General features: G+C 49.2%; 3 protein-coding genes, 1 non-coding gene and 1 pseudogene across 4 annotated transcripts; 3 read left to right on the top strand and 2 right to left on the bottom strand.

The window, feature by feature from the left end:
* Positions 1-28,099: 28,099 nt before the first annotated feature.
* Positions 28,100-61,877, top strand: DHCR24 (24-dehydrocholesterol reductase). Its single transcript, XM_065881817.1, has 9 exons — positions 28,100-28,390; positions 32,939-33,094; positions 42,246-42,351; positions 43,048-43,166; positions 45,065-45,328; positions 50,072-50,215; positions 59,035-59,232; positions 59,363-59,541; positions 60,601-61,877. The coding sequence occupies exons 1-9, from the start codon at positions 28,160-28,162 to the stop codon at positions 60,752-60,754; spliced, it is 1,551 nt and encodes a 516-aa protein (XP_065737889.1). The 5' UTR covers positions 28,100-28,159; the 3' UTR covers positions 60,755-61,877.
* On the bottom strand, positions 41,619-41,745 carry LOC136140942 (small nucleolar RNA SNORA8). The gene has a single exon (XR_010657685.1). It is a non-coding gene; the product is annotated as a small nucleolar RNA SNORA8 (small nucleolar RNA).
* A 13,824-nt stretch (positions 61,878-75,701) lies between the features above and the next one.
* Positions 75,702-103,643, bottom strand: CIMAP2 (ciliary microtubule associated protein 2). The gene is given in 13 exon segments (XM_065883801.1): positions 75,702-75,774; positions 88,471-88,604; positions 93,221-93,292; positions 93,294-93,359; positions 94,432-94,487; positions 94,490-94,587; positions 95,794-95,798; positions 96,249-96,386; positions 96,523-96,660; positions 101,584-101,626; positions 101,766-102,005; positions 102,463-102,546; positions 103,390-103,643. Coding segments are annotated over 13 exon segments (1,401 nt in total).
* LOC136130581 (charged multivesicular body protein 4b pseudogene) lies at positions 88,905-90,424 on the top strand (annotated as a pseudogene).
* Positions 103,644-108,569: 4,926 nt separating the features above from the next.
* On the top strand, positions 108,570-129,137 carry TTC22 (tetratricopeptide repeat domain 22). The gene is made up of 7 exons (XM_065883675.1): positions 108,570-109,136; positions 122,593-122,648; positions 122,852-122,967; positions 123,591-123,709; positions 124,843-125,004; positions 127,902-128,054; positions 128,598-129,137. The coding sequence occupies exons 1-7, from the start codon at positions 108,570-108,572 to the stop codon at positions 129,135-129,137; spliced, it is 1,713 nt and encodes a 570-aa protein (XP_065739747.1).
* Positions 129,138-142,903: the final 13,766 nt, after the last annotated feature.

The raw sequence follows: 142,903 nt of genomic DNA, 5'->3' as shown, positions 1-142,903 counted from the left end.
CAAGTTCAATAAACAAAATTCAAAAATTTTAAAGTAAACTAGCAGTAAACAATTAGAAAATATAAGAAATGGGATCATAATTCCTCCTTCACTGGGCTGCTGTCAGGGTCAGGCTGAGTCATTCCAGGCTAAAATGGCCTGAACATCAGTGCTTCCCAGGACAGAGGGAGGCTCCCTCTGTCCTAGAGTCCTGGGGAGGAGGCCTGAGGCTGGTACTTGAAGGATAGGAAGCAATGAGGAATAAGAACCTTCAAACTCCAGCCCTGGTTCCCTCTCTAGCCCCATCTCCCCTCCCCCCACCTCCCACTCTGTGACCCTGCCAGGTTGGCCCTTTACCTTTCTTATCCATGTGTCTTTGCACATGCTGTTCCACCCTGCCAGAATACTCTTCCCCTCCACCTTATCCAGAGACCTCCTGTTCATCCTTCAACACTCAACTCAGATGTGTCCTTTTTGGTGAACACTTCCCCACCTTTCCTGGGCAGAGTTAGGTGTCATCTAAGCGCCCCCATGATGAGCCCCTCAGTTCAGCAAACATGTATTTCATGTGTCCTGGGTGGGGTGAGATTCAGATGAAGCAGACGTGGTCTCTACCTATAAAGCCCCTTTACACAATCGCTCTTCCTCTGTTGACTGACAAAATGCAGAGGATCCAGGGGCGACTCTGAGCCCCTGGAGGGTGGCAAGGTCACTAAATGAAAGGTCCCTGGGTTCTTGAGTGGCTGTATGGAGCAGACCCCCTCACCATACCTGCCCTTCATTAAACTGTGATGTGAATAAAGAAATCTCCAGTGTGGGAAGTGTTGAGATTTGAGGGCTGTTTGTTAGGCAGTCAGTGTTGTTTACCCTAACGGCCCCCAGTGTCTTTCCTGGCTCCCGGGTCAGACAGATTAGAGTGAGGGGGGCACTGAGAGGCAGCTGAAGGCTGAGGGGGCTGGGCAAGAACATAAGGACAGAGAAGACACCCCAGCTTAGGGGCTGAAGATGTGGGTACTTTTTGGCAGCACAGGTGACCTAGTATTAGGCACTTCCCCACATGAACCTCTGTTTCCTCCTTGATCAAATGAGGATGAGAGTTCCTACCTCTCATGGCTACTCAGAGCATCACAAATTACATACATAGAGTGCTTCAGCTATAATGCTGCTTTATAAATGTTTGTGTCCCTTACATGGGTGGACCTAGACTAGAGACTGTCATAGAGAGTGAAGTAAGTCAGAAAGAGAAAAACAAATATTGTATACGAATGCATATATGTGGAACCTAAAAACATGGTATAGATGATCTTATTTGCAAAGCAGAAATGGAGACACAGACATAGAGAACAAACATATGGATACCAAGCGGGAAGGGGGGCGGGCGGTGGCATGAACTGGGAGATGGGGATTGACATATATACACTATTGATACTATGTATAAAATAGATAACTAATGAGAACCTACTGTATAGCACAGGGAACTCTCCTCAGTGCTCTGCAGTGACCTAAATGGGAAGGAAATCCAAAAAAGAGGGGATAGTGTATATGTATAGCTGATTCACCTTGCTGTACAGTAGAAACTAACACAACATTATAAAGCAACTACACTCCAATAAAACAAAATTACATAGAGCTACACACATACAGACACACATATGCACACACACACATTCATGAATGCATATGTAACTGATGAAATCTGAATAAACTCTGTGAATTGTACCATCAAAAAAAATTAAAAATAAAAAAATAAACGTTTGTGTCCCTTGCTCTCTATTGCATCCCCATCCACAGAGGGTGAAGCAAGGCAGGTAGAGAAGATACATAATAGCTCACAGTTACATACAGCTTATTACAGAAAGGGCTTTACAGAAAGGGCTCATTTAATTCTCACAGCAGCCCATTTCACAGATGGGGAAACTGAGCCACACTAAAGTCACATGACCAAGCTAGTATGTAACAGAGCTGGGAATTGAACCCACACCATCTGGCTGCAGGGTCTGTGCTCTTAACCATAATGCTATACTTCTAAGTGAGCAGAGCCCACTGAAAAGGGACAGAAAGAGCCACTGACACCAGGCACCTACAAAGAGCTGGTGAGAGCCAAATCCGACTTCCAGTCATTCCCAGGCTGAGCAGACATCAAAGAAAAGTCAGACTTACTTGGTGTCTCTTTCCTCAGAAAAGAAAGCAGACCAAACTGTCTGCACAGAGGGGAGCCCTTCTTGGGAACTTCATTCAGTGAGAAGCACATCCCGTGCTCCACCATCCAGGAGGCCCCGAGTCACTGAGTGGACAACGGCTCCTATTACGATTTTGCAAAGGCCCAGACCTGCAGGGAACCATGTCATTTCTGGAAGCAATCTGACTCTGCTTCCTTGTAAATCCCTTCACTGGAGTGCAAACTGGAGCCTCACTCACCAGGACCTGCCAACTTAATGCCAATGTGTTAACAGGCATGGGGCAGGTATCAGAGGAATCTAGTTTCACCTGGGAGAGCTGAGGTCGCTGTTCTGAATTCCTGTCACCTTGGGCAGGCAGTTAGGACACTCAGTCCAGCTCCGGGTGGGCCTCACTTAGTCTGTGAGACCACAGGGGCATCATTCACAATCCTGGGCCCAGGGAGGGCCCATCCTCATGGGAGACTCCCCCAGGCTGGGGGCACCTGAGGGCAGCCACTGCCTCACATTCATCTCTGCTTCCCCAGCAGCCGGCACAGGGCCAGGGACCAAGTGGGGACTTTGTAAATGTTGGCTGGAAGAATCCAACTGAGGTAGTAGCACAGGGCGGGGTTTGAGGGATTCGGCTAAAAAAAATAAAACAGTACTGCTTCCATTTCTGCTCACTTCCCGCAACAGCTGTGGGTGAAAAGAATGATCATCATCCCCATTCTTCATTCTAGGAAAGCTGGGGTTCCGAGAAGTTAAATGACGTGCCCAAGGTCACACAGCCAGTGGGAGTGTTGCATTATTGTGCCATTGGAGGTTGCCATCCAAACTGAGTTGTTGAATGAGGACCTTTATGTTGGTCTTGGAACCCTAGCCTGTATTCCCCAGGCTGGGGGTAGTTGCAACATGGTAGAATAGGAAACATCACAGCACTTGGGGTCAGCCTTGTAACTTGTGAAGACTAAGTTGGGCTTCTCTCTGTTCAGCAACACAAGAAATCCCAAATTTGTCATGGAAGGTTGAAATTAAAACTAAAGAAAGCCTATGCGCGCCCCCTTGTGGTGAGCTCCACCATCATGCATGTAATCCGTGCTTTGTGGTTCCCAGGTCACATGGACCACAGGAAAAGGAAGGGCTCCAGTGACCACCACACGGCCACATCCCCAGGGCCGGGACCCCAGTCTGCTAGCCCCAGAGGGTTCACAAATAGTCTTTAATGGCTCAGGGCCTCTCAGGCACAATGGGGTCGATTGCCCATCCAGTGTTCCCTGCTGTGCCATCTCTGGGGGCCCAGAGCTTCAGTTTTACTCATTCCATGCACATTCACTGAGGCACTGTGCCAGGCTCTATGCTAGATGCCTGCTGCCTGGTCCTCTCCAAAGCCTGACCCCAGGGTGTCCCATGTCCTACGCTCCTGCCAGAGCTACTTCTCCCCTCCCTGCCCCAGTCTCCCTCCTCCCAGCCTCACATGCCCATCAGTGGCACCCACCTCCACCCTGGGAATCCTCTCAAGTCTCCCCTCATTCCAGTCATACTCCCAGTCACCACACCTCAATACTGTGGCATCCCTCTGCTTCTCTCCCTTCCCATCACTATCCTAGTCCAAGCCACCACCATCTAGGCCCTGGACAACCTCTAAGGCCCGCTCACTGGCCTCCCCACCTCCATTCTTCACCCCTACACTTACTCTCTGCACTATGACCTGAGTCAACCTTCTAGAAGGGAAATGTAGGCAATGGAAATTTCTCTGAAGAAACCCTCATGGCAAGCTCTCAGCTCTATAATGACTGAAATGGGAGGGGAAAAGGACAAAAGTAGGGAAAATGTACAAAATGGATATATAAAGGAGATGTAAAAATCAACATGTAAAGAGGTTATTTTTTAAAGGGTCCGGTGCTCAGCATATATCCACTAAATCCTTGCTCCTCAAAGTTTGTCCACAACCAGCAGCTTTGTATCCCTGGGAGCTTGTTAGAAATGCAGCATCTGAGCCCCACCCAGATCCCTGAGTCAGGATCCGCATTTTAACCCACTCCCAGGGCTTCATGCACTGGGAGACACCTGCTGCAGAGGGGGAGCCCCTGACGGGAGGCCCTGCCTCAGCTATCCTGCAGCTCTCACTGCCAGCACTTGGCCTCCTGGCAGGACCCTGTGCCAACAATGCCACCATCAGGCTGATCCCTGCCACCCTCGGATGTGGAACAACCCTGCCTGGTGACATGGCCAGACTCAGAAGGGTCAGTTGTTCGGACCTGATCACATTGACGGCCACCGTGTGCAGGGCTGAGGGGTGGATGGTGACAGCTGCAGACACGCTGAGAAGTCGCCAGTTTGTTTTGAAAGCGTTCTCATTAAAAAGACAAGAATTAAAAGCCCATCATTTGTTCTTTCCAGAAACCAGGGTAATGGTCGAGCCCCTCTCGCATCACTCCTACCAAGAACCCTTTTCACCCTCCAGGGTCTTTTCTCTGCTTTGTTCTGGTATTGGGCAAGGGCTCTTTTCACAGTTAAATGCATACAAAGCTCTTAATGACAATCGTCAAAAATCAGGAAACTGTGGTAGTTGAATGGGGCATGTGGAGATCAGGGTGGGAGAGCGGATTTAGCTGGCTGTGTGACCCCACAGGCCACTGGCCCTCTCTGGGCCTTGGTTAACTTTACAATAAAATGTGGGCAGGCAACGAGGGTGGGTGGACTTCTCTTCCTCTGGGAGGTCCCTGATGCTGAGCAGCCAGGCCCTGTGTTTGTTCTGTGGCTCTAGGCCAGGGGGGTGATGGAAGAAGCAAAGGCATTGGGGTCAGACAGACAGATGTGCATTTCCATGTGATTCAACCCCCTTCCAGCTGGGCCACCCTGCCAGCCGTGTACCTGAACCTCTCTGTAGCTCAATTTCCTCTTCTAAATTGGGCTTTAACAGAAACTACTTCTTAGGGTTGTGGGAGATCTTTGTGTGTCCTTTCCTGCAGTGCTTACTCATAGGAGCCTGGAGTTTGCTTCTTTTCCCCTTCGTTTCCCTAAAATGAACACTAAAGTGGCTTTGAAAACAAATCACCAAAGGCTCTTGGGGGTTGGGGTGAGCATGTAGAGCCCAGCCCCAGATGCCTGGAAGGCCAGAGCTCCAAACCTCCCCATCACAGCCCAGTGAGGGAGGGCGGGGTGGTCTATGCATCAATTTGTGCATAAAGGAGTCAGGGGCTGCAGGTACTTTAGCTGAGTCACCACCCAGCCAGCTGCCAGCATTGCTGGTGTGGGTGGGGATGGGAGAGAACGAAGGAGCGGAAGGGGTCGGAACTAGCCATATTTAGGTATCCAAGGTGGGCTGGATGCTGCCCAGACCAAATTTATCATCACAACAACCGCATGACAGATATAATTTCCTTTCTGTACAGGAGAGGAAACTGAGGCCCAGAGAGGTGAAAGGACTTGCCCAAGGTCTCACAGCTCTACTTCTTTTCCATCACAGTAAGTACATTTGTCCATCCTCCTGGGTTCCAGGAACGTAGACCTCATTCACGCCATTTTTCAAGCCTAGGACGGGTCTCAGGAGCAAGAGGGAAAGAGCTTTGCTCTGTTCTGCCCTTTTCCCTGGAAAGTACCAGCTCAGGGCAAGGGCTACAGGAGGGAAGAGCAGGGTCCATCCACCCAGAATTCATGCATGCATACAGACAGGCATCACTACTTAATGATGCCCAGGTACCTCTGTGTTGCAGGAAACCCCAGGAGCGTTCTAGTTCCTCCCTAGAACTTTTGATTCCAGCCCCAGCTCCTCAGCCTGGGACTGACAATGTGTAATCTCATTGTTTTCTTGCTGGTCTCCCTACCTGATGCTGGGGGCCTGTCACTGTCCCTCCTCCTTATCTCTCAGAAGCCTCCCACAGGAAACAGTCCAGGTACCTCAACCGAAGTGTTCCCAGGACCTGGCCCCTCCCATCACCCCCTCACACTGCACAGCAGCCCTCCTGAACCCCTGGCTTCTCTCCCTCAGCCCTGTTTGCACGGGCAGTTTCTTTTGCCCACACCACCTCCGCTCACTCACTCTCTATGATGTCCCCCTGACCACCGCTCACCCCCTGCCACTCCCAACGACTCCTGTCCTGCTCTGTGCCTCCTGCCCCTTGCAGATGGCCAGTCAGAGCTTCTCACACTGTGTGTTCACCTGGGGCCCAGCCAGGCCTGGGAGTCTCCTGATGTTGGCTCAGAGATGAATGAATGAACAAATGGATGAATGAGTGAATGAATGAATGAATGGTGAGGTAGGCTTCTTGGAAAGCGGCCGTCTGCAAGCCAGGAAGAGAGCCCTCACCAGAACCCGACCATGCCGGCACCTTGATCTTAGACTTCCAGCCTCCAGAAATGTGAGAAATAAATTTCTGTTGTTTGGGGAATTCCCTGGTGGTCCAGTGGTTAGGGCTCTGCACTCTCACTGCTGAGGGCCTGGGTTCAATTTCTGGTTGGGGAACTAAGATCCTCACAAGCCGCACAACACGGCCAATAAATAATAAATGAATTTCTGTTGTTTCAGCTCACCCAGCCTATGGGGTTTTGTTACGGCAGCTCAAGCAGACTAGGATTCACTGCATCTTAAACAGCCCTGGAGTTGGAGGAGGGGGGCAAGCAATTTAGCTGCTGGTTTATCTCCATCTCTTGCTCTCTCTGGTCAAAGTCCACCCCGTGGGCACTAGCCCCCTGCATGGCCAGCCTGCACTACTTGGCCCCCCAGGAAGCTGCTGGGAAAGCCAGGGCCTCTGAAGTTTTGGTCCAGGCCAGCTAGTGGGCAGAAGCAGTAGTCTCTCTTTGTCAGCTGGCGCTGACATGGGGGCTTCTAGGTCTGTGACGAGTGTCCAGGCTTTAAGGCCAATGTAAGGTGGGACTGGTCACTAAGGCCACTCTGGACAGGAAGCAAGGCACACGAGCTGAGCAGATGGAGGGGTGGGGACGCTTGAACTGGGTCTGGGACCGTGCCTCTTCTCCCTTTGGAGCTGAGTACTCCGTGAAGACAGGGGCCATGGCTTGCTCCTTGCCCACCCCTAGTGCCATCACAGAGCCTGACACAATGTGGGCGTTAGTGAATGTTCATGGATGTGGCAAACATCTGTCACTTTGGTTGCTACAGAGCATATGAAAAATATCTGTGTGTTTCTGCACAATTAGGGCTTTCCGAACAAATTTTCCTGGAACCTGGGCCAGACCTAAGAGCAAAACTTAAAGTTATTTACAAAAGTTTAGATGAGAGAACTCCAGAGAGATGCACCTAATCGTGGAGGAATGTGTTTACATTTCCAGGGAGAATGGAGTTTCTCAGGTACTCAGCCTCTGCCGGGCGGACTTACATACCACAGGGCTGCAGTGAGGACTCAGGCCCATCCAGCGTCCAAGGAGACACTTCCAGGAGGGGCAGCGGACAGCTGCCTCCTTCCCCTCTGTAAGCAGAGAAGCTTCATTTTTCATTCATTCCTCATTTATGAAACAGATTTTGTATACCCAGGAGATTTTTCTGACTTTCATTATATTACCCCAAGGGTGAGAATTGGGGTGTGGGGAGTCAAGTGATTATTATTTGTCTTTTAAGTGAATAATGATAATCTATCTGAGGTAGTCACCTTGTGTGCACATTCAGTATAAAGTTAATAAGCATGAATACTAAAAATCCAACTGCTGTCCAGCATCTGAACATCCTTCCCATATTGTAGGGACTCCCAAACAGGGAGAAACAGACAGGAAACCTAAGGAGGAGAGAGTCCCATCCAGCCCCTTGGCACTGGAGTGTGGGCACACGTTCTCAGTGTAGCTGATTAGCTGCTCCTTCCTGGCTTTGACCTCTGAAAGACATCTGGTCATTAGGGATTCTTGAAGACGGGGGTGAGGTCTTCAGTGGCCCGGCAGCAAGTGTCCAGATAGCAATACAAGAAGGCTTCATCCCTCAGCAGACACTTCGTGGGCAGCATCTTCAGTGTGCTTGGCCTCCCTTACTTCCTGTCAAAGTCTGGCTCTCAAGCCATCCCATCATGTCTTACAGCTTCCTGATACCCTCCATAGATTCCTTTTCCTCTTGGATTAGCCAGGACCCATTTCTGAGTTTGAGAAAGAGAGAGAGAAGGAAGGGAGGGAGGGAGGGAGGGAGGGAGAGCCTGACTGACACAGCTGAATTTCACATGCTGTTGAATGTGTATGATTAAATCTCAAGCCAGCTGTGAGGTTGAAAGGTTGAGGTCTCTATTTCTCTTTCTCTCTCTCTCTCTCTCTCCAGTGGAGATAAATAGTAGCCCCAGCCTTGGGCATGTCCTGACCTCTGGCCATCAGCTTCTGGAATGCTGGAATGCCCAGCTGTGTTATCTAATAGTTGGTAACATTCTCTCTACCTTCAGTAGCAAACTATTATTTCTGCCTGCAGGACCTCAGGAACTCAACAGGCTGAGGTTAACACCATCATAGGGGGCTAACCTTGGAGAAGAGCTGAAATCTATTATTTGGGGCCCGATCAAGATTTGGCCTCTCCCACCTGACCCCTGTCTTCATGTCTGGAGAGTTCACCACCCTCCCAGCCCCTCACACCTCTGCACCTTTGCTCAGGCAGGGCTCCTGAAAGCCGACCGCCTCCTCTGCCTAATGGGATTATGCCCTCCTACATGGCCCAGGTCACCTCTGCGAAACACCACCCGTTCCCACTCCAGAATGAACACTTATCATTCACTCTTCTGTGTTCTAGTTCAGTGCTTTTCGTACTGATTATACACACAATTGGTTCTATGCCCTCTGATAACTTTATTGAACTACAAGTCTGTTGAATCCCTAGCAACCATACACTACTGGTCACCTACTACTGCTCAATAAATGTTTGATGATAGAATAAATGAATGGATTCAGTTTAGCCCTCTCATTTGACAGATGAAGAAAGTGGGACTCAAAGAAAAGTATTAACTTGCTCCAAGTAACAGAGCAAGTAAACAGTGGAGCTGGGATTTAAAGTCAGGTCACTCTGAATCCTCAGTCCTGTGCTCTTTCCATTTCTATGCCTCCACCACGATCGTCATCGCCACTGTGATCGCCATCGACATCACCGCCTCCACCACCATCACACCACAATCATACAACCATCGTAACTACTATCACGCCATCACTACCACCAGTACCACCATCACCACCACCACCACAATTACCACCATCATCACCACAACCACCATCACCACCATCATCACAGTCACAACCATTACCATCGCCGCTATTGCCACCAACACAAACATCACTGCCGCTGTCATCAGCACTGTCGCCGCCACCACCACTGCCGCCACTACCAACACTCTCAGCATCACCATGAGCTTCACCACCACCACCATCACTACTACCGACACCTCCATTAACCTCTCCGTTACCCCCATCATGACCATCACCACCACCACCATCATTACCACTGCCATCACTTCTACCACCAGTTCCACCACCATCATCACCATTGTACCCAAAGCTCATTCAAAGAGTTTTAGAGCGCAGAGTCCTCCTCACTTTCTCAACTCCTGTTCAGTTGTTAACGAAATCAGCTTTCCCAATGCAGTTTGTCCCCAGATGTGTCAATGCAAATCTTTCTCTGGTGGGTTTCCTACAGGACTTTCTGTGGCTGTATCAGCCAGACGGTCGGTACACATAGAGTGTTGTGTGGATACTAAACACGGCTCCCCGTCCACGAGGAGCACATTGAACAGCCAGGAAAGCGTGCTCAGAGCACACAGGTAGGCAGCATGGCTCCTCGCTTCACCTGAACTACCTGACGTAGTGGGTCCTAAAGTCAAAGTGGCCTGGTTTCAAATCCTGGCTCTGCCTTTAAATGGCTCCGTAACTCTGAGCCAGACTTCTCCACACTTCATCCATAAAATTAGATGAGTAGCACCTATTCCTAGACTTGTTGGGATAAGAAATGAGATAACGCCTGTAACGTGGTAGCTCAGAGCTGCCAGGTATCAAGCGTCTACTATTAGTTCTGTCTGCCCCGAGTCTAGCACGGAGCTTGGCCCGTTGGTCCTATTGATTGATCTCCCCTGAACTCCTCTCCCCAGGCTGTGTGATCAATCTCTTACAAAGGTAGAAAGAGCCACAAGGGTTGAAAGGAAGGAGTGACAGAACTCAGCTGGAAGCTGAAGGTGGGGCAGGAGGCACTGATCAAAGGGGACTTCATTGGTGATTGAGCTCACTTTGAGGAGTAGGCAGGGTTTCCCTTGGCCCAGATGGATGGGAGGAAAAGGCAAATTTATTGTCCCTTCTCTGCCTTATTTTTGAGCCTCGACCATTGTACAGTTCACGCTGCATGATGCCCACCACAGACCTGACTTGCAAAAAAGCTGTTGAGTGAATAAATTGACTTTATTTACATATTACGCTATGACCACCACTAAACTGGGCACCCCTGAGAGCAGGAACCGCACCTTCTTCCTCTCTGTACTCCAGCACCCAGCAGTGTCCAACACATTGGCAGTGAGCTGTGTTTGCAAGCAACGTAACACAACTCCAGATAATTAAGCAGAAAAGAAACACATTAAAGGATCTTGGGTATCTTACTGCATCTCTGGGAGGCCCGGAGAACCTGGCTTGGAGACTACACAGCCTTGAGCAAGGCCACAGAAGGTGCACGGGCTTCAGTAGTTGTGGCACGCGGGCTCAGTAGTTGTGGCTCTCGGGCTCTAGAGCGCAGGCTCAGTAGTTGTGGTGCACAGGCTTAGTTGCTCCGTGGCATGTGGGATCTTCCCGGACCAGGGCTTGAACCTGTGTCCCCTGCGTTGGCAGGTGGATTTCTAACCACTGTGCCACCAGGGAAGTCCCTGTGCTGAGCATTTTCCACACTTTCTCTCCCTTAACCACCAGCACATCCCTGTTAGGTTGTGTACTGTCCCATTTTACAGATGAAATCCGCCTTAGACTTGCTCAAAGCCACACAGGTAACAAGAGGAGGAACTAGAATTTGAGCCCCGATGTACCTGTCCCCTGAACCAGAGTCCTCGCCTGCTGAGCCCTTTTTCAGAGCAGAGCTTAGCCTTAGGGATATGGCTGCAATGGCCATGAGTTAGCAGGATGGGCTGCAGAGGGAGACGGGGGCTGCAAGACCATTTAAGCATCAGATCGTCCTCCAAGCTTTACGTGCCTACTGTCCTTTCGGTCTCACTTGCCCCTTACTCAATTCTGAATTCCTCAGGTCGGAGACTACTTTAATTTACCTTTGCCGCCCAGCCACTGGCTCAGGGCCCAGCCCCCAGTAGACCCTCCATGATGTGAGTTGATTGGATGCCCTGTGTGTTTCCAAGACAACAGGCCTGTCCCATTCATCTCTGCAGCCCTAGAGCCTGGCACTGGGCCTGGCACGTGGAGGGCCCTGAATGGCTGCTTGGGGCTCACCAGGCTCCTCATAAACCCAAAACCCTCTCCAAGGAGCCTTTAGGCCTCGACTCCCTCCCTGTCTTAACCTCGTCAGAAAATTACCTCCCATTTATCTCATCCTCGTGGACAATTTAACCTTCCTAGGTCACCATGTGCTTCTTGTTCTTCTCCGCTGGAACCTGATTAGAACATCGACTTGATCCCCTTTTAACAGCTTGTGTCCTGGCAGCTCTCCAAAGCATGGTGTCAGCTCTCTGCCTGCATCATTTCTAATTCTAACAACCCAAAGGGGGGTATTACCTCCATTTTCCGGAGGAGGAAATGGAGAGGAGGTGCAAGCAATTTGCCTAATAATTGAAAAAGTCTGATTAGAAACCCAAATCCTGTTAATGTTAAAACATGGACTTTAAGGCCTGTCTACAGGTCTCGCATTAAAAGTGTGTAACAGCTTCATCCATTCTGTGTGTGTGTGTGCACGCGTATGTGTGTATTTGCTGCTATGCCCAGGCACTCACTCCGGTAGATGCCAGACTCATCATAATGACCCAGTGGCCGCCCTCCAGAAATTCAGAATCTAGATGGGATGTTTTGTTTATTTTTAAATTAATATATCATAGAGTATCTTGGCCAGGGTCCAGCTATTTTAACAGAGAGAGTTTAGTATAAAGAAATATAAGGTCAGTTAATGTTGTTGACTCGGTAGCTGAAGAGTCAAGAAGGAAACACTTAGGAGGGAGTAAGTGCAAGAAGTGCAGGAAGCTGCTGACTCCGAGGGCTGCGGGACAAAGGGAAGAGGTTGGAATTATTCAAAGTAAACACTTGGAGGAGGGCCCTGTGGGCCTGGGACCCAACCCCTGGGGAAGGGGGGCTGGTTGCTGGTGCTGGTGCCTGTGAGGATCTTCTGCAAGGACTGGGAAAACTGCAGACTGGATCCAGCTGCTGCTACAGGGAGGAACTGCTACTGCAATAGAAGCACTGCTGGGTTATGCTCACAGGGAGAGGATGGCAGACACAAGTCCTCTGGAAGCAAATAGGAGGGAGCAAGTCCCTTTTTCCCCCTTCCTCTCCCCCACTCCAACTGATGGCTGAGCAGCCTTTCTCCCTCTCTCCCCGCCTCTGTCTCTCTCTTTCTCTCTCTGTCTCTCATGTCTTGAGCACATGCACAGGTCCTAATGTAGGGCCAGTGGGCAAAGCAGAACAGTGTAGTTTGCAGAATCCCATCTCCAGTATCCAAAGCCAAGCGTAGAAAGACAGGGTTGGAGCTGAGAGGCGATAACTTAATAACTGACACACAGGATAGGAAAGGGTCTGGACTGGAAATCAACGTTCCTGAACCTTCTCCTGTCCCCTTCCACTAACTTGCCATGTGGCTTGAAGTATGTTGCTTTACTTCAAGCTTTGGTTTCTTCTGCTGCAGAATGAGAGGGGTGCTCTGAACTCCTGCTTCTCAAACTGTGGTCCTCGGACTAGAAGCTTTGGAATCCCTTGGGAGCTTGTTAGAAATGCAGACGTTCTGATCCCACCCTGATCTCCTGAATCAGAATCGGCATCTTGGCAAGATCCCCAGTGCACAGTCAAGTTTGAGAAGCAGTGCTCAGAGTGCCCCTCCTAGCCAGGCCCAAGGCTGACAAGTATAGCAAGGCCAGGGACAAGACCCAGGCTCGTGGTCAGACAGGTCTGACTCGAATTCTGCCATGCGAGCTGGCAAGTTGCTTAGCTTCTCTCAACTTCAATTTCCTCATCTTAAAAAAAAAAAAAAAAAAAAGAGAGGGATTTCATGAAACTCATGGGATCACAGTAAGGATGAGACAAGGTGAAATATGCAAAGTCTCCGGACACCAGCAGGAGGGCCTCAAGAAGACTTTTATAGAATCTGTTACAGAATCAGAGTACCAGTGTGGGTCAGGACATCAGGACAGTCAGTCTTCCTGGGAGCAACGCTGAAACCGGACCTCAATGAATTCACAGGACGTGAACAGATTAACCACACTCCAAGGAGACTGGCATCTGAAGAGACTCCCTAAAAAGCCAGAAATGTCAAACATTTGTTCTCGTCTCTAGAATAAACAGTGTGCACCTAGGAATGCCTCGTGTTGGTTGTGTGCTCTTGAAGTCACGATGACTCTTCTCCTGGCCTCAGTTCCGACATCTGTAAAATGGGATCATTTTGTAATTTTCCCATGGTGGACATTACTTACGTAATGAAAAGACATTTGCATGGTCGTTTATCTTTTAAAGAGTGACTCCAATGCTTCCAGCTTGGGGACTGTACTGGTTGTGCCACATTCCGGGATAGGGCCTTTGGGAGGTTAAACAGCAAGAACTTCAGGCATGCTGAGGTTGGCGTTCCCGCAGGACTCCAAGAGGAGATGTCCAGTAGCATTGCCTATACAGGATGAGAATGGGGTATGTTTGTATATGTGTGCCCGATATGTCTCACTCACTTCCTCACTGTACAAATGTGGTCACATCTTTGTTTTTCACATTAACTGCTCAAGCCCCCACCTGCCCGTCTTAACAGAAAGTCCAAAATCTCTCTGTTAAGAGACCTGTTTCCTTCCCAACTACCCAAGAACTCGGAGGATTGAAGTCCTTACGTCACTGTTGTAATGACTCACCACTGTCGGATGGTGTCACTATTCAACACCACTCCAGCTGCAGCCCATAGAGGCCAACTACCCTCTCCTTCATTTCCCCAAACAGAAGAGCAGAGCTAAGCACTGCCTCGAACCAGCCCTCCCCGTCCCTCAGTGGATGCTCGTCCACCGGATCCCTGTGGCAAGCTGTCGGTTGAGGCTTTTGCCCTTTCCACCAGCTCCAGGACCAGGGACAAGCTCGTGCGGTCCACCTGCTGGGTGTCTCTACCTTCAGATCTCAAGGAGAAGGGGCTGAGGAGGGGGCCCTCTTCTCCCCAGCAGTGCTGGATTCTTATGTAAATTGGCCCACGTTCCCCTCCGATCCTCTGCTTATCCGAGCCTGAGTCCAGAGACCCTGCACAGAGCCAAGGTCAGTGCCAAGGCGTCTTGCTTGGGAACGGCATTTCTGTCTTCCCGGACACCTGGTGCCCAGAAAGGTTTGGGAGCCTCTGCGTATGGGTGAAGAGTGAGGTCACAGCAGGGCTGGGGTGTTGAGCACCAGGAGAGCCATGGGCCAAGGAGGGGGTCCTGAGCCCCACCAAGGCTGGGAAGAGGGAGGGAGGGGGCAGTGCCAGGTGGGAGGCTGAGCAGACTGGTGGAAAGAGGGCATGGGTCACAGGCCAGGGGGGACAGGGTTTCAAGGAGAGAGGACCAAGAGGGCAGGGAGGAGGCCTGAAGGGACCCTCTGGGTCAGGCAATTCTAAAGTCATGGGTGGTCTCGATGCAAGCGTTAGGAGCGGGTCACAGGAGCCTAAGTGAGGTTGCAGTGGGATTAGGAATGAGGAAATGGGCAGAAGTATGTGTAACTTACCCAAGGAGCATGTCTGTAAAGAGAAGTCAGAGTTGGGGTAGGGAGGGGGGCAGGTCCGGAGAAGGCTTTGCTATTACAGGGGGGTGCCTGTGAAGACAGCACACAGAAGGGGTAATTGACTTGACTGAGGGAGGAGAGAGAGGGATTGAGGGCAAATGTTGGGAGGAGACAGAGAGGAACAGGAAGGGTAGGTTGGCCCCATCTTGGGTCATCATGTGATACCAGCTTAAGGAACCTGCTTGTAGCCAGCAGGGATCCATGGAGCTGGTAGAGCAGGGGTTGTGCTTGGAGAAGATCATGTGTCTGGATGTTTATTTCACATTTAACCAAGCTGGAGATCTCTGGGGTTGACGTTACGTTTTAAGCCAGCTTATCAAAGGAATACCAGTGATCTAATTAAGATATATATTTCTACACTCTGACTTCTCAACCCTATCACCTCCACAACAATCTGAGCCACATTTCTGTGCTGGTGAAGAAAGGCAGGACTTGACTTGGGCTAAGGTATTCATTCACTTGACCTTTATTACAAAGATAAAGTTGTCAGTTTCTTCTGGGGAATCAAAATGTTCTAATTAGATTAGATATGATGATGGTTGCACAACTCTGTAAATATACTAAAAAAACATTGAATTGTACACTTTAAACAGGCAAATTTTATCATATGTAAATTCTATCCCAGTAAAGCCGTTAAAAATTTTTTCATGCCCAACTAATGGGCAGCCGCTTATGAAGCACCAAGCCAAGGGGAACGATAGGTTTTCCAACCTATGATGAGAGAGTACTGTCTTCCTGGAGGCTCCAGCTCTCCCAAGCTGCCTACACACATTGCTCTCTCCTGCTGACATCTGCAGCCCGGCACTGCTAGGCTGGTGGAGCCCACGCTCCACCAGTCCACAGCCAGTGCTAGGCTGAGTTTTCATTGCTGTGGACCAGAGTTCTAATTATAGAACATCTGACCTTCCCCGTGGCATCCCCGCAGTCTAGCAGATTGTCTAACACATTGTAAGTGCTCAGTAGATATTTATTGAATGAATGAAAGAATGGCATAGCTGGAAGGAATATAAAGATTTCTTTTTAATATCACTAACTTTAGGGACAAGAGTACTATGCTCAGAGAGGTTAAGTGAACTGACACCTTAGCGAATAAGAGGCAGTGGGTTCAGTTCAACATGTCCTTAGTGAGTATCTGTCTATAAAGATTTATTCTGAGGACTGTGAGTGATACCAACACAATGAAGGTGAAGTCCTCGCTCTCCACAAATAGGGGATTTAAACTGCGTCATGCCCGTACAGGAGAAGGGAAGAGACGCTGAAAAAGTCCTTGAATCAGGCTCTGAGCCAGAGCCGTATATTCGCCAGCCAGTCTCCTTCAGTCTCCTTCAGTCTCCATAATGTTATTTTCCCCAATTTACAGATGAGGACATTTAATCTCAGGGACGTGAGACACTAGAGGAAGATTCAAAATTTGAACACGGGTCTATCCGGTGGCAAAATCTAAGCTCCTTTCCTAACACTATTTTAATTCAAGAAATAAAGACCAAATGAGTTCAAACGAAGAAGTTGCCTGCATCTCTTGGAGGTGAGAGAGTACTTGATTGAAAACTTTGACAGAAAGCCATGAGGTGGAGGGAGGGTAAGGAGATGGGGGGTCGTTTTGGATGGAGAAAATGCAGAAGGAACTTCATGTATGAAGAAAGGCCCATAAATCAGTTTAGGTGGAACTAGAGTCCATGTCAGGCAATAGTGGGGACAAGGAGGGAGTGGGAACTTAGGGCCATATCATATGCAGACCCTTGAAAGCCAGGAAGAGAAACTTGGACTTACTTTGAAGATAGTGTTTCAACAGGCAGATGGCACACATAATTAGAGCTGGGCTTTGGGAAGAGTAACCTATCAGGGTATGCAGGTCAGCTTACAAAAGTGAGAAACTGGAGGGAGGGAATCAGGAAGTTGCTGAAATCATGCAGGGCCAGAAATAAATGGGTGTTCGGTGGAGTTGGAAAGGAGACAATGGTTTATATTGCTATAATGTACACGTGTGTGGATGTGATCCATCTGTGCTATAATTATATAATTGCTGAGTACATCTATTCAGTAATAATAAGAGATATTTACTGAGTACTGGGCACTTTGCTAAGTGCTTATAACACAAATTCATTTACTACTCATAGCAGACTTAAATGGATGCTGTTATTATCCCCATTGTACAGATGAAGAAATTGAGGCTTAGACTAGGAAACACATACCAGCTCATATAATTAGCAACTGCAGAAAATGGAACTCAACCCATATTTGTCTGACTCCAGAGTCCATACTGTTACCCACCTGTTACGTACTCTGTCCTCATGGCTACCTCTTCCTGGCTCAGCCTCCCCTAAAATAAGAAGATTTTGATGGAAATTTAAGGGCAACCTCATACAGTGGAAAGAACATGAGACCAGGAGTGCCACAGGCCTGAGTGTGGTGGAATCCTGGCTCAGCCACTCACCAGCTGAGGGATATTGGGCAGTTACTTGACCTCTCTGAACTTACTCTTTCTGTAAAATGGAGATAAGAGACCAACTTCCCAGGGTTGTTGAGAACATTAACAATGAGGAGATATGGAATATCCCTAGGCAGTGTGTGGCACATAGTATCAAGTGTTCAATAAATGGTGGTTGTTAATAATGAGAATAAAGAGGCCTTCACATGAGGGCAACCAGGCTGATGAGAGGACTAGAGATCGAGCCATGTGAGGACCACTGATGAGCAGTGGCTGTGCTCACCTTGAGAAGAGAGCTATAATCGTCACCTTCAAATGTAGACAGTGTGTTGTCAAGTGCCAGGAGACAGGGAAGAATCATTCTGGGTGTCTCAAGAGGGTAGAACTGGGACCATCGAGACCCGTCCAGGAGTTTCTAACCACCTGAGCTGACTCACATTGAAACAGGCTTCTTTGCGAGGTGGTTGGGATCCTGTCATTGGAGGGTTTCCAGAGAGCATATGTGCCATCCATCTAGAAGGGATGCTTTGGGGGACATCCCTAGCTGTCCAGTGGTTAAGACTCCATGCTCCCAATGCAGGGGGCACAGGTTCAATCCCTGGTCAGGGAACTAAGATCCTGCATGCCACAAGGCACAGCCAAAGGAAAAAAAAATGTAGAAGGGATGCTTTGCAACCGTGGTTCTTCTCAAACTTGGGTGTGTCAGCATCACATGGAGGGCTTGTGAAAGTACAGGTTGCTGGGCCTGCTTCCACAATTTTTGCTTCACTAGGCCTGGGGTGGGACCTGAGAATGTGCATCTGTAACCAGTTCCCAGGGGTGCTACTGCTGGTCCGGGCCCACGCTTGGAGAACCTCCACTCGAGAAAGCAGTAGTTTCTAAATCCCAGGCCCATTTGTTCGGTACATAGCAACACTTCCAGAAGGTACAGCAAAGTCAGAAAAGTCATGAAATGCAGCAAGGGTTTTGCAATGCCAAATGTGTTCAATTTGAAGGACTGTCCTGTATTCTGAGCATGTGACTTTCCTACTTTCTCCGACGTTAAAATTTCCTTCCTTTCGTGGAAAGATGATAACAGATGGTGGTTCTCTCGTTAGTTTCTTGGTTTCTTTACATGGCAAAATAACAAGCTGGCAGCCCTGTCATGGTCTTCAATTTTTTAAAACATCTTTTTGGTCCATGTACTTCTAAAATTGAGGACATGCTGCTCCTGGGCATGTAGGAGTTTAGACTGAGTTTCTCTAAGAGATGCCGTCCCAAGTTAAGCTCAGGGGTCTTTTAAAAAGGCATTACACACCTCTTTGTCTGACTGAACGGCTTACTTGGAATATATGTGATCTTTTATTGATGCTTCAAGGTATTATTATGCACATCTATTACTATAAAGAGCTGTCAAACCCATAGACATGCCCTCAGGGAGGCTACTTAGAAAAGGACCGTTTGTCCCTTGTTAAACCACCGAGACGCCTTTCCAGTTGTGAGTAGCAATCCTTCTGCCTCTGCAATTCGCTCTCACCCCATCCACTGTTGTCTCTTCTTCCACCCATCGCCCACAGAATGTCAGGCCACCAAGCTTATTAAATCAGTGGTTTCATTTTACACATTTTTAAGTCAGTAGTCTGTGACTTTGGGACTGTTTATCTCTGCCAAGGAATGAGGCCATAGGCCCAGTACATGATCAAAGAGATTTGCCCCTTTCTTCTGGGAAACGATGACAGATAATATTCACTGGAAATTTACCACCTGCCAGGACTTCTCTAGAGTGGATTAAGTAACTTGCCCAAGGTTAATATATGGAGGAGTCCGGATTCAAATCAGAACTACGGGAATGAAATTGGTACAGCTAACCTCTTCTTCACCTGCCTTCAGGGGTGTTTGCAATGCTGAGCAGCTGGACGTCTGAACACTGAATAAATGAAGGTTCATAGATGTTATTGTTTGTATGTGATGCTTAGTCGTTGATCATTTTTTAAGGGATGTACTGATTTTGTTGGGAGAAATTGAAATTATTCTGATTTCGAGAATCAAGATGGAGAACAGGTAACTTCAGGACACTGGCCCTGTGCTGGGCACTGGGCACTGGGCAACTGGGAGACAGCTCTTTTGTCCCCAGGAGCTCACAGCGCGGCTGCAAGAGAGGAAAGCAGGACTGGGTATGGGAAGGGAGGAGCAGGAGTGCTAGTTTTGTGAAAAAAACCTCTTACTGTGCTTTGGCCTGTTGAACTATATGCTTGTGGCCTTTGCTGAAGTTGAACAAAGCCCGGACCCATACCACTTGTGTGTGCCTGGTTCATGATAGCTTTCTTAGGAGGTCAATGCCCAGCATCTTATGCTCTTTGTCCAGCTCCCTAACCTCTCCAAACACTGACATATCAAGGACACATCAATGCCTACCTTACAGTGTTGTTTTGAAGGTTATATTAAGATGATGGATGAGTCATGCCTGGTACAACAGGTGCTCAATTCTTCTCCTGATCATGATGGTGCCAGAAAAATTTCCCTTCCTTTTAAGTATTCTGCATAATTGGACCACTCATGAGGTATTTAGCATATTCTACTTTGTGCTGTTATACTGTATTTAATTGTATTATGATAGTGTATTTAAATGTAGAGCATTGAGAATTGTGCCTGACAAAGAATCATGTTCCATAAATATTAGCTGCTATGATTATTATGATTGGCATTGCTTTTTCTGCATATATATCTTACCTACCACACTATGACCCATGGGACAGAGGTCCTGTTGGATGTATCCATCTTTGCCCTCCCAACCTGTTCCCGGCAGTGATAGGCACATAGTAAGCATTTGACCAATATTTTTGGAATGGACTATGGCCTATCTTATATAGTTATGAATATGTATATGACATTTCCAGAATTTCACTAACAGTTGTGTTTGTCTCTCAGTTGTATAGTACTCCCATTCTGCCTTACTTTATAGTTAGCTTTTGTCATGTCTCCCCATTAATCCATGATCTCAAGGACCATGTCTCTATAACCTAAGACCCAGTTCAGTTTGCTGTATGGAGTTAAAGGTGGATACACAGAAAAGTGTTTATATGAAATAAATGAAACTTAAGCTTCAGGGCCCCTCACTTACCGGAGCACCTCCTGAATCCCTGGTTAATGAATGTCCTCAATTCAAAAAGTAGAGATTATTCACTGCATGAGAAAATTCAAAATGCTTTGAAAACTTACAGCTCATAATTGAAAGAAACTTAATAGAGATTTTTCCGAATTTGATAATGATCCGAAAAAATTTGCCATGACATTGACAATAGCTACTTATATACCAAAACGTTTCCAAACTATCAATAATAAAAAGCAAATGTTGATCAGCCATGTTGGAAGAAGGACTGAATTATCATTTTATTCTCTCTGCTTATAAAATGATATTATAGGACTTCCCTGGTGGCACAGTGGTTGGGAATCCGCCTGCCAACACAGGGGACACGGGTTCGAGCCCTGGTCTGGGAAGATCCCACATGCCACGGAGCAACTAGGCCCGTGCGCCACAACTACTGAGCCTGCGCTCTAGAGCCCGCGAGCCACAACTACTGAAGCCAGTGCACCTAGAGCCCGTGCTCCTCAGCAGGAGAAGCCACCGCAATGAGAGGCCCACACACCACAATAAAGAGCAGCCCCCGCTCACCGCAACTGGAGAAAGCCCGTGCACAGCAACGAAGACCCAACACAGCCAAAAATAAAAAGTATAATTAAGTAAATAAATAAATTAAAAAAAAAAATGATATTATAAAATTGTTTTCACATGAAGAAATGATAAAAGAGAATTGAGGCCCAAAAATATAAGAAAAAAGTATTAGACAGGTATATCCAGCAGTTTAATAAAAATTTTATTTTTCTAGATTTTGTGATATTTGTGGTACCTGTCATCTTCTTAAAATGTATAATTTGTGATTTTTTCTCATTCTAAATAAGTAACCACAATGATGCTTCATAATTTTGTGGTCTTTTCCTTAAAAAGAGCATCCTGAATTGTATAAAACTTAGACTCTGGGAATACCTTGGTGGTCCAGTGGTTAGGACTCCACGCATTCACTGCAGAGGGGGTGGGTTCGGCCCTGGTCGGGGAGTTAAGATCTTGAGAGCTGCGTGGCACAGCCAAAACAAACAAACAAGCTTAGACACCATAAAACCTGGAAATATCCTTGTTGATCCAGGTTGCTTGTTAAAATAATAATCTGACTGTATTACTCTGAAATTTTTAATGTTTTTTCTGGCCCCCAAATGAAGTCCAGAATCATTACTGTGGCCTAGCTCCTGCCTGTCTCCTCCACTCTTCTCCTTGTTCCTTAAGCTCCAGCCACACAGGCCTTCTTCCTGTGGGTCCTCCCAGGCCCAGAGCCTTCCTTCCAGGAGGCTATTTCCTCCATCTTGACCAAGTCTCACCCCCAGTCGTTGCCCGGATGATGCCTGTTCACTTTTCAGGTTTCCCAGGCAAACTGTCCCTTCTCCCCCAGATAAGATCTTGTTAAAATGAAGATTCTAATTCTGTAGGTCTGGGGTGGAGCTAAGATTCTGCATTTCTACCAAGTTCCCGGGTGAATCAGGTGCTGCCAGTCCAAGGACCACATTTTGAGTAAGAGGCACTGGACCTCATGAAGTCCCTTGCTTTACTACCCTATGTTCCTCTACTGTGCAACTTGTGTACTGTGTTCAAAAACATAACGAACTTTGCCCATCATAACAAAACTCTGAAAATAAATGTCCTTCAATAGAGGACTGATTGAATAAATTAAGCCACACACATATACCCCCGTACGCACACATACAAACACACACTGGAATACAAGGAAACCATTAAAAATGCCTATAGCCGGGCTTCCCTGGTGGCGCAGTGGTTGAGAGTCCGCCTGCCTATGCAGGGGACACGGGTTCGTGCCCCGGTCCGGGAAGATCCCACATGCCGTGGAGTGGCTGGGCCCGTGAGCCATGGCCGCTGAGCCTGTGCGTCCAGAGCCTGTGCTCCGCAACGGGAGAGGCCACAACAGTGAGAGGCCCACGTAATGCAAAAATAAAATAAAATGCCTATAGCCTATGGTTCAGTTTTTATAAAGCAAACTGTAAAGCTCATGTTGAGTTGATCTTGTTGGGGAAATTATGTACATATATGTACATGGGCCCAGAGGTATGTCTAGGAGGATGTTCACGAATATGGGAACTTTAGTTGTCTCTGGATGATGAATCATTTGAGGTGATTTTTTTACTTTCTTTTCTGGCTTTTTTTTGTGTAGTTTGAATTGTTTAGAAGAATATACCCCACATTTCAAAAGGAAAAAAGCTATTTTTACACAAAATATAATAAGTTATAGTATTATTAATCTGCTTTTTAAAAATATTGCTCCTTCTAAAACAGCCATGCCTTTAAAATAGCCACAACAAATTAGTAAGGGCTAATTTGCTAGACTGATTCATTAACGTCTTGGAAAGAAGACAACAGTGCCCTAAAGACAAAGGATCAGAAAATGGACTCCGATGGCTTGTCCACTACTTACCCCAATGATGTCCAGTTATCATTTCTTTGCCCCAGACCCAACGACCATAGACTCACTCTCTCAGTCAGTATAACAGAATATTGTAGAGTGGGGAGCTTAAACAACAGACATTTATTTCTCACAGTTCTGGAGGCTGGAAGTCTGAGATCAGGGTGCCAACATGGTAGGGTGCTTGGTGAGGGCCTTCCTCTTGGTCCACAGGTGGCTGTCTTCTCACTGCACCCTCACATGGCAGAGAGAAAGAGCTCTGGTCCTATCACCTCCTTATAGGGGCACTAATCGCACCATGATTAGCTCTTCCCTCATGACCTCATCTAACCCCAATTACCTCCCAAAGCCCTCATCTCCTAATACCATCACACTGGGTATTAGGGTTTCAACTTATGAATCCGAGGGGACACAAACATGCAGTCCATAGCACTCATCTTTTCTCCTACTCTGTCCCCAACCTATCACTTTATAGTTGGCCCTCCATGTGTGCAGTTCTGCATCCACAGATTCAACCCCCTGGGAATCAGGTGATACTGTAGTATGTATCTAGTGAAAGAAGTCCACACGTAAGTGGACTCATGCAGTTCAAACCCATGTTGTTCAAGGGTCAACTTTATAGACATATATATATATATAAAATGTATACAACTCTTCATGTGCTTCCATAGTACCCTATAATTCCTTATCATAGTACTTAACACATTGATTCATAATTGCCTATTCATTTGTCCAGATCCCCCACAATGATCTGTCAGGACAATGATTGTGTCTTGTTCACTACTGTATCCCCAGTACCTTGCACGATTCCTGCACATCAATAATCACTGAAGAATGCAGACACAGTTAATTTCCATTTAAAATTGATTCCCCTTCTTCAGGATGTTGCTGTATCTGATGGAGCCCCTGGAACCGTGGCCACTCTGGCCATTATCAGGGAAGCTGACCCGGGAAAGACAGAATAAGCAGAAGACAGGAAGAACTGGGTCTTTCAAGAAGTCATTGAGGGGCTTCCCTGGTGGCGCAGTGGTCAAGATCTGCCTGCCAATGCAGGGGACACGGGTTCCAGCCCTGGTCCAGGAAGATCCCACATGCTGTGGAGCAACTAAGCCCGTGCGCCACAACTACTGAGCCCGTGAGCCACAACTACTGAAGCCCACATGCCTAGAGCCTGTGCTCTGCAACAAGAGAAGCCACCACAATGAGAAGCCTACACACTGCAACAAAGAGTAGCCCCCGCTGGCCGCAACTAGAGAAAAGCCCTCGTGCAGCAATGAAGACCCAACGCAGCCAAAAATAAATTAAAAAAAAAAAAGTCATTGAGCTAATGACTTAACTAACTCTGGGTCAAACTACACTCAGACTTCTGGCTATATGAGAGAATAAACACCCTTATTGTTGCTGCTGTTTGAGTTATAAAGCATCACCAGTGAGAGGTTGAGGGAACAAATGAATGAATGACTCTGACCACGAGCATAAGAAAGCCAGCTCCCCTAGAATGGAGTTAAAGTCTTGTCCTGGAGACTTCAAAAACTGCTTACTGTTTTTAAGATACACAAGGTGATAAGACAACAAAGTCTTGATTATCTGGAAGTTAGCTTATTATGGTTTTCCAGATAAACTGGGCTTTTAGGCAAAAGCTGCACTTTGCAAGGGAAAAGAATCTCTTATTAGGGCTTCATTTAAAAACAAAGAATATTCTTAGAGATGTTTCAGAGTCAATACACATTCAGTCCAATCTCCTAAATGTTAGCACTTGTAATCATAACTTGGAGACCTGTTAAAAAGCTGACTCCTGGGCCTCACCTGGGGAGATTCTGATTCAGTGGGATGTGGTGGGGTCCTGGAATCTGCATTTTAGCCAGCAATCTGATGTGGATGGTCTCAGACCACACTTAAAGAAACCCAATTCTTTTTTTTTTTCTTTTTTTAAAAATAAATTTATTTATTTTATTTTTTTGGCTGAGCTGGGTCTCTGTTGCTGCACGCGGGCTTTCTCTAGTTGTGGCAAGCGCGGGCTACTCTTCATCGCTGCGCGTGGGCTTCTCATTGCGGCGGCTTCTCTTGTTGTGGAGCACGGGCTCTGGGCACGCGGGCTTGAGTAGCTGTGGCACACGGGCTCAGTAGTTGTGGCACGCGGGCTCAGTAGTTGTGGCACGTGGGCTCAGTAGTTGTGGCTCACGGGCCTAGTTGCTCCGCGGCATGTGGGATCTTCCCAGACCAGGGCTCAAACCCGTATCCCCTGCATTGGCAGGCGGATTCTAAACCACTGCACCACCAGGGAAGCCCAAGAAACCCTATTCTAAAGCTTGCACTTCGTATCTCTAGAACCTAACCACGAGATATGGTGTTTCACACAATAATCAAGGGAGCAGATTCAAGTGATGGAAAGATCCAGAAAACGGGAGCCATATCTGGGCTTCTCTATTCACCAGAATAAGACGCTGATCAGGCAAGTCTCTCAAGCTCTCTCTGTCTGAATGACCCCATTTACTAAAAACAACACAGATTAATAGTTCTCTGTATTGCCACCCCTCAGACTGGTTGTGAAGACCAGATGATCTCAGTAGCTGTACTGTACAAATATAATAAAATTCTCTTTGTTAGGACTCTGGTGCTTACTGAGCTCCTTAATAAGTAAAATTATTTGTGTTCCTTAGGCTCTATTCGTTAAGCAAGAAATGGGGACTCACATTTTAGAAAGATTGTTTCATAGTCAAACCGTAAAGGGGATTTTGCTTAATTTCCAGTTAACCTGAGTACTTGTTAACCAGAACATCCTATTCCTAAGCATTCTAACTAGGTTTTTATGTAACTAATATACATTTATTAACAGTAATTCATGAGTAGACTCCCTATCAAAGGGAGCTTCCTTGACTTGTGCAAAAATTAATGGGCCCAACAACCCACAGAATTGGAGAAAATATTTGCAAATCATGTATCTGATAAGGGATAATATCCAGAGTACACAGAGAACACCTAAAACTCAACAACAACAACAAAAAGCCCCAATTCAAAAATAGGCAAAGGATTTCAACAGACATTTCTCCAAAGAAGATATAGGTATGGCCAAAAAGCACATGAAAAGACGTTCAACATCATTAATCAACAGGTAAATGCAAATCAAAACCACAGTGAGATACTACCTTACAACCATTAGGACGACTACTGTCAAAAAATCAAAATAGAAAGCAAGAAGTACTGGTACAGCCACTGTGGAGCAATATAGCAACTCAAAAATTAAACACAGAATTACCATACAATCCAGCAATTCCACTTCTGGGTATATGCCAAAAGAATTAAAAGGGTTTCAGAAAGATATTGGTACACCCATGTTTATAGCAGAATTATTCACAATAGCTAAAACATAGAAGCCACTCAAGGGTCCATGGACGGATAAATGGATAAGCAAAATGTGGTACATAAAATGGAATATTATTCAGACTTAAAAAGGAAAAGTAATCAATATCAAAATTATTAATGAGGTATTCTGCATTCTCTTTTTTGTACTGTCTTTGAAATCCAGTGGGTGTTTTACACCTAAAGTATGTCTCGGTTTGGACTAGCCACATACCAGTAGCTAGAAGCTATTGTGTAAGAGAGTACAAGTCTAGACAATTCATTTTTGAAGCCTAATGCAAACAGCCTCTATTTTGACTTTTACATTTACTTGAATATTTGAGCCTCTGCCTACATTCTTCCTTCATTCATTGGTCAGCAAACACTGGCGTGCCCACTATGCACCAAGCATTATGCTAGAAACTAGAAATACAAAAGTGGACATTTTATCCTAAAGCTCAGTCTGTGAGGGTGAGAGACACCCAGAGATGATTATGAAATAATGTAAAAGAATCATGACATAGACACCCTCTATTTTATGAGCACTTGAAAGGAGAAGGAAGTGCCATAAATGTAGTTTTAGAGGTGTCCCTGAGTTGACTTCAAGGACCTGTAATGTTAGCTCTATGAAGAAGATGGGAAAGGGCATTCCAGAGGTGTCAGCTTGAGCAAAGGCCTGAAATGAGAGATAGTGGGGCCCCGGGAACGTCCAAAGAGTGCCTGTTAGGGCAGAGACGAAAGAGAGGAAAGTGTGGAGGCAAGCAAGGCCACTGAAGGGCCTGGTAAGTCATGTTTGGCTTCTAAAATAAAAAAATCTACACTTCCTAAAATTCCATAAGAAGTAACTGTCTCTCTACAGGATTGCAGTGGAATGCAAATGACACTGGATTTAAGCTTTTGCTGGTAACAGTCACGCTCCTCTGGACTGGCTGCTCCTTGAGGGCTGGGCCGTCTGCTTTGCTCACCACCCTGTCCCAGGGCCTGCAACGCTGCCTGGCAGAGCGGGAACTATAAGTTTACAGAGCCGGTACCTTCCTTCAGTCCTTTTCCCCAGTCCTCCCCTCCCCCTCAGTATAGCGGGAGAGGGGGAAGAGCGCCAACCCTAGCCTACATTTCTTAAGTCCTCGGGAGTTCAGAGGCAGGCCTTCACCCTTCTAGGATGTTTCCTCATCTATAAAACGGGCTCACAACTACCCGCCGCTGGACTGTTGCGTAACTCAAATGAATTTACAGAAAGCGCCTCGAAAAATGAAAAGGTGCATCTCGTGGCCATGAGGGCATAGAGTGACACGACCTGTGTAGGTCGAGGCCAGGTTTCCACCCTCCCTGGCCGGTACGGGCATCCTCGGCCAAGCTGCAGGGTGACGGCCAAGGCGTGGGGCGCCCCGACCCGAACCCCCGGGAGGTAACCGAACGCATGACCGCTTAACGCGCCTCACGAGAAGGCGCCACCTAAGGAGGAGGGGAGGAGGTTGCAGCCGCGCCCCTCAGCGGCGGGGCGACTCCTCAGTCCCCAGGGCCGGGAAACCTGAATCCCGGAGCCGCAGAGCGCCGTAGACCCCACCAGCGCCAGGGTCCCCGGCCACCCCCTCCCAGCGTGTCTGAGAGGAGAAGAGGGTGGAGCGGCCTGACTCCCGCAGCCAATAAAAGCAGCAGGTTCCTGGTCCGATCCCCGGCGCGGCTCGCCATTGGTCACCACCCGGGTCTCGGCCCACCGAACCTTTGCGACCCGAGCCAATCGCGAGGCGGCGAGGTGTCCTCGGGCTCGCGGGGAGCGGGCCGCGGGCAGCTGCGAGCGCAGGCCGGCGAAGAGCGGGTGGCGGTGACCAGCTGCGCGAGCCGGCATCCCCTCCCCCGCGCGGTGAGCCGCCGGCTCCACCATGGAGCCCGCCGTGTCGCTGGCAGTGTGCGCTCTGCTCTTCCTGCTCTGGGTCCGCGTGAAGGGGCTGGAGTTCGTGCTCATCCACCAGCGCTGGGTGTTCGTGTGCCTCTTCCTCCTGCCGCTCTCGCTCATCTTCGACATCTACTACTATGTGCGCGCCTGGGTGGTGTTCAAGCTCAGCAGCGCGCCGCGGCTGCACGAGCAGCGCGTGCGGGACATCCAGAAGCAGGTGAGCGGAGCCGGGTGGGGCGGGAGCCAGGCGCGAAGTGGTGCGCGGCGCGGGGGAGCCAGGGCTTCACGGAGGAGGTGGCGTCTGAGTGGGATTTGAACTAAACAAAAATATAACTGGGGGGAGGGGTGCTTCCGGAGAGGGAACGGAGTAAGCAAAAGAGTAGAACAGAGCATTGCTCCGACATTTATGGAGTGCCTACTATGTGCAGAGTACGTGCGGGGATCTGCAGGGATGTAAAGAATCATAAGAGAGGGTAGGTGAGCCATGCTCAAGTAGCTCTCACCCGGCCCAATCGATTTCAGAGGAGAAGGGGGTCTTCAGGAAGGTTCACCTGGCGCTGGAGACTGGGAAGCAGGGGGAGTGACTGGGGGAAAGCGTGAGCATAGGAGAAGAGAGGCAGAAGGTTGGAAAGTCAGTTTGGAACTAGGTTGGGGAGGGCCCTTCAGTTTGGAGTCTACTCCTTAGCAAGAAGGAGCTTTCCGCCTTCTTATAATAGAGGACTAAAGTGAAAAGGTAGCCCCACACCAGGGTGGGGAGCCTCACAGACCCTGCGCCAGGCGCTCACTCTTGACAAGGCAGTGCCCGCCTCCCAGTAACTCTATACGTCCTTCCCTATGTCAGCACCCACAGAACCCCTGCCCCTGCTGCCGCTCACAGCCGCGCCTCCTCCTTCATGGCCACAGCTGGCATGGGCATCAGGCCTGGGCATCAGGCCTGGGCAGTTTCTTGCTCCCTCTGCCCCTCCTTATGTTCCTCTCTTACTGGCGTCAGGTTGCAAAGAGCTTCTGTTTCCTGCTGCCACCCTCGCCACAGGTGTAGCAGCCTCCATGTTCTGTTTGCTGCTGGCTGGGTTCTGCCTCCAAGAGCATGAAGATGGATGCGGAGAGCCATCCCTGTGAGGGATAGACCTTGGGCCAGGTGGGAGCAGGCAACATCTGGAAGTGCTTTACTCAGGCTGCCATGGGTTGCGCTGGTCACAGTCACAGCTCCAGAGCCCAGCCTACCCTCTGTTCCAAATGCACCCTGTTGCCTAGTTCTTTCTGTGTGTTCAGATTCTTGATTTACCTGCTAGTCTGCCCCATCAGAGTGTGAGCTCCTTGAAGGCAGAGACTGCTATCCGACTCCCCTCTATCCCATGGGCCCTGGCCCAAAGCAGCACAGTGAGTGCTTAGGAACCTAAGCTAAACCAAAGGGCTCACTAGGGACAGGAAGATGACGGGCCTTGCCAGACTGGCCCGCTGCTGAGGACCTGCCCTGTGCCACACCCCATGCCATTGATGACCATTATTTCTCATCCTCACAGCAACACTTTTTTTTCTTTAAAACTTAGGTCTTTTTTTTTTTAACTTTTATTTGTTTTTTGTTTTTTTTGTTTTTTTTTTTTTTTTTTTGCGGTACGCGGGCCTCTCACTGTTGTGGCCTCTCCCGTTGCGGAGCACAGGCTCCAGACGCGCAGGCTCAGCGGCCATGGCTCAGGGGCCCAGCCACTCCGCGGCATGTGGGATCTTCCCGGATCGGGGCATGAACCCACGTCCCCTGCATCGGCAGGCGGACTCTCAACCACTGCGCCACCAGGGAAGCCCTGCATTTTTTTTGTGTGTGGCATTTATTCCCAAGCCATAAGTTTTTTGTTGTTGTTTTGTTTTGTTTAATTAATTAATTAATTTTTGGCTGCATTGAGTCTCCGTTGCTGCACGCAGGCTTTTCTCTAGTTGCGGCGTGCGGGGGCTCTCATTGTGGTGGCTTCTCTTGTTGTGGAGCACGGGCTCTAGGTGCGCAGGCTTCAGTTGTTGTGGCACATGAGCTCAGTAGTTGTGGTGTGTGGGCTCAGTAGTTGTGGCTCATGGGCTCTAAAGCGCAGGCTCAGTAGTTGTGGTGCACGGGCTTAGTTGCTCCGCAGCATGTGGGATCTTCCCGGACCAGGGCTCGAACCCGTGTACCCTGCATTGGCAGGTGGATTCTTAACCACTGTGCCACCAGGGAAGTTCCGTAGGCCATAAGTTTTTATTTCTTCAGTTTCTTCTGGAATATATTTTTCTTGTGCAACCTCCTCTTCTGGTTTAGTAACAATCTGCTCTTTTTCAGTAAAGATCATCTCAGTGTGGCAGGGAGAGCTCATGTACGGGTTGATGTGACCATGAGCTCTGTTAAGTCCTATGCCGCATCTTGGGGGCTTTATTCACTTGGATGTGCTCAATGACCAGAGAATCTGCATTTAAGCCCTTAAGTTCAGCATTGCTCTCTGCATTTTTGAGCATGTGCTGTCAAAATTCAGCACTCCTTTTGGGCCACTGACCCCGCGTCCAGCCCCACTGTTCGGCCTGGGCACACCTACTATCCACCATTGTAACAACAGAATGGCACACATTGCTTCTGTAAAGTGATATCCGTCAGATACTTGGTGGCTTTTCGGTTATGCATACCCTTAACGGCCTGGACAGTTTCACCAGTGTTCTTAAAGTGAACACGAAGATTCGAACCTCTTAATTTGCATGATTTTGTGGGGTTTTCTGGGTCAAGTGAATACCGAATCATTTTTAGAGGTCACCTCAGGCAGCTTACCGGAAAAGGACCACCCTGGTAGGTCTTGTACCTGTTCTGCAGGTGGGAGATATTGAGGTTCAAACTGTAAGTCATGTTCCCAAGATGATATAGCTAGTAAATGGGTCTGGAACTCAGGACAGCTTGATTTCAGAGCCTGAACTGTGACATTTCTTCTTTCCCAGCCCATTTCATTCCACCCTGGAGGTCTGGTTCCGTTGCCTCACACCTGGAATGTGATAATAGCTACCTGACCAGTTGCCTGTTCCCTGGGCCCTCCCCACCTCTCCTTGGCCTGCCCTTAGTCATAAGGGCAACACTTCACAGGATTGCCTCCCTGCCCGAAATCTTGGTTGGCTCTGGTCAGGATCCAACCCAACCGATGTTTCAGGCTTGATGGTCTCCACATTCACTTCATGCCCCACTGCCCCCCTTCCCATTCCAGGCTGCATGCAGCTGTCCCAATCCATCCTCCACACCTCTGATCTTGTATTAAGTCGTGGGACTGCAGAGTCAGGCAGGGGCAAGGTCTGCCTGGTCATCCCTTTACCCCCTACTCACAGGAATCCCTTCCTCAGTAACACCCCTCTGCGTGAACATCTCTGCTTCACGTGGCACCCTGGCCTCTCCAATCGCAGAACAGTTCTTCCCCACATTGAACTGTTTGCCTGACCAGCTTCAGTCCAGCTTCTTCCAAGGACTCTTGGTTGCAAGTGATAGAAAATCAACTCCAACTGGCTTGAGTAAAAAGGGACTTCATTGACCCAGGTCTTGAAAAGTCCAGGAGTAAAAGTGGCTCAGACATCACCGGATCCAGGATTCATCTCCAGCTGCCATCCCTTGGCTCTGCTCTCCTCTGAGTTGACTTTACTCTCAGGGAGGCCGTCTCCCTGCGGAGGCCCCAGCAGTTTCTGGCTTACATCCAACTAGCCTAGCAAACCCAAGTGAAGTGAGAGGGCCTCTCCCAGGATTGGTCTTAACTGGCTTCACTTGGATCACAGACCCATCCCTGAACCAGTCACTGTGGCCAGGAGGATAGAATCAGACCTCAGTCATGTGCCCATCTCCTGGGGCAGGAGGGGAATCAGCTTCACCTGGACCAAAGGAAGATGGGAGTGTTACAAGCAGATGAAGAGGACATGGGTGGTCGCAGGTCACAGCAACAGATATCCACCTCCCTGCCCTTGTCCATCAGCAGGAAGGGCATGCTTCCTCCCATGTTCCTGATGGGCTTGTCATTTCCTGGGCCATTTCTTCTCTGTACTTTGTGCTCTGGTCACTTACAGAAGGGTTTTGCAAAAGTTCTTCCTTCCATTGGCTTGGTGGGCCTCCCCTGCCTGTTCTCTCCCCCTGCTAGTGATGCATGAGTTAACATGCGCAAATGCTTGGAACAGGGCTTGGCACCTAATAAGCCTCAGTAAATGTTAGCTGTTACTCTGTTGACTATTAATTCGAGTCCATTTATCCTTCCAAGCCTAAAGTTAGTTAGTTCTGATGGTGAATCTGGGCTCTGCCCTTCAGTGGTTGTGTGACCTTGGACAAGTTATTTTGCCTCTCATTTTCTTCGTTTGCAAAAGGAGGCAGGTCATCCCAGCCACCTGGGGTTGTTGTGAGAATTAAGTGAGACAAGATACAGCAGTGCTTGGTACAATGGTGGCAGCTAGTAAATAGTTATCATTTGTGCGGTTGTTATTACTACCATTACGAAACCTGTCCTGAACTTTGCAGTGAGAATAAATGTTTTCAAAGTGCTTTGATCCTGTTCTCTTGCTCTTTTTTCATTCTGCTTTTTGATGTGGCAGCACTTTGGCTTTTCTGTCGGCCTCACTAGCCAGGGAGAGTCCAGAGGATAGGGCCAGTGGGTGTTTCATCATTCCGCTCCTCCTGGTACCTGGAAGGATTCAGGGCCTCGGTAAATTCCCAGCTCCCTCTCCTGAAAGCAAGGCTGTGAGCTGCCCAGGGGATCTCTGGCAGGCCCAGCTCAGCCTCTTCTCATGTCTGCAGGTACGGGAATGGAAGGAGCAGGGCAGCAAGACCTTCATGTGTACGGGGCGCCCTGGCTGGCTTACCGTCTCACTGCGGGTTGGGAAGTACAAGAAGACACACAAAAACATCATGATCAACCTGATGGACATTCTGGAGGTGGACACCAAGAAACAGGTGAGAGTGGCATGGTTCCCTGGCTCTGGGAGTGGGTGGGGCACTGCCCCTGGTGCAAATGACTCACGGGGAGATGATTTTAGCCAAAGGCGTCTCAGAGTGGACAGGACCATGGCCCTTGGTCATCACAGAAGGCTCTGCCCACCATTGCCATCCTCTAGAGCCTCACAGCTTTGGAAGAGAATGGTCATAGCCCCATCTCACAGGTGGGCAAAATGAGAGCTCAGGGGGATTCTTTGATTATCTGCAGTTCTACAGGAAGACAGGGATGGGGAAATCATGGGCAAAAATAAGAGACAAAAATGAACCTATTTACCTCTTCCCAGTAAGGAAGCATGCTGGTAAAAATTGGGCTGTGGAGGTGGCTCAGAGGGTGGGCCTCGTTCCAAGCTTTCTGGGGACCCACTTGTTAATAGCGTTAGATGTGTGCATACTCTTTGGCCTATCTAGTATTTCTACTTCTTGAAACTGGGCTCAAGGAAAAGGGAAATAAACTTAAAAACAACTCAGAGAGAGAGATTGTATCACGGCTTTGTTTTTAATCAAAGACAACACAATATCGAATAGTAGTGAGTTGTTAAATATGGTATATCCACGTCATGGCATTTTGTTGTGACACCTTGGCCAAGTTGCTTAATTTCCCTGTGCCTTTTTTTCCTTAACAGCTTTCTTGACATATACTTGACGTACAATAAACTGCATGTAAAATGTACAATTGATAATAAATTTTGACATATGTATGCACCTGTGAAACCATTACCACAATCAAGACAATGAACCATCACCCCAAAAGTTTCTTCATGCCACTTTGTAATCCCTTCCTCAGGTTCCTCCCTGCCTCTTTTCCCCACATCCCTAAGCAAATAATGACCTGCTTTTCATCACTATAGATGGGTTTGTATTTAGAGTTTTATATAAATAGAATCATGCATTATGTACTCTCTTTTATTTTGTCTGGCTTCTTTCACTCAGCGTAATTATTCTGAGATTCATCCACGTTGAAGCATGTATCAGAAGTACATTCTGGTTTTATATATATTATATATATATATCTGTCACAGTTTGTTTATTCTTTCACTTATTGATGGATGTTTGGGTTGTTTCCAGTTTGGGGCTGTTACAAGTAAAGTGGCAAGGAGCATTTGTATATAGTCATGGGGTGGACATATGCTCTTGTTTCTTTTGGGTAAATACCCGGCAGTGGAATAGCTGGGTCATATGGTAGGTGTATGGTTAACTTTTTAAAAACTGCCAAAGTGTTTTCCGAGGTAGCCGTAGCATTTACGTTCCCGCAAGTATTCCAGTTGTTCCATATCATCGTAAACTTGGTATGGTTAGTCTTAATTTTAGCCATTCAGTTGGTGTATAGTAGGTATCTCAGTGTGGTTTTAACTTGCATTTTCCTAATGACTAATGAATGATATTGGGCATCTTTTCATGTGCGTATTTGCCCTTTGTATATCTTTGGTGAAGTGCTTGTTCAAGTGTTTTGCTAAAAGTTTTTAATTGGGTTGTTTGTTTTCTTACTAGAAACAAGACCTTCATCATATATACAATTTGTAAATATTTTCTCCCGGGCTTTGGCTTGTCTTTTGAAAACCAGAAATTTTTAATTTTGATGAAGTCGGATTTAGTAATTTCTTTTATAGCTTGTGCTTTTGACATTTTATGTAAGAAATCTTGCCCTACTCCATGTCACAAAGGTTTTCTCTTCTGTTTTCTTCCAGCAGTATTATATTTTTTAGGGTTTACATTTAGAACTACGATCCATTTTGAGTTAATTTTTGCATATGATGTGAGATATGGGTCCCAAAAAATTTTTTTTGCACGTGGATTTCCAATTGGCCCAGCCTGTTTTGTTGAAAACACAATCCTTTCTCCACTGAATTGCCTTTGCACCTTTGTTGAAATCAGTTGTCCATATACACAGGTCTGTTTCTGGACTCTGCTGTTCTATTGATCTGTTCACCCATCTGTATGCCAAGAACACACTGTCTTGGTTACTGTAGCTTTATAATAATAAGTCCAAAAGAATGAGCTGGGAAGTATTCCTTCCTTTTCACTCTTCTGAAGGAGTTTGTATAGAATTTGTATTATTTCTTTAATAATTAGTGGAATTAACCAGTGAAGCCATCTGGGCCTGGAGTTCTGTTTGTGAGCAAGTTTTTTTTTTTTTTTTTTTTTGCGGTACGCGGGCCTCTCACTGTTGTGGCCTCTCCCGTTGCGGAGCACAGGCTCCGGACACGCAGGCTCAGCGGCCACGGCTCACGGGCCCAGCCGCCACCCGGCATGTGGGATCTTCCCAGACCGGGGCACGAACCCGCGTTCCCTGCATCGGCAGGCGGACTCTCAACCACTGCGCCACCAGGGAAGCCCTGTGAGCAAGTTTTTATCTGCAAGTTAATTTTTTTTAATAGATACAGGGCTCCTCAGTTTATTTGTTTCTCCTCAGTGAACTTTGGCAATTTGTGTCTCTAAAGGTATTTGTCCATTTCACTAAGTTGTATAATTGATTGACATAAAGTTATTCATAGTATTCCCTTACTGTCCTGTGAACATCTGTAGAATCTGTAGTGATGTCATATCTTTCATTCCTGATTCTGGTCATTTTGTGTCTGCTTTCTTTTCTTCCTGAGCAGTCTGGCTAGAGGTTAATCAGTTTTACTGATCTCAGAGAACTAGCTTTTGGTTTCATTGATTGTTCTCTCTTTTTGTTTGTTTTCTATTCCATTGACTTCTGTTTGATTTTTGTTAATTTCTTTCTTTGCTGACTTTGGGTTTAATTTTACTCTTCTTTGTCTAGTTTTTTAAGGTGACAGCAGAGGCCATTGACTTAGACCTTTCTTTTTTTTTTTAATATAGATGTTTAGTGCTATAAATTTCCACCTAAGCACGGTTTTAGAGCCATCCGCAAATCTGATATCTTACCTTTTCATTTTCATTCAGTTCAGACTACTTTCTGGTTTCCTTTTTGATATCTGCTTTGACCCAGAGGTCTTTTAGAAGTATGTTATTTAGTTTCCAAATATTTGGGATTTTCCAGAGATCTTTCTGTTATTGATTTCTAATTTAATTTAGTTGTTGTCAGAAAACATACTTTATATGATTAGAATGCTTTTCAACTTATTGAGACATACTTTATGGCCCAGAATATGGTCTACTTCGTAAGTGTTCCTTGTGCCTTTTAAAAAACAAAAAGTGTATTCTGCTGTTTTGGGGTGATGTGTACTGTAAGTGTCAATTAGGTCAAATTGGTTGATAGTGTTGTTCAAGTCTTCTATATCCTTATGAATTTTCTTTTTACTTATTCCATCAATTCTTGAAAGGGGGATATTGAAATCTGCCTGTGATTGTAGATTTGTTTATATCTCTTGCACTTCTTTCAGTGTTTGCTTCATGTAATTTGAAGCTCTGTTATTAGGTATATAAATGTTTCGGATTTTTATGTCCTGTTGATTAATTGATCTCTTTTTTTTAAAATAAATTTATTTATTTTTGGCTGCATTGGGTCTTCATTGCTGCGCGTGGGTTTTCTCTAGTTGCGGTGAGCAGGGGCTACTCTTTGTTGTGGTGCGTGGGCTTCTCATTGTGGTGGCTTCTCTTGTTGCGGAGCACAGGCTCTAGGCGTGAGGGCTTCAGTAGTTGTGGCATGCAAGCTCTAGAGCGCAGGCTCAGTAGTTGTGGCACACAGGCTTAGTTGCTCTGCAGCATGTGGGATCTTCCTGGACCAGGGCTCGAACCCATGTCCCCTGCATTAGCAGGCGGATTCTTAACCACTGTGCCACCAGGGAAGCCCAAATGATCTCTTTATCATTGTGAAATGACCTTTTTTAAAAATTTATTTTATTGAAGTATAGTTGATTTACAATGTTGTGTTAATTTCTGCTGTACAGCAAAGTGATTCAGTTATACATATATATATTCTTTTTCATATTCTTTTCCATTATGGTTTATCACAGGATATTGACTATAGTTCCCTGTGCTATACAGTAGGACTTCTTGTTTATCCATCCTATGTATAATAGTTTGCATCTGATAATCCCAAACTCCCAATCTTTCCCTCCCCCACCCCACCTCCCCCTTGGCAACCACAAGTTTGTTCTTTATGTTTGTGAATCTGTTTGTTTCGTAGACATGTTCATTTGTGTCGTAGTTTAGATTCCACATATAAGTGATATCATATGGTATTTGTCTTTCTCATGACTTACTTCACTTAGTATGATAATCTCTAGGTCCATCCATGTTGCTGTAAATGGCATTATTTCATTCTTTTTTATGGCTGAGTAATATTCCAATATATATATATATATATCACATCTTCTTTATCCATTCATCATCAGTGGACATTTAGGTTGTTTCTATGTCTTGACTATTGTAAATAGTGCTATGAACATAGGGGTGCATGTATCTGTGAAATGACCTTTTCTATTACTAGTTATATTCTTTGCCCAGAAATCTACTTTGTCTGATATTAATGAAGCCACTCCAGCATTTTTTGACTAAGTGGTGACATGGTGTATCTTTTTCCATCATTTTCCTTTTTTTTTTTTTTTTTTGTGGTATGCGGGCCTCTCACTGTTGTGGCCTCTCCCGTTGTGGAGCACAGGCTCCAGACGCGCAGGCTCAGAGGCCATGGCTCACGGGCCCAGCCGCTCTGCGGCATGTGGGATCTTCCCGGACCGGGACACAAACCCGTATCCCCTGCATCGGCAGGCGGACTCTCAACCACTGTGCCACCAGGGAAGCCCCATCATTTTCCTTTTAATCTATTTGTATCTTTATAGTTAAAGTGTTTCTTGTAGGCAGCATATAATTAGGTCTTGCTTTTTTATCCAATCTGACAATTTCTGCCTTTTAATTCAGATTTAAGACCATTTACATTTAATGTTATTATTGACACGGTTTGATTTAAATTTGTTGCCTTGCTCTTTGTTTTCTATCTGTCGCATCTGTTCTTTGTTCCTTTTTTCTTTTTTTCTGTCCGCTTTTGGATTACTGAATAATTTTCATAATTTATGTTGACTTACTAGCTATAAGCCTTTGTTTTGTTATTTTAGCAGTTGTTTTAGGATTTATGGTATACACTTTCCTTGTCACACTCTACCTTCAAGTGATGGTATCCCATTTCATGTACAGTATAAGAATCTTAGAATAATATGCTTCCATTTCTCTTCTTTCCACCTTTGTGCTGTTACTGTCCTCCTTTTACTTTTATATATGTTATAAACCCCACACTACATTATTGTTGTTATTAATAGTTATCTTTTAAAGAAGTTTAAATAATAAGAAAAATCTTATATACTTACCCATATAGTTACCATTTCTTCATTCCATTTTGTAGATTTGTATTTCCATCTGTTTCATTTTCCTTCTGCCTGAAGAACCTCCTTTGACATTTCTTAAATGGTGATTTTGCTGGTGATGAATCTTTCAGCTGTTGTATGTCTGAAATAATTTATTTTGTCTTCATTTCTTTTCCAACTTGTGTTGTGGTAACATACACATAACAATTACCATCTTAACCACTTTTAAGTATGCAGTTCAGTGGTATTAAATATATGCACCTTGTCATTCAGCCATCACCACCACCCATCCCCATGACTCTTTTCTTCTTGTAAAATTGAAACTCTATATCCATTAAACAATAACTCCCCATTCTCCCCTCCCCCCTGACCCTGGCAACCATATTCTACTATCTGTTTCTATGATTTTAACCACTCTAAGTAACTCATGTAAATGGAATCATACAGTATTTGTCCTTTTGTGACTGGCTTATTTGACTTAGCATAATGTCTTCAAGGTTTATCCATGTTGTAGCATATTACAGAACTTTCTTCCTTTTTAAGGCTGAATAAGATTCCATTGTATGTACATACCACATTTTGCTTATCCACTCATTCATCCATGGACACTTGGGCTGCTTCTATGTTTTAGCTATTGTGAATAATGCTGCTATGAACATGGGTGTACACACAGCATTTCAAGACGCTGCTTTCAATTCTTTTGGGTATATACCCAGAAGTGGAATTGCTGGATCACATGGTAGTTTTAATTTTTTGAGGAACAGCCATACTGTTTTGCATAGTGGCTGCACCATTTTAACATCCCCACCAACAGTGCACGAGGGTTTTAATTTTTCCAAATCCTCACCAACACTTGTTATTTTCTGGTTTTGTTTTGTTTTTAATAATAGCCGTCCTAATGGGTATGAGGTTGCCTTCATTTTTGAAAGATATTTTCAGTGGGCGTGGGACTCCAGGTTGACAGTTTTTTCCTTCAGTACTTTAAAGATGCTCCAGTGTCTTTTTTTTTAAAAAATAAATTTATTTTGTTTTTGGCTGCGTTGAGTCTTTGTTGCTGTGTGCGGGCTTTCTCTAGTTGCGAGCAGGGGCTACTCTTCGTTGCAGTACGAGGGCTTCTCATTGTGGTGGCTTCTCTTGTTGCTGAGCACGGGCTCTAGGTGTGTGGGCTTCAGTAGTTGTGGTACACAGGCTCAGTAGTTGTGGCTCCTGGGCTTTAGAGCGCAGCCTCAGTAGTTGTGGTGCACGGGCTTAGTTGCTCTGTGGCATGTGGGATCTTCCCGGACCAGGGCGTGAACCCGTGTCCCCTGCGTTGCCAGGCAGATTCTCAACCACTGTGCCACCAGGTAAGCCCTCCAGTGTCTTCTTGCTTGCGTTATTTCTAACAAGAAATCTCTCATCCTTATCTTTGTTCCTCTGTATGTAACTTATCTTTTTCCGCTGGCTGCTTTTAAGATTTTATCTTTATAACTAGTTTTGAGCAATTATTACAATGTGCTGTGGTATAGTTTTCTTCATAATTCTTGTGCTCTGGAGTCATATAATTTTTCATCAAATTTGAAATTTTGGGGGTCATTTTTTCTTCAAATATTTTTCTTTCCCTTCCTCTCTCTCCTTTGAGGACTGCTATTACACATATGTTGGGCCACTTGAAGTAGTTCCACAGCTCAGCTCACTGATATGCTGTTCATTAAAGGTTTTTTTCCTCCGTGTGTTTCATCTTGGATAGTTTCTATTGCTGTGTATTTAAATTCATCACTCTTCTTCTGCAGTGTCTAATTTGCTGTCAGTTCCAACCAGTGTATTTTTCATCTCTAACATTGTGGTTTTCATTTCTAGAAATTTGCTTTGGATCCTTTTACTGCCTTTTAAATGTCTGTACTTAACGTTCTGAGCGTAGGGAATACAGTATCAATAATTATTTTAATGTCCTTGTTTGCTGATTTTAATATCTGTGTCAATTCTGGGTCTGTTTTATCAAAACACATTGATTGATTATTCTCCTCATGGGTTGAATCTTCCCGCCTCTTTGCATGCCTGGTGAACTTTGATTGGATTCTAGGCATCATGAATTTTACCTTGTGTGGGGTGCTGGATATTTTTGTACCCCTGTAGACCTTAGTGAGCTTCGTTCTAAGATAGAGCCGAGTTACTGAGAAACAGTTTGATCCTGTTTGGTGTTGATTTTTCAGGTGGGGCTGGAGCAGCATGTAATCTAGGGGCAATTATTCCCCGCTGCTCAGGCAAGAATATTCTGAGTACTCTACCCAGTGCCCTGGGAGTCATGAAGTTTTCCAGTCTGGCTTGTGGGAACAGATACTATTTCCTGCCCTGTGTGAGCCCCTGGCACTGTTACCTGCCAGGCTCTTCCCCTGGCCTCAGCCTCTGGTAATTTTGTCCTGTGTATGCACCAATCGGTCCTCAGTTGAATACTCAACGGGCAGTCTTCACAGTACTTCAGAGTTTTCTCTCTGCAGTTCTCTCCTTTCCGGGACTCTGTCCTGCAGACTCTATTCACCTTGGTCTTCTAGGGCCCTCGACTCAGGGTGCACTGGGCTCTCCCTTCCTGCACCGCCTAACTCCAGGCAGTTAGCTGGGGCCTTCATAGAGCTCACCCTGTTTGTTTCCTGTCAGCAATCATTAACTTCCCTGCCTGATGTTTACTCTGTTGAAAACTCCTGTTTCATATATTTTGTCCTTTTTTTCTCCAGGCAGCAGGTTAAACTGGTTCTTTTCGCTCCATTTTGACTGAAAGCAGAAGTCCTCCTGATGGTGTATTCGTGTGTCCATTAAAAATCATGTTTTTTTTTAAGCACAAACTTTTTTTTTTTTATGTGTAACATAGGCAAAATCGTTTAAGTCAATAAATTTTTAAGGATTTCCTTCTACTGCCGGTCACCTCAGTTCCTCCAGTGTTTGGGTCATAATCTTCAAGATAGCCCTTTCAAAAAGAATTTTTGCTCAATACACAGTCGTCTTGTCAGTCAGTCCACAATTCTTTTAGTTGGGCTTCTTTGATCTACAGTGGAATATGGACACACTACAAAATTCCCCACCTGTAATCTTTGGGATCCAATTTCCCCAAGCAGTTTACTTTAGGACCGTGTTTAGGGTCAGAGGGGATGAATCTTCCTGGTTCTGAATTTTACACACCCTAGAAAAAGAGAAGCATTAGTTCCTATTGAAGATTATGTCAAATTGAACAGTTTGAGAAACTATAGGAATACTGTATCGGTAGAAATACCAGGTCTAACATGCACAAAGCCAAGAAAACCAATGATGCCAGATACTGAATTAATATTGCCCTGTCCTTTGAACAAAAATCATGTTTTCCAGGAGCATTTAATGACAAGGGATCATGTCACAGTATAGCATTAAATTTTTTAAAAAAGTCTGTGTTATGTGTGTTTGCATTTGTGGGCATGTGTGTGTGTTGTATCAAAACATAAAAATAGTAATATAGATATGCATGGGAAAAGACTGAAAGGAGATATACTCCAGTATTAACATTGATAACTTCGAAGAACTAGGATTAATGATTTTTGTCTTCTTCGTATATGCTGTTTCTTCCAAATAAATGAGTATTTCTTCTTCTAGAAGAAAAATAAACTAAGTATTAAATATAAAGGTATTTGAAAGAACAAGATTGAACACTACCTAACCCAGCACCAGAAAGCCCATTCACTGTAACTAAAGGTGGCGGAATGCTCCGGAAAGAGGCTCTAAAGCCCATCTAGGAATCCCCATATTGATTGTTTGGGAAGGTCTGGGATAACACCTTCTGCAGACAGAAGCCCCCATTAGGCCTGGCAGCCTCCTTGTGACCCAGGGTCTCTCTTCTGTGTCAGCAGATTGTCCGCGTGGAGCCGTTGGTGACCATGGGTCAGGTGACTGCCCTGCTGACCTCCATTGGCTGGACTCTGCCTGTGTTGCCCGAGTTGGATGACCTCACAGTGGGTGAGAACTCAGACAGACCTAGCATCAGAGCTGAGGAACCTCGGCCCACCTTCCATCAGGTCCAGGAGTCACCACTGTCCCATCTGTGACGGATGTCACCCTGTCTGCTCGTCCAGCACCAAAGACAGGGCACTCACTGCCTGTCAGTCCCTGTCTGAACAGCTTACGTTATCAGAATGCACTTTTCAATCGCTGTTTGGAACCTGCTTCCCTGTGACTTGCATCCATTGCTCCAGTTCTGCCCTGTGGAACACACAGAATAAGTCTAGTCTCTCCTTCCATAGGATTCAAGGTCCCAGAGCCTTTTCTTCTCCAGGGGAAACACCTTCAGGTCCTTTAACTGTTCCCAAGGGACACGGCTTCCCCCACCCAACCAACCCTCCTTTCATCAATGTCCCTGTTGAAATGAATACACAGGTTCTAGGTTGTATCTGGCCAGAGGTGATGGCGTGAGTGCCCTTGACGGGGTCTCCCACCCATCTTCCACCTCTAAGCAAGCCCTCATGCCCACATCTTAGGCCCTCCTTCTCTCTCCTGCTCTCTACATCCATAGAGATGGGAAATCTCCCCTAAGATCTGCCAGCCCTGTCATGCCTCCTTCATGCTCTGAGTTTCCCCAGCTCCAGCAAGGTGTCCTTTTCCCAGCTCTCCCCGACCCCCTTCCAGCTCTGCCTGGCTAATGCACATGTCTCACAGGGGGACTGATCATGGGCACAGGCATCGAGTCTTCATCCCACAAGTATGGCCTGTTCCAGCACATCTGCACTGCCTACGAGCTGGTCCTGGCCGATGGCAGCTTTGTGCGATGCACACCGGTGAGTTCAGAGATGGGGGATGCCCCCACCAGCCTGCTCTGGGCATTAAGGACCCCTGGGAGGTGGCTCCCCTGGGGGTGCTTCGTTTCAAATACACCTGTCCAGTCTGGGTCTGTATCCATAATTATAACAGAGATTTATGTAGCCCCTGATATGTGTTCAGATACTGTTGTAAATGCCTCATGTATATTAAGGCATTTAATTGTTAAGCAACTTTATGAGGTAGGTACTGTTATTAGACACATTTTACAGATAGGAAACTAAAGCACAGAGAGGTTAATAAACTTGCCCAAGGTCACACAGCTAGTAAATCCCACACAGCTGGGATTCAAACCCAGCTTATCGGGCTCCCAAGTCAATGCCCTTAGCAATTCATGTCACCATACTGTCTTGAAGTCGGGCCCAAGCATCAACATTCTATGCCAGTGGTGAGGTGTAACCAACAGTAATAAGAGGGGCTGTTTTGGAGAAATAAAAGGCAATTCCCCAGCCCAAAGTAGGATGCAAACAGTTACGGAGCAGGACAGATTGAAACTTTAAATAAACTCAGATCTCACTGAGCATATCTAAGGAGCCCCTGGGATGGGAGGAACAGTGTGACCCTTTAGAAGTGAATGTTTCTGAGAGCCACCAGAGTTGTTGGCCTCACAGAGTCCAGGGCAGGACTCCAGCCTTGAGAGCTCCGGTCTGGACGAGATAGACCTCTTGCAGGATTCACACCAGTTCAGCACGTTTCCCGAAACGCTCGCTGGGCCTTGCCTTCTAACCTGTTTATTATGAGCAGAGAAAGGAGACAGGCATTCATGAATTACTTCCCTTCTCTGAGGTCCAGTTTCCTCATCTGGCAAATGCGTTGTCAGGAGGAGAACGTAGATGCCGTATGTTAAGCTCCTAGCACAGAGCTGGGTGTGCGGCGGACACCTGGTTATTACTGCTATGAGCTGACAGTGTGATCAGGTGGTGGCCCAGATGGGCATCGGGAGGCCCATGTCTGCTGTTGCAGAGACTTCTGCCAGCCTGCTGCAGAGCTCCCCTGTTCCAGCATGGCCTTCACCCCACCACCTCGCTGCACCCACCACACCAGCACCAAGGGCGTTCAGCGTGAGCAGAGACCCCACAGGACTGTCCTCTCCATAAAGCCTGGACAAGGCTAGACTTCTTCACAAGAAGCTTTATTAGAATCAAAGAAGCTACCTTAGAACGGCCAGAGGAAAAGTTGTTTGTCTCCAAGACAAATACCAAAACAAGGAAATCATGAGGTTAGAAGGAGGGTCGCTGGATCAGGTGTCAGGCGGCCTTGCCTGAGCCCGACATCGCTGCACTGAATTGGGGGGAAGCCTTGGGTGAGCCATTGTCACCTCTTGGAGCTGCATTCTCCTTACCCATTCAAGCAGGAATGTTAATGCTTGCCCTGGACTGTGGTTGGGGAGGGGGGAATTCACAGCTAATGGAATGGGAAAGGCTTTGTAAGTTTCAGTAATGGCCCATTTTAATGTTCTCTGGCTACCTTGAGCCTCATTAAGGGTTCATCTCTCTCTAGCCTGCCCTGGGACCCCTGGCCCTTGGTCCCTCATTTTAGGACTCTGGGCAGAGCTGGTCCTGGCCTCTTCCTGGGTAGCCTGTGGTCCAGGGATAGCCCCTGTGGAGGAGAGAGGATGCACTCTCCCTGAGCATCCCTGATACAGAGGGCAGTGTAAGGTCAAATGTCATGCTGAAGCTGCAGGGGGAGGACTGAGGCCCAGAAAGTGCAGTTGTGAGGTCCTTGTTCAGGTTGACACAGATAGTGCCAGGACAGGGATTTAGCCCAGGCCCCGGGTCCTCTGCGCCCCACTGATGACTCACTGCAGCACTGGGTTTTGGGGGTCAAACATTCAGCATGTGTCCACTCCGCCTCACAGTCGGAGAACTCGGACCTGTTCTACGCTGTGCCCTGGTCCTGCGGGACCCTGGGCTTCCTGGTGGCCGCCGAAATCCGCATCATCCCCGCCAAGAAGTACGTCAAGCTGCGGTTTGAGCCGGTGTGCGGCCTGGAGGCCATCTGTGACAGGTTCACCCGTGAGTCCCAGCGGCAGGAGAACCACTTCGTGGAAGGGCTGCTCTACTCCCTGGAGGAAGCTGTAATCATGACGGGGGTCATGACCGATGAGGCAGAGCCTGGCAAGGTAGGCCCGGAGGAGGAGGGCCTGGATGGGCTGGGATGGAGCCTGATTCCCCACCCTAACCCTGGCAGCCACGCTCTTTGAGGCTGCGACCTGGGTCAGCCCACCTGGGCAGCAGGATCTGTAGTCGGCCGTCTTAGGCTGTGACCAAAGTATCCATTTACTCTGCCCCTACCATCTGCCAGGTAACGTGTGTGTCTCTCGATAGGCGTAATCTTCGATCCTCACAGTAACCCCATTTTATAGATGAAGAAACCAAGGCTCCGAGAGGCCAATGTAAACTTCTACAAGACGACAAAGCCAAGATTTGAGTAATTGATTTGATGCCTCAGAATCCAGATTCACACCCCTTCAGCATACACTGTGTAATTTTTAATAGCCGTTCTTTCTCCATTGAGAAAGGATTTGTGCTTATTATGAGAGGCTTGGAAAGTGTACAGAAGTAAAAGGAAAGAAAAGACCCCACCTATAAATATGACCCAATCCAGCTCTTGCTAATGTGTTTGATTTATTTCCTCTCTTTTCGATGCACAGATGTTTTTAAAGCTTTTACAAAAGTAGTACAACAATGTTGAAATATATAAAGAAAAAGCTAAAGTGCATCTCTTCACCCAAGCATGCTCCCAGGGCAACCACTTGTAACGCTGCACTCTTCAAGGCCTGTGCGTGTGCATGCACATGTACGCGTGTGTTCATGCCCATGCCCTCGTTTTATCCCATGCTTTCTGTTGCCTGTAATTAGCCTAACTCATTGCTTCCTGATGAGCATTTATTTTGCTTAAAATGTTTTGCTCTTACAAATAATATTGCATTGAAGATTCTCTTGCATCTATCCTTGGCCTCTTGTACATGCATTTCTGTAGGATTGAGTCCAAAAAAAGGAATGCCTGACCCAGGGGTTTGAGTATATTAAATATTGATAGACATGACCAGTGACCTGCCAGAAATGTGTGCTTCTGTCCACTTCCAGCGACGCAGTGGTGTGTGAGAATACCTTTCCCCCACGTTCTTGCCAGTGCTAGATAGCATCACTCTTTCATTTTTGCCAATCTGATAGGGTTAAAAATAGTAGCTCGTTTTATTTTGCAGTTCTCAGGTACTTTCAAGGTTACCATCTCTTTGCACAGTGTTTCGGTTTGTTTGTCTTCAGCTGTGATCACCAGTTCAAATTTGTAGTTTCTGGTTTAGTGCGATAAGCATTTCTACATATCGTTACATTACCTTCATGTTTAATGACTGCAGAAACATTGCAGTGAGCAAATGCCCTATCCTCTACTAAACCACTGCCCCATAGTTGGAAATTAAAGTGGCACCCTGGTTTTCATTATTTTAATTAACGTAGCAGTGGACATCTTTTGTCTATAATTTGAATAATACCTTCAAGTAGAATTAGTACAACAAAGGATAGGCACTTTTAAGGCTCTTGATCTATCCCTGTATACTTAAAGCATTTTAAAATCCAAAAGGACTCAAAAATCATCTGATACAATTCCCTCTCCAAATAAGGAACGGAGGCCCAGAAGGGGAAAGAGGCTCCTCTGAAGACCCACGGCAAGCATGGGGCAGATTTAAGTTTGGGTCTCTGACTCCTGGTTGGGTGTTTGTTTCCCGCCATACCAGCTTCTAGAATTTGTCGTCATCTGCAGACTTTGATCAAGCACCATTCTTTATGGGACACTAGTGAGCACTGGAGGATGGAGATCCTGGAGAAGGAGTGGGGCTTCAGACACTGAGCCCAAACGTTCTGGTGTCCCCGGGCCCTGGCTCTGCCTGAGCTCAGGTCGGGCCAAAGGCCAGGCAGTGTGTCACTCTGAACCTAGTCACCTGGCAAGGAGGTCTCGTCCAGAGGTTTTCCACCTTGTCTGAGATGTTCCTCTGGAGGCTGCCAGTGGTGATAAGCTAAGGGCCGGGACCAAGGGGTATCACCACCCCCTTTGTACTGAAAGTCATCTCTTTGATGTTTTAGGTGCCACCTAAGGTTGCAGTTGGGCAAAAGGGATTGTACAGCTTTTAAATCGTTTGAACACTGACCAGTTCCCTTATTTCCCAGGAAGACCAAGGTTTTCCCCAGAGGCTTGCCTGGTATCAGTGGCAGAGGGGCCGGGCCTCGGGCCATAGACTTTTGCAAAGTGTTCCCATGATGTCGGATGAGAACGGGGCCTGGGGCTGGGGGAGAGTGATGGGTGCCAGAGGCATGTGCGTGTTTCATCTGAAGAGCATTCCTCCCAAACATGCCTGTTCGGCAGGCTGCTCGGGTGTTTGTCCCTGCATGCCCAGGCACTGTCCACCCTGGGGGAAGGCAGCCACCCCCGTTTTACAGGGGAGCCCAGAGATAGGAATTGGCTTGTTATCTAAGTGCTTGGGCTGGAACTGGAACTCCTGCCGCCTCTTGGCTGCCACGGCCGCCGTGTGCCCCAGGAGAGATGTGCCATCCAGGTTCTTTATCATGTCCCAGGCTTCTCTGGCACAAAGAGTTACCGATGAGTCCACGAACACCAGGAGTGCGGGTACCCCCGAGTCTCGGGTTCATCACGCAGCTGGTGCCTCTGCCGGTGTGTGACCAGGTCCACCTGGGGTTAGATCAAGCTGCTCTGTTCCTGTTGGATCTGACTCCCCTTTGCATTCACAGGTGGAGGCCAGCCTATGGTGACTTCTGCCCTGCCCCGCACTTTCCACGCTCTAACTGACTTGGACAAGCAGGCTCTTTAGCCCGGTTCCTGGTACTTTGTGGCCTGGTTTCCGCACTGCAGAGTGGCCTAGCAGCAGAGTGGCCTGCACACAGCGGTGACCCCCAGATGGGCTGCAAGTGTTGGCTGCCAGAGGTGGAGGGCAGCGGTTGCCTGGCTCCAGGGTGGAGGGAGCTGCCGAGGGGCTGGGTGCAGTGAGAGGACCGGGAACTGAATACTGTGCCCCTGCTGTGGGCAGGCCCCGTGCTTGGCACTTCCTGCCTTATCTCTTGTAGTCTCTCTAACCATTCTGCTTGTACTGAAAATGAGGCTCAGAGAGGCTAAGTAACCTGCCAAGATCAGCCTAGTGCATTATAAGTGGAGACAGCAGATCAGTAAACAGTAGGCACACGGCAGTCCCATTTATATAAATCTGTGTGTGTGTGAAAATAAAACCTAATGAATACATTTCGGTTTTTAGTAGTTCCCTCTGGAGGGTGAGGCTGCAGGGGCATCTCTCAGGTTACACATTACTGCAGTGTCTGAAGTTTTCACAAGGAGCGTACGTTGCTTTTAGAATCAGGAAAAAAATTAATAGTTTTTTTTTTTTTTTTTTATAACGCCCACATTCCAGAACCCACCATTCAACCCCGCCATCCGCCTTGGCCTTCTTTTGCAACATGGAATGTGCTTGAGTCCTTGCCTCTTGCCAGCCTTGTGACCTCGGGTAGTCCCTTCAACCTTGATGATTCTTTCTCCTGGTTAGTGAAGCAGGGACAGCCCTGCTGTGCAAGGTCGTGGAGGAGATAAAGAAGGAATGTGTGCAAGGTCATGGAAGAGATAATGAATGTATGCAAAGTCATGGAGGGGACAAAGAGTGAATACTCGGGTACTGGTCCTGCCTCCCTGGAGTGTGGGCACTTAGCCCGTGCTGTGATTATTCTCTAGCCACCCTGGGCTTGCTTACTTCTTGCCTCTGCTCCTGTCTTTCCCTCCCTGATGGTCCCCTGGCAACATTCTACCTCTCCTACGCGGCCTCTCCTATGCGGCCTGCACTCTCTGCTTCCTCCTGCCCTTTGCTGGGTGTGATCTCACCTGCCCCATAAAACTCGGGTGCCTCTCCCACCCCAAGAGAAGCTGGTATGACATGGGCCCGAGCGTCTGCAGTGTGTGTGTATGTAATTTCTAATAATCACAGAGATCTCCCACAAAGTATTTATTTTTATTGCCATTTTACACATGAAGAAACAAGCTCAGAGTGTCCTGCGCCAGGTCACACAGCTAGTGGGTGACAGCCAGGGTCTGGCCTCAGCCGCCCAACCTGAAGCCCATGACCCTTCCGGGTTGCTGCCCTGCCTGTCTCAAAAGCATCGGCCCATAGTTCCTTTCATGGGTGAGGAAGCTGAGGCTCAGAGAAGCTAAGTCATCCCAGGGCACACAGTAGATAGAGTCCTGAACCATTTAGGGCTGAAGAAAACACCAGCTAAATATATGATTTAGGCTTGGAGACCACGGGGCCCAGTGCCAGGGAAGACGGTGGCTTTACTGTGAGCTTCCTCTGTTGATGGTGGCTGCGTGGGGGGAGCGCTGTGGCCAGAGGATGTGGAGCTTGGTCCAGGGCAGCAGGGAGAGCAACGTGGTCAGTTAGTGCTGTCGGCTGTGGGACCCAGTGGGGAGGATGACCCACGCTCAGTGTTCGTGCCGACGCTGGCCTCGTGGGAGGGAGGTGGGGAGGAACACGCCTGTATGGAGCGCTGCACTGTGGCCGACGGCTACAGACATCGGCACTTCAGTCCTCTCACCGAGGAGGAGTAGCAGGCTGAGCTCTCGAGCCCGTCGGGAGTTCGCTGCTGGGCCCAGCGCTCACCACTTAACCTCTGTGAGCTTCTGCTCTCTCTGCTAGAGAATGCCGGCTCTGTTTAGTAACCTCGCCCGGCTTTCAAGAGCCTCCAAGGCAATACTAGACATGAAAGAGCTCTGGAGAGGCCAGGAGTGCTGAACAGAAGCCGGGTATCACTGTTACGCCCCGATGGCATTGGGGCTTGCCTGTGGCCTGACACAGTGCCCTCTGTCATTGCAGCTGAATAGCATTGGCAACTACTACAAGCCGTGGTTCTTCAAGCACGTGGAGAACTACCTGAAGACAAACCGCGAGGGCCTGGAGTACATCCCCTTGAGACACTACTACCACCGCCACACGCGCAGCATCTTCTGGGAGCTCCAGGTGAGGCTAGGATTTCCTGGTAGTCCTGGCTCCTGGCCAGGCTGGCAACCAGGATGGTTTCCCCTCCCTTGGGGGAAAAGAGTGGCTTTGTCCTAGGGACCAGAACAGCCTCTTAGCCAGCAGCACAGTGCTTCCTTCTTCAGGAGCAGCCACCTTGCCTTAAAGCAGCGGGCTGTCCCCACACACCTGCCTGTGCCAGAAGGTGGGGCGCGGGGCCCAGTGCTTTGGGGAACACAGACCTGTTCTGTCCTTGAGGAGCTGTAGCCCAGCCGAGCAGACAGACTGCGGCCTGAGAAGAGGAAGTGGCTGGTCCTGCCCAGGGCTGGAGGTAGCTGTCAGGCGTGGCCTTGACGTGTGAGCAGGAATTTGCTGTTGTGTGATGAGCGACGGGGAGCAGTGACACTTTAAATAAGCGACCAGGGAAGGCCTCTCAGGAGATGCCTTGTGAGCGGGACCTGAACGTAGGGAGGACACACCAGGCAGAGGAGGAGCCAGAGCACAGGTCCTCAGATGGGCTGAGTGGGTAGCTTTTTATTTCTTTTTTTTAATTGAACTGAAAACATAAAATCAAACATTTTAACGTGTACAATTCAGTGGTATTTTGATAACATTCATGATGTTATGTGTCTACTATATCTAGTTTCAAAATATTTTCATCTCCCTAAGAGGAAATCCTGTACCCATTAAGCAGTTACTCCCCATTCCCTTTCCCCATACTCTGGCAGCCATCAGTCTTGCATTCTGTCTCTATGGATTTACCTATTCTAGACATTTTATTTAAATGGAATCATACAACATGTGGCCTTTTGTGCCCGGCTTCTTTCACTAAGCCTGTTTTCAAGGTTCATCCACGCTGTAGCATGTATCAGCACATCCTTCCTTTTTGTGGCTGAATAATTCTCCATTGTGTGGCTGGACCACAGTTGGTTTTTCCACTCCCCTGCTGGTGGACGTTTGAGTGGTTTCCACCTATCGGCGTTGTGAGCAGTGCTGCTGCAAACACTCATGTACAAGAACTTGTCTGGGTACTAGTTTTCAGTTTTGGAGGATACACGCCTAGGAGTGGAACTACTGGGTCGTGTGACGATTCTGTGTGTAACCTATGGAGGAACCGCCAGACGCTTTCCATGGTGGCTGAGCCATTTTACATTCTCAACAGCAGCACATGTAGGTTCCAGTTTCTCTACATTCTCACCAGCGCTCGTTGTTTTCTGTTTTTTTTGCGATAGCTATCCTAGTGGGTAAGAAGTGGAATGGCACTGTGATTTTGATTTGTGTTTTCCTAATGACTAGCGATGTTCAGTATCCTTCCATGTGCCTGTTGGCCATTTGGATATTTCTTGGAGAAGTGTCTGTTCAGATCCTTTGCCCAATTTTAATTGAGTTATTGATCTTTGTTGTTGACTTGTAAGAGTTCTATATATATTCTGGATATTAGACCCTCATCAAATACATGATTTGCAAATATTTCCTCTCAATCTGTAGGTTGTCTTTCACTTCCTTGATAATGTCTTTTTTTTTTTTAGATTTTTTTTGACGTGGACCATTTTTAAAGTCTTTATTGAATTTGTTACAGTATTCTGTTTCAGTCATTTGGCCGTGAGGCATGTGGGATCTTACTCCCCGACCAGGGATGGAACCCGCATCCCCTGTATTGGAAGGCGAAGTCTTAACCACTGGACCGCCAGGGAAGTCCCGACAATGTCTTTTTTTTTTTTTTTTGCGGTACGCGGGCCTCTCACTGTTGTGGCCTCTCCCGTTGCGGAGCACAGGCTCCGGACGCGCAGGCTCAGCGGCCATGGCTCACGGGCCCAGCCGCTCTGCGGCATGTGGGATCTTCCCGGACCGGGACACGAACCCGTGTCCCCTGCATCAGCAGGCGGACTCTCAACCACTGCGCCACCAGGGAAGCCCCCGACAATGTCTTTTGATTCACGAAAGTTTTTGGTTTTGATGAAGTCCAGTTGATCTATTTTTTCTTTTGTTACTCATGCTTTTAGTGTCGTATCTAAGAATCCATTGCTAAATCCCAAAGTCACGAAGATTTCTTCCTGCGTTATCTTCTAAAAGCCTTATGGTTTTAGCTCTTATATGTAGGTGCTTGATCCGTTTTAAGTTAAGTTTTGTATATGGTGTGAGGTGCGGGTCCAACTCCATTCTTTTGCATCACAGCAAGGTGCAGGTTGTCACAGCAAGGCTGTGTGTTTCTGAAGACAGCAAGAAGGCCCTTGAGCTAGACCCATGGTGGAGAATGCTGTCAGACAGCAGCCATAGCCTAGATCATGTGGGTCCTTGTAGGTCAGGGGAGGACTTTATGTTTTACCTTGTGTGGTAAGGAAGCCAGTGGAGGACTTGGTGCAGAAAAGTGACATGACCTGATGTTTGTTTTAAAAGGATAATTTTGACAGCTAGGTGGAGAGTGGATGGGGTGGAGGTGGCAAGAGTGGGAGAGCGGAAGAAAGAAGATTCTGTCGTCCGGGGTGGTAGCGGTGGAGGAGGAAGGGGGTCTCAGATCTGGGAGGTGCTGTGAAGGTTGAACCAACCAATGGGATTTCCCACAGATTGCCCTTGGGTGTGATTCCAAGGTTAGGGACCCAAGCAACTGGGTGACCCCAGGTGCCATTGACTGCTATGGACAACATGGGGGAGGGGTCTGGGAAGGAAAATCAGAAGTTTGGTTTGGGACATGTCAGCGTGAGATGCTTTTCAGACATGCAGGTGGGACGTTGGGTGGGCAGCTGGCACATATGTCAGATCTTCAGGGCAGAGGTCAAAGAAATCCGTATCACTGTGGGTATCGTCAGCAGAGAAGTGTTAATTAACACCGTGGGACTAGACGAGTGAGGGAGGTTAGAGAAGAGAAGTCCCAGAGCCAAGCCCTGCAAAGTTGAGGGAGGAGGAAGCAGCCAGGAGAGGAGAAGACGCCATCAGCCCAAGGCGAGGAGAAACCCAGGAGGACTGGCATCCCGGAAGCTACCTGAGGACAGCGTGTCAAGAAGGGAGATGAACAGCTGTGTCAGATGCCCCTGCGTGAGATGACGACAACGCATCGACCCCTGGTCTTAGTCATGAGAAGGTCACTCATGACCTTGAGCCGTGGGACTGAAAGCCTGACGTGGGTTCGAGAGAAAACAGAGGCAGGGAAGTGGAGACAGTGAAAATGGAAATCTGAGAAGGCTCAGTATAAGGGAAAGCAGAAAAGTAGGGTGGGAGCCAGAGGGGGGTGTAGGATCGAGAGGAAATATTTTGTGTGACTGTTTTATTTTTTATTTTGATTTTTTTTTTTTTGGCTGTGCCGCATGGCACATGGGATCTTAGTTCCCCAACCAGGGATCAAACCCGTGCCCCCTGCAATGGAAGTGCAGAGTGTTAACCACTGGACCGCCAGGGAAGTCCATGTGTGACTTTCAAGAAGGGAGAGGTTACCGCACGTTGATGTGCTGGCAGTGCAGGGGAGAGGGTGTGCTCGCAGGGTGAACCTTGAGGATGGATGGATCCTGTGCTCAGGTGGAGAGGTTGCCTTTAGGTGAGAGCATGGAGATTCACCCACTGGACAGGAGCGAGGAAGTGTTAATGGAACAGTTGCTACAAACAGGAGGACCATTTGGTGGTGGGAGGGTGTGGGAGTTCTTCTGTTTTCTCAATGAGATAGGAAGCAAGGATTTTAGCTGAGATGAGGGGGTGAGGGGTTGTTGAAGGATTGAGGTGAGAGGAGATGGGAAATTGTCCCTTGGAGAGTGGGAATGAATCAACTGGGGAAATGTCATAGGATTGCTGGGCAGCACTGGGCCTGCCAAAGATTCATGACCACGAGTTTACAGTGAGACCAGCCCTGGTGGTTGTGGATTTTCACACGTTCAGCTCTGTGGACGGGGTACAGCATAGGGAGAAAGTAAGATTTAACCACGGTTGAGGTTTTGCAAATGAGTATGACAAGTGGGGCAGGGTTGGAAAAGCCAGGACATGATCAGGATGAAATCCGAGCCAGCTGAGGCAGGGCAGTGAGGATGTGCAGGGCTGAAGGGACTGATATGGTGGCCTGGGTGCCCCTTGGGGTGAAGAATTGACGTCAGAGCACTGGGGGGCATGGGCAGCAGGAAGGAGAGTTAGTGATGGTCAGAGGGCGAACGCTTGGAGTTGAAACTATGGAGATGCCAAATGAAGAATGTTGCCTACCATCCAGTTCTGCAGGAAGGCAGTCATTAGGCCTTGCCGTCAACACCCCCTGAAAGGATTTCAGGGCAAAGGTCAGTAATGAGGCACTCTGTGCTATGGGAAAACTGGCAGATAAAGACAGCCTTCAGATAGGTAGATATTTTGAGGATAAAATTTTATGAACCCAAATTCTTGGATCTTCCCATACTTAGAAAAGTACCAAAACCATTAATAAGACGACTGTTCCTCATAACTAGCAACAACCTTCGACCAAGACCAGTGCTTGATTACATGTACGCTTCGCCAAAATCCCATACATACTGCTCTGGCCTTTACCTCTTCGGAACTGTTTCTCAGAGCTGTTTGAGAGCGGGTCTCCCAGGCTATAGTCAGTGAGACACTGAATAAACTCAGCTCACAGCTCTGACCTGCTTTTTCTTTTTCCAAGTCAGCAGAGGCAATGAATACAGACAATAGGACAACATCGAGAGGTCAGCAAACTTTCTTAAGGGCCAAATAGCAAAAGCTTTAGGTTCTGCGGGTCATACGTCCTGTCGCAGCTGCTCAGCGCTGCCCTTGTAGCGCAAAAGCAGCCACAGGCAGTGCACAAACAAACGTGCATGGCTGTGCTCCAGTGACACTATGTATAAACACAGGCAGGGGGCCAGATCTGGCCAGCAGGCTGGATCCGCTTGCAGACCGATTCCCACGGGCTATAGTTCGTCATCCCCTGCTCTGGAGTGTGACATGAGAGTCAGGGCAGAGGCCAGGTGGAAGGTAAGATCGCTGGAGGACAGAGAGGAGGCTGGGGCGTGGGAAAGATCGTAGAGGTGGATATTAAATCGCATCAGTGTTAAGATGAGTGTTGAAGAAGGTGGTAGTGATCTGGGAACGAGGGAGATGATGGGGGTGGAGATGATGGACAGGAGGCTGCAAAGCTGCTGAGGGTTTTCAGGGAATGGGAGGGGCAGAGACCTAGAAGCAGTGATGCGGAGCCCACCTCACCTCCGTCTACCCCGAGGCTCATGGAGAGAAAATGATACCACCTCGGAGGGCTGCAGGGGCCAGCCAGGTTCCAGCTAAGAGCAAGGAGAGGACACGACGGTCGAGAGAAGAGCTTGAGGATGGAGGGGGGTTGCTGCTGTTTAGACCATGAGAGAGCACAGGGGAGGGGCTTGGAAGATGGGGGGACAGTGGCCAGTGGGGTCAGGTTAAAAGACATTGCATCGCTGTAGCACATCAAAGGTGCTTGTGGGAGGCACCCAAAAGTCAACCGTGACTGAGATAAATAGGGATGTCAGGCATGAAGGAATTACACCTGGTGGTCTCCTAGGAGGAGGTGTCGGGTCACTTCTAATCGTGGGCGAGGTCTCTCAGGCAGGATGTGACGGGGCAGTGGTAAGGGGTGGAGGAGTGGGCAGCAGAGGCTTCGTCAAGGCCTGGGGAGCTCTGGGCTTCCCCCATCCCTGTTAGTCCTCCTTTGAGCAGTGTCCAGGCCCAGAACGTTTGGTGGAAAGTTTTGCCAAAGGCAGAAGACCCCCGAGTCCCTCTTTATCCCTGCCAGGAGCAGTGTTAAGGGTGTGGGAGGTGTGGTTTTGTCAAGAGCAGGGATATTTAAGAGACAGGAAAGGAAAGAGGGGCCAGCAAAGTACGTGAGCACATCAGCATGGTAACAGCAGCAATTAACGTGAATCACTCCTTACATGTTCGTTCTTAGGCCAGACACTTTACACGCATTCTCTCCGTCTTCCTAACAGCCCTGTGAGGGTAGGTCCTAGTGCCGTTTCCACTTAACAGACGAAGAAACTGGTCTAGGTTATCCAGAGTAACACAACTCAGTAAGAGATAAGAGTGTATCGGTTATCTATTGCTGCATAATGAATTAACCCCAAATTGTGAGGATTAAAACAACTGCCCAGTTTCGAGGCTCAGGGATTGGAGAGCGATGACGTGGCTGTTTCTGGCTCAGGGCTGCAGTCAAGGTGTCGGCAGGGCTGGTGTGCTGGAGGCTTTAGTAGGGCTGGAGAATCTGCTTCCTGGAAGGGTCCCTCACGTGGCTGTTGACAAGAGGCCTCCGTTCCTTGCCACCTGGGCTGCTCAAGTGTCCTCACAGCGGGGCAGCTGGCTTCCCCCAGAGCAGGTGATCCAAGAGAGAGACCAAGGAGGGGTCCTCAGTGCCTTCCATGACACAGTCTTGTCACCTCGCCACTCCCACCGTACTCTCTTATTAGAATGGAGTCACCAAGTCTGGCCCACACCCAAGGAGGAGGGAATTAAGCTCCACCTCTTGAAGAAAGGAATAGCAGAGAACTCCTGGATGGGTTTTAAAACCACAGAGCTAGGTTTCAAAATGAGGTTTGTCTTCTATTTTTGTGCTGTTAAACTCTAGCCTGTACTGCCTGAAGTTAAAGGAAGAATCTGGAAGGATGAGTAAGGATGGGTGTTTTACTACCAAGATGTGCGCACAGGAAGTTTGTTCAGGAGAACTCTGGCGATCCTCAACTGCGAGAGGAAAGGGAAGCAGGGCCCGGCAGAGGGAAAAGCGGAGGTGTCAGGCAGCCACAACAAAGACCTCAGCCAACCCACAGCGAGCTCTGGGGCTGGATGGCCCTCCAGGGCTGTCCCACCTTGAGGCCAGGGGGCTAGGACTTTGCAGCCCCACCCCGTGAAGGGTGACCTTGGAGATATTGCATGTTGGGTTCCAGACCACTGCAATAAAGCAAATATCACAATAAAGTGAGTTACACGAATTTTTTGGTTTCCCAGTGCATATATATATATTTTTTTAAATTTAATATCTTTATTAGACCATAATTGCTTTACAATGTTGTCCCACCACATATAAAAGTTATGTTTACACTATAGTGTAGTCTATTAAGTGGGTACTAGCATTATGTCTAAAAAAAAAAAGGGCATACCTTAATTTAAAAATACTTTATTGCTGAAAAATGCTAACCATTATCTGAGCCGTCAGCAAGTCAGAGTAGTGACATCAAAGATCACTGATCACAGATCAGAAGTGCACTAAAACGAGGTCTGTCTGTACAGTGTCAGGCATCCAGGACAAAGAATGCAGTAGCGCCCTGTGTGCTGACACCCAGGATACAGTGACAAGCAGGAGGCCAGTAGATGCTGCCATTTGCAGCTTGTGTTCTTTTTAAGCCCATGGACTTGTCTGTGCATCGAATGTCTCTAGACGGGTACACCAATAATTCCTAAGAATGGTTGCCTTTGTGGAGGGGAAAGAGATTGGGACGGAGGAGGAATGATGAGTGGTCAGGGCTGTGAGGGAAACGGGGTCAGGGCTTAGCCTTTGAGGGGGGATTTCTGCTATGGGCCTGTGTGGCTTTTCCAAGGACAACCAAGGGAACAATAAAAGCCACGCTATTTCCTGAGCTCCTGTCGTGAGCCAGGAACTGGTGTAGGAGCCGGAATCTAACAGAGAAGAGAGCAGACAGGCCCCTCCCTCCCTCATGGGAGTGGGCTGGTGATCAGAGGAGATGATTCCAGGGGAGGGGAGGGGAGAGGAAGAGTCATGCAGCCTCTGAAGCTTAGCATGGGGGCTTCTTTGGGCAGCCACCACTGACCCTAGTCTGATGTGGACCCTTTTATGAGCTGCCTCTGCATCTCTTTGTTGCAGCTCTTCACACCTGAGGTCAGGGACCACGTCTCAATGATCTGGGTATCCCCAGCACCCAGCACAGAACCTGGCACCTAAGCACACAGGCGCCTCGTAATTGTCTAACGAATGAAGGAATGTCCTTGGCTTCGAGGGCCCGGGAGCTATGAGGATGGGGTATGAGGTGCACGCTGGCAGCCCTCGGGAAGATGGCAGACTGGGGGCAGGGAGGACGATCGTGAATGGGGGGCTCCTCCCTTGTGGAGGTTTGAGGAGTGGAAGAGGAAGGACAGCCCTGCTCAGGGGGGTTTCCCAAGAGGCCAGCCTAGGGGAGGCAGGCGGGGTCGCACGGTGCAGGGCCACAAGAACAAGAGAAAGTGGCTAGCTCTGCCTAGGATTGAAGGTAGCTGTCAAGCTTGGCCTTGACAGGTGAGCAAGAATTTGCTGTTTGTGTGTATGGAGGGGTGGGAAGCAGTGACATTTTAATAGGGGCGTCAGAGAAGGCCTCTCAGGAGATGCTGTAAACCGAAGGGCTCATCGTTGAACCTGAGCGAGACCTTCCCCACCTCGGTGGGAGCCGTCTCTGGCTGTGTGACCTTAGGGAAATTGCTTAAGCTCTCTGAGTATCCATCCCTCTTGCCATTCAGCAGCATTCTCAAACATTTATGGAGTGCCTGCTCTGTGCCGGCCACACTGACCTCAGCAAGTAGAACAGCAACGATAGCTTCGTTGTTATTTTGCTTCAGGCAATGGCCTGAGTGCCTTCCATTTGGTATCTTACCATTCATTCTCATAAGCCCCATTTTGCAGATCAGGAAACTGAGCTCAGGGAGGTTAAGCCCCCAGCCCAAGATCATCATCATAGCTGGTAAATGCCGGAGCTGGGAATCAAACCCAGATCCGGCTGGGTACCGCCACGCCCCCCCAGATAGGAGTGGACCCGTCACATTTCTGTCCAGTACCAGAGGAGGACCCAGCCCCTGGCACGTGGGGATACTGGGCCCTGCTGAGTTCCTTCTCTCCGTCCCCAACCCTTGTCTTTTAGGACATCATCCCCTTCGGCAACAACCCCGTCTTCCGCTACCTCTTTGGTTGGATGGTGCCTCCCAAGATCTCCCTCCTGAAGCTGACCCAGGGCGAGACGCTGCGCAAGCTGTACGAGCAGCACCACGTGGTGCAGGACATGCTGGTGCCCATGAAATGCCTGCCGCAGGCCCTGCACACCTTCCACAGCGACATCCACGTGAGCCGGGCCGGGAGCTCAGCGGGGACGCGGGGTGAGGGTGGCGTGTGAGCAGCAGAGAGAGGGGAGCGCTGCAGAGCCTGCCTCCTGGGGGAGGAAAAGCACCAACACGCCCTCTCTGGCCCCCCAGGTCTACCCCATCTGGCTGTGCCCATTCATCCTGCCCAGCCAGCCGGGCCTGGTGCACCCCAAGGGAAACGAGGCCGAGCTCTACGTCGACATTGGTGCCTACGGGGAGCCGCGCGTGAAGCACTTTGAAGCCCGGTCCTGCATGAGGCAGTTGGAGAAGTTCGTCCGAAGTGTGCACGGGTGAGCGAGTGCCCAGAGTGTGGCCGTCAGCCACAGAGCACTGATGGGGGTGCTTTAGACGTGTCCAGGGGCTCCCACTCCAGGTTGGAGGCCAAAGCTGAGGAGCGGAGGGGGGGACTCAGGACCACGAAAGCCACACAGAGGCCTGGACGGAGCATTGCTCAGAAACGTCCTGGAACAAACCGTGGACGTGCAAAATCCATGTGGACGAATCTCAAAATAATTATGCTGACGGAAAGAAGCCAGGAAAAAAGAGTACTGTATGATTCTATTTATATATATATATATTTTATATAAAATTCTGGGAAATGCAGATGAACCCATGGTGACAGAAGGCAGTTCTGCCTGGGACTGTGGAGGGTGACGGACAGACAACACAGGGGAATCGGGGGCGTGAGGAAAGTTTGGGGGTGATGGATATGGCCGTTACCTGGACTGAGGTGACAGTTTCAAGGTTACAGACATACATCAAACTTATCAAGCAGTACGTTTCTTGTTTTTTAACTTATTAAAAAAAGGTTTTTTGCTTATTTTATTTATTTATGATATTGAAGTATAGTTGCTGTACAGTATTATATGTTACAGGTGTACAATTTAGTGATTCACAGTTTTTAAAGGTCATACTCTTTATAGTTATGAGAAAATATTGGCTATATTCCCTGTGTTGTGCCATATACCCTTGTAGCTTCAAGTTGTACACTTTCCTTACATGCAGTTTATTGAACGTCACAAAAGAGAGAGAAGGCAGCCTGGTGAGCATATCGGGGAGACGGGCATGCAGTGCCCTGCATTCTACTGACTCTGCCTCCACTGCCACTTAAAGCCCTGCGCCCAGATTCCCCGTCTGTAAAATGGGGATAAGAATTCCTGCACCAGCCTCAACCACTAGCTCATTAGGGGGATTAAACAAGAGAAATCCTCCAAAAGCGCGTCCTGCCCTGCAGAGCAGGCGGTGCGTTAGGGGCGCATTAGGGATGGCTGGGGTTCTTTGCTCCCCTTTCCCCTCCCCGCCTCTCTGACCCCTGTCCCCGAGTCCTCACCCTTGTGTCTGCGCTGCAGGTTCCAGATGCTGTATGCCGACTGCTACATGGACCGGGAGGAGTTCTGGGAGATGTTTGACGGCTCCCTGTACCATAGGCTGCGGAAACAGCTCGGCTGCCAGGACGCCTTCCCGGAGGTCTATGACAAGATCTGCAAGGCTGCCAGGCACTGAGCCGGAGCCCACCCCGAAGGAGGCGGACGCGAGGGCGGACCCTGTCCCCAGGGCCAGAAGGCATCTATCTTCCCTTCACTCAAGCTTGGCTGCTCTGCCAGATCCACACTTTCAGAAAGAAACCCCTCCAGAAACCCCACCCAGGTGGCCCCGACAGCTTGCTCCCAGCTTCCAGGGGCAGCCAAGTAGAGTGGACAGGACATGAGATTTGGAGTCAGACAAACCCGAGTCTAGTTCCCAGTTCTGCCACTCATTAGCTGTGTGACTCTGAGTGAGTCACTCAGCCACTCTGAGCCCTGTTCCTCATCTGTTGAAAGGGGGTAATGCTGTCTTCCTGCTACTGTCATCTAAGTCAAGCGCCTGTCGCAGCAGAGGTGCCGGAGAAGCGGCAGCTGCTGTTAGCACGGCTTCCCACTCAGCGTCACGTCGGACTAAAGTGCTTTGGATTCAGTGGTTGAGTCCGGGAAGGCTCCATGTTAGGTCACCTGGGCTCGGGTTTGGCTGAAGGGGGTGCCCTCGAGTTGCGCTGCCATCACTTGTCAGCTGCAAGACCTCCTCGCCGAGGGAAGGAAGGAAGGTTCCTCTCCATCCCTGAGGTCTTGGGAGGGCAACAGATGGGGCGGGCAGGTGGGCGGGCCCAAGATGTGCTGTGCCAAAGCCAGGTCTGATTCCAAAGTTCTCCCTGCCGTGCTCGGTGGCGCCTTGCCCCTTCCTCCTTCATGCTCAGGCTTGCAGGCCCACTGCAGCCGTTGCCCAAGTCCACTCAGAGGGGACTGTGTCCTTGGAGAAGACACTTCAGGGTTGAATCCTGGCCAGGCCCAGGCCTGGGACACCTGCCCAGGCTGGGTGAGTGGTCTCTGCTCTGAATTGAATCCAGAGGACCTGGGCTCATTCTTGCCTCTCCACCCTCCATGGCTCTTGTTCCCAGAACCCGCTTTGCCATGGTGGGGCTGTGTCCTCTGCTCTGCAGTAGGGGTGGGAGTTGGGGGCGGGGGGGAACCGCGCCAAGCAGGAAAATGGAGCCCGCTGTCACTCGGCTTCGTGGGGTTCCTCACTGCGGGGCTAAAAGAAAACAGTATCAACTTGATTTCTCCAACCACTCATCTCCCCCTTTTTTTCTTTCTCCCCCGGCCCCCAACTGTAGTTAATTTTAGTGCCTTACAAATCCTAAGCTCAGAGAAAAGTTAGCTCCATTTCCGTTCCAGAGGGAAGGAAACCTTCCCAGGTCCCTGCCCGCCTAGTAGAGCTTGGTTGTTTATGCAGCTCTGTCTTAAGAACTGCCCAGCCTCAGCTGAAAACCCAGAATCTGAGAGGGAATTGTGTAAGGGAAGCTGGAATTAAGTGAACTGTGCCAGGCAGTGACATTTTCGGAGAGAGAGAGAGAGACCACTGCACCAGGAGCCAGGAGGCCTGGGTTTCAGTCCTTGCTGTATTCCTCACGAGCTCTGCACCCGTGGGCAAGTCATTTGTCCCTCTGAGCTGTAGTTTCCTCATCTGTCACATCAGCACACACAAGACCACCTGAGGCCCTTCTGCTGTAGAAGTGCAGAGCTGTCTTAAACACCACAACTGCAAACCCCATGAAAAGCCTCTTGTGTGGATAGTCAGAGGAAAAACAAATGATCTAAGTGGACGCTTGGGGGTTGTCTGCCGTTTAAGGTCCTTCCTTCAGCCCAAGGCCAGCTCTCATCTTTTCAGAAAGGCACAACCATGGCCTGCAGGGAAGTGTCAATCTTGTCACCACAGGTTGCCAGAATCCTCCCAGAGCCATGCTTTGGCTGCCGAGGCTCACTCATCCTGCCCTGGGCTTGGCGTGCTGCAGTGTCTCGGCGTGGTCCTGGGAGTTCTGGGCGCATTCAGGACACTCAGATGGCAGAGGAACCACTCTTCCCCATTTGGCCTCTGGAGGGGGCATAAGAAAAAAAAAAAGAAACCTCATTTTCTCACTTGTATGCAAAGCACGTGAATACTGGCATTAGCTCTCCTAGTGGGCCCGTGGGCTTCCCGCTCGGCGCTAAAGTGATGATCCTACTTACTGTAGAGGAATGGTGAGCCCGAGCTAGGTTAGCCCAACAGATAAGGTCCCATCCTTTCACCAGTGGGGCCTCCGTCCCTGGGCCCCTGGGAGTGTGGCCAGAGATGCCAGCAGCTTCTGTTATCCTCAGTCCTACAAAGCAAAATCCTGCCCTTCGGAGACCTCACTCGGAACCCGGGGCTCAGAAGGGAGGGAGGGTCTGGGGATCACACCAGCCTCAGGTTAGTGTTTCGCTTCAGTGATATCTTGCCTAGAAAGGGGCAGTCTTCCAAGCATGTTGAGCTGGGCGACCAGCTCTTTCTTGTAGCCAGTCTCGTCACTACCCGTCCAGATGGTGGTTTCAGGTGGAATTAAACTTGGCACATGGCGGGAGTGGGGCAGCGTGTGTGGAAAGTATAAGAAGAGGCCTCTCCCTTCCGGAACGCCGAGTTTCTCTGCATGAAGGTTTTCTGTAAAATCCGGATTCTAGCCAGTTTCTTTGGCTGGAAGGATACATAATCTAATTAGCTGTTACTGAGAGGGAAGGGGTGGGGATGGGGGTGGCAGTGAATGCTGTGTGATTTTTAGTTTTTTCCTTAATCGTGGGGACCACGGATAAAGGCCTGGGTCCCCCCCACCCCCCAGCAGGCTCTGCGGCTGCAGGCGCTGTGCCTACTGTCTGAACACTTCATGTCCCTATGGCTGTGTGGCCCCCGCTTCTGTAAGAATAAAAGTGTGATCTGGAAAGTAGCCTTTGTCGTTTCTTGCTCTGGGGACCCCGACGTAGAGGCACTCCTGGCTCAAGTTCAGGCTCCAATTTCCCTCTGAACCCGCGAGGGCTAGGAGATGGCGTGGGGGAAGGGACAGGTGTGTGAGGGCAGAGGGACCAGGGTGATTTTCTTAACTCTTTTTGAATTTCTGTCACCGTCACAATGATCTGGCTACGTAGATGTTGATAATATTCCCCTATCTGCAGGGTGGAGAACAGAGTACAAGGAGAAACTTGGAAGCTAGGAGACCAGTGAGAAGAGTTCAGGTGAGGTGGGGCTCAGATCGAGGTGGGGCTGTGCTTTTTAAGGCACCAGACATGACAGAAGCTCTGGGCCGCAGTCCTGGCTTTGTCACTTGGATGACCTGACTAATTTTGGCAAATCAGTTAATCCTATTGAGACTCTTTCCTCATTTACACACTGGTAGAGACCACCAACTGTCCACTAAAACCCCTTCCTCCCTTTGAGCACACCACTGGACTGCATTTCCCAGCCTCCCTCGCCCTCAGATGGGCCCTTGGGTTAGAGTCGCTCTAGGAGAATGTGAGCAGAAGTGGTAAAGCCCTGTGTGAGGTTTTCCTGGCTCTTCTGTTATTTGGACGCAGATGACAACCAGGCCATAGGTGGTAGCAGAGTCACAAGGGGAAGGAGCTAGGTGCCTGAATCACTGTATGGAGAACGGCCCACCAACCTGAACTTAGGCCTGGTCTGGGAACAGGAAATAAACTTTCACTGTAGTTGAGTCACTGCGTATTCAGGACTAATTGTTAGAGCAATTTAGCTCACCCTAATTGTTACAGGTCGTCAGGCTTAAATGAACAGAGACACACGGGTTGAGTTTAGTGCAATAAAGTTTTATGCAAATGCATAGATATTCATGATGGACATTTTCCTAAAATATATGTGATGTCAGGGTCCCATCCTAAAGTTGTTTGAGAGGAACCCCTTAGGAAATTCTTCTTCCAATTGTTCAGTTTCACAAATCAGGATTTGTAAATTCTCCTTAAAGGAGGAGAAATCTTTAATGTCCTTAAAACAGATTTTGTAGTTGAAACCTGAAATATCACCTTACATTTGAATAGCATGCAACATACAATTTCTTCTTTAATCCTCACAGTCCTGTAACAAAAGCAGGTCAGTTTTTATCCCCATTTTACAGATGAGGAAAGTGAAGCTCAGGAAAGGTCAAGTGATTTGCTTGGAGGCCACATTGAGGCCATTACCGAGTTAAACAAGGATGCAGACTCATTAGTCTTAAAACATCAAAATGCTTCAAGAGCCTCACCCCAAGCTAGTTAAGACCGTAGTTCCAGGTCTAGAAAGAGTGAAATGAGACCCTTGGCTGAGCCCCACACATAGTGGGGAGTCAGGAATCTCTTCATGAACTCAGCTCAGAAAGGAAGCCACTAGGGATCAGCAGAGGGTTCTGCTTTGACCCAAAGCAGTTCCTTCTGCAAGGGAACCGTCTTGCCCCACCAGACCCTGTGGGCACCGTGGGCAGTGTCCAGACACCAACGTTCATGCCAGAGTTGCAACAGTTGGTTCTCCAAACTTGGCTTATATGAGAAAAATCACACACGCATGCACACATACACACACACGTACACACACTACACAAGTTAAATGTAGATATGTTTCAAAAACATGTTTTCTAGCTATGTCCTGGTGTTAAGATGGCCTACAGGTTTCATCCTGTAGGACCACTGTAGTCATTGCAGGTTGTGAAAGATTGGGAGGCTTTGTTGATTTCTAGGAGGTGGTATTTTGATGCTATGGACTGTTTGTGACCTGAAATTCATATGTTGACAGTGTTATGGAATCGGGAGGTGGGCCTTTTGGGAGGTAATTAAGCCATGAGGGTAATTACCCTCATGATAGGAGTGGTGTCCTAAGAAGAGAAATGAAACAGCTAGCCCTCTTTGTGAGGATACAAGATGCCCATCTGCAGACCAGGAAGAGGGCTCTCATCAGATCTTCCAGCACCTTGACCTTGGACTTCCCAGCCTCCAGAACCATGCAAAATAAATTGTTGTATAAGCCACGCAATCTGTGGTAATTTATTATAGCAGCCTGAACTGCTGATGACAGATGGTTTGAAGATAGTTGAGCCAAAGAACCCAGAAATAGCTGAATCCTGCTCTGCCCATCATACTCCTCCCCATGGGTTTCCCTAGGGGGCAGATCCAAGGGAATGATAAAGAAAAAAAAAAAAAAAAAATGGGGCACTGCAAGATCATATAAATAAATAAATAAATATAGATATAAATGTATATCTATCTATAGATAGAGATATAGATAGATAATAATAGATAGATAGATAGATAGAGAGATGATAGATAGATAATCCTGGTTCCTGACACTGAACTCCTAAATCTCTTGGAATTTCCTGGGTAATGGGGTGTCTTTTGTTCTAATGAGGTGACTCCGGGTGAGCACCTGGATTGCTCTTGGATGGGGGCTGGTCACCAGAAAGGCCAAGCCATGATTTCAGCCCCTGCCACCACCACCCCCATCCTCCAGGGTGGGGAGAGGGGCTGGAAATGGAGTTAATAATTGATCATGCCCGATTAAGCATGTTCCTGATTTTGTAAGACCATTCGTTCTTCTATATATGAAGGAACCATGAACAGAGCTCACTACCATCTCCTGCGTATAATCTATAACAGAATTGCAGGGATTGGCAGTAAAAGCATATAAAGTCAGCAATCTAGGGATCAATGACCACAGCCTGAATCACTCTTGGTTGACCAGTTAAACAACAGATAGTTGTGCATTCGTTGTAGGCTTGGCACTGTGCTAGGCATCCCAGCATTACAACAACAGGTAATTTCTGCCTGAAATTGCTAACTCTCTGTTTTGCCACCTTGACTCATATGAAGGACTTGAGGTATATCAAGCATATTTGCAGCTTAACTGATGAGTAAACAGAGTGGGTAATACCCCCAAATCCTTAAAATAAGAATAAGCACCACTTTATAGGATTTGCTTATAGGGGTCTGCTCCAACCTTCTGATGGGTGCCTACAATTCCTCCATTAGAGTCCCATCTTGTTAAGATAAGGGTTAAAATGCAAATAATTTCAGAAAGGAAAACATTAAGTTGTTTTTCATCAATTATGCCTCCTTGTTAATAAAATACTTAGGAGTAAGTTTTTAGGAAGACAGGATGAGAGCAAGAAGGAGTGTAGGGAAGAGGCATTGGCAAGTGGGTAAAAGGTTGAACTGAATGTTGAGAAAATGAGTGATTCCACAGGACTGAGTCAAATAAGATGAATTATTGTTTTGGATGAGCAAAATCAAGGTAGACTGTTACATAAGAATAGAAAAACACTAAAATTTGGCTATTTCTAATAATTTTCAGAAATTTCTCTACTAAGATAAAAAGCAAATGTGTACAACAGTGAACAAATCAAAAGGTTATTGATAATAAAGCTACAATGTCAAGGGCCTGAACCAAGATGGTGGAGTAGCAGGACGAGCTCTCGCTCCCTCTTGTGAAAACACCAGAATCACAACTAGCTGCTGGACAATCATCGACAGGAAGACACTGGAACTCACCAAAAAAGATACCCCATATCCAAAGACAAACGAGAAGCCACAATGAGACGGTAGGAGGGGCGCAATCACAATAAAATCAAATCCCATAACTGCTGGGTGGGTGACTCATGGACTGGAAAACACTTATACCACAGAAGTCCACCCACTGGAGTGAAGGTTCTGAGCCCCATGTCAGGCCTCCGAATCTGGGGGTCCGGCAACGGTAAGAGGAATTCCTAGAGAATCAGACTTTGAAGGCTAGTGGGATTTGATTGCAGGACTTCGACAGGACTGGGGTAAACAGAGACTCCACTCTTGGAGGGCACACACAAAGTAGTGTGCACATCAGGACCCAGGGGAAGGAGCAGTGACCCCAGGGGAGACTGAACCAGACCTACCTGCTAGTGTTGGAGGGTCTCCTGCAGAGGCGGGGTGTGGCTGTTGCTCACCGTGGGGACAAGGACACTGGCAGCAGAAGTTCTGGGAAGTACTCCTTGGTGTGAGCCCTCCCAGAGTCTGCCATTAGCCCCACCAAAGAGCCCAGGTAGGCTCCAGTGTTGGGTTGCCTCAGGCCAACCAACAGGGAGGGAACCCAGCCCCACCCATCAACAGTCAAGAGGATTAAAGCTTTATTGAGCTCTGCCCACCAGAGCAACACCCAGCTCTACCCACCACCAGCCCCTCCCATCAGGAAACTTGCACAAGCCTCTTAGATAGCCTCATCCACCAGAGGGCAGACAGCAGAAGCAAGAAGAACTACAGTACTGCAGCCTGTGGAACAGAAACCACATTCACAGAAAGGTAGACAAGGTGAAAAGGCAGAGGGCTATGTACCAGATGAAGGAACAAGATAAAACCCCAGAAAAACAACTAAATGAAGTGGAGATAGGCAACCTTCCAGAAAAAGAATTCAGAATAATGATAGTGAAGATGATCCAGGTCCTTGGAAAAAGAATGGAGGCAAAGATCGAGAAGATGCAAGAAATGTTTAACAAAGACCTAGAAGAATTAAAGAACAACCAAACAGAGATGAGCAATACAATAACTGAAATGAAAACTACACTAGAAGAAATCAATAGCAGAATAACTGAGGCAGAAGAACGGATAAGTGACCTGGAAGACAGGATGGTGGAATTCACTATTGTGGAACAGAATAAAGAAAAAAGAATGAAAAGAAATGAAGACAGCCTAAGAGACCTCTGGGACAACATTAAATGCAACAACAGTCGCATTATAGGGGTCCCAGAGGGAGAAGAGAGAGAGAAAGGACCAGAGGAAATATTTGAAGAGATTATAGTCGAAAACTTCCCTAACATGGGAAAGGAAATAGCCACCCAAGTCCAGGAAGTGCAGCGAGTCCCATACAGGATAAACCCAAGGAGAACACACCGAGACACATAGTAATCAAATTGGCAAAAAAATTAAAGACAAAGAAAAATTATTGAAAGCAGCAAGGGAAAAATAACATACAAGGGAACTCCCATAAGGTTAAGAGCTGATTTCTCAGCAGAAACTCTACAAGTCAGAAGGAAGTGGCATGATATACTTAAAGTGATGAAAGGGAAGAACCTACAACAAAGATTACTCTACCCAACAAGGATTTCATTCAGATTCGATGGAGAAATCAAAAGCTTTACAGACAAGCAAAAGCTAAGAGAATCCAGCACCACCAAACCAGCTCTACAACAAATGCTAAAGGAACTTCTCTAAGTGTGAAATACAAGAGAAGAAAAGAACCTACAAAAACAAACCCAAAAAAATTAAGAAAATGGTCACAGGAACATACATATCAATAATTACCTTAAACGTGAATGAATGAAATGTTCCAACCAAAAGAGACAGGCTTGCTGAATGGATACAGAAACAAGACCCATATATATGCTGTCCACAAGAGACCCACTTCAGACCTAGGGACACATACAGATTGAAAGTGAGGGGATGGAAAAAGATATTCCATGCAAATGGAAATCAAAAGAAAGCTGGAGTAGCAATACTCATATCAGACAAAATAGACTTTAAAATAAAGAATGTTACAAGAGACAAGGAAGGACACTACATAATGATCAAAGGATCAATCCAAGAAGAAGATATAACAATTGTAAATATTTATGCACCCAACATAGGAGCACCTCAATACATAAGGCAAATACTAACAGCCATAAAAGGGGAAATTGACAGTAACACAATAAGAGTGGGGGATTTTACCACCTCACTTACACCAAAGGACATATCATCCAAAATGAAAATAAATAAGGAAACAGAAGCTTTAAATGACACAATAGACCCGATAGATTTAATTGATATTTATAGGGCATGCCATCCAAAAACAGCAGATTACACTTTCTTCTCAAGTGTGCACAGAACATTCTCCAGGATAGATCACATCTTGGGTCACAAATCAAGCCTCAGTAAATTCAAGAAAATTGAAATCATATCAAGCATCTTTTCTGACCACAACGCTATGACATTAGAAATGAATTACAGGGGGAAAAAACGTAAAAAACACAAACACATGGAGGCTAAACAATATGTTACTAAATAACCAAGAGATCACGGAAGAAATCAAAAAGGAAATCAAAAAATACCTAGAGACAAATGACAATGAAAACACGATGATCCAAAACCTATGGGATGCAGCAAAAGCAGTTCTAAGAGGGAAGTTTATAGCTATACAAGCCTACCTCAAGAAACAAGAAATATCTCAAATAAACAATCTAACCTTACACCTAAAGGAACTAGAGAAAGAAGAACAAACAAAACCCAAAGTTAGTAGAAGGAAAGAAATCATAAAGATCAGAGCAGAAATAAATGAAATAGAAACAAAGGAAACAATAGCAAAGATAAATAAAACTAAAAGCTGTTTCTTTGAAAAGATAAACAAAATTGATAAACCATTAGCCAGACTCATCAAGAAAAAGAGGGAGAGGACTCAAATCAATAAAATTAGAAATGAAAAAGGAGACGTTACAACAGACAGTGCAGAAATACAAAGCATCCTAAGAGACTACTACAAGTGACTCTATGCCAATAAAATGGACAACCTGGAAGAAATGGACAAATTCATAGAAAGGTATAACCTTCCAAGACTGAACCAGGAAGAAATAGAAAATATGAACAGACCAATCAAAGTAATTAAATTGAACCTGTGATTAAAAATCTTCCAACAGGGGCTTCCCTGATGGTGCAGTGGTTGAGAGTCCGCCTGCCGATACAGGGGACATGGGTTCATGCCCCGGTCCAGGAAGATCCCACATGACGTGGAGCGGCTGGGCCCGTGAGCCATGGCTGCTAAGCCTGCGTGTCCAGAGCCTGTGCTCCAAAATGGGAGAGGCCACAACAGTGAGAGGCCCACATACTGCAAAATACATAAATAAATAAATAAATAAATCTTCTAACAAACAAAAGTCCAGGACCAGATGGCTTCACAGGTGAATTCTATCAAACATTTAGAGAAGAGCTAACACCCATCCTTCTCAAACTTTTCCCAAAAATTGCAGAGGAAGGAACACTCCCAAACTCATTCTATGAGGCCACCATCACCCTGATATCCAAACCAGACAAAGATACTACAAAAAAAGAAAATTACAGACCAATATCACTGATGAATATAGATGCAAAAATCCTCAACAAAATACTAGCAACCATAATCCAACAACATATTAAAAGGATCATACATCATAATCAAGGTGGATTTATCCCAGGGATGCAAGGATTCTTCAATATACACAAATCAATCAATGTGATACACCATATTAACAACTTGAAGAATAAAAACCATATGATCATCTCAATAGATGCAGAAAAAGCTTTTGACAAAATTCAACATACATTTATGATAAAAACTCTCCAGAAATTGGGCATAGAGGGAACCTACCTCAACATAATAAAGGCCATATACAACAAACCAACAGCAAACATCATTCTCAATGGTGAAAAACTGAAAGCATTTCCTCTAAGATCAGGAACAACACAAGGATGTCCATTCTCACCACTATTATTCAACATAGTCTTGGAAGTCCTAGCCATGACAATCAGAGAAGAAAAAGAAATAAAAGGAATACAAATTGGAAAAGAAGAAGTAAAACTGTCACTGTTTGCAGATGACATGATACTTTACATAGAGAATCCTAAAAATGCCACCAGAAAACTACTAGAGCTAATCAATGAATTTGGTAAAGTTGCAGGATACAAAATTAATGCACAGAAATCTCTTGCATTCCTATACACTAATGATGAAAAATCTGAAAGAGAAATTAAGGAAACACTTCTATTTACCATTGCAAGGAAAAGAATAAAATACCTAGGAATAAACCTACCTAGGAAGACAAAGACCTGTATGCAGAAAACTATAAGACGCTGATGAAAGAAATTAAAGATGATAACAACAGATGGAGAGATAAACCATGTTCTTGGATTGGATGAATCAATATTGTGGAAAAGACTATACTACCCAAAGCAATCTACAGATTCAATGCAATCCCTATTAAATTACCAATGGCATTTTTTACGGAACTAGAACAAAAAATCTTAAAATTTGTATGGAGACACAAAAGACGCCGAATAGCCAAAACAGTCTTGAGGGGAAAAAAACGTAGGTGGAGGAATCAAACTCCCTGACTTCAGACTATACTACAAAGTTATAGTAATCAAGACAGTATGGTACTGGCACAAAAACAGAAAGATAGATCAGTGGAACAGGATAGAAAGCCCAGAGATAAACCCACGCACATATGGACACCTTATCTTTGATAAAGGAGGCAGGAATGTACAGTGGAGAAAGGACAGCCTCTTCAATAAATGGTGCTGGGAAAACTGGACAGGTACATGTAAAAGTATGAGATTAGATCACTCCCTAACACCATACACAAAAATAAGCTCAAAATGGATTAAAGACCTAAATGTAAGGCCAGAAACTATCAAACTCTTAGAGGAAAACATAGGAAGAACACTCTATGACATAAATCACAGCAAGATCCTTTCTGACCCACCTCCTAGAGTAATGGAAATAAAAACAAAAATAAACAAATGGGACCTAATGAAACTTCAAAGCTTTTGCACAGCAAAGGAAACCATAATCAAGACCAAAAGACAACCCTCAGAATGGGAGAAAACATTTGCAAATGAAGCAACTGACAAAGGATTAATCTCCAAAATTTACAAGCAGCTCATGCAGCTCAATAACAAAAAAACAAACAACCCCATCCAAAAATGGGCAGAAGACCTAAACAGACATTTCTCCAAACACTCTTGCACTGCTGGTGGGAATGTGAATTGGTTCAGCCACTATGGAGAACAGTATGGAGGTTCCTTAAAAAACTACAAATAGAATTACCATATGACCCAGCAATCCCACTACTGGGCATATACCCTGAGAAAACCAAAATTCAAAAAGAGTCATGTACCAAAATGTTCATCGCAGCTCTATTTACAATAGCCCGGAGATGGAAAGAACCTAAGCGCCCATCATTGGACGAATGGATAAAGAAGATGTGGCACATATACACAATGGAATATTACTCAGCCTTAAAAAGAAATGAAATTGAGTTATTTGTAATGAGATGGATAGACCTAGAGTCTGTCATACAGAGTGAAGTAAGTCAGAAAGAAAAAGACAAATACCATATGCTAACACATATATATGGAATTTAAGGAAAAAAATGTCATGAAGAACCTAGGGATAAGACAGGAATAGAGGCGCAGACCTACTGGAGAACGGACTTGAGGATATGGGGAGGGGGAAGGGTGAGTTTTGACAGGGCGAGGGAGAGTCATGGACATATACACACTAACAAACGTAGTAAGGTAGATAGCTAGGGGGAAGCAGCCGCAGGGCACAGGGATATTAGCTCGGGGCTTTGGGACGGCCTGGAGGGGTGGGATGGGGAGAGTGGGAGGGAGGGAGACGCAGGAGGGAAGACACATGGGAGCATATGTATATGTATAGCTGATTCACTTTGTTGTAAAGCAGAAACTAACACACTATTGTAAAGCAATTATACCCCAATAAAGATGTTAAAAAAAAAAAAAAAAAAGACAATATGGTACTGGCACAAAAGCAGAAACATAGATCAATGGAACAAGAGAGAAAGCCCAGAGATAAACCCATGCACTTATGGTCAACTAATCTATGACAAAGGAGGCAAAGATATACAGTGGAGAAGAGACAGTCTCTTAAATAAGTGGTGCTGGGAAAACTGGACAGCTACATGTAAAAGAATGAAATTAGAACACTCCCTAACACCATACAGAAAAAGAAACTCAAAATGGATTCAAGACCTAAATGTAAGACTGGACACTATAAAACTCTTAGAGGAAAACATAGCAAAAACACTCTTTGACATAAATCACAGCAAGATCTTTTTTGATCCACCTCCTAGAGTAATGGGAATAAAAACAAAGATAAACAAATGGGACCTAATGAAACTTAAAAGCTTTTGCACAGCAAAGGAAACCATAAACACGACAAAAAGACAACCCTCAGAATGGGAGAAAATATTTGCAAATGAATCAATGGACAAAGGATTAATCTCCAAAATATATAAACAGCTCATGCAGCTCAATATTAAAGAAACAAACAACCCAAACCAAAAATGGACAGAAGACCTAAATAGACATTTCTCCAAAGAAGACATACAGATGGCCAAGAAGAACATGAAAAGCTGCTCAACATCACTATTTATTAGAGAAATGCAAATCAAAACTACAATGAGGTATCACCTCACATCAGTTAGAATGGGCATCATCAGAAAATCTACAAACAGCAAATGCTGGAGAGGTTGTGGAGAAAAGGGAACCCTCCTGCTCTGTTGGTGGGAATGTAAATTGATACAGCCACTATGGAGAACAGTATGGAGCGTCTTTAAAAAACTAAAAATAGAATTACCATATGATCCAGCAATCCCACTACTGGGCATATACCCAGAGAAAACCATAATTCAAAGAGACACATGCACCCCAATGTTCATTGCAGCACTATTTACAATAACCAGGTCATGGAAGCAACCTAAATGGCCATCGACAGACAAATGGATAAGGAAGATGTGGTACATATATACAATGGAATATTACTCAGCCACAAAAAGGAACGAAATTGAGTCATTTGTTGAGACATGGATGGATCTAAAGACTGTCATACAGAGTGAAGTAAGTCAAAAAACAAATATCGTATATTAACACATGTATGTGGAACCTAGAAAAACGGTACAGGTGAACCAGTCTGCAGGGCAGAAGTTGAGACACAGTTGTAGAGAACAAACGTATGGACACCAAAGGGGGATAACGCCAGGAGGGTGGGGATGGTGGTGTGCTGAATTGGGTGATTGGGATTGACATGTATACACTGATGGGTATAAAATTGATGACTAATAAGAACTTGCTGTATAAGAAAAGTAATAATAAAAAAAATTACTAGGATTTTGATTGGTATTGAATCTATAGATGAATTTGAGGGAATTGGCATCTTAACAACATTGAGTCTTTTGATCCATGATTATGGTATATCTCTCCCTTTATTTAGGTCTTCTTTAATTTCTCTCAGCAGAGAGAAATTTTATAGTTTTCACCGTACAAGTCTTATACCTCTTTTGTCAAATTTATACCTAAGTATTTGATAGTTTTGATGCTATTATATATGGCATTTTCAATTTTTGGTTGTTTATTGCTAGTGTATAGCAATAGTTGATTTGGGTATATTGATCTTATGTCCTGAAACGTTGCAAACTTATTAGACCTACTTGCACCTAGTTTGGCTTATCAACCTTTTTGAGGATTCAGTAGTATTTTTGTTTCGATAGACAACATGCCTGTGAATAAATTCAGTTTTACTTCTCCCAAAACAGTCATTTTGACATGAGTGACGAGGTAACTTCTGTAAGGCACTCATGCTCTTAAGATTGTTTGAAGTACTTTTTATCATTATGTGAGTTTTGTGGCTGAGGCTGTGAGTCTGCCTCCTCTTTTCTAAAGACAACATACTCCTGCCATCCCACCCAATCTCTCACTGTCCAAAAACAGTAAGGGCAGAAGCTCAGGACATTGTGACCAACCCACACAGACCCACCTCTGGGCTAGACTGGCATGCCCACGAGTTCTGACTTTGGGAGTTGAACTGTTTGTTCCCAATGGCTGCATGATTCCTGGAGGTCAGCAGCCTCCTCGTGGCATTTGGCCCTGCTGAGCTTCCAGGAGCATCCTGGGATGGAGATGGAGTATTCCCAGAGAGGGCCTACAGCCACCTTAGGACATATGCTCCACTCTCCCAACTCTCTTTGGGTTTTACTGATCAGGGATCCAAGGACTTTGGCTTTAGAATAAAAGGGGTTCCGAGAGTGTCAACCACATTCCACCCCTTTAGTCCATCTGCTGTCTGGCTCCCATGTTCATGTCACTAGCCGATTCTCAGGATAATTGATCTCTCGTATCAAAAGATATCTGGCCCAGCAGACATCATGACCTCCTGGTAGACATCTCCAGGAAAAGTGATCCCACCACACCTCTCCCCTCTCCCAGGCATTCCCATGTGTCCTTTCTCCAAGAACCCCCATTCCCACTCCTACTTTCCCATCCCCAGATCTGTCTTCAGGCCTTTGGGTCCTCCGGTCACTGCAAGCTGTCCTTCATGTGTGGCTTTAAGGAATAGGATCTGAATTGTAATCCACAGTTGGAGGGCACTTCCCCCTAGTAAAAAGTGTGATTCTTTCCCTTTAAAAAGACAGAGAAAGAGAAAATGGAACTGGTCCCTTGGAAGAGATTGAGCCCCCCATCCCTGGAGGGGCACCCACAGGGGATGAACAGGGTGCTTCCTAGGGGATCCTACGTTAGTTGAGAGGCCAAAATTGATAACCTCTAGAGCTTTTCCAACAAAACATCCTGGTTCTAAGGAGGAAATTCCTTTGCTATGCACCTACTTTGACTCATCAGAGCCCCCAAACCGGTTTGTAAGAACTTCAAATACAAAATCCTAGCACCTAAAAGACCATCCCAATAGGGAGACTGAGGGTCACAAAAAGGAGGGAACTTGCCTGAGGTCACCCTGATGACCAGAATTCCAGCCCAGAGCCCCTGACCACAGTCTAACGTCCCTCCCATTGCTCGGATTCTTTCCTAAGGGTGAAACCCATGAGGACTCTCTCTGGTTTCATCTCAGAAGCCATTTGGAAGGTGGCATTTTATAAGAACCCCTTGCTTTGTGTGTCCAACAGCATATACCAGCCATTACGGTGCACACATGTATGTGTTTGTTCATTGTCTTTCCCACCAAGACGTAAACTTGATGAAGACAGGACTTTGATGTCTTTATTGATACTTGCCCTATGCCTAGACTGTTTCAGGTGCTTGAAAGGTGGTGTCCACAAATATCTGTCAAAGGAAGGCAGGCAGGAGGGCGGGCTTACAGGGCCAAAGAGGCCTTTATGATCATCCGGTGGGTCTCCGTGCCTTCTGCTCTTCAGTCCTCCCCAGCCCACTGCCCCTGGCCTGGCTCAGAGCCTCAGCTCTCACCTGACACTAAGTCGGCCTCCTCGTCTCCATCCAGCCCCATCCCACTCCCCTACCCAACAATGCCACAGAGTACGTCTTTAAAACACAAGAGTTACTTCCCATTTAAACCCTTTTGAGGGTCCAGAAGAAAATATTTGCACAATACATGTCTGATAAAGGATGTATGCCTGGAATATATAAAGGACTCTCAACACTTAATAGAAGAAAACAAGTAACCGTTTTTTAAAATGTGCAAAAGAAGAGATATGGAGGAGGTACATGAAAAAATGCCCAACAACTTGTCGTTAGAGAAATGCAAATTCAAACCATAAGGAAATACCCCTATTAGGATGGCTAAATTTGGAAGGAAAAAAAGCCTTATAATATTGACAAGGATGTAAAGCAATTAGATCCACATACATTGTTAGTGGGAATACAACCTTTTCAGAAAATAGTTGGGCAGTTTCTTATAAAGTTATACATACATTTATCAAGTGACCTAGAAATCCTACTCTAGATATTTCCCAAAGAAGAACAAAAGCATATGTCTACATGAAGACCTATATGGGACTGCTTATAGCAGCTTTATTCAAAATTGCCCAGACTGGGAACAACCCAAATGGCCCTCTCCTTGAAAGTGGATAAACTGTGGTATATCCATTCAAGAGAACACAAGTCAGCATTGAAAAGGGACAAACTGCTAATATAAGCAACAGTATGGATGAATCTCAAGAACACCATGCAAGATGAAAGAAACAAGATTCTACATACGGCATGATTCCATTTATATGACATTCTGGAAAAGGCAAAACAATAGGGCTGGTAATCACATCAGTAGTTGCCAGGGGCTGGGGCCTACGAATGGCACAAGGAAACTTTTAGGGGTGATGGTAATATCCTTTATCTTGCTTGTTTGGGTGATTAATTACATGACTATATACATTTGTCAAAACTCACAGAACTGGAAAAAAAATCTCATAGAGCTATATACCTAAAAAGGGTGAATTTTACTGGCTGTAAGTTTTACTATTATAAATCTAACTTTTACAAAAATCCTTCTGTGGCTTCTCACAGGTCAGATAAAGTCCGAGCAGCTTAGCTTCACAATCAAGGCCTCTAAGGACTGACCTAACCAATCTCACCTGCCTTATTCTCTGCGATTCCCCTTTATACACTCCATACATCATCCGAATCGAACCATCTAGGGTTTTCCGGACAGGTCCTGAGCTTTTTGGCTTCCTTTCCTTTGTTCATGCGCTTTCCTTTGTCCTAATTTTTCTCCTCCCTGAAAGAAGTGAACACTTGTGGAAAGAACACAGCTTGGAACCCTGGGGAAGGGGGATTCTGTGCTGAATTTCCTAAGAGTCCCCCTTTCCTGTTCAAACTTCCAAATCTCCCACCAAAGCGGCATGCACAGAGGCCCAGGAGGTACAAGGGGAGTGACCGGGTGTGAGCAGGTGGGGCGAGGACAGGAAGACTGGCCATGGTGAAGGCTATCTGTGCCTTAGCCTTCCTGGGTTCAAAGGGCCTTCTCTCCTGGTCTCACGCTCCAGAACGCTGTGGGTAAAAGAGTGGGGAGAGCATTCTGGACATAGAAAAGTCCCAGGCCCCTCCTGCCCTCATCCTTCTCACACCACCCTGTAACTGTAGAATGGGGGTTGAGTGCCTTCCCCAGAAAGGTGGGAGCCACTCTGGGACAGAACTGCTGTCTGTCTGGTTCTCTTCTGCCATGTCCCAAGATGTGCCTGTCACATAGCAAGTTCTCAATTACTTTTTGAAGATTACATGCATGAATGCTGTTGCCTAGCAGCGGCTTTAGGAAATCCCTTTCTCTCCCCAAATTTCAGTTGTCTCAACTGAAAAACATTGAGAGTAATTCCTACCTTTTAAAGTTATTGTATACAGTAAATACATATAAAATCACTTTGAATATTATAAATATACTCTAGTGATATAAGAATTTATTATTATTATTGTTATAAAAATGGATACTGATGATTTCAATTTCAGATTTCTGGACAAGGAATGTGACTTTAGTTAAAAATACTAAAAAGTTAGTATGCCTACTGAAGTATTTAGGAGGAAGTATTGATGTCTGCCATTTACTTTGAAATTTATCAGATTGTAAGGTAATTAAGATGGGTAGAAGGATGATCAGAGATAGGTGATCAATAGATTAACAGACAGGAAGCTATGTCATAAAACAAGAAGAATAAAACATGAATGGTAGAATCTAAGTGATGCATATACAAGGGTACACTGTAAAACCCTTTCTATTTTGGTGTACGTTTAAATTTTTCGTAAAAAAATGTCAAGTGAAAAAACTTAGGAAAAATAAGCTTCTGCCAGATCGAACTGGAAGTTTCCTTGCGTGGAGCACTGACTCATCCTTTAACAACTATGCATTGAGCTCCTTCTACACGTGCCAGCCAGACACTGGAGTTTGAGAATAGAGAAGTTCTGTTTAGTAGGGACCACAGGCATGTGAATAAATAATTACAATATAAAGGGAAAGTGCTCCAAACTGGGAATGCACAAGAGGCTGAGAATAAAGAGGCATTGTCTGGAAAAATCAGGGAAGCCTTCATATTTAAGCAGAGTTGTGGAGGATAAATAGGAATTTTCCAGACAGAAACTAGGAGAAGAGTGTTTCCAGAACAGATCACAGTGTGGCCAAACCATGGCCTGGCTGGAGTGCAAAGTGAGCATGTCCACACGGCCAGAGGGCGGCCAGATGGAGTAAAGAGACCAGGCTGTAAGAGCCAGAAAGGGGACCAGGTGGAAAACTTGCTCCATTGGTCCATCAGCCACATTTATGAAGCACCTCCTGTGTGTATAGCTCTAAATAATGGAAAGCAAAAGGCTGCCTTTCCACACGGGAGTCAAATCCCAGGCTGCCTCGCTGGAAGCCCAGAACCAGCGGTTTGGCAGGAAGAAGCAGGTGAGGCTTGGCAGTGACAGGTGAGAAAGATTAGCTTCCACTACACATTCCAGAAGGAGACTTTACAACTCTCCCACACACGCCCTCCCTTGCCTGGACTGAAGACAGCAAATTGTTCAAGGCCAAGTTGTGTTCCACACCCATGGCCTCTGCAACCCTGGCCAAGGAGGAGAGGCTGAAGTACAGGATCTGAGTCAGAGCCCTGGTCCCCGCCCTGCCTGTTTGGCTGCGGGTCTCTGAGCCATTTCCCCCACCTCTGCAGGCACTCACGTATAAGATGGGAAGACAGCCCTGACCACCGCTCTTTGCCTTTCTACAGCAGCCTCACAGTCTGTGGACCCTACACTTTTCCATCCACATCCACACTGAGTCGTGGCCCGCAACCTACAGCCGAAGCAGGGATTGACAATAGCACATCAACATGGAGGAGTTGTGAGGCCCCAGTGAGAGCACCTCCATCCTTCCAGACTCAATTTGTTCTCATTAATTCTTTATTCCTGCCTTAGTTTTAAATTTATTTTGACTTTTTTAAACTTCTAGAGTAGAATGATTGCTTCTTTTGGTTTCAATCTTTCATATTTAATATTAAAAGCTATTAAAGCTATGAATTTTCCTCTAATGGGTGCTTTGACAATATTACATAGGTTTTGATATAGAGTTTTTATTGTAATTAATTTCTAAATGGACTGTAATTTCAAACTAGATTTTCTCTTAGCCAAGAGCTTTTAAGAAGACTACTTACTAGTTTCCAAGTACTTGGTCTTGAGGGTTATCCTTTTATTGTTAATGTCTTGTTTTATTGTACTCTGTTTAGAAAAAGTAACCTAAAATTTTCTATGTAGGGTGTTTTTAATTTAGATATTTTAAATGAAATTTTCGTAGAAGATTAACTTTTATAAGTGTTCCATGAATATCTGAAAATGATGTGGAGTAAAACACACCTATTCAAATCCTCCAAATAATTATTTACATGTCCTTATCTGTCAAATTCTCAGGTCTATTAAGAATTCCCGGGCTTCCCTGTTGGCGCAGTGGTTGGGAGTCCGCCTGCCGATGCAGGGGACACGGGTTCGTGCCCCGGTCCGGGAGGATCCTGCATGCCTCGGAGCGGCTGGGCCCGTGAGCCATGGCCGCTGAGCCTGCGCGTCTGGAGCCTGTGTTCCGCAATGGGAGAGGCCACAACAGTGAGAGGCCCGCGTACCGCAAAAAAAAAAAAAAAAAAAAAAAGAGAATTCCCATTATGACTGTGGGAGTTTGTTGCTGTTATTTTGAGTGTGTGAAGGTTCATGGTTTTTATAACTTCTTCATGGATTTCATTGTTTACCATGATTAAATACTCATCTTTGTCCCATTTAATATTTTTGCCTTGAATTCTATTTTGCTTGGTATTGTATTACCACTTTTTGCTGTTGTTCACATTTATCTGGTAAATCATAGCTAGATATATTCTTATATTTTATGTCTTCCCCTTTGTTGAGCTCCTATGCTAATTCACTTTTCACTTGCAGTATATCTCCCAGTAATATTTTCAGAAAAGATACATTTGGTATATATCCCAAATTCTTGTGCATCTCTATTTGCACATGAATGATAGTTTGGCTACGTAGAGAATTCTAGTCTCAAGTCTTTTTCTTGTTGTATAAACAGTGTTTTCTATCATTCATGTTTCAGAAGAGAGGCCCAAAACATGTCTGATTGTCTTGTATCTAGATCGTAGGTTATTTGTCTTCTTAGATTTGACATCTCCAAGATTTTTATTTTACTTTTGAAACTCAGAAATTTCACCACACTTTTAGTGGATTGAATGCATACATTAACCTCCATCCCTCCTGAAATCTCACTAAAACAGGAGTAAAGGAATACAAATTTAAAATCATATACCCACAAGGACAAAAAGCATAGAAGCAGCAGCAGTAAGAGAGAATATTTAGGAAGTTGAAAAGCAGATGGAAGAATGGTAACTATGTTAGCATACCCAAGAAAGCTAAATCCTAAAATAGAAGAAGTTAAAGCTAAGAATTCCCTCACTCCAAAAGACCGAGGAATTGGCAGCACTAGGTACCTCTGGAATTGGGAGTGCACCAGAACAAGGATATGGGTTGAATGTCTGTGTAATATCAACTTCCCTCTCCACTCTCTGCAGCCAGATGAATACCCTTCATGAATGAAGAGTGCAGAATTTATTCTCTGGAGACAGAGAGGTTCTCTGTACAGGATGATACCGGGAAGAGTTGATGTCACGAGTATCCTATTTAAAACGGGAAATCAAATGGGAGTTTGATCACTAAATATTGAGATCTCTAAGTTCTTCTCCCCCACGTAACGTTCTGGCAGCCAGGTTTACATCTCTCAGAAGAGCTTTCTCCAGCCAAGGCCGAGAGAAAAAGATCTAACAACACTGACACTGAAATTCCCCCAGTGAAAACACTCAGCTTGGTCATGCTATGGTGAACCAATGGTCAGCAAGTGCCCCAGAGTCTCTAGTAGGATTTTCAATTAGACATGAGTGCACTGTCAAGGATCACCAGATATTTGAGAAAAATCTCTGATATGGAAGATTGAGGCCAAAACAAACACATGAAAAAAAAGAAAAACAGAAGGAGACTATGTCAGGCAAACTTGTTTTAATAATATCTTCAAAGGATAAGAAAGCATTGTATCCATGAAATATGAGCATGTTGTTACTAAAAGGAACATTCAGAAAACAAAAATAACTCTTAGAAATTAAAATATGAACTCAGAAATAAAAAACTCAGCGAATGAATGAGAGAACATTTCTCATCACCTGAAAACAGTCAACAGCTCAGCAATACTCAGGGCAGAACCAAGCACAGAACAGGTCTTTCAAATGAATCAATCAATGAAAGAGCATATAAGGACATCCTTCTTCCCAACTTATGACTTACCTTCTGTGCCTCGTGGCAAAGTCCTCCTGACCCAAGAGTCCAATTGAGTTGGGGCTTCATGAACAATGAACCTGAGTCCCAGGGAGGATCATGCACCAGCCTGACCATCAGACACCCACAGGCACCTGATGGTTGGCTTCCATTCAGTAGCATTCATAAGCCTTAATTATGCCCAGCCATGTCCTGTAGGGTATAAAGTATTTCCCTTTTACAGATGGGAAAACAGCTCTGGAAGACAAAGGGTGACTCTTGGCTAGAGATGGGTCCACAAGAACCCATAATTGGTGTAGTCTGCCTCAAGAGTTCTTGTCCTTTTTTTTATTTGTTTCTTTCTAATTATAAAAATAATATATGTTTACTTTGAAAAATTCAAACATTTCAGAAATAAAACAAGGTAGAATGCAAAAGACCCCCCAGGTGTAACCATGGTCAGCAGTCTGGGGCCTAGTCCTCCATGGTGTGTTGTCAAATGCATGTGGCAATGCATTTGTTAATGGGATTTTTAGTCTCCTATTTTTTAATATTCATATGTATTTACTCTTTCAGACAAAGTTTATAATAAATGTATTCAATTCCCCCTACCAACCCCTTACAATTTGATTAAAAATGGCACTAAATGTGTACATCAATGGGGAGAATTACTATTTTTCCAATATTGAGCCTTTCCATCCATGAATCTGGTATTCGCTCCAGTTATTCAGGCCTTCTTTAACATCTTTTAGTAAAGGTTTATATTTTTCTTCATTTATGCCTTGAATATACTTGATTAAGTGTATCCCAATGCATTGTATTGTGTAGCTCATAAGAATGGAATCTTTTTCTTTTTCTCAATTAAGTTTTCTATTTGTTGTGGCTGCAGTATCAAAGGAAACTATTTACACACTTTATTGCACTTGCTTCCTTACTTTGCAGTTTTAAAATGAACTCTCGGGACTTCCCTGGTGGCACAGTGGTAAAGAATCCGTCTGCCAATGGAGGGGACATGGGTTTGATCCCTGGTCTGGGAAGATCCCACATGCCGTGGAGCAACTAAGCCTGCGTGCCACAACTACTGAGCCTGCGTGCTACAACTACTGAAGGCTGCACGCCTAGAGCCTGTACTCCGCAGCAAGAGAAGCCACCGCAATGAGAAGCTCACGCACAGCAATGAAGAGTAGCCCCTGCTCGCCACAACTAGAGAAAGCCTGCATGCAGTAATGAAGACCCAACGCAGCCAAAAATAAATTATTTTTTTTAAAAAAAGAGTGAATTTAAATAAATAAATAAAATGAACTCTCTTGGATTTCTTTAGGTAAACACACATACCATTATAAATTGTGATGATTTTGCTCTTCTTTACCAATATTTTTATTTCTTGTCTTACTATATTTGCTAGAACCTCCAGAACAATGTTGAATAATGCCACTGATATAGGCATCCCTGTTTTGTTCTTGACTTCATGAGAAACCTTTGGTATTTCACTGTCACATTTAATGTTTTTGGCCTCCTCTTTCAAAGCTCCCACCCTCCCTCAGGGTGAAATGCCCTCCTGTTTCTCCCTGTCTCTATCAAATCTCCATCTTAGTAGTCTTTTCCTTGGATCTTTGACAACAAAGGGTGATTTAAGCCATTGTAGTTTCTCTTCCAGGGTGATGTGCATTTTCAGCCTCTGTAAAGAACTTACCCCTTGTCCCCAATGTTCATTGCAGCACTATTTACAATAGCCAGGTCATGGAAGCAACCTAAGTGTCCATCGACAGATGAATGGATAAAGAAGATGTGGCACATATATACAATGGAATATTACTCAGCCATAAAAAGGAACGAAATTAGGTCATTTGTTGACACGTGGATGGATCTAGAGACTGTCATACAGAGTAAAGTAAGTCAGAAAGCAAAAAACAAATATTGTATATTAACGCATATATGTGGAACCTAGAAAAATGGTACAGATGAACTGGTTTGCAGGGCAGAAGTTGAGACACAGATGTAGAGAACAAATGCATGGACACCAAGGGGGGAAAGTGGCGGGTGGGGAGGTGGTGTGATGAATTGGGAGATTGGGATTGACATGTATACACTGATGTGTATAAAATGGATGACTAATAAAAACTGCTCTATAAAAAACTTAATTAAATAAAATTTAAAAATTAAAAAAGAAAAAAAAAAAGAACTTACCCTTGTATTAACAAGACGGAATTCGGCCAAGGCCTAGCAGCGGCTAAGGGCCCAGGAAGCCAGCACTTACAATATACCTACAAAACATCATCCACAGGGCAGGGCACATTTACATGCATTATGTCCTTCAGTCCTTAAAGCAGACTCTACAAGGTGGTTATTTTGTTTACTCTCACTTTTCAGATGAAAGTCTGTCTCCAAGTAACATGTCCTAGGTCGCACAGCTGAGTAGTAGACACAGAATTCTAAGCCAGTTTACAAGGGAAATCCTGTAGCACTCACAGGCCTGAGTGTTGGATGTTTTTAACAGTGGTGAAAGGATACATCTGGACCCGAGGGGAAGGCAGATGTGCAGGGGGAGAGAGTTGAGGGTCCAGTGGGGGTGGGGCATCCTTTCCTTCTCTAGAGCCCTTTGCTGAGCAAATAGTATGTAGGATGGGGCTTTGCTGACAGGGTGGCTGGGAGAGGTAGTCCTGCTGGAATCAGAGCGTGGCACTCTTCCCAGCAACACCCCGCCCCCAAATCCTCACAAGGGCACTGGTGTGTGGAAAGGGCCCTGATCTAGGAGGAAAGGACTGGAGTCTAGTCCAGCTCTATCACTACCAGCTGTGTGACCTTGGGCAAGGTGTTCCTCTCTCTGGTCCGGTTGAACAACTGCAAAAGAAGGCTAACCGGGCTTCCCTGGTGGCGCACTGCTTGAGAGTCCGCCTGCCGATGCAGGGGACACGGGTTCGTGCCCTGGTCCGGGAAGATCCCACATGCCGCAGAGCGGCTGGGCCCGTGAGCCATGGCCGCTGAGCCTGCGCATCTGGAGCCTGTGCTCCGCAACGGGAGAGGCCACAAGAGTGAGAGGCCCACATACCGCAAAAAAAAAAAAGGCGGCTAACCACCTTGGTTAGAAAAGGCAAGAACATGCTTTTGCACACTAAAAGTGGTCCACATGGCTTTCAGTCAAACAAGGCAGATGAATCCACTCATTTACCTCTATTCCTTCCTACAATTTGCTAAAAGAACTATAAAGGAATTGTTTTTCAATAGACAAACAAGAAAGGGAGAAGTGTTATCAGGGGACAAGGGTGTTAACATATTTCAGGGAAATGCAATGTGCAGGGAGGCATCAACAGAGCTGAGAGGGCCTAAGAGCAAGCTACTTTCAGCAGGGGAGACAATGAGAAGCTTGCCAGCTCCTGCTGCAAACCCCAGAGAGGTCCAAGAATTGGAGGCACCAGTGTCTCACAAAGCAGGCTCAAGACTGATAATCAAAAACAAGGGGAAAGTTGGACACTCCTCAACACACACACTCCACCCACCCAGCAGGAGACTGGAGGGTTAGTGCTGAGAGAGACTCAGGGTGGGAGACGGTTGGGGGAGCTCAGTGGCAGGTGGGCAGACAGGCACCATAGTGAGCACAGATGGAGTAGGTGGAAGTCCATATACTGACTGCGACCCCCAGCCTCCTTCCCCTAAACACCAGCAACCACACTCACCACTGTCCCCTGCCCCCCAGGATGCAGGATCCTTTTCTAGAGAAGCTGAATGGTCCCACAGAAAGCCCCTAGAAACATTGACTTTGAAGGTGTCCCAGTGGAATGACCAGAGCCTGATCCAATCACTCCCAGTGAAGCCCTACCCAGACTCACAGCATTTCTTAATGCTTTCCTCCCAAATATGATCAAGTGAAAGGAAAAAGGAACTGGGAAGAAGTGGAGACAATTCAGGGAGCAAAAGGAAACTGAAGGAAGACTCACTGTCATCCTTAAATGAAAGAACACACTGCATACGTGGCAGAGCACTGGGGGCTAGTAGAAGAAAAAAAAATACAATGCAAAAGAACTCTCAGAAACTGAAAAACATAAGAGCCAAATTTTCAAAAGGCAAATAGCAGGGTGGAACAAAATTTAGAGAAAGTAGGAGAGAAAAGAAAGAAATAAGGGGAAGGGCTTCCCTCGTGGCGCAGTGGTTAAGAATGCGCCTGCCAATGCAGGAAACACGGGTTCAAGCCCTGGTCCGGGAAGATCCCACATGCTGTGGAGCAACTAAGCCCATGCGCCACAACTACTGAAGCCCGCATGCCTAGAGCCCGCATGCCTAGATGGCAACAAGAGAAGCCATCGCAATGAGAAGCCCATGTACCACAACGAAGAGTAACCCCTGCTCACCACAACTAGAGAAAGCTCGCGTGCAGCAACAAAGACCCAACACAGCCAAAAATTAAAAACCAATTTTTTTTAAATAAGGGAAAAAAGATAAGAAAACTAGAGCATCAAACCAGAATGTCTACCATTCATCTAAAAATAGAACACAGAAGGGAGGAAATCACTAAAGACAAAAACACAAAAAATTTTTCCCAGAATAGAAGGTCCTGAGTTTCCTTAAGGAAGGAACCCATTAAGTACCCAAAGCAGTGGATGAAAATAGACTCACAGTAGACCCATCATCAAGAAATTTCAGTACACGAGGGACAGAGAGAAGATCCTAAAAGCTTCCAGAGAGGAAGGTGCAGGTTGCATACAAAGGACAGGAAACCAAGATGGCATCAAAATTCTTAACAACCATGCTTAAAGGTCGAAGGCAATGGAGCAAAGCCTTCAAAATTCCCAGGGAAAATTATTTCCAGCTTATATTTTACTTCCAGCCAAATTACTGATCAACTGTGCAGAGAGGAAGAAGAATCTTTTTCAGGTATGTAGTCTATCAAAAATGGCACCTCCCATTACCCTTTCTAAGGAATCCACCAAAACAAGAGTGTCAATCAAGAAAGAAGACACATGGGCTTCCCTGGTGGCACAGTGGTTGAGAGTCCGCCTGCTGATGGAGGGGACACGGGTTCGTGCCCCGGTCCGGGAGGATCCCACATGCCGCGGAGCGACTGGGCCCATGAGCCGTGGCCGCTGAGCCTGAGCGTCTGGATCCTGTGCTCTGCAACGGGAGAGGCCACAGCAGTGAGAGGCCCGCATACCACAAAAAAAAAAAAAGAAGAAGAAGACACAGGTCCACTTTGATAAAAATATTTAAAAGCTGGGTTTTTTTTGTTTTTTTTTTTTTTTACCTCTCACTACTGTGGCCTCTCCCGTTGCGGAGCACAGGCTCCGGACGCGCAGGCTCAGCGGCCACGGCTCACGGGCCCAGCCGCTCTGCGGCATGTGGGATCTTCCCGGACCGGGGCACGAACCCGTGTCCCCTGCATCGGCAGGCGGACTCTCAACCACTGCGCACCAGGGAAGCCCTAAAAGCTGTTTTTAAATATTTAGATCTGGTCCCCCAGAATCTGGTCCTGATGCTCTCACCAGAATTTCCGATGACAGAATGACAGAATTTCCAGTTCTAAAGTGCATGTTTATTCATATTTTAACATTTCTGAAGTTGAGATTATACGGCAATTGATGGTATCTTAGGTCAATAAGACACGGCGGCAGCTAACATTTGCAAGCTGTTTTACAGTTAGCCACAGTATTCCATGCACTTTTTTCTTTAGGTTTCACAACAACTTCCTGAGGTGAGTTTTACCAGCCCCGTTTTCAACACCAAGAAGCAGATTCCATGTGGTGATGCCATGCAAGGTAATCCTAGACTGTGTGGGTTGTGGGTGGAGGAGTTAGCCTCGATGGAGTTCCTTTTCTCCTTACCACCAACTTTAGACAGAATATTCCATTTGGGTCTCCACCGTCCCCTGCTCATTGACAGCTGAGGGAAGTGAGGCTCAGAGAGGTTAAGCGATGTGCCCCACCTCACACAGCCAGTAAGCATCAGAGCCAGGATCTGAACTCTTTCCACTACCACAGCTGTTTGCCTGGCACTAGGGGCGGCAGCTGTGCTCCCATGGGAACCAAGCACAAGATGCTGGAGCCCCCAGCCCAGCCCAGAGTAAGCCCCTCTGTGCCCTTGCCCCTCTGCTGGAGCTCCAGTGGCACTCACTGCATGAGCCTGTCCCGGGCTGGGTCCAAGAGGTAGCACTTGGATCCACCCATGAACAGGGACCGGTATTGCTGCCGATGGTCCTTTGTCTCCATCAGCTGGGTGTTGAGGTAGCGACCCACACCCACGGGGTTCTGCACCAGGGAGAAGAGGCAGGACATTAACAAGCTGGATGCCTGGCTTGGAAACTTGATCTCAGGCCCCCTCCCCTCCCTCTAGGCTCCTCCTTACTCCATCTGTTACACAATGAATCATGTTCCACAAAGAGATGTGCAAGTCCTAATCCCCAGGACCTCAGAGTGTGAGTTTATTTGGAAATAGCTGCAGATGTAATCAATTAAGATGAGCTCATACCGGAGTAGGGTGGGTCCTTAATCCAATGTGACTAGTGTCCTCATAAGCAGAGACATACAGGGGGAAGATGGCCATACAACATGGAGGCAGAGGCTGGAGTGATGCATTTACAAGCCAAGGAGTTCCAAGGATTGCCAGCCACCACCAGCAGCTACAAAGAGGCCAGGAAGGATTCTCCCCTACAGGTTTCAGAGGAAATGCGGTTTTGTCGATACCTGGATTTCAGACTTCTGGCTCCCAAAACTGAGAGAGGATAAATTTCTGTTGTTTTAAGCCATCTAGTCTGTGATACTTTGTTATGGCAGCTTTAGGAAATTAATACACCATCCCACCCAGAAACCTGGGTGGTAGGTACAAGAAGCGCCAGTGGAGAAGTTCAGAGAGGAGATGTAGCCTGTCCAGAGTGACTAGTGAGGGCAGGAGAATGGCAGGACAGGAACCTGCCATTTGTATAGAATCTGTCCCAAGGTCAGACTGGGTCCCCAGGCGAAGACTCTCTCCCCTGGAGGAGGTGCAGGCTGGAGGTGAGAAAAGGAAGAATGTAGGGACCTGATCGTCTGGACCTCACAAGAACCGAGCAGGGCAGGGGGTGTGGGCACACTGGGGGCCAAGGCATCGCTTGGGAGACAAGGAGGTGGAGTGGAAGAGGGAGAGCTGGGGTGTGGACCTGCGGGATGGGGCAGGGGGAGCTTAGTAGGAAGGCAGGTTCCAAGCAAGGTGTTCCCAGGGAAACCAGGAGAAAGCCACAGCTTAAAAATACACAGCTGTTCAGGAGGGCTGCGGCGGCAGGGGGTGGCAGGGCAGGCTGGCACGTCCAGCAGCAGCAGTGTCAGTGTTTGGGCAGCTGTTCGGGGCTGGAGGGGGTAAAGCCAGCAAGGGCGGCCCGACCCCCCCACCCCCGGGAGGCCATCCAGAGGCTTTGGAACACAGAGGAGATGCTAAGTAAGAAGGAAGAATTCCTGGAGAAGAAGATAGAGCAGGAGCTGATGGCCGCCAAGAAGCACGACACCAAAATCAAGCGTGCTGCCCTCTAGGCACTGAAGTGCAAAAAGAGGTATGGAAAGCAGTTGGTACAGATCAACGGCACGCTGTCAACCATCGAGTTCCAGCGAGAGGCCCTGGAGAATGCCAACACCAGCACCAAGGTGCTCAAGAACGTGGGCTATGCCACCAAGGCCATGAAGGCTGCCCACGACAACATGGACGTCGATAAAGCTGATGAGTTAACGCAGGACATTGCTGACCAGCAGGAATTGCAGAAGAAACTTCAACAGCTATTTCAAAATCTGTAGGGTTTGGAGAAGAGTTTGACGAGGAGGTGCTCGTGACAGAATTAGAAGAACTAGAACAGGAGGAACTAGACAAGAATATGCTGGAAATCAGTGGACCGGAAACAGTCCCTCTACCAAATGTTCCCTCTATATCCCTACCAACAAAACCCACCAAGAAGAAGGAAGAGGAAGACGACGACGTGAAGGAATTGGAGACCTGGGCTGGATCCAGTGCGGGCTGGGCCCGGTCTGATGGCCTGCGCGGCGGGCACGTGCGTGTGCAGGGCAGGCAGGTTCCATCACTCTCGATTCTTCCTCCCAAGCAGTAGGGCAGCATCACTGCTCACTCTGCATAGCATGGTCTGCACCCAGCGGGACAAGCAAGGGGCGGGGGAGGTGCCTGCTGTTTATAATGTTGACTTTCTGTAAAATAAACTGTATTTGCAAATCCAACATTGAGCTTCTGGACTCCACTGACTCCACTGCTGAACCTCAATGGATAGGGTCGACCGTTTGCAGTTGAAATGACCTGAAAATGTAGCCTCTGTCCTTTTAAGTCAGCTGACTTGTCACACATCTCTTTGTAAGACTTGTATGGTACTGGCAGGAGTTGTTTTGTATTTTTTTTATAAATTTATTTATTTTGTTTAATTATTTTTGGCTGTGTTGGGTCTTCGTTGCTGCGCCCAGGCTTTCTCTAGTTGCGGCGAGCGGGGGCTACTCTTTGTTGCAGTGTGCAGGCTTCTCATTGCGGTGGTTTCTCTCGTTGCAGAGCATGGGCTCTAGGCATGCGGGCTTCAGTAGTTGCAGCACGCGGGCTCAGTAGTTGTGACACACGGGCTTAGTTGCTCCGTAGCATGTGGGATCTTCCCGGACCAGGAATCGAACCCGTGTCCCCTGCCTTGGCAGGCAGATTCTCAACCACTGCACCACCAGGGAAGCCCAGGAGTTGTTTTTTAAAAGCCATAAGCTTTTCCTTATCCTTAGCTGTAATAATGCATCTGATTTTGGTTTCCTTGAGAGCTGTATTTCTATCACCTGTGTACTGGCTCCTGTGTTTCCCACTCTGGCCCACTCCTCACTCCCACTCCCCTGATCTTTTTGGAGTTTGTGACATTGATTTGAAACGGATGGTGTTCTCTTGAGAGCACGTGAGATTGTTAGAGTTAAGTCCCAGCTATGCATTTTTCTAACGTAGCTCTAAGGTCCTTGTTGCTGTTTATGATAACTGATAGATAACTCATACATTTATAATAAGATGAAACTATGGTTTGCACTGTCTATTAAATATCTCAATTAATTAAAAAAAAAAAACAGCTGTTCAAAACCAGGCAAAACTAACCTGCACTGCTGGAAGCTAGGAGAGGAACCACCTGACGGGGCGGGAGGTTCGGGGGTGGCCCTGGGGTGCTGGAAACGTGCCCTTCAACCCTCTGGGGGGTGGTTACATGGTGAGTCCATTTTGTGACAATTCATGGAGCTCTTCACTTAGGACTCATGCTCCCTTCTGTATGGTTATTAGACCCCAGTAAAAGGTGGGCTTAAAAAATGAAGGACAGGAATGAGAAACGGAATGAGGCTGATGCCCAATGCCATCTGGTGCATGAAGAAGGCAGGCACACGGAGGCAAGAGCTTAGCTATCTTACACGAACACCAACACACCGAAGATTATGTCATATATGGGGGATGGCTGCCTCTGGGGAGGGGGAGGAGAGGGGAGGGGAGGAGAGGGGAGAGGAGGAGAGGGGAGAGGAGGAGAGGGGAGGAGAGGAGAGGGGAGGGGGAGGAGAGGGGAGAGGAGGAGAGGGGAGGGGAGGGGAGGGGAGGGGAGGGGAGGACAGAGGAGGGGGAGGAGAGGGGAGAGGAGGAGAGGGGAGAGGAGGAGAGGGGAGGGGAGGAGAGGGGAGGGGGAGGAGAGGGGAGAGGAGGAGAGGGGAGGGGAGGGGAGGGGAGGGGAGGACAGAGGAGGGGGAGGAGAGGGGAGAGGAGGAGAGGGGAGGGGAGGAGAGGGGAGGGGGAGGAGAGGGGAGGGGAGGAGAGGGGAGGGGAGGAGAGGGGAGAGGAGGAGAGGGGAGGGGAGGAGAGGGGAGGGGGAGGAGAGGGGAGAGGAGGAGAGGGGAGGGGGAGGAGAGGGGAGGGGAGGAGAGGGGAGAGGAGGAGAGGGGAGGAGAGGAGAGGGGAGGGGGAGGAGAGGGGAGAGGAGGAGAGGGGAGGGGAGGGGAGGGGAGGGGAGGGGAGGACAGAGGAGGGGGAGGAGAGGGGAGAGGAGGAGAGGGGAGAGGAGGAGAGGGGAGGGGAGGAGAGGGGAGGGGAGGGGAGGGGAGGGGAGGACAGAGGAGGGGGAGGAGAGGGGAGAGGAGGAGAGGGGAGGGGAGGAGAGGGGAGGGGAGGGGAGGGGAGGGGAGGACAGAGGAGGGGGAGGAGAGGGGAGAGGAGGAGAGGGGAGGGGAGGAGAGGGGAGGGGGAGGAGAGGGGAGGGGAGGAGAGGGGAGGGGAGGAGAGGGGAGAGGAGGAGAGGGGAGGGGAGGAGAGGGGAGGGGGAGGAGAGGGGAGAGGAGGAGAGGGGAGGGGGAGGAGAGGGGAGGGGTGGAGAGGGGAGGGGAGGAGAGGGGAGGGGGAGGAGAGGGGAGGGGGAGGAGAGGGTCCTTGCTCAACCAGAGATGAGAAATGGGCCAACTCCCTGAGCTGCCCCTGAGGCCTCAAGACAAATATGCAAGAGAATGGAGGGAGCATTTCCCTAGAAAATAAGAGGGTGGGATGGCTCTGGGTGATGTCCATTAGCACAGTGGTTCTCAAACTTGTCCCTGGAACAGCAGGATCAGCATCACCTGAGAACTCATTAGAAATGCAAGTTCCCAGGCCCCACCCCAGGCTTACTGAATCAGAAGGTCTGGCATGGGGCAAGCCCTCCAGGTGAGGCTGATGCCCGCTCAAGTTTGAAAAACCACTGCCTGAGAGAAATGAGACCGTGGAGTGGGTGTTAGTCCCTGGTAGAAAAAAAAGAGGTGGGATGGGCTCCCTCAGAGCATCAGTTCCCAGGCGGAAGGAGAACTTGGGGCTGCCTGTAGAATTAGGAGAGTGTTCCCTGCTTCTCGCTGTGTATCCCCTACCCAGACGCACTCACCCAGGTTCCCAGAATCATCGGGGAGGCCTTTATGCCTATCCGCTTGGGAGACAGCAGGAACGCCCAGCAGGAACGGTGGTTGGTTGATGTGTTTGCATTCCTTCTCTGGAGGAAGCCACGTACTGGGACCAGACATGGCCTAGAGGTGAGGAACCAAGGCTGAAAGCTTGGCGAGGTCTGGCGGTGGTCAGCCTGGGGCCAGGCCTGATGAGGGCTCTGGGCGGCTGACCTCACCCCCCTGGCAGCCATGAGACTTGAGCCAAGGATGGTAGGAGGTACCTGGCCACCTCCCAACTTACCAGGAGCCCATCCTCTGGGGGTGAAGGCGCCCTGCGGTACTCTCATGACCCCTGCCACCCACTCTATGCCCACCCATCAGCCTGAAACCTCTTTCCAGGTTCCCAAGGGCTCTCCCGGTCTGGCAGGGTCCAGAGAGGTGCTCTAGACCCCAGTCTGGGGAGCAGAAGCCACACGGACTTTGCAGCTAAATGAGCTGGGCTCCAATCTTGGCTCCTCCCCCTTGCTGGGAGCCTGGGCAAATCCCTTCCTATCTCTGGGCCTCAGTTTCCTTTCATGAAATGCAAAAGACAATCCCTCCCTCCAGGGGGCTGAAATGTGCCCTCCCCAGAGCAGGTATTCAGGAAATGTTGGTACCCTCTTTCATTCCTCTGGACACGCCCACCTTCCCAAGCCCTTAGCAGGTCCCTCCCTGGGGGGCAGAACCTGCTTGGGGGTTGACTAATGTCCAGAGCCTACTCAGATGACTGGCTGCCAAGCCCCCAGAAAGGAGCCCACCGCTCCCCTAAACAGAACCGGTGTGCGGCCTTCTGTCGGGCAGACCCCTTATTCACACTTGGTCCCGCTCCAGTTTTCCCCTCATCCTCTCTGCAGGGGAGGGAGGGGCAGAGATCAATGCCCACTGGGCACTTCCTGGGTGCCAGGCTCCATGCTATAGGCTCTAGTACTCACCTCAATGAATTCTCACAGCCACCTGGTCATGCTCACGGAACAAGCGTGTAAACCAAGGCTCAGAGAGTGACAGACACTGATCCAACGTGACTAGTAAGTACAATACCAGGATTGGGAACCAGGTGAGTCTGGTACCCAAGGGTGAGCTTTCGGCTGAAATAGCCACTTCCACCCCACCCTGCCCCCGCAGGAAAGCCCCCTTCCAAGAGAAGAAGGAAGGAAGGCCATAGGGGCACAGTGACTAGTTTTGGGGGACACTGGCTAAGTGTGGCCCAATAAATTCTTTCTGGAGGGGCTTGCGGGGAACTTTTGAAAAAACTCCACGCTTCTTATTGTGACATGAGTTAAGTTCTTCCACGAAGCTCTTGAAATTCATCAGTTCCCTGGGCCGTTTTTTTCTGAGAAACAGAGGAGGAAAAAGAATATGTTATGTCAGGAAAAGCAAGAGTTGCGATGCTGGACCCGTACCACAATCAGAGACAAGCAGTGGTCCAATGAGGCATCACTCTCCCCCATGCCTGCCACTGTGCCATGGCCAGGCCAGTCCACCCTGACCTGGGCGACAGAGACGAAGCCCCCCAGCCAGGGGTGGGGTCAGTCTGATGGGGTCTCTAACAGCCCCTCCTCTGTGTGGTGCCCTGCAGCCCAGCTTGCCTTCATCCATTTCTTCTTTCTTTCACTTGTTTCGTGGACATTTACTGAGTCAGGCACTGTTCTAAGTAGGAAGGAGTGATAGTCCAAATATTTAAAAACCAGTGTGACGGGGGAACACTCAGGATTCTTAGGGCAGCAAAACTACTCTGTATGATACTATAATGGTGGATACATGTTATTATATGTTTGTCCAAACCCATTGAATGTACAACACCAAGAGTGAGCCCTAATGTAAACCATGGACTTTCGGCAATAATAATGTGTCAATGTAGATTCACTGATTGTAAGAAATGTTCCCCTCTGGTGCTGATTACTGATAGTGGGGGCCTGGGCATGTAGCGGGGACAGAAGGAACATGAGAACCCTGTACTTTCTGCTCAATTTTGCTGTGAACCTAAAACTGCTCTTTAAAATGTCTATTTTTTAGATAACACAAAATAATATCCTGAGGCCTGGGCGTTGGCTCTAGGGCCTACGGGAGCGTCTGAGGCCCCTGCCATGCTGACAGGACACCTTAGTAGCTGGTCATGGGGAGGCCTGGGAAGACCCAGGGAGGAGCCAGGTTGCAGGGCTCATTCAGTGGCTATTTACCAGCTGGTCCCAAAGAATTTCAACATTTCACCACCCCTACTTCCTAGCGCTCCTGATGCCTTTACCACAGCACCCACTCCCTGCTAACATTCTATATTGTTTTCACTTGTGATTGTGTTTCTTTTTGCACTAGAAAGTAAGCATTTACTAGAAAGTAAGCACCACTGGGGCAGGTTCCCCTGCACTTAGACGATTACCTGGCCCAAGGCACACATGAGTGAAGGCACAGTAGAGACAAAATAAACAGTTAGACAAATACTTAAGTCCAATTACTATGAAAGCAAAGCCCACGGTGCTAGGGATCACACAACAGGAATTTGACTGGTGCAGGAAAGGGGGGCATCAAGCTAAAATTCTACCTCATCTTCCCCTCCCAGCCCTCCAGTTCTCTGCCACTAACCCAGTCAGCTTAGCTGGGTCTGAGATGGCTGGGAAGTGTCTCCCAAACAGCAGGACACCCAGGCCTGCAGCATCTAGGTCCCTGCAGGCCTGGCAGCCTGTCTCCCATCCAGGCCTGGTACTGGGGACCCCTGCACCTCCCCTGCAATTCGTGCTGGTACAGAGGAGAGGGGACTGGAGGTGAAGCCAGACACATGCCGTGGGGTTCAATCCCGGCTCTGCCCCTACCAGCTGCGTGGCTAGCCTCAGTCTCCTCCTCTAACACAGGGCGCCTTACCCTGTCCTAGCTGGGAGCAGGGAGTGAGCAGGCTATGGGAAGAGTCCTGCGCAGAGCCTGGCACACAGGGTGCTGTGGATAGGTGAGGCCTGTTGTCCTGCCAGGGAAGGCATAGCCCGCCTGGGTACAGACCTGCACAGAGTAATGTCCATAAGGCTGAAGCTTGCTTTGGTCACCAGAGAAAGTGTCATAGAGGCCACGGGTGCCCATGGATCGTGCCAGGTACGCCTCGATGCCACTTTTGAAGGTGTAGGTGCCCAGTGCCAGACTGCTCCCCTGGAACAGAGCACAGAGGACAATCCCTGCAGGTCCATCACCCCTTGGGGCCTCGGTTTCCCCATCTGCCCTGGAGTTCCCCCCTGCCCAGGTCTGTGCAGCAAGGTGGGTGAGGCCTGGCCAGGGTAGGGGATACCTGATGAGCCAAGGGGGGCGGTTTGTTTGTCATCCTGCACATGAGGCCCTTGGAATGAGACCAGTTCCAGGCACTGTCCTCCAGCTTCGTGTATGGGTTGCCCTTCTCCCCATAATTTCCAGGGCCTGGATAGTAGTTCTGGGGGCGAGAGGGAGGGACATAAAGGCTGTTAGTCCCACGCCTTGTGCTGCTGAGTGCACCTGAGGAAGAGATGCCCTCCAGAGGGTAACGGGATTTTCAGAGTCCCTGTGTGTTAACTGCCCCCCAAAACACACAGCACTGTGGGCCTGTGAGCCTCTGCCACTGCTCAGACCTTCGGTTCCAAGTTCAGACTTCACTGGGGCCCCACTGGTCTGTCCAGCTTATCCCTCACTGTTCCCTTCCTGCATCTGACGCTTCAGCCAAAGTGAGGTCCTTGCTGGCCCCCACACCTATGCCGTTCCGGCAACCTCCTCGCCTTTGCTTGCGTGTGCCATTACTGCCACCCAAAATGCCTTTCCCGCCTTCTTGGCCTTGGAAAGTTCTTCTAATCCTGCGAAGCCAGCTCGAACGTCATCTCTCCTGGGAATGAAGCCTTCCTTCCCTGATTACCCCAGACAGCTGCTTGCTTTGGTGGTCTCGGAAATCCCAACCACTACACCCCTGTGTTATAGCCCTACGTTTACATGAATGGGTTTCCCACTGTGCTGTGAACAGTGCTGTGACCTGGAGGGATCTGGAGTCCTGGGTTCGAATCCTGACTCCACTGCTTCCTATCTGAGTGACGTTGGGCATGCCACTTACTCCTTAGCCCCATGGCCCACATTTCAAGCACAGGGATAGTAGAACTTTCTTCCAAGGTAATGAGAATGATATGAAATAACATCTATAAAGCTTCCTGCACATGCCCAGCCCATAGTGGGTGCCAACACCTAATAAATCAGGGTGGGGTGGCTGTCTTGGTGGGGCAGGGTAGGAGAGAAAGAGGTAGGAGAGGTTGAGAACTGTGGCTGGAATGAGGATCTGGAGCCTCGACTGCCAGGGTCGGAAATATGGCCTTTGTAGGTGGAATGAGAAGAGCCACCCTGCAGTATAGGTGGGTGAGTGGGTAGCCATCGTTGGGTCAAGACCCGGCAGGATGTTTTCTGCTGCTTTGCACCTTTTAGCCACACGGGATCGCTGCCACTCCACATATGGCTCAGCCCTGCCTACCTCCAGTCCCTGGAACTTCCCAGGAAGCAGCCCAGAACCAGGCCTGGCAGAGAGGGTGGGTAGTCAGGCCGTGGCAGGCATCAGATTCATTCACCCTCAGAGGAACCAGAATGCACATTGCCTCCTTCCAGGGCCCAGGGTTTCCAGGTACGTTCAGGAGAAAAGCCCCAAAGTAGGAAGGTGGGTCTCAACATCACGTGCTGGCTGCTTTACTAGGCTTAATATCTTGGTCCTAGAGACATCCTGATGAGATCAGATCAGTGCCACTTGCAATCAATAGATGGGGAAACTGAGTCTCAGAGAGGCAAGCCTTGTGTCCAAGGTCCCACTTCCAGAAAGGGGCAGCACAAGGGCTCTAACTTCAAAATCCATGCCTGATCCTCTGAGCTTCTACTGTTTCCCAGGCACTGTGCAGGCACCAGAGGTGGGAGAGAAATAAGCACCACGGTGTCTAGGGAGACCTCAGAAGCGAGGGTTATAACAAAGGGGTGGAGCTGCTGATCCCGGAGCTCACAGACCAGGAGGAGCCCAGTGCCGGCACTCTGTCGGCAAAGCCTCATCTCTCCCTTCAAACCTTCAGGTTCAGAGGTGCAGCAACACACCTGGGCTGATGTGAATACCCCTGACTTTAACGAGAATGTTATGTTTCAGGGTTTCTGGGACGCAGGCAGGAGTGCTTAATTCTGGGGGAAGTGGGAATTGTCATTTACAAGATTTTCTTTTAGGTGGACCTTGAAGAAAGAGTCATCTTCCCAGAAGATGAAGGGGTGGGACAGGTGTCCCAGGTAGAGGGAGCCATAGGAGCACCTTTGAGACAGTTGGGAAAGGTATACTGGGAAGAGAATGGGAAGGGCATCCAGACTTGATTCTGGGGCATGAGGACACTTAGGAAGGCGACTGGGGCAATAGTAGGTGACCAGGAAATCAGTCCTGGGGGCGCCCCTGGGCAGGGGGAGTGTGGCTTGGGCTTGCGCAGAGGTCAAGGGGATGGAAGGAGGAGGACGGGAGACAGAAGCACAGACCCCCGTGACTACAGGGGAACAAGGTGCCCATGGGCTTCTGGCTCTGGCCGCTGGGCGGTGCCATTGCCCAGGAAGAGCAGGCCTGTGGGAGATGCTGACATGGCAGGAGGGGGGCATGAAGAGTTTGAGGAGCCCAGAGGACCCCGGGGTGGGGATCTGAAGCCATGTGCATGGAGCCTGGCTGCGCAAGAGAGAACACCCCACAGAGGGTGCTGGGGGAGGGCAGGGCCTGGGAAACAGAAGCCATGGAGGGAGGCTGGCGAAGGAGCTCCAAGGACACACAGTCCAGTGTCCCCACAGCCAAGGGAGGGCAGAGCGTACTAGGAGGAGGATGGAGGCAGAGTCCAGTGCCAGCACAGAAGGCACTGGCTTTGCAGGGGTGTGCTTCAACAGCCCATCTGCTCTGGGGAAGGATTCACAGGACCCAAAGCAGGCACCCACAGCTTTGGCACTGGCACTGCAGAGGCCCCCATGGAGAAGTCAGCACCCTGCACAGGTGGCATTTGTAGGCCTGTCCCACCCACACTGGGGGGACAACTGGAGGGACCAGAGGCCAGAGGAGGCCATCAGGTTCTCAGCCCAGAGCAAGATGACAGCTGAGAAAGTCAGGCCTTGGATGTGAGCTCTCCCGGGGCTGCCTTCTGCCCACTGGGGCAGTGCCACCTCCTTGAACTTTCTGTCCAGCCTTGAGCCCAGGAGAGTGGCTTGGGGAAATCCCGCAGGGCCCAGTGAGGTTACTGCAGGAGCAGATGTGGGGACCAGAGAGGAGAAGAGACAGCTGGAATGGAGGGACAGGCCGTGGGACCTTCACCCTGCTCAGCCAACCCTTGCAGATGCTCCAGCGCTGGGGACCGGGCACAGGAGGAAACAGACAGCATCTGATTTGTTCCCCCAACTCCTCTGCCTTCAGTGGGGCTGGGCTCTGCCATTAGATCCTGTCCTCCACAGATGGTCAAGGAACCAACCAAGTGAGCCCAGCCTACGGGTCAAGTGCAGTTGTTATGTGTGGACACCTTGGACTCAATCCTGCCTCTGCCGCTTAGCAGCTCTGTGACCTTGGGCAGTCACGTAACCTCTCTGTGCTCGTTTTCTGTCTGTAAGTGGCGATGATAGTGCCTGCTTCACAGGGCTGTGGTGAGGAGTACAGTCATTAGTTCACTCATGTGCTTAGAACAGTGCCTGGCGCATGGCAAGTGCTGCATGGAGTGTCGGCTATTATTACTTTAGACTTGAAGGAAATCACTCATTTTTCAGGGCCTCCAGGCAGCCCCTCCCCCCACAATGCAGTTACAGCTTCTGAACCTGAGGGTGCACGTACACGTCCCCTGAACGTGGCAAGGAGTAATTCCCAGGCTCCACAGAAGGCTTCACAGCGGTGAGGTGTGGAGGAAAGGCCCTGGCTTGGGGTTTGCCCATTCGGTCCACTGGGGCAAGATGTTTATCCTCTCTGAGCCTCCAGGGCCTCGTCTGGAGTGGTTATAAAAAATTAGAGTGTTTTGGAGAACCAGTACTTAGTAGGCAGGCATGGGCTTAGTCCACAAAGACTTATCACGTGCCTACTATGTGCCAGGCGCTGCTAGGACCTGGGGGTTCTGCAGCGAACCAACCGGGCAGATGTGATCCACCCTTGGGGGCTGCTGTGTGCTGGGGGAGAGACACTGGACCCACAGCCACAAGCGGAGCTCCTGGGAAAGGGAGATGGCACCTCATGGGGTCAGGTCAGACCTCGGAGCTGAGAGCCGAGGGATGAGCAGGGGGTCCTTAGGTGAAGGGGCCGCTGGGGGCAGAATGGCACTTCTGGTAGAGGGGAGAGCAGGGGCAAAGCACAGGGCGAGTGCTTTGCCTCACTTTGAGGAGTGAGGAGGGCAAGGGTGTCCAGCCCAGGGAGCGTGAGGGGCAGGGGAGGAGGGGTGGCACTGGCAGCGTGGGTGTGACTCCCGCCTTTGCCCGCATGACCCTATGGAGCCTGAACCCCACTCATCCCGACCCACACCGATGCCACGGCAGCCCTCCCACCACCTCCACCTCTCACCACAGTCACTTCCCATCTGGATGCCTCCGATCCCCTCCCCCACAAGCATGTCACTCAGTACCCCCCCACACAGAGCAAAACCCTCCTCCGCTGTCCTCGCACAGCACCTGGAATCAAACCCAAGGCCCTCACCTTGCCAGAAGGGCCTCATGTCCTGGTCCTTACCCCTCTGCTCTTGCCTCCTCCCCCCTCACTCACAGATGCCGTGAGTCTCCATTGCTCACCTACCACAGGTTTTGCTCGAACACCACCTCCTCCCAGAGGTCTCCCCTGACTACCCTTTAAATGGCACCTCATCGTTCGCCATCTCTCCCTGTCTCATTTTACCCCATGGCCCTCATTATATGTGATTTGTTTCTCTGTACCGTTGTTTCTACCACTAGGACCACAGCTCCATGAGGGCAGGGACCTTGTCTTCATCACTGCTGGATCCCCAGGGCCTGGAACATTACGTGGCACTAGAGGGCGCTCAACCATTATTTACTGGATGGCTGGATGGCTATAGATATGGAGGAGTTTGTTGAGCACCTAATGTATGCATGGCTCTGTGCCACGGACTCAAAGATGAACAGACCCACCCCTGCCGGCAGGGAGCTCCTGGTCTGGTGGAGGAGACACAGAAACCTACGACAGCCAGTGGGCTGAAAGCTGTGGCACTGGAAAGCAGAGGGGCTGTGGGGTCCCAGAGGGGAGACTGGCCAAGCCTGAGAAGAAGAACGGTAGGAGAAAGGGTGCTTCCAGCCCCACCCAGTCTGCATGCTCTTCAGACAGAGCAGAGGGTAGGAGGGATCCCACTCCGTGTTTGAGAACACCTACCCCAATGAGTCCTCGGAAGCGAACCTCTCCGGAGCTGCCCCAGCTCTTCCTTCTGCCCCAAGAGAAGAGAGCAGAGGTGAAAACTTTACACTTGGGAGTGTCCACGCGGGCAGGAGCCCAGGCGAGGATGTGTTCCTTAAGGGATGAGCTCTACCTGGGCCTGGGAGGACACTGCAGGCCACCCTGGGGGCAGGCAGGACCAGGCAGGAGGACCTGGCACCAGCGGTAGGGCAGGGTGGGGCCCCAGGGGCCTCACCTTCTGCCGTTTCTCTTTCAGCATGGCCCGGTACTGGAAGTGGGGCAGCTGTGTCAGCCGGGTGGCTTCCTGGGCCTTGGCACAGCCTGTGCCCACCTCCTTCTTCAACTTCTTGATGCTGAAGCAGGTCTCCTTGTAGCCATAGGTCCCAGGTCCTATGTGGGACGGAGTCAGAGCACAGTCCGAGTGAGGCCAGCCGCACCCACCAGTCCACCCACAGAGCAAGTCCTTGCCAAGCTGTCACCCTGACCTGGGAGTGGACAGGCAATACCCCTCTGGGGGCCCCTCCCCCAGCCCCGAGCCTGGCCCTCAAGGTGCAACCATGACGTCCTCTGTCACTGGCCCCCTTACACTTCAGAGAGGGCCCGCAGCCGGTCTGTGCAAGAGCTGCAAGTGGAGCCCAGGTCTCTGTGAATCCGACCCATGCTGTTTTCACTACAGTCCTGCGTTTATCAAACTCATTGAGGCCCCAGCTCTGAGTCAAGCTCTGAGCTGTGGGCTGAGGGCACGGAGGGGTGTGAGGCATGTCCCTTACACAGATCAGCTCATCTGTCATGGGGAGGGACTCGGGGGGGGCAGTGGCCAGACCACGTGGGAGACTCGGGAAGCTATGCAAACTCACCACGTCCACAGAGTAAACCCTGGAGTACGGGGCCTCCCTGAAGGCGCTGAACTTCTGGTTGGGATAGACAGCGGAGACGTCAAACCTGGGAGGGACAGATGCCCAGTGAGAGGCACCCAGCCCTGATGAGGGCAGTTCTGGGTGGTGGGGAAGTTGGCATCCCACGGGAGGTGACTTTGGAGCTGGCCCATGAAGGATGAGCAGGGCTGCTGCCTCCTCAGGGTCTTCGCCCTTCCAGGTTCCCTCTCCCTAGATTCCACCCTTGTCTGGTCCCCTAACCCGCTGCTGGGAACCTTTACTCAAAATCACCTTCTCAGTGAAACCACCAGCTGCACCACCCCCTGCACTCACAGGCTCCCCCTCCCCACTTCCTTTTTCTCCATAGCCCTCATCATTAGCCAACATTTTATATCTTTTTCTTTTTTTGTTTATTATCCACTCCCACCACCCCTCCCATATGAAGGCAAGCTCATGAGCAAGGGCTTTGCTGTTTTGTTCACTATTTTATCCCCAGATGCTAGAACTGTACCTGGAACATAGTAGGTGATATATATACATATCACCTATCACATATATATATATATATATATATATATACACCACCTATGATATGATACATATATCATAGGTGGTATATATATATATATATATGATATACACACGATATATGTCATATGTATGAAGGAAGAAAGACACCTGGGCTGAAATCCTACCCATAACTTTTGGGCTGAGTGACCTACTATGGGCCAGGCCACTCGGCCTCTCTGAGCAGCACATAGTAGGTGCTTCTGAAATGATTTTAAATAACTTAATAACGGTGGTAAAAGACTCTGGGCCGGGAAGTGCGGCAGGCAGGAGAGGTATAGAAAGTCCCGCCCCCACCCCTCACTGCCAGCCCTACGCCCCACCCCACCCCCACCACCCCCACCCGCCCCTCGAGGGAGCCCGTGAACCAGTTGGTGGCCGTGGCGCTGGCCCGCCTGCCGCGGCAAGGTCCTCGCGGAACTCGACTGTGGGACTTTTCCGCACCCGCCGGCAGGCCAGACCGGCTTCTGCCACCGCCGCCACCGCTGCCACGGCAACCCAGGCCTTGCGATTTGTGATCGCCACAGACCTGTGCGCTGCGTGTTTGCCCGCACTGCGCCCCTGCAGGCGCGCCCGCAGGGTCCCTGACTTTTCCATTCGGCTATGCACATTTTCATTGCTGCCTTGCCAGACATCCTTCCCCGAGCCCGGCAGATTTAATGGCCCCTCGCGGTGGTTACTGTGGATGCCATTTGGTCGGGTTTTAGAATCATTTGTTGAGGAACCGTTTCCGATTTCTTGCTTTATGGCAGAGCCCCGCGCAGGGCCTGGTGGAGCGCAAAGGCCTCTTGATGTTCACCTTATGCTGGTGGGACCAGTGAGACACACAGAAACGGCTCGACTTAGGCAAAGGGCATTCCATTCCTTCTCCACTCTGGGGAGGGGAGGAGGAGAAAGAGGGAACGGGCAAGGGGCGCCAGAGCGTGGAGGGCAGGAATAAGGTGGTCAGGAGAGAGGTAGGGTTGCAGGGATGGTGTCAGGACTCATTCCTCCCCCAGTTACCTGGACACCCACTCTGGGCAGACATTGTGCAGGGTGCCTGGGACCCAGATATGGTCCCTTCCCGGAGAGTCTAGTGGGGGAAACAATGACTACACAGTGTGACCAGGTCAGTGTGATAGGGAGGCCTCTGACCCAGACTGTGGGTGTGTAAGTCAGGGAAGGCTTCCTGGAGGAGGAGAATTCCAAACTCAACATTGAAGAGTGTGTGTGGCTTGCTAGGTAAAGAAAGGGGTTGAGGGTATGTTCCCCCAACAGGGCATGGTCAGCTCTCTCCTCTCATCCTCCCTTATCTCCCACCAATGCCCCACAGTCATGCTACAGACTGTCTAATATCATCTCCCACGATTGCCTTTGATCCCTCCAAGGGTTTTAGGCTAAGGTAGGGCAAAGGGCCATACGCCATTTGACGATGACAAGACTGAAACCAGAGAGAAACAGGACCTTCCCGGGGGGTCCTGCCTCCAGCCTGTGGTGGAAATGGATTACCAGGACAGTGGGTCTTCTTCCAGGCCCCACCCAATATCCTTTTGACATCTCAATATAGCATTTAAGCCATGAGCTGGACTCACGGGCCCTAGGCTGGCAGGCACATGGTCGCGGTTGGCAGAGCATCCACCCTGCACTGCTGAGCTGAAGGTGAGCGGCATCAGGCCTCGGGAACACACACAGAACAGTCACCCCAGGTCATCCAAGCATGGACTTTGCCCCTTCCCAACCGTGTGACCTTGGGCAAGTCATTTCCTTCTCCGATTCTCAACTTTCTTACCCATAAAATAAATCCCGTAATCTCTTTATCTCCAGACTGCTGTGGAGATTAAATGAGCTAATTTAGGTATGCTCCTGGAACATAGCAGAAGCACAACAAGAGGTCATTCCCAGCCCTTGGAAAGGGACCATACAGAAGGTCCAGGGGCAGAGATTGTGTGTCATTCACTCCTGGTGCAGTACGTGGCACATAGTATATGCTCAGCAAATATTTGTTGAATGACAAGTGAATGAATAAATGAATCTAACCCAACTTCCCAGTAATGCATAAATCTTCAAAGAGAATCATGTTCGAATCCTAGCCCTGCTGCTTCCTAGCTGGTGGCCTTGGGCAAGTCACCCTCGCTAAGCTTCAATTTCCTTGTCTGTGACATGTGACTGCAGTCTCCTGGTGGAGCTGTTTTGAGGAGTGAGTGACATGTGACTGTGTCCACTACCACATCCTATGTGCTGGGGAGGCCCTGCAACCAGCCCCAGGGCTGCTCAGGTGTTCTCAGGCCCAGCCCTGCCTGGGGCTGCTTTGCTTCTCTCGCAGCATGAGAGCCTTGGCTCTGGGACTTATGGAGGAATAACCACAGGATATAGGCCAAGGTTCACTGGGCTGGGAGTTCCGGCTGCCAGGCAGCTCAGAACAGGCCAGAGTGAGTCAGCTCTGCAGCAAGGCAGCCTGCTCTAATCAGCCCAAAGCCTTCCCATCACAGCCACTTACCGATCACAGCAATTAACTGTCTCTTGTAGGTACGATTGCAATCCTCTCCAACCCCTATTATACAGAAGAGGAAACTAAGGATCAGACAGAGACAGTAACTTGCCCTGGTCACATCTAGTGAGCATCACACAGCAGATACAAAGCTCATAACTAAGTCTGCAAGAGTTTCTAACCCATCCTCTAGAGCCATCTATTATGTCAATAAAGTCAAATCAAGTTTCTTAGCCAGGATTCAGGCCTCTGTGATGGGGCTATGGCTGCTGCCTTATGTCCTCATCTGCTGTCATCTCTTCCCCATGCTCTGTAAGCTGCAGCCATATGGGGCTACTCTGTCCCTAGGCATACCCTGCCCTGGCAAAGCTCTAGCGTTTTCATGTGCCTTTCCTGCTGCTGAAATGCACCAGCAACCTAACCTCCCCATCCAACTCCTACTAATCTTCTCCGAGTCAGATCAAAAGCCAAAGCCACCCATTAGGATGGCCATTATAAAAACAAACAAACAAAACAGAAACAAATTACAAGTGTTGGTAAGGATATAGAGAAATTGGAACACTTGTGTATTGTTGGTGGGAATATAAAATGGTGCAGCTCCTGTGGAAAAAAAAGTGTAGCAGTTTTTCAAAAAAATAAACATAGAATTACCATATGACCCAGCAATTCCACTTCTGGGCATACAGCTAAAAGAAGTGAAAGCAGGGACTCAAACAGATATCTGTACACCCATGTTCATAGCAGCATCGTTCCCAACAGCTAAAATGTGGAAACAACCCAAATGTCCACTGATGAATGAATGGATAAACAAAATGTGGTATATACATACAATGGAATATTATTTAACCTTAAAAAGGAAGGAAATTTTGACACAAGTTACTACATGGATGAACCTTGACATTATGCTAAGTGAAATAAGCCAGACACAAAAGAATAAGTATTGTATCATTATTCCACTCATATGAGATACATAAAGTAGTCAAATTCACAGAGACAGAAACCAGAACGATGGTTGCCAGGGCTAGGGGAAGGAGGGCATGGAGAGTTGTTTACTGGGTACAAAGTTTCAGTTTGGGAAGATGAAAATGTTCTGGTGATGGATGGTAGTGATGGTTGCACAATGTGAATATACTTAATGCTACTGAACTGTACAGTTAAAATGGTAAATTTTATGTAAAGTATATGTTATGACAATAAAAAGGGGGGAAAAAAGCCGAACTCCCTGGAAATCTGTCTCTGATCCTCCCCAGCAGGTCAAGAGCCCAAGTTTCATCTCACGATCACCAGCAATTTATAGGAACAAGTTTTAATTAAAAGTTATTAAATTTTACATTTAAAATTACAGGTGAGGGATTTCCCTAGTGGCGCAGTGGTTAAGAATCCGCCTGCCGATGCAGGGGACACGGGTTCGATCCCTGGTCCAGGAAGATCCCACAGGCCGTGGAGCAACTAAGCCCATGCGCCACAACTACTGAGCCCACAAGCCACAACTACTGAAGCCCGTGCACCTAGAGCCCGTGCTCCACAACAAGAGAAGCCACCGCAATGAGCAGCCCGCGCACCGCAACGAAAAGTAGCCCCTGCTCCCCGCAACTAGAGAAAGCCCGCGCACAGCAAGGAAGACCCAATGCAGCCATAAATAAACAAACAAACAAACAAATAAATAAATAAAATAAAATCACAAGTGAAAAATATCTCCAGAATGTTGTTTTAATTTACCTTTTTATTGCTCAAGTCAAATATTTTTTCCAAGTTTACAAATTGGCTCTATTTCCTCTTCTGAAAATGCTGGTGTGTTTTTCAAGAAGATAAAGCAACAGGGTCTCAGGAGTCCAGCCCCAGATGGAATGAGGGGTGGGAGGGACTCAGAAGTTCAGACCTGGGACTTCCTTGGTGGTCCAATGGGTAAGACTCTGTTATCCCAATGCAGGGGGCCAAGGGTTCCATCCCTGGTGGGGGAACTAGATCCCGCATGCATGCTGCAACTGAGAAGTCCACATGCCGCAACTAAAAAAAAAAAAAAAAAAATCCCACATGCTGCAACTAACACCAGCGCAGCCTAAATAAATAAATACATATTTTAAAAAAGAAGAAGTTCAGACCTGCTACAAAATCCAAGTCCTGGAGGACTAGCAGCTTTGCGTCAGGGAGCACAGCCCAATCTTCTGGAGGATAGGGGACTGATGCCAGGCCTGGGGGAAGGCTGGCAAGAGCAAGACAACTGGGCCACAGGTGGAACGCAGACTGAGTGGGAGCTGCTAGTTATCCAGAGTGATTAGAACCAGCACCTGGAGCCCCGTCTTTCCACTGGGGCCGACTGCAGGGCAGAGAGGAGGCAGAGAAATCCCAAGCGGGGAAGCCTGCTAAATAGTGGCCAAAGGAAGAGCAGCAGGAGGGGGCGGGCTCCGTTCAGAGAAAGCAGGACACTGAGGGACTGTGGCGGGGATGGGAGAGCAGCAGGAGGGGGCGGGCTCCGTTCAGAGGAAGCAGGACACTGAGGGACTGTGGCGGGGATGGGACAGCAGCAGGACTGAGGGTGGCTTGGGTGCTGCGTTGGAAGGGCCAGCCCTGACTCTCCTGTTCAGTGAGCTCGCACAGGGTGGAGCAGTGTTCAAGGAGGAAGGGCCTGGCTTTTTGGGGTTCAGCAAACTGGGTTCCCAGGCCTGCTCGGGCACACCCAGTTCCGTGACCTGGGCAAGTCCTTTTCCTCGTCTGAGCTTCAGTTTCCTCATCTCCTGAGCAGAGAGAGTAAAGGCACGCCTTTTACCATGCACCGGGGGTTACACGCCCCGCGTTTGGCACTGCACCTAACAGGCACACCTGGTTGTGCAATGCGGGCGTCTAAAAGCCGTTGAGCTGCGAAAGCGTAAACACCCACAGGGCGCTCCCGAGCCGACGCTCTGACCCACCCACCGGCGGGCGGCGCCCCGGGATGGGAGGTGGCTGCGCCCCGGGCCTCTGCGCGCTGACCCTTGCCTCCCGCGCCGGGCTCGCTTGAGGGGCGCCCCCATCCACGGCGGGCTCCGGAGCAAGGCTCGGGGAGCCGCGGGGCAGCCATGGCGGAGCCCGAGGCCGCGGCCGAGGAGGTGGATGCCCTCATCGACGACCTGGACTACCTCCCTGGCCACTTCCACCTGGAGATGCAGCTGAACTTCGAGCCGCGCTCGCCGGCCTCGCTCCACGCCCGGGACCTGAAGCTGCAGCGGGACGGCCTGCGGCAGGAGCTGGCGCTGACGGCTGCCACGCAGCGCCCCGCCGTGCGCCACCTCCTGGGCGCCTTCGCCTTCTACCTGGAGGAGCTGGATGAGGCCCGCGAGAGCTTCCTCGAGGTGGCCCGCGAGGACCCGGGCAACCTCAACGCCTGGGCCAATCTGGCGCACGTGTACGGGCGGCTGGGGCAGAAGGAAGAGGAGGAGGCGTGCGCCGAGCGGCTGGCCGGCCTCATGGGCCTGGCGGGGGACCGCGGGGCCGCCGGGGACCCCTCGCTCCGCGCCGCGCGCTGCCTGGCCGAGCAGGGCTACGCGCACGGCTTCGACGTGGGCTGCGCCAGCCCAGAGGAGCGGGCGCAGGTGCTGGAGGCCGGCATCGAGCTCTATGACAAGGCGCTGGGCCACGCGCAGCAGGTGGGTGACCCCTCCCCAGGCTGGGAGGGCTGGGGTCGCGGCCCCTAAAGTCTGCAGGGATGCCCCCGGCCTCCAAATTCTCACCGAACCCTGGCCCTTTGGCTTCCGGAATACGGTTCCAGCGTGCCCCTCCCACATTGGGTCCTAGACCAGGCTTGTAGCTTTTCTCTGTCGGACTAGGGCGTGGACCCACTTCCCAGCGGGTTAGCTTGCGTAAGTTTCTTTGCTGGCAGCACTGCAAACTCCACACACCAACTCATCCCTCTCACCCTGCTCTTCCCAGCAAGTACCTGTCCCTGCACCTGTCCACACCCACCTAAGTATAAGACACAGCTCCACATCCCGCCAGAAACAGGCAGCATTCTTGCCTCCTCTCTCCCGCTCACGCACCATAGCCATCCACTCAGACCCCAGATCCTGTCCGCTCCGCCTCCTCATATCTCCAGGGTCTATCCGCTCCTCTCCTGCCTCCCCTCGCCAGTCCAGCCTCCATCATTCCCTGCCTGGCTTCCTGCTCTCTGGCCTGACCCTTCGGCCTCCTCCTCCACCCTTGCTGCCAGTGTCATGTTGCTCAATCCTGCTGGCCATATCCGTCAGCTGCTTACAACCCCCAGTGACTCCCTACTGCCTGGCACGTAAGTCCTAGGCTCTCCGGTGGGCACTAGAGACCCTCCGTGACGTTGCTCTCTGCCTTCCCTCTGCCGTGTTCCCCCTTCCAACCAGGCTTTTGCCACCGTCTACTTCCCCTTGGGCCAGGTCTCCTTACAGCCCACCTTGCCACTCTTTCGGCCTCTTTCAGAGGTGCCCTTTGCTCTACCCTTGCCTGGAAGGTTGTCCTCTCTCTCAGGCATGCACGCCGCTGACTTTTCCAGGCTGGGTCAGGCATCTCCCCTGGGCTCCCACAGCACTGCTCACCCTGTCCATTTACAAGTCTGCCTCCCCACCTCAATCTTGAGATCTTCAAGAGTGGGGACAACATCTGTCTGGTTTACCACTGTAAAGCCAACACCTGGCCAGTGCCTGGACACAGTGGCACTCAGTAAATGCATCTTGAGTGAATGTATGTGTAGCATAGGGCCTGGAGCTAAATAGACAAATGCTAGGCATAGTAGTTACCCATTGTTGTATGACACATAGCCTCTGAGACTTAGCAGCTTGAAACAATAAGCACTGATTGTCTCAGAGTTTGCAAGCGGAAGAACCCAGACATGGTTTAGCTGGGTGCCTCTAGGCTGTGGTCTCATTTGAAGGCTTGCTCAGCTGGGGGCAGTGGGGTGGGGGTCTGCTTCCAAGCTCACACTCATGGCTATTGGGAGAATCAGTTCCTCACTTGCTGTTGGCCAGAGGCCTCCCTCAGGTCCTTGCCACGAGGACATCCCATCACTTCATTAGAAGCAAGTCACTAGGTCTAGCCTCCAGGCAGAGAGGGGGGGTTACACAAGAGCACAAATACCAGGCAGTGGGGATCACTGGGGGCCATCCCAAAGGCTGCCTGCATTGGATGACAGACAAATGAGGTAGAGGCATTATCCTCCTGTTACAGAAGAGGAAATCACAGTTCAGAGAGGTTCCATGACTCTTCCTTGAAGGCACAGCACAGGCAGGGTTGAGCTGATAATGATGGCTATTTGTGATAGTTAAATGACAAAAAGCCTTCACACATGGGTAGGATGGCTCCATTCACAAAGGCTCTGCACACCCCCTTGGAGCCTTTTCCACCAAAGCTTATGGCTCCCCCATAAGAGGAAATGTGGAGTCAAGACCTCAGGGAGTGCTGGGTGGGAGGCACGGACTTGACTTAAGGGGAGCAGGGCAGGGTGGAGGTTAAGACGGTAGACTCTGGGTCAGACAGTCCAGGTCCAAATCCCAATTCCCCATGCTCTCACCTCCAACTGGTCCGTAGCATGACTGAGCTTCCCTTTCTATGAAATGGGGATAATAATAGTGCTTGTATCCTAGGATTCCTCATCCGTAAAATGAGGAACAGAGCCTGCACAGAAACAGCAGGATCACAAACGACCTCTGCCTCTCCTGACCTGGGAGAGCCTTCTCCCCGCTAAACTGTGTGCAGCTGTGGCTGTCTCCTGGGGCCAAAAGGAACCCAGGTCTCCTGTTTTAGAGCCTGAGCACAAGGCCCTGAATGCCAGCCGCCCTCAGTGGAAGGCGTGGCCAGCTTGGTGTATGTTGAATATGGTCACAGTCTCATAGCAGGGCCTGAAAAGCCCTGGACTGGGAGCCAGGAGTCCTGGGTTCTCATCTCAGCTGCAACCACCCACGGTGGGGCCTTCTCCTGTCTGGGTGGTGGTTTCCCCATCTGTGAAAGTGAGGGGGGCGCACTGGATGGTCTCTGAGGTCCCTTCCTGCTCTCAGGAGAAGCCTTCCTGGAGGAAGTGAGCAGGGAGGCAAAGTTTGGGGCATAGGGAAGGAATGGGGGCCGGCTCCTCCCTCCCTGCTGCTGGTCTGCCCAGCCAGAGTGGGGGCCGCACCGTCCCCTTCAGTGACCGCTCAGAGGAGAGAGTGTCAAGCAGGGCACTGCCCTGTGCTCCAGGGAGGGAGCTGACTGTCTCAGGTGGGAGGTGGCCTGTGCTGTGTCCTTGGGCCTGGCCCAGCGGCTGCTCCCCAGGTCTGCACAGAGTATCTGTGGTCAAAACCTCCCCCCCAACCCCAGGAGAAAGTGGGTATTTGAAGCTCCCCCATTTCATCATCTGAGGATTAGGAGAGATCATGCTTATAAAGTACCTGGCACAGGGTAGATGCTCAAGAAATAGTCGCAATCAGGATGACAGTGATGATTTTGTATAGTAAGAGCAGGAGGCTTGGGTTCAAGCACCCAGGTCGCTTATTATTTTGCTGTGTGACTTTGTACAAGTCACTTTTCATCTCTGGCCTCAGTGTCTGCTTTATAAACATTAAACAATAGTGATTTCTGCCTCAGTTTACTATGATTATTCAATCAAATCATGGGGTAAAAGTGCCCATAAACTGGTAAATTCTGGGCATGTCTGAGACATACATGCTGAGCATCTTAACATTTATTGAGCACCTACTGTGTGCCAGGCCCTATCATTAAGAACTCCTGCCTTTTAGAAGCTCATGGACAAAGGGAAGAGCAAACATTAGTTCCTTCAGTAACCAGCCTTCCCTGAGCCCCATCTCTGGTAGTGGGGGCCAACGGGGCGTGTCAGAGGTGTGCCTATGACTGGCTGAGGTCACAGGCGTTCATTACATGGCCTGTGCCAGGTGACAATCATCTCTGAGTGCTGTGCACCAGAGACCATAGTTTCTGAACCAAAAACAGGACCCCCCCCCGCCAAAAGGCTGACAAGGGAAGTGCACTTCGAGGACATCAGGACCCGCGTTGGAGTCAGCAGGGACCTGGCAAGTCCAGGTCCTGGGGATAGAGTGACAGTAACTGAACTTCAGAGAGGACACACTTCCTTTCAGCACAAGTGACTGAGGGAGGCTTCTGGAAGAAGCAGTAGTGTACTGGCAGGAATGAGAGGAGGGCAATCCTGGCAGGGGCGTGGTGTGTGCAAAGGTCCTGCGGTGGGGGCTTTAGTGACAACTGAACTGGATGAGACCTGGAAAGAGGGCAGCCAGAAGCCTCATGGGGAAGAAGAGCACATGGTGGCCCTGAGGAACTGCTGATGTGGTCTCTGAGGTCTGGTTCCTGCCCTCCTCTGAGCCGCATTTCCTCTTACTTCCCTTGAACCTTACTTCCCAGGGACTCTAAACTTCTCCTACTTCTCCAGACATGCTGTGCTGTTTCACAGCTGCCTGTGCAGGAACTTTTCCCTCCGCCTAGAAAGCAAACTCCATCCATCAAAACCCAGCTCAAATGTCACCTCCCCCTTGAAAACCTTCCTTCACACAACCCACCTTCACACAGTAATATTCATGAACGCTCTTCTCCGCGTGCCTTGCGGACTTCATCTTAGTCCTCACAAGAACCCCCGATCCCATTTTACAGATGTGGGAACTGAGGCAGAGCAAGGCTAAGTAACCTGCCCAAGACCACAGAGCTAGTAAGTGGCAGTTGAGTTTACGCCACTCTGACTCCAAAGCCTTTGCTCTTTCTGGAGAGGTGGGAGAATTGGGGTGCAGTAAGTGTGAAGCAGATGGCCGGCAGGATGGGGAGGGGAGCCCCCCACACCGGCCACCTCCTGGAAATCTAGGGTGGAAGTGTGGAGAAGTAGAGAGAGGGTTGCCGTGTATAGGGAGTGGTGGGGGGATAGGAAGGACGAGGGCAGAGGTGAAGTCAGCGTGGGGTCAGGGAAGGAGGAGTGGGGAGAGTGGAGCAGCCGCTGAGGGACCTCCAGTTGAGAGGGTCGCCACCCACAGGAGCGCAGCTGGGGGTGGGCGGCCAGGAGTCTGACCCAGCCGGTGCTGCAGCTCCAGGAGATTTTCCATCCTGAGGGGGCTGGGACTGTCCCAGGCAAGGAGGAGCCCCCGGAGCTCAAAGAATAAAGAGCAACCAAAGAACCAATGACGGCTGATCATCTGCTAACTAAAATTACCAGAGAGAACATTACAAAAGTTGGTAATTCAGCCCATAACCCAAAAATAAGCCGCATGTCTGTGTACGAGTGGATGGGTGTCTGTGCCTTCCCTCTCAGCCCTTAGTTCCCTCCCTTTCCTCGTCCTCAAGTTACAAAAATATGATGAGGCAGATTGCTTTATCCGTCATTCCTGCGCACCCCCGTCACCTCTCCACACACACTCACAGACGGATTCTTGGTGGAGTCTCCAGGCTGAGTGGGTGTTAGGAGCAAACACTTTGCAGTTAGACACACTCGGTTAAAATTCTGCCTCCATCACCAGGTGGCTACAGACAAGTGACTTCACATCTCTGAGCCTCAGTTTCCTCATCTGGAGGGTGGGATTCTAACATCACCTCACAGGGTTGCTGTGAGGATTAAGTGAGAGACCGTGAAGGGCTCCAGGCAGAGTGTAGGTCATGTTGGGGCCCAGCCCCTCACCTTGCCCACCCTCTGGCCGCCACAGCCCTCAGCTTTGCTCTGTATCAGTGGTTTCTGTCTTACCTCCTAGAGGGTGAGCCCTCTGACTTGGGCGACCCTCTGTCTCTACCTACCACCCCGTGTCTGGAACGGGGTTGGACACCCAAGAGGGGTTTGTGACTGTTGTTAAATTTAGTTTGGTTTTTTAGTCTTAAAATCCCCGTTATTTTTCTAAAATAAAGTAACTCGAACTTCTATTTCTCTAAAAAAGTAATATCTGTCCCAAGCTAACTCAGTCATTTGAGTTTCTTCCCCTTTTCCCGGAATATTGCGTGGCTTCACACACACACACGTACCTGCACACACACACGTACCTGCACACACACGCACAGGTACACACACATGCAGATCCTTCACCCCTGCTGCTGGCCCAGAGCAGGCTCAGGGTGGTAATAGGAAACGCCACCACAGTGGGTGCCATTGATCCAGCCTGTACACCAGGCACAGAGCTCAGAATGTTACGTTCGTTAGCACATCTGATTTTTATTCAAACCTCACAGACACACTGCCACTGGTATTGTGATTCCCTGTTGCACAGAGGACAGAACAGGCTCAGGGAGGGGACTCGCCCCAGGTGACCGGGTGCACACAGGCCATCCAGGTTTCACCGGGCCTGCTGGGGCGGGCGGGGATGGACCCAGTGCTGGTAGGCCCAGCGGCCGGCCTCACAAACAAACAAAGATGCAGGCATCCACACAGTCGCCTGGCAGGAAGGACCGACACACACAGACACACACAGCTGTGCCACCAGCGGGGAGGCCGGCCCCAGGACCTGGGAATTCCTCCAGGAGCTGCCCTCCCAACAGCTCTCCGCCTCCCACATGACCCCCTCTCTCCCCCAGCCTCCCTTTCTCCCTCTCCCTTTCGTCCCACAGCTCCAAACCCTGACAACTCGGGCGCACGGTGCAGGCAGATGCGCTGCTGGGGCCGAGGCCAGAGTGTTGGTGAGGGAATCTGCAGGGACACCCTGGGTGACCTGGGCTGGCTGTGTAAGCTCTCTGAGGGTCCATGTCTCCCTCTGTGAAATGCGGGCAGTGGTACCAGCCGGGCAGGGGTGTGGGAGGAGGAACTGGGGTCACGGAGGGAAGGCCCAGCCCCAGCGAGCTTTGATGGACGTGTCCTTCTCATCCTCATCCCCTGATGGGGCTGCCAGGACTCCTTCTAAGTGAGCCCCCGCCCTCTTTCTGCTTCCTCCCACTTCCTCCTGCCCCTTCCTGAGCTTGCCCTCAGCCCAGCCCAGCCCAGAGCCAACTTTAGGAAAAGAACAATGACATCGGGGAACACCCTACTTGGAGCCAGGGGTCAGGATTTGGGTTCCTGCCTCAGCCCTGCCCCGACTGGCTGTGGGACACTGGGCAAGTCCTCTGTGGACGGTGGACATTTCCTCCTCTGTCACTGGACTAAGGTGGTGGCCAGGGTGATTTCAGGGACAGGAAGGACTTTGATAATAGAGAAGTGGGGGAAGGAATGAACCTCCTGGCAGAAGAAAACACATAAACACACAGAGGGAGGTAGGAAACCACAGCTTGGGGAATGTCAGGCACGGTGTTTTGAGGACTTTAGAGTTGATCTCCAACTTTTGAGATCATGGGCAGGGTTTCTCCTCCCATGGTGCTTGCAAACAGAAACACACACAGCTCCACAAATCTGAGTGGTTTGATTTGGATGACGCTGGGCGATGAGCTAGGGACTGTGCACTTGTGTTCTTTTCACAGACTATCCCACTTGCTCCTAGAAATGCTGGGGAATCAGAACTGTTATTAACCCCATTCTACAGATGAGCAAACTGAGGCTCAGAGAGCTGTAGCAACTTGCTCAAGGGCACACAGCCATAAGTGGCTGGCTGGAACTGAACTCAGTTCTCTCCGACATAAAGCCCAGGCTGAGGGACAGCTTTCCTGACACTCTAGCCCCAGCCTTCTGATGGCCTCAGTGCTGCTCACATTTGCATAACAGCACCTTCTGAATTTGCTGCTGGCTTCTTTCCCTCCACACCTGGCAATTTTGGGAACTGGGTCTCCCCTCCTTATTGATACAGGACCCCAGAGCCAAAGTTGCCTGTAGCATCATCTGACCCAACTGCCTTCTTCACAGGAGGAAAGATAGAGTGTGTTAAGGGTGCACACAGCCCGGACCCATGGGAGGGGCTGAGAAAATGCAGGACTTCTTCAGACCTACCCGGTGCCGGAGCTGGATTTGTACCCAGGACTGGACAGGGTCCCTTTTCTCTAGGGACCATGGAATAGAGAAGTGGCTCTACTCAGTCCTGCAAGCCTGTGGAATCAGTGCAAAGCAAAGCTGGCTCACAGAGTCTGCGTCTGCGTGACAGATCTAGGACCAGAAAGGGGGTGACAATGGGGAGCTGCAGTCGATCTGCTCCACTCTTAAAATCCACAAAGACCATGCAGGGAACCCAGCCAGGGCTGAATAGGTGACTCACCTCCATGGCACAGCACCCAGCCCCCCAGTCCGCCCTGCCCAGTCACACTGATCACTCCCACCCATGTGCCTGTGACACAGGCAAACCCAGTCCATCATCCCTGCTTATAGATGCAGAAACTGAGGCCCAGGCTGGGCCAGCGGACTTTCAAGGAACCCTGGGGTTGGGTAGAGGCAGGGGTGGGACTCCAATCTCAACCCTCTGTTTACTCCCCACCCCCACCGAGGCAGGAGCTGGATGAGGAGAAACCCCTGCCCAGCCTTTCTGGGGCAGACCCCCAGGGGTGCCAGGCCAGCCAGGTGGGCTGGGGCTGGAGCTTCGCGTGCAGAGCCCTAGGCTGCTCTGTGTCATCACAGAGGACATTCCAGTTGAGCAGGAAGAGCATGGTCCTGAGACCTGCCACCTGGTGACTTTTATTTCTGCAGCGTCAGCCTTCACAGACAGGGTCAGCCTGATGAGGTGGAAAGAACTGGGGCACTGGAAGGAGGCAGATCTGAACTTGAATCCTGGCACCTCCCCCTGGGCTGTGGGGCTGGCCGGGCGGCTTTTCTCTTAGCCTCTGTTTTCTCACCTGTAAAAGGAGAAGGCTGCACTACACCTTCTCGGGCTGCTGTGTGGGTGGATTCAGTGCCACGATGCACGAAAGTGCCCAGTGGACAGTTGATGGTTGAGAAATGTTCATTCTCTTTCCTCCTTCTCATCCCCCCTCCCCTGAAAGAGAGTCAGTCAGCTCTCAGGAACTGACTCTGAAACACAGAATACAACGTCCACAGCGGCAGAGTTCAAACTGCAAGGCAAACATTTTCCTTAAGAACCAATAAGGTCTCTGTATAGCCTATGCAGACACATATAGATTCATAAACCATTAGCATATTGAGATCTTCTATTGAAATCCTCTAAAATAGCTAAGCCCTACAACATTTCCTTCTGTGGGGACCACCTTTTGAAGTAAATGGAGTAGCCAGCTGAGACCCATCCTTATATCTGCCAAGTTAACACAAACCTGCTCTGTAACATCTAATCCTCATCCTGATATTCTCTGCAGGTACTGCCAGATCACCCACCTTTGCCAGTTACCCACCCAGCTGTAGCAGCTTGGACCGTCAGGCTTCCAGAGGATCATAACTGCTGATCCTTTTGTTCATTTAAAAAGAGATGCACTGGTGCACTGGCCTGCCATTTTCACCTGGCTCTCTGCAGTGCTAGACTCTAGTGCAGTGGTTCTATCAGATTCCCAGGTGCTGCTTATGCTGCTGGTCGGGGGACCCCACTTCGAGGACCACTCGTCCGCTGCTGGGTTCCCAGCTCTGCTACCTTCTAGCTATGCCACTCTGGGCCACAGGTGCCTCTTCTGTAAAACTGGGATAATCGTAGTCCCTACCTCCTAGGTAACCCCGGAGTTAACACATGTAAATTATGTGCCTGGTGCATAGTAAGTGCTCAATAAAAGGCACTATTATTAGTATAGCTAAAAAAGCAGCATTTCCAGGTTTCAGTCCAGGATTTCACACTGGCTTTGTGTCTGTGAGGATGTCTTCTCACCTCAGTGTTCCCATCTGTACTAGGGGGGTGATGATAACCCACTCTACATTCCACAGAGGGCTTTCTGAGGGTCGTGTGGCATCGGCGTGAGTGCACTTTGTAAATGGTTAGCACTGTACAAACGCTTGCAGCGAGGTGTTGTGGGAGTAAGGTGCGCTTGAAGTCAGAGACCTGGCCTGAAATAGGTGAAGTAGGCACGTCTCTGCCTCTTTGAGCCTCGCTTTCCCCATCTCTATAACGAGGGAAATACCGGTGAGGGCCTCGGAGGAGCTGGGAGATGTCCTGAGAACCCCTTGCCTGAAGTCGGTGCCTCTCTCTCACCCTCACCTAGTACCAGGATCTAACCAGCTACTTAAGGGCAGTGCTGGTGCCTGGGCCTTGCCAGCTTGAAGCCTCGGCGGGCTCACGCTCTGGCCAGTGCCCCCTCATAGACCCCAGAACCCCTGGCTCACGGGGTCCTGATGAGGATGAACAAGAGAAAAGGTGGGGTGTCCTGCCAAAGCCCACACGGGGAGGCCCTCAGTCAATATTCCTCTCCTGGCAGAGGTGCTGTCAGCCCCTCCCAGGCTGCCTCCAAATATATTGCCTCTGGGAGCCATCAACTCTGGAAGTGAATTCCTTGCAGCCACAAGAGGTTTCACAGCAACTTCATTCTCCAGGAGAGAGGAGGGGAGGGGGCAGTCAGAGGCCTGTTTAATTTAATTTAGCATACGTGGCTTGCCAGGTTGCCCCTGGTAACAGCTTCAGCTGCTGCTTCAGTTACAACTAGAAGGATTTTTAAAGAGACAGCCCATTTTAAGACCAGAATTGCACAGCAAAATGAATGGACTCTCTCTACTAGCTCCATCACAGGGATGGAGGATTGGAACCCAAGCACAGTGAGGCTTCAAACGAGGTCTGTTTATACCATTAACTCCATTCCTGATTCGCAACCCCATAAGCCCTTCTGCAGATGTTACTCTTTTTTTTTTTTTTTTTTTTTTTTGCGGTATGTGGGCCTCTCACTGTTGTGGCCTCTTCCACCGCGGAGCACAGGCTCCAGACGCGCAGGCTCAGCGGCCATGGCTCACGGGCCCAGCCGCTCCGCGGCACGTGGGATCCTCCCAGACCGGGGCACGAACCCGTGTCCCCTGCATCGGCGGGTGGACTCTCAACCACTGTGCCACCAGGGAAGCCCTGCAAATGTTACTCTTAAGTGGGATCTGAGGAGGGGCTACATTTGGGATTTGTCATAGAGATGTCACTCAGCTAGCTACTTCTCTGAAAATCAGTTTTAGTCTTCAAGTAGAAGGGGAGTTAACCTTTAGGAGTTGCCCCTGCAATTCAGGCACTCTGCCACCAGGTGGTAGTATTGCTTACTTAGTGCAAACCATAACCAGGCTTGACTTACTCAAGACTATCACAATGGTGGTGAAACCACTGGGTTTTAAGTCCTGATACTAACCAGTGTGTGACCCTGAGCAAGCTGCTTCACCTCTGTGGTCTCACTGTTCTCAGAGACATAATAAGGGGATTGATTGGATCTAGATAACTGAGTGCTGTGGACAGGCTTCGGGCTAGGACTAGGAAGGCATGAGTTTATGTCCCAACTCTGTCATGTACTAACTGTGTGTTGTGGACACATAACTTAATTTCTTGCATCTTGAATACCAAACAAGAAAGTGGCTATGAACCAGGGAGAGCCCTGAGGACAACACACTGCTCTTCAACATTGGGGACCTGTGGACCCCACGGGGCATGTGAGGCCCTAGGAGCAGAGTGGTGGGGTAGAGAGGTGGAGAGTGGGGTGAGGCAGGATAGCCCTGGACTCCAGAGCCTGAGACTTCACTGCCCCACCTAGAACTGAAATAAGGCAAAGCAGCCTCCTAGACACGCCTAACTGCACGTTTCTAACCCAAACCAGGAGAAAGGGGGCGAACGTTTATGGAGATTTATGGGCACGGTCCCCAGGCAGGTCACTGCCTCACAATGCCCCTTTGCAGGTAAGGACAGAGCCTCTGAGGGGTAACACATCCACCCAGGGTCACCCCCCTCTTGTGGCCAGACCTGTTGCCCACCTGAGCCTCTGCTCTCTGCACTGTAGCCCTCCCTTAGTCTAGGATACCTGCTGTCACTTGTGGTCACATCTCCTTGTCAGGAGCCTGAAAGGGGGAGCAAGTTCTGTGTCTCCCCACCATGACTCAGTCTGGCCAACCTCAAAGCAGGCATGGGGCCAGAGGTCACGAGATCACAGCCACAGGCAACCAGGGAGACTGAGGCACACGTGCCTTTCGTCTTTCACACAGACAGGTGCTGACATTATGTCAAGGTCCTTGGCCAGCTTGGCCCACAGTAGGTGCCCCATGAATCTGAGTCCCCTTCCCATGTCCCAGGTCCCGTGCAGGTGCAGCAGGTAAGGTCATCTGGCAGCCCATCCAGCTTTTTGCTTTGGCCAGTGTTCTCCATTGCGCTCTCAAGGATGCCCTTTAATCCTTGGGTCCCGCCCCTCTCCCCTCCAGACAGCCCTGTTCCCAGCCAAGCCCCCATACACGTATTCCAACCTAAGTAACAGGATAACTCCCCACCTCTAACCCCTTCTATGCCTCCCCACTGCCTTGCAGATGACTTCCAGGTCCTGAGCCTGACACTCAGGGGACGCCCCTGATGTCCCCCTGCTGGCTCATCCCCTTGCCCCTTACAACTGGGGTTCTAGCCGCTCTGGGCTGCATGCAGCCCCCGACACACCTGCTCGCTCATCTCTGAGGTTTTGCACATGATATGCCCTCCATCTGATGCCCTCTCTCACTGTATCCACCTGGTTGGTTCCTACTTGTCCCTGAGAACCCTGCTCCAGCACGTCCTCCTCTAGAAGTCTTGGGGGTACCCCTGGATCATGTAGGAAACCTCCTCCCATAGCCCCTGGTGTTCCTTCTGCTCTAATTTTGTCTTTGGTCTGGCTTTCCTGCCAGACCTGGCTTGGGTCAGCGTTCAAGACACTCCCCTATGGGCAATCACACTGCTCACTGAGATCTACTCACAGGTCCCCCTTCCTCTCTTCCTCCGAACCATCCAAGGCCACCTCAGAGCAGTCGCAGCCTAACTTGGCAACGTTAGCTCCCGCCACACCCCAGTCATACTCACCGTGCCCCATGCTCCCCAGCTGCCCACTCGTGTCCGTGCTGAACCCCCCGTCTGGAATGCCCTTGTCCCCCACCTCACCCTCTCAAATACCACTGCTATTCAAGGCCCACCTTACAGCCCATCCTCTATGAGACCTTCTCAGAGTCTTCTGGCTGGAAGTGGCCTCTTCATCCTGCTGCATTTGTCTGCATCCCCCTCTCAGCCTTGATCAAACCCTGCTTCATATTATAGCTATTGGTAAGCCAGTGTAATGAGGGGAGCAAGGGCTTTGGAGACTAACAAATGGGGTTCAAATCCCAGCTCTGACACTTGCCTGCTGTGTGACCTTGGGCAAGTCATTTTGCCTCTCTGAACTTCAGTATGTGCCTCTGTAAAATGGGATGACACCTACCTCATAGGTTGTTGTGAGATTGAGATGATGAGTGTCAGGATCCTGGCACGTGGCAGGTGCTCCTTCAAACCCCATTATTTATGGTCTCCCCAACCGAGTTGTGAGCCCATGTGGGCCAGGATGCAGGTCCCATTCAGTGCCACAGCTCCATAGCACCCAACACATCATAGCTGGGCCTCACACCACAGATGCCTCACACCATAGAAATGCTGGCTGGACTTAATGCTTCATCCTAGCTGCTGAGGGTGGGGTGGAGGGATAATAGGGGCCCTGAGCTGAGAAGGCCTCTGCGGATGGCCGGTGGTGAGTGCAGAATGGAGCCTGGAGATCAACCACAGGAGATGAATGTGGAGGGAGGGGCTGGAGCCTGAGGCAGAGCTGCTGATATGCACTGGGGGTTTTATTGGTTTTCATTAAAATTCCTTCCCAAGGCAGGAGCAGCTACTCCCATAAATAACGGCATAAATATTTTATCTGGTGCCCAAGTCAGTCTAAATGCACAGCAAAGTTGGCAAGAAAAACAATGGGAAAACAGTTCAGGGTGGGGTCCTGGGCTTCAGCTGAACTCACTCACATGCCCAAAGGGGCTTTCTCAGGAAGGTGGAAGCTGAGGGATGGCGCCAAAGGGGAGAAGCGGGGGGAGAGAGAAGGTGACTGGTGGAGTGTGGGCCCTGCGGTAGTGGGGAGGGAAGGAAATGGATGCCACGCCCGCTCTGTGATGGACACCTTGCTCGGGGCATTCACACAAGTCATCTTGTCAAATCCTCTGTGGTCACAGAAGTGAAGTGACTCGCCCAAGGTCACCCAGCCAGCCAGTGGCAGAACCGGCACTATGACCAAGAGTGTACTTGCTGCTTCTCAGGGTTCAGGGAAAGCGTGGGAGTCTATGAACAATGTCCCAAATGCTTCAAGAGCAGCAGCACAAGCCATTCTCTGCTTCCCTAGATCCCAGACGAGGAAAAAAGGGGCTGGTACTTCACCATGGCAACGCTCTTCATCAGGTCAGGCTATGGGTTGAGGATGGGATGGTGGGGAGGGACGGGGAGAGGTGGGGCCTGGAAGCCAGGGGAGAAATGGCTGAGCCCATCTGCGAGGCAAGGGCTCCCCGAGTTCCTCTCCCTGCCCACTGGCCTGGGGAGGACTCGCGGCACCCTGGGGACGGCTGGAAGGGTGCTGACCAGCCGCGTCCCCTTCTCTGCCACAGGTTAGATGGCATCTTCCTGGAGCTGGGCAGCGAGGAGCAGAAGAGGTTACCGGCCTTCAACCGCACGCTGGCCCTGCTCCGGCAAGTCCTCAAGTCGTCGGAACCCCACCACCAAGGCAGGACCCGTGGGGACGGGTGGGAGAGGAGCCTCTGCCCCGTCCTCCCTGCACCCGCCACCAGCCCTGCCAGTCTTGTCACTGTCCCCACCTCTAGCACTGTTTCGCTGTCCCTCACCCTCTGTCTCATCCACTCCCTTGTTCACTTCAGGGAGCGCGCACACCTCGCACAGGTGAACGGGCACCTGCAGATCACTCCAGGTGCACATGTCCAGGCCTGTGACCGAAAGTGTAAGAGACAGAGTTCTCGCCATTGCAGCCTCTTACCCCCATTTTGTAGTGGGAGGAGGGAAGACTGTTCTGGAGAGGAGTCGAGTCATTTTTCCACAGGGACCAGAGCTCCAGAGCTGGGGAGAGCTGGAGTCAGAGAGCAGGGTGTCCCGCGTGACACAGTAAACACAACAAGCACTGAAACTGTTCATCCCTCCACTCACACGTCCCTCTCCCCACCCTTGTTTCTCTCGGTCCCTGGCTGGCCCACAGTGATTTCATGCCACTTCCCCTCCCTTTGTCTTCCTGGGGGCTGACACCTGGGGTGGCACTGGCCCCCTGCCTCCTCGTGGCTCCCCTCCCTCTCTCCACCCCGCTGCTGCCTGAGACCCCTCTCCCGGCCTCACCCCCAGCTCTGGCCTGGTGCTACCTCGGGATGCTGCTGGAGAGGAAGGACACCTTCTCCATCACCCCCATGGGTGTCCATGACTGCGGGTTTTCAGGAACCGACCCCCTGGACTGCTTTGGCAAGGTATGTGCCCCCGGCCACAGAAGCTCTCCGAACCCAGATTGAGACTGACACCTCAGCCTCCTCTCCTGGAACCCGCTGCTTCTCTGGGTGTCATCCCCACCTCCCTGCCTTACTCAGGATGTGCCCTTACTTCAGACCTTTCTCTCCATCCCAAACAAAGCCCAAGTGCTCCCTTGTCCTCTTGGCCTATGAGTCAGACCCTCTCCACTTCTCTAGGCCTGTCTTCTAAGCTAGTCACGATTTCCCAGATATACCCTCAGGCCTTTCCCCTTCACACCCCCGGGAGCAAAGTGGAAAGAAGACGAGGTTAGCTGGGGTCTGGATGCCAGCTCTGCCCATAGGCCCTGTGACCCTAAAACAAGTCACTTCCATCTCCGAACCTCCTTATCTGTTAATTATGTGATCTGTCCACCATCTAGGATATTGAGAGACTGAAAGGAGGTAGTGGATGAAACCGTTCACTGTAAACCGTAAAGTGCTGTTCAAGCCTTATTCTTGGCACCTCGTTTCTGTGGCAGTTTCCACACTTAGCTCAGTTTTTGAAGACTTTCCTGGAGGCCAGGGACCCTGTGATTTTCGTTCCCCTTGCGGTCAGCACGACGTTCTGACCCAATTTAACGCACTGCCTTTGCCCCTCCTTGGGAACCTACTCTGTGCGGGGCACAGAGGTGGACAGATGGGGCCCCTGCCCTGTAGTTCACCGTCTCAGGGGCAGCAACAAACACAAGGCAGGCAGCTGTCAGTAACAATATTGGGGTGGTGGCGGGGGAAGTGCTGTGCCCAGTTAGAAACACTGTGTGAGTCTGGGGGAGGTAGAGGCTGATTCTGGCCCCTCCCCCTACCTGCCCCAGGAAAATGGGGGAGCACACAGCGACGTGTCTGAGGAAGAGGGATTTGCCTGGGGTCTGGAGGGATTCACTGGACGTGTCCCGTGAACATGGCAGAGAGCATGGCAGCGAGTCAGGCTCTCAGGAGTTGAGTGCCAGTGAGCTGTGCCCAAAGTGTTGGGTCCCACGATGTGGTGGACGTGAGGAATAAGATCTTTGGGGTAATATGGCTCTACTGAGAGAAGGGGTTCCGGTTCTGGCAAACAGCCAGACAAATGGTTTGTTCTTACCTCCTCCCTTACCCAGGCCATTGAGATTGCCAAGGACCAACCCCCAATCCTGAATCACCTGGCCAAACTCTTCCACTTCCTCGGAAAGCAGGATATGGCCATTGGTACCTGCAACATGGCCCTGGACACCCTACGAGATCCGGAGCTCAACTGGCAGGCGTACTGCACAAGGGCCAAGGTGAGTCTACCCGCAGCTCCACCCCATCCTGCCATCCAGAATCAGAGAACAACGGCCAAGACCCTGTGGCCAGAGCCCGGAGGTCAGGGAGCCTTCACGGTGGAAGGGAGCTTAGGTGTCATCAAGGCTCACAGTTTGTGTTCCTAAGATTGTTGAGTGAGAGAATGAAGGACCTTCCCACCCACTGCTCATTCCTTCTGTAATGACCTGGCCAACAACCTGCCAGCCTCCTCTTTGATTAGAACCTTCGGCAGTCATACTGACCTGGGTGGAATTCTGGCCTCTCTACTCATCACTGTGGGACTTGGGGCAAGCCACTCACCCCTCCAAACCTCCATTCCCAAATCTGGAAGATACGGATAATAACATCTATCTTAAAAGGTGGTCAGAAGACTAAGTGAAATAACATCTAGAGCAGGTGCCTGGAGCATGGGAGGTGCTTGTGAAAGGCAGAGGGTATATTGGAGGAAGTCTGATGTCGTAGATCAGAGCTCTGGCTCTCAACGCCGCTGGCCTCGGTTCAAATCCCACAGCACCGCTTACACGCTACGGGACTGTAGACAGAATACTCTTGCCCGAAGTCTGAGCCCCAGTTTCTTCTTCCACAGACTGGAGATGATTGTACCTGCCTCACAGAGTTGTTATGAGAATTAAATTAGAGTCTTGTGTGAAACTCAGTACTGACCACATGGTAAGAGTTCCTAAGTGGTTGAGCAGTAATATTAGGTGTATTTTTAACTGGCTCACTGTCGCTTGAGGCAGTCCACTATGGTCACTGAGCTCCGTGGATTACGCATTTAACTGAGAGCTGCCTGCCTCTGGCTTCCCCCTACTGGTCCCAGATCTGCCCTCTGGAGCCCCTACAGAACCCATCTGCTTGTGGGCAAAGAGCTGGAGCTCTGAGTTCACTTTACTCCAGGCTGGACAGCCTTCTCCACTACCTTTCATGGGACCTGATGGCGAATCTGCTCCCTTGGTCTTGGTCTGTATGACATAATCATTTCGCCAGCAGGTACTAGACAGTCAGTTCCTTCATGGCAGTTGATGTGGTCATTATCAATAGTAGTGCTATTACTCATGATTGATAGTGAATAATAACACCTTTCTATAACACTCTGCATTTCACCCAGCACTTTCATATTCATGGCCTGATTGAATTCTCACAAGATCCTGTGAGAGGCCAAACGTGTGTCATTTTACTAATGAGGCAACAGAGAGGCAGTGACCTTCAAGGGGTCCTGCATTCCGTTAGGGGGAATCCAAACCTCACTCTCCTCACGCCATCACAGGTTGGCCTGTAACATATGCTCGCTGTCTCCCTGTAGCTCCAAAGATCACACTTACTACTCAGATGACCAGACTGGCACCGGGTTGGAGGCAGGGCATAGTGAGGAGGAAAAACAGAAGGGAAGGGAACGCATCTGTGTAAAAGCCTCAGTCCCTGCTAGCCTAAGGCCCTACCTGGCCCATGACCTTGACCCACCCCGGCTCAGCTCCCTCCCTCCCAGCCACACTGGGGTCCTTGCAGCTCCTGAGGTGTGCTCTTGCCTCAGGGCCTCTGCCTAGAATGCTCTTCTCCCAAATATCCAGTTGGCTTCCTCCCTCACTTCCTGGAGGGCTTGAAGAAAAGGCAGAGCTGCTAGCAGCCGTCTTCTTGAAAACGTCAGCTTCTCACCAACACTTTGTGTCCTCCTGTCTTCGTTTGTTTTTCCTTTTTAGCACTTATCACTCCCTAACACACTATTTGCTGATTTATCATGTTTATTGTCTCTCCCCCCAGCTGAAATACACGCTCCACGAGGGCAGGGAATTTTGTCATTTTGCTCTCTACTATATATCCTCAGCTCCTGGAACGTAGTAGGCTCTTGATGAATATTTGTTGAAAGAATGAATGAATGAACTGAGCACCTACCATGTGCTAGGTCCTGGCTAGAACAAATTCTCTCCATTGTCATGGTAACTCTCCAAGGAAGATCTTAGTGTACTGATTTTTCAGATGTGGAAAATGAGCCTCACAGAGGTCATGCTACTAAAGAGGGGGAGGGGCTGGAATTCAGCCAAGTTCAATTGGCTCCAAAGGCAGAGCTTCCCACTCCCACCCCACCCCCACCTCATGAAGCTGTCTTAGAACCAGAGCCCACCAATGGCTATAAAGCATTAATACCTTCAACGACAATGACCCCCTTTTTCTTACTTCCTCCTTCTCCACCCCTTCCCTACCCCTCCTGAGCCTCTAGATTTTCTAAATGCTCCAAATAGATGTGGGGAAAAAGGGAGGAAGTGGTGATGAAAGCAAGGGTCTGGAATCATTTGTAATTTGATGCTTGTGAGCTGGGGCCACCTGCCATTCTTCCCACACTACTTGCTTACACAGACTCTCACAAAATCGGTGCTGCCATCCCCTCTCAAATAACCCCCTCCCCTAGTCACCTCTATCCCATCACCCTGTTTATTTTTTCATACCACTTGTCACCACTTGAAGTGGTACCATGTACTTTTTTATGATCATCTCCCCTACTAGAACGTTCTGCCAGGGCAGGGACCTCCTCTCTTATCAGCACTGTACCCCAGTACCTAGCACAGGGCCTGGCATATGGTGGGCACTCAATACTTATTTGTTGAATGAATGAGTGAATGAATGAATGGCTCTTACTTCATCCAATGCCCTTCATTGTACAGAGAGGGGTCAGTGTACTAAGGCCCAGAAAGTGGAGTGGCTAGCCCAAGCTGGTACAGGAGTAGAACCTCGGACTCCCGAGTTCCAGTCACAGGGGCTTTCCACTGCACCACAGAACCTCCCTGAGTTGCTGTTAAGAAATAAACCTTTATTTAGGATAGAAAAGAGGGCAAGGGTCCTTGCTTGGAGCATCTTCCCTGAGCTGACTCTCTGTGGGCAGATCCACGTCAGAGCCTACCTGCATGACCTGGAGCGAAGCAAGATGGGGCTCGGGGGCATGCCTGACAGGAACCACCTGGCCTGCGCCAAGGCCGACCTCGAGGAGGTGGTCAAGGTGTGCCCAGGCCTCAAGACCTACCTGAACATCAGCCAGGTAAGGTGGCCTCTTGGCTAGGGTAGCCAATAGTTGACTAAAACCCTATTAACTCTCTGCCAGGCCAGGCCTGGGCACTGAGGACACAGGGAGGAACGTGGGGCATCCCCAGGCCTGATAACAGGACCTGCCTCCTACTGCATTGGTGAGGATTATAGGAGATGATGCACCCACAGCGTTCAGAACAGGGCCCAGTTCTTTCTAAGCACTCAGAAAGTGTGGGCCATTATTCTGTATCCTTCTGTGCCTTCGGTGAGCACGGAATGACTACCAGAGGTTACAATATCTTATATATGAGAACACTGAGGCCCAGAGATTGCCCCGCTCAAGGTTATATGGCCGAGAGCGCTGGGGCTGGAACTGGAATCAGAGTACTGTCTCCTTTGCCAGGAGAGGGGCACCAAAATTTGCGATGAATAATTGTCGAGGGAGGGAGGGTGGGAATGAATGCGTGTAATTTTTAAAACAGCAAGTGTGGGAATGGAATGAACGGGCAGCGGCGACGGCAGGGGAGAAAGGCTCACTCCGAAGCCCCCACCCCAGGTCTACTACTACATGGGCGTGGACGCTGTGCAGGAGCAGCTGGCGGTGGACGAGGCGGCGCTGAACCAGGCGCTGGTCTTCCTGGCCAAGGCCGGCGAGTCGGAGCTGGGCGCCACGCTGCCCGAGCTGCAACTGTTGCGCGGCAAGTGCCTGCGCATCAAAGGCGAGGAGGCCAACGCGGCGGCCTGCTTCAAGCGCGCCGTGGAGCTGGACGACGCGGGCTCCAGCCACACCGAGGGCTTCGGCTGCCTGCTCGAGGCGCTGCTGGCGCAGTGGAGCCAGGCGCAGCTCAGCGACGGCGAGCTGGGCAGCGAGGTGGACGCGTGGCTGCGCTGCGCCCAGGACAAGTACCCGGCGGCGCGCCTGCGCCAGGAGCTGCAGCGCGTGTGGCGCGGCCACACGGGCGAGGTGCTGGGGCTGGCCCGGGCCTTAGTGGCGCAGGGACGGCCGGCGCTGGTGCGGCTCCTCTTCGAGACCATGCAGCGCGAGGCCGTGGGCCCACGGAGGGGCCGCCGCGCGTTCTCCTTCGAAGGTCCCTGAGGCCCCGCCCCGTTGAGGGCCCGCCCCGTTGAGGCCCCGCCTATAAGTGATTGAACCCGGTCGGGGCGCTGCACACCGGCTTTCACTGCCGTAAGCTGGCGGGTCCGGGGAGCCCGTCAGATTCTCTTTCGGGAACTGGAATGGAAACGTTAGGACCCTAGGATGGTTTGACGTGCCTACGGAGGCAAAAGGGCCTGATTCAGCTGGGGCAGACGCGAGGGGCCACTGGGAAACTGTGAGTTGAAGGACCAAATTGTACAAATACGCAGAAAAAATAATATGGAGCCTCCCAAGAGATACAGAAGATAATTGCCTCCATTTTGGTGGCTTTCTAGTACCCAAGAGCCTGTCTTTGGATTCCGTGAGCCACGCTCTATCCTTATAATAAGGCCCCCTTTACTTAGGTTGACTGGAGTAGGTCTCAGGTCCTGCTTCCAGGGAAGCTGTGGCTAGAGAAGAGGGCACAGCTGCCAAGGAGCAAGTAAGGGAAGGGCGGTAGTCTACACCTGGCTGCTCAGGGCTCTTTCCTGCCTCTCTAGCAGCCTTGCAGCAGGCCTCATCCTTGGCCAGCTTGGTCTGAAAGGCCCTCAAACTCCCTGAAATAAAGCCCATCAGTAGTACCTTTGCTTGGCTTCTCTGTTCTTGGGGGAAAGTAGGGGCACCACCCAAGGAAGTGCCAACTGCCCCCAATCTCAAACATTCTACAAAAGAGTGAAGAAAATCTTGGAATTTTGGAATCATAGTCATAGACTCTTAGACATGGAATTTTATTATCAAAGTACTTAGGCTCTGATTGCCAGCAGAACGTCCAAGCTGGATTCTTGTGGTCCTACTTACTTACAAGAGCTAATTTAACCTAAAATTCCAAATCAAGTTCTTTCCAGACTGCAAGAATGCTGGTTGTACGTAAATGCAATGGCAAGACCCCCTTAATGGTTTGTGATTTATTTTACACTTTTCCCCTTTAAAAAAAAAAAAGTTATACTCACTGCTTTGTTCATTTTCCTGATGCTCAGACTGTACCAAGGATAGGCCAGCACCCCTGCATCGCTTCTCATGTCCCCAGTGACAGATGGAGAACAGACCAAAAAGTGCAATCCCTAGAGATTACGCACCCGGATGTCTCACTGTGCACATGGGAAGACTGAGAGCCCTGGAAGGGAAGTAGCTTGCTCAAAGTCACGCTTCCTAGCCTCCCCACCCCTGTCCCTCCAACTTACTCTCAGCATTTTTCAGGTTTGGAAAAATACTAATAAACTGGTAGCACTAAAGCATTAAGTGTTTACGTGTTAAGGGTTTACGTGTCACCTGTCACCTGGGGCACTCTGATATCCATTGGGATAATGCTGTCGTTCCAGGCACCTGTGAAATCCAGACAGTGAGACCACCCTAAGGCCCTTGAATCCCACCTCAGGGCTCATCGTGGCTCACCACTTCAGGTGGTGACTTTCTTTCCCTCCTTCCTTCCTCTCATCTCCATTGCAGGAGAGTCCAGGAGGTGACTGGACAGCAGGCAGCATACACAGCCCTGTCCACTTCTCCCCCATCCCTTCTCCGCCCATGGCTGTGACCTGTGACCTCCCCTATGACAGGAACCCATCTCTTTCTTCTCCTGCTTCCCCAGACAGACAAACTGAATTCAAGGTGGTTTACTGGTGAAGTTGGGAAGTTGGTGAGGTTTGTCCCTTCCCCCGGCTTCCCAGTTTGTTTCCTTCCTCGCTTTTCCTGTCCTCAAGGTCATGCATTTCTCCCTCCATTCCTGCCAGACCTTTTCAATAAGCTTCTTTCCGATAATCTCATTCACAGAATCATATAAATGACTAACAAACACCCACTAGGGCTTCTGTCAGGGGTACTGACAGAAGCCAACAACAGAAAGGAAACCCCATTTTTGGGACTGCCTCTTGTGTACGATACACTTCATACGTGTAAACTCATGCAGTTTCCTCACCAGCCTTGAAGAGTAGGCATCATGATCCTGGTTACAGATGAGGACATTGAGACACTGAACAAGGTCACACGTAAGCATGGGAAGAACCAGACCTGCCCCGTGTGTGCTGTCTCCTGGGACACAGCCCTTCCTGGGAGATGTGTCATGGGTAGTCTAGAGTTGGGCCTGTGATCCCCAACGCAACCTGTCACTACCCTGCTCCCTCCCCACAGTGTACTCGTCTCCCAGCTCGAAAACTGCCTTACCTCTGTGCCTTTGTACATCCCATTCCTCCACTGGCTTTTTTCCTGTAATTTCTATCCCAAGTGCTAGGCTCAAAGGTGCCTCCTCCAGGAAGTCTTGCCAAATCCTCCAGCTCTCATTAATCACCGTTTTGTGCACACTCTCAAGGTATTGTGTCCCTCGGCACTGCTTATATCCCCTTGTCCTTGCACCATAATGATGTCACCATGTCTGTTGTCCCCATTCAACTCTGGCTCTTTACAGCAAGGACCACGTCTGATTCAGCCCCATGACCCAGCACTGAGCTTGGCACGTAAGACAGGCTCAGTTTTGGTTGTTAAACTGAGTAAACTCACAGCAGGGACGTGGCTACGTCAGTCCCAAACAGGCGACTCCATCACCAGGTCCACAAGGGCTGCGGTTGGGGCCAGGTCTACCACCTAGGGAACTTTGCAGGCTAGAGCTCAACCGGAGAGCATGGGCTTTCTTTCCACCTCCTCTCCAGCTTTAGACCAAATCCCCAAATCTGCGGCTAGGATACTGAAGCCCAGGTAGGGAAACTGAGGCAAGAGAGCAGGGACTTGCCCAAGGTCAAGCAATGAATCAGTGACGGATAGAAGCTCGAACCCCACCTCCAGCCCCTTGGGCCAGTGTTCTCTGCCCTTGGGGCTGCCTCCTTTGCCAAGTTCACTTCTGTTAAGTCCAGGAAGACCACAGGCCTACCAGTCATTCACTCAGCATTTATCGAGCACCGGCCAAGTGCCAAGCATAGTGCCAAGCTCTGGGGCTACTGTGCAGAACAGAATAGACCCTGCCCGGGCCTTCAGGGAGCTCACAGAGAGCATGCAGAGCAGGTCGTGCAGGACCTCGTGGGCCACAGTGGGGACTTTGGAAGACCAATGGGAAGCTCTCGGAGGTTTAAGCTGGCAGAGCTGGCTACTCCACCCTCCACGCTGTTCACACTCATTCTGTGTTAGCGGCCTTTCCCCAGCCCAGTGCGGAGGAGAGGATGGCTGTCCCTGGGGCTCAGGACGTGTCCTTGGCCACGCCTCTTCAGCAAGCCCCTGCTGAGGCCAGGCCTGGCAGTCCGCCAGGATCGTGGCTCTGGCTGGTTTGATCTTTATTCAATTACAGCTTTGAGTCCTGTGGAACACCCCTGCCTACTGGGCAGCTGGGAGGACAACTCTCTGTCACACAGCTGAAGCAGCAGGAGCTCCTTAGGGGAGCACTGCAGAGTAAAAGCCTTAATGACCCTATAATCAGAGTAATGAAGATGAATCGCACCTTGTGCTGCCTGCCCGTTCCTTCCTCTGTGTCTAGCAGCCAACATCAGGTGCTAGAAACTCCTGTTTAGCCAGCATGAACTAGGCATGTTAAAGATCATGAAAACAGGTAAGATTTTTCAGTTATAGGTTTTTAACATCTCAGTATTGAAAAGAACCTTAATCATCACTTCCAACCTCTCCATCTAAATCAGAACTCCTCTCAACAGTGAGTGTTCTGAAAGGAGTATCTAAACCACTTGCATGCCTCTGGCAGACAGGCAGCTCACTACCTATTGATGGAATCAATCCATTTCTTAACAGTCTAAGTTTTCTGAGTTTGTCCTTTTATTGAGCCGAAACCTTCTTTTATGTAATTTCTATGTCTTGATTCAAGTTCACCTTTGCCACATAGAACACAGACCCTAATAAGCAAGGTGACCTTGATCAAGTCACTTTGCTCTGGCTCCCATTCTCACTTTATGTTGTGGCACCTATTACAGTGTCTGAATTGTTCAGAAGGTGGCTGGCTACTCTGCCCACAGCCTGGCTGAGCTGTGGCCTGGCCTCTAGCTGCCAGTGCCCACCCTGGAGCCTGCACAGAGCGGGTGCCAGCAGCTGAAAGCAGAACAGAACAGGTCTTCTCCCGTCTCTAATCAGGCCCCAAGGGAGCACCCTGTGTAGATGGTGGTGGCTGGATGCCAAATGAAGTGAAATATCTCCTTTTCTCAGGCTGTTAACGTTTTTTCTTGTTTAAGGAAGGGGAGGATAATGACATTTAGCACTTTACAACTCAGCAGTAAAATGAGCAGATGGAAACAGATCCCCAGCATCATGGGCATGCTTCCAGCAAGAAACCCTCCCCGGCTCTGGCTCTGGCGCCGCGGGGCTGAAGCTACTGGCAAGGTTTGCTGAGGGGGTGAGGGACACCACCTGCTTGCTGTTGCCCCGGCTCCTCCCCCAGGCAGCCTCTCCAGGCTGCACACTGGTGGTACCGACCCCCACGTGCTGCTTCCCGCCTCTGCTCACCCTGTTCCACTTACCTGAAGGACCTTTCCTACCCCCGGGTCTGTTTGGACTCTGACCTCTCTAGTTTGGAGATGAGGACGAGAAGCAGAGGGGGGTGTTCTTGGAGAGAGTGGTGAGCAGAAACTCCTGTGGAGCTGTGGAAAAGCTCCAGCTGGCCTCTAGACGACCACAGAAGAACAATTTGAGCAGTGAATATTCCCACAGGGAGGTTAAAAAAAAAAAAATCATCATCATCATCAAAACTATTTACTGAGAACTTGCCATGGACCAGTCCCTGTGGCCCATGTTTCACACGCCTCACCTCACTTAACCTTCACAAGCCCAGGAGCTATGTATCAGCATTGGCTCCATTTTACAGATGAGGAAACTGAGGCTCAGAGAGGTTCAATAACTTTCCTGAGTTCCTCCCACACTGCCTTGATTTTTAAAAAATATTTAATTTATTTTTGGCTGCGTCGGGTCTTAGTTGTGCAGGCTCTTTTTTGTGGCGTGCAGGTTTCTCTCTAATTGTGGCGCGCGGGCTCTCTAGTTGTGGCACGCGGTCTTAGTTGTCCCGAGGCATGTGGGATCTTAGTTCCCTGACCGGGGATCGAACCCACGTCCCCTGCATTGGAAAGTGGATTCTTAACCACTGGACCACCAGGGAAGTCCCCCCCACACACACCCAACACACTGCCTTGAATGGCAGACAAGCTAAAGAGTACTAACGAATGGCTTTTTAACTATTTGGGGTTTAGATTAGTTTCTCTCCTACCCCATATGTTGCTCTATAAACTGAATGCACTTTTCATATTTATGTTCCCAAACCAGTCTACAGCTCGATGCTGGGGCTTGTTCTATTTTGCCATGTAAATTTTTTCATTAAATTGCAGCTCCTCTGTGAGCTTTATTTGTCATCCACAAAGTAAAAGAAACAAACCTAAGAACCCCTACTGTGGTGGAGAGCTACTGCTTCCATCTGCCCAGTGCCCCTCCCTGCTGGGAATAGAACCTCTCCTTCCTGGGCTACTAAGCACTCCTTCCCCTCTCTGAGTGGTGGCAGAGGGCTGCCAATCATAATACCCCACCCCCTGACTGCAAATGCAGACATGTGATCCAGGTTGGGCCAATCAGAGTCCTTCACAGAAAGTTTTCCAACTGGGTGCAAGGGACAGAAGATGCTTTCTGGGGACTTCCCTGGTGGCTCAGGTTAAGAATCCGCCTGCCAAAGCAGGGGACATGGGTTCGAGCTCTGGTCCGGGAAGATCCCACATGCCGCGGAGCAACTAAGCCTGTGCACCACAACTACTGAGTCTGAGCTCTGGAGCCTGCGAGCCACAACTACTGAGCCTGAGCGCCACAACTACTGAAGCCCGCGCGCCTAGAGCCGGTGCTCCTCAACAAGAGAAGCCACCGCAATGAGAAGACTGCGCACCTCAACCCAGAGTAGCCCCCGCTCGCTGCAACTAGAGAAAGCCTGCGTGCAGCAGCAAAGACCCAACGCAGCCAAAGAAAGAAAGAAGGGAAGGAAGAAAGAAGATGCTCTCTGTCTGTCTGTCTACTGGAACAGCTAGTAGCGACTGTCCCTGTTAGGATTAGGCTTAGCTGTGGGCATCAAAGACCTGAAAACAGTATCTTAAACAAGACGGTGTGTGTTTATCTTGCAAGGCCAGCTCAAGTATCACCTCAGTGCCCGCCACGCCCCCTCTCTGCTCACCAACCTGGTACCCACTAATGTCATCCTACTGCAAGTTCCTGACACTCTCCACCTGGCTGGAAGCACTGGGTAGCAGACACCCCTGGGAGCAGCCTTCAACCAATGGGGAATGGAAACTGGATAAATACCTGAACCTTATAAACAGGGGTGGGTGGGGGGATAAGATAATTTGGAGGAATGTGGGATTGAGACCCAGTGGTCCATAGCTGCAAGCTGCCCGTTCATTATCACACACTGTATTCATTTCTGGCCCTTCTTTCTCTCATTTCCCTACTCTCCTACCAGTGTTTCCTGAGATCACCTCCCAAAGAAACTGCCTGCCCTCGAATCCTTGACTCGGGGCCTGCTTCTAGGGGAGCCCAGCTTTAGACACCCTTGAAGTCCTCCCTCATCCCAAGAGAAGGACTCTGCCACCTCCCAGTACTTGCATGGCACCTTGTTTGTACCTCTAATACAGTACATCATGACCTACCTTGTTGTATTTATTAAGTATAAAACAGGAAGGAATAAGCATTTATTGAGTACCAGTCCCTGTACCAGGTGTCTTGTGCTCATTCATTCACTTATTCACCAATTCATTCATTCACCAAATCTTTATTGAGCATTTATAATGTGCCAGACAATGATTTAGGCCAGGCGTTGGCAAACTGTGGCCCACAAGCCAAATTAGGCCCACTGCCTGTTTTTGTAAATAAAGTTTTCTTAAAACACAGCTGCGCTCATTGTTTACATATTTTTATGGCTGCTTTCATGTTATAACAACAGAGTTGAGTAGTTGTGACAGAGATGACATGGCCTGCAAAGCATAAAATATTTCCTGTCTGGCCCTTTGCAGAAAAAGCTTGGTGCCCCTTGGACTAGGCGCTGGGGCTCCTGCAGTGAACAAAACAAACAAAAATCCTGCCCTCCTGGATGGAGCTTACATTCTAATTGGGGTGGAGTCAGGTGGTAGAGGGGGAATGTAACACAGTAAACCAAAACCTAGATATTTAGTATGTTAAATGATGATAAATGCTACGGAGAAAAAAAGTAGGGAGAGAGAGAGTATCAGGAGTGCTGGGGAGCAGGGATGGGGATTGTGGTGAAAATTAGGGTGTCAGGAAGTCCTGGCTGTGAATGTGACATTGGAGCAAAGACCTGAAGGAGGTGAAGGAGTGAGCCAAGTGGACATGGTGGGGAAGAGCCGTCAGGTAGTGGAGCAGCAGACAGGAGGGCCATACTGGAGTATTAACAATAGTTCATCCAATATTGAGCGCTCTGTACCAGGTGCCCTTCAAGTGCTTTACATACATAATCTCATTTAATTACTTAAAAGTCATCATCTCATTACACACTTAATCTTACAAAAGAATGATCTGAATATATTTCTATTATTAATATTAATACAGAGCTTTCAGTTTACAAAGTTCTGTAATGTTTTTCACTTGCTCTTCATAGTATTTCAAGGAGGTCACTGACCCCATTGTAGTGCAGCCAAAGACCAGAAAGGTCAAGTCCTTTGCCCCAGGTCACACAGCCAGTAAATGCTGGCTCTGGAAAGCAAACCCCTCTCTGTTTGGATCCAGAGGCTGCCTTCTTCTCTCTAAGCCACCAGCCTTGGAGGGCGTCAACTCTACCTGGTCCACTCACACCTAACTCAACTCTGCACCAAAGAGAAAAGGCAAAGGCTTGTTGGAAAGAACTCAATTCCCATCATCCTTCCAGATGAGGGTGACCAGGTAAACTGCTGGAGTAACTGCTGGAGGTAAACTGCTGAGTTACACTCAGAACTCACAGACGTGATTATTCCCTCTGTCCTGGGGCATCTACATTGCGCCCCAGACTTCTTCTGGCTCTGCCAGTGCTCTGCAGCACCTAACCCAAAGCAGGGGCTCAAAAGGGAGTTGTTGGTTGACAGATTAACTGTTGCTGAGAGTTTTGTTTCATTGCATTTTTAGCAAGCCTTTCTTATGAATTGAGGGAACTATTTAGAAAGACATTAATTCAGCAAATATGTACTGAGACTTACTATGTACAAAACCTTTCTACATAGTAAACAGATTTACTATGGCAGGGCTAGAGATGAACAGGACATGGGCCCTCCCCTCTGGGAGCTCGCAGTCAATGGGGGTGAGGAGATAACTGTTTTGCATGTGCTACATGCCCAACTCTGTGCCTGGCATTGTGCCAGCCAGGGCACTTTCACCATTAAAAATAATTGTAATAAGGGCTTCCCTAGTGGCACAGTGGTTAAGAATCCTCCTGCCAATGCAGGGGACACGGGTTCGAGCCCTGGTCCAGGAAGATCCCACATGCCGCAGAGGAGCTAAGCCCGTGCGCCACAACTACTGAAGTCCATGCGCCTAGAGCCTGTGCTCCACAACAAGAGAAGCCACCACAATGAGAAGCCCGCGTGCAGCAACAAAGACCCAAAACAGCCAAAAATAAAATAAATAAATTTATTAAAAAAAATGATTGTAATAATAGCAAACATTATTGAACCCTGGCTATGTGCCAGGCACTGTGCTAAGCCCTGTACCTGGGCTAACTCCTTGTACCTCACCACAACTCCATGGGGGAGATGTCACTACTGTCTTCAGGATGAGGCATCTGAGCCTCAGGGAGGCTGAGTATCTCACCCACAGGCACACGGTGAGTGGGTGACAAAGTGAGGATTTGCACTCAGGTCTGTTTGCCCCACCGCATGTACACACTCATGTGACACACCTGAGACAGAGAATGGGCCAGAGGAGAGACTCAGACAAAATGTCGAGGGGTCTCAAGAGAGGGGGAGGCCCTGCCAGAGGGGACTTCAAGGGAGGGTTCCTCAAGAGGATGCCATCGTGGTGGTCGCCAAAGAGTGGGCCTCCAGCAGAGGGATCCAGTCAGACAGAAAGAGTCTGTCTGGGTGACTGCTCCCACAACTTTGGATGTATGTTTGATACAAATAACATTGGAGGATCTGAGTGGGGAGATCAGGCTGTGCGTGAAACAGACCTGGAGATGAATCCTTTCTCTCCCTGTTACTAGTTGTCTTGACCATGCACAAGCTAACCAACCTTCCCAAGCCTTGGTTGCCTGATCTGTAAAATGGACACAACAGCGATATTTGTACTGCATGGGGTTTTATTGTAAGGACTTAATCAGACATGGGTGTAAGGTGTTTAATACAGCCCATGGTACATAGCAAGGGCTCTACAAATGTGAACAACGATGATGATGATGACGTTTGGTGCTACACTCTTCAATTCTGAAGAATCTTGATTTAAAAAATGAGGCCCCCTCCCCAGCCCGCTTCTGGCCTCTAATCATCCTAGACTTGGACAGCGAATAAATGAACGAGGGGAATTCTGGGCCCAGAGGGAAGAGGCCCCCTGGAGAGAGAAGGGCATTGGCATCCCGCACTGTAGCCAGAGAGGGGAGTCTGAAGGAAACCGAGGTGGCAGCAGAAGGATGGCTGTCTCCTTATGGTGGCTGAGGGCAGCCATAGGGTCCCGGGAGTTGGAATGGGCTGGAAGAATGAGCCAGTTGCTTTCAGTTACATCTCTCATGAACCCTTCACAACAGCCTTACGTGGTGTTCTGTGTCACTGATGAAGAAACAAGGAAGCAAGAGGCCCAGGGTTGCACAGCTGGGAACTGGCTGGGCAGGATTCCCAGGCAAGGCCACCCTCCCACCTCCAGTCCAGTCTGTCTGGGCCAGGCTGGGCTAACAGGATAGGGGGTGGGCTCAGGAGTCCAACAGGTGGACTGTCCCAGTGGTTCTCTGGAGTCTGTCCCCTCCTCTCCCCCACCGCCCCAGTCTGGGCCATTACGGGAGTCTCCCATCCAGCCTCTCTCCCCATCCTCTTCCTCCAGCCTCAGTTCACACCTCACTCAGGCAAAGAAACACAACTGACCACGCCCTTCCCTGGTGTAAAACCTTTCCATTGCCCACAGAACTCCCTCTCACACTGGCCAGCGCCCTAGGCAGAGGAGGCAACCATCTTCCTGGAGTGACAATTACACTTGTTTCCCAAATATATGTTGTAGAGTGGAATGCAAAATACCCAGGAATTTTTCTCAGAAGAGGAGCTGTTTTGGGTTAAGCCTCAAAACAGATGTGTGTATGTTGGCGGGGGTGGGGCAGGAGAAGTATCATTCTTCATAGAAAAAGTTTCACTGGCCTCAAAGATGAGAAACTGGCAGTCTGGTCCAGCAGGCCCTGGCACAGTGGCGCCCACTGCCTTTCCGGTTGTGCTTCCCTGATGCCTGGGTGTGCTCTGTGCTGCAGCCAGAACTATCTTGAAGCCTTTTTCCTTACTTACTGCCCCTCTGACTAGAATGTCTTCCTATTCTTTTTAGCCTGGAAAGTTCGTAGTTATCATTTAAGGTCCAATTTCACGCCCCCTCCTCCAAGAAGCCCTCCCTGATCCCACCCCCTTTTTGCAAGGTTGCTCCCTCAGCATCTTGCTCTCCCCTCTTCATAACGTCTTACCACAGGCTGCCGTGACCACCGCTTTGAGAGACAGCCTCTTCGGGAGGTTATGAGCAAGTTGAGGTCAGGGAGTTCACCGTGAACTCGGCCTTTGTCGTTCATTCAGCACACACTTAGAACCTCTCTGTGCCAGGCCATGGGTTTGGTATGCAGGGACGACCCAACCTGTCCTCGGAGGAGCTCCGATCTGAGAGAGAGACAAACCATCCATTCATTTATTGATTGACATATTAAAACAAGCAAAAAGCAAAACCTTTTGCTGAGCCCTGACCGGGCCAGGCCCTGTGCTCAGGGCTGTGCCTGCCCCCAAGAGACTCCCAGTCTGGCCAGCAGCCGGTGGAAACCACTAAGAGCATGGTGAGTCCCCAGGGCTGTGGGGCACCAAGGCAAGTGTGCGGTCCTTTGCTTTTGCTTTGTCGTGGATGACAACGAGTGAATGAATGAATTTTTCTTTTTCTTTTTTTCTGTTTTAGGGAACTTGTGAGGTTTTAACCATGAATGGACTCTCTAAATCAAGGGACCCAATTAATGACTGATCAATTAATTGATTGAAACGTCACCCAGGAAGTTGCTAGCAGAGAAAGGGCTATATTCTGGTCTCCAGCACCATGGACTTTCTCAATGGGGAGCAAATCTACTCTGACCAGGGCTGGCTGGAGTGGACCCTGCAGCTCCCGGCTGCAGAGCCTCCTATAAACTCCCGGTAAAAGGCAGCAGTTCTGGCCTGCCTCCCAAGAGGGTCATGAGCATTAATTAGTTACCATTGGTAAAGTGCTCTGAAGATGTGGGGATGTTTAAACACGGCGAGTCATTAGGCCTCTCCACACCACTATGCTCTACAGCCGGCAACTGCTAATTGAGAAATAATTAACACCTCAGGGTGCAGAGGATGGATGCCTGGCTTTTTCAGGGTTGGAAAGGATGTAATAAAGTACAGGAGCAGCAGGAAGAAATATAAGGCTACTTTGGATCCTGAAATATACTGGAGATTATTCAACTTCTGCCCCCAGAGAAGCATGGGGACTGTTGCCCCAGTAAAACCTTTGGGACTGCATTCCTTGGGAAAGCCCCGAGCACAGTGCTGGGCTGCAGAGGCTGTGATGCTCTTAGAGAAAAAGAGCTCAGGTCCAGCCCAGGTCTGCCCGGCCTTCTAGCTGGTGAGCAGATGCCAGTTGTGGAACTCACCAAGCTGTATTTTCCTCAGCTGTTAAGACTGGGATGATGCATATGTCTACCATCCCCCCACCTGGCACCGGGTTGTCTGATGCCCTTCCTCTAGGTCAGCAGATCTAGCCCAGGCTTCACGTTAGGATCACTGGGGACTATAAAGTACCAGCATTGTGGGGCTGGGACTGGGGGCACAGGGTGATTCCCAGTTCAGTCAAAGTTGAGAACCACTGGTTTGGTTTGTGTATCAGGCACTGCATTGGGAGCTGTGGGAAATAAAGTTGTAAACCCTACCACACCCCATGTTTCCCTCACACCAGCTCAGTATTTCCTGATTCTGTGCCTGTGAGTTGTCCTGGACATTTCACTCCACTCCCATTGCCATTCTTGTGCTGCTAAACCCCACTCATCCTTCAGGCTCAGCTTGGAGCTCACCTCCTCAGGGAAGCCATCCTTCCCTGTGCTGCCACAGGACTCTTCTCAGCCCCCATTACACCACTGATCGCACAGTGTTTTTCCTGGCAGATCCTGGCAGGCTGAGAGCTTCTTGGGGCCAATAGCAGAATCACCAGTGCCTTGCACTGGGTCTGGTAGATTTTAGGTGCTGAATAAACTATAGGTGTTATCAGTTAGGTAGAGTTGTATGATATGCAGCTCTCACTCAGGACATTTGCACTTCTTCCTTGTGTCTGAAACATACTTCCCCCAGATATCTGCAAGGTTCTCTCAACTCCTTCAGGTCTTTGCTAAAATGTCACCTTCTCCACCAGGCTTTCCCTGATCCTTCTATTTTAAATGGCAACCAGTCGACCTCCAACCCTTTCCCTTCCCTAATTAATTTTTCTCCATAGCATTTAACATCTGACTAACGGATCCTGTCATTATGTAAAATTTTGATAACTTGTTCACGATGTCAGTTTTTGGTTTTTTAAAAAATTTTAATTGCATTAAAATACCACTTATCTTGAGTTCTTTGGCCTTCCCTTAAATTTCATTGTATTGGATTATTGACTAGAATGTAAGCTATACTGAATGCCGGGAACTTTGTCTATTTTGTTCACTATTCCCAGCTCCTACAAGCGGTTGGTACGTGGTAGCTGCTCAAAAAATATTTTGTGAAAGTTTGATTTAGTGTCTTAAAGATTAAATAAAGGTGTCTTATTCCAATTGTTTAAATTTTTAAAAATTTATTTAAATTGATAGCCTGTAAAATCATAGGGTAGATTCGAAACCGCATGGCCTACTGTTGTCATGGTTACACTATAGCCGGCGGTTCTCCTATTCAGAGAGTGGGGCGGGCCCTGGCAGTGGGCGGGAACACCAGACTCAAAACCTAGACCCGAGGCCTTGATCATAGAGTTACACCTCCCTCAATCCTAGAGAGCACTTCCGGGACGGTGATTTACTTATTGCTGCGTAGGCCAACCTATGAGCCCATTCTCTCTCCTTGCCTAAGTTTCCGGCGAGCAATTCACTGGTGTCTAGAGTGGGGTGGGGCCAGTCCCCGTGAGCGCGGTTTTGTGATTGGCGGGAAGGACAGGAGGCGGGGCTTCGTGCAGGAACGCCCCTGGCGCAGGCGCGGTGGCCCGGCGCGGCGGTCCCTGCGGGGTCGGCGTTCGCTGGGACTACGGTTGGTGATCGTGGGTGACAGTGAGGGCCGGGGGCTGAGGGACGGGCTGAGGGAGGGGCTGCGGAATGAAGAGAGGGCTTGGTTCTGGGCGCGGAGACCGAAGACCGTGGTGTCCGTTTTCCCACGTGCATCTCGTCATTGGATTGGGGCGGGTCACCATCACAAACTCTTGAATAATACTCGTCTCCTAGTCTGTTTCCTCCGTGGTGAAATCGCAGGACTTCCTTGTCTGCCTCGGGTCGTGACTGGGAACTTGTTAGAAATACAGGTTCTCTGCCCACACCCCAGACTTACTGAATCAGAAACTCAGGGGATGAGGCCCCACCATCAGTGTTTTAACAAGCCCTCCAGGTG

This window comes from Phocoena phocoena, chromosome 1, assembly GCF_963924675.1.
Source record: "Phocoena phocoena chromosome 1, mPhoPho1.1, whole genome shotgun sequence".
NCBI lineage: Eukaryota > Metazoa > Chordata > Mammalia > Artiodactyla > Phocoenidae > Phocoena > Phocoena phocoena.
Note: the sequence above shows the minus strand (reverse complement) of the source record. Positions and strands in the feature narration are given on the sequence as shown.

Coding starts and splice junctions, on each gene's coding strand:
- TTC22 (XM_065883675.1), top strand. CDS start 108,570: ATGGCGGAGCCCGAGGCCGCGGCCGAGGAGGTGGATGCCCTCATCGAC. Junction 122,649..122,851: donor ATGGCAACGCTCTTCATCAG/GTCAGGCTATGG, acceptor TCTCTGCCACAG/GTTAGATGGCATCTTCCTGG. Junction 123,710..124,842: donor CCCTGGACTGCTTTGGCAAG/GTATGTGCCCCC, acceptor TCCCTTACCCAG/GCCATTGAGATTGCCAAGGA.
- DHCR24 (XM_065881817.1), top strand. CDS start 28,160: ATGGAGCCCGCCGTGTCGCTGGCAGTGTGCGCTCTGCTCTTCCTGCTC. Junction 50,216..59,034: donor GCATCTTCTGGGAGCTCCAG/GTGAGGCTAGGA, acceptor CTTGTCTTTTAG/GACATCATCCCCTTCGGCAA. Junction 59,542..60,600: donor TTCGTCCGAAGTGTGCACGG/GTGAGCGAGTGC, acceptor TCTGCGCTGCAG/GTTCCAGATGCTGTATGCCG.